We start from the raw sequence: 144179 nt of genomic DNA on the forward strand, positions 1-144179 counted from the left end.
TCTCTTTGAAACTAGAAACCGAATCAATGATTGTAGCCAGGTTTGGTTAATCAGGGTGGTGATCTTTTTAAATGTTAACGGGCAACGATGAACGAGACGACGACGGAAGAGGACAGACGACAACGACGAACGAGGACTTGCGATAACGAAGGACGAGGAAGGACGACAACAACGGAGGATGGTCGGATGACAACGACTGATGATGACGGACGACAACGATGACGGACGCCAAATTGTTTCAAAAGCTAACACTGGTTCTTTAGAACTTTCAAATCAGCGTAATTTCCTAAATTGATTTATTCACATTTCACACATTATCTGTGAAGTTTTGTCGCACTTTACTCATACATTAAATGAAGATCATAATTATAACCGACATTCAAAAAAATATTGTTTACTTATATAATTGCTAGATGTATTATCCATTTCAATAGTTAAATTGAAAATGGAAATGGGGAATGTGTCAAAGAGACAACAACCCGACTATAGAACAGACAACAGCGGAAGGTAACCAATAGATCTTTAATGCAGCGAGAATCTCCCCCACCGGATAGTGCTCTACTATAGAAATGGTGATATCAAAACAAACAGCTGTATTACTCTTTCGATGCACCCAGTCTCGCTGCCTTCTGAGTTCATGTGATTCCCTCAGCATGGTTGGTAAGCGTCTGGGGCTATGGTTTGTTTCTTTTTTGCACTAGATTATAACATCTAAATATTACCGTCGGCCTCACCTTCACCTTAATTTCTTGATTAGGATAAAACTACGACTCAAATTTGCGAACATGTCTTTTCAAGGAAAGGTAGTTTAAACTATCACATCTTTCCTACTCAATGTATCGATAAGTGGACCATAACTGATTTTAATCTTTTATAACATTAACAATGAATTCACCATACAACTTACTGTTACATAAAACATGAGAAATGAGAGGCAGCGACAGAACTAGTGACTCGTCTCATCAAAGTAAATGTGTATATTGTAAAGGTAAATAATTCATGGCAAATTTACAAATGCACCTTTAACAGGTGAATTTTATAAAGTGTAACAAAAACATAATTTACAAATGCACCTTTAACATGTTTAAGAGTTGAACACGCTACTTTTGAATATCAATATTTAAAAACGATGGATAGTGATGGACAAGATGATTGCAAGAAATATGTAGAAATTTTCAAAAGCCTACTAATAACTGGTTTTCAGATTCTACTAAAACAGTTTTTTTTATCCTTATTGGAGCTTAAAATATTGTACAATTGTCTTATTCGAACTTACTACTTCAAATGCAAAATTAATTTAAAAAAAACCTGAAAATTATAATCAACTAACATATGAAATTAAAACGAAAGTTAAGACTCACTTTGTTGGTGTACACTCTTCAAAGTTTGTTGTTTAAATGGAGACACAAACCTGTACATACCTTATCATGCTTATATAGTATCATTTACGTCATATGGGGTAACACAAGGTTCTAAAAACTTCATTCGGATATGAAATTAAACAGAAAAAATGACAATGATTAGAAAATAAATATAGTTACATTTGACAGACAAAATAAGGATTTTGTACAAATATGTTATTTGAAATTGATTATGGTTTATGATTTTAATCTTAAAGAAAGTATATGATTGATTACCCGTATGATCAAATTTGTGTTAACCAACGATTGTATTTCAGATCTGTCCTAGTTGTGTTAACCAACCTGCTAAAAATAAATCTTATTTGTTCAAGGAACAGTTATCGTCCTTTGGCTTTCGTTGTATAAGACTATAGTTCCTGCTGTGGACAGTATTTAATTTGCAAATATTTGCATTTACCTTCCAAAAAAATCTTTTATTATTATGAACAAAATTAAATAAAATAGGTCACGAATTTTAAGGTGAAATGGCGTTATGTGGAAATGTTAAAAAGGGTAAATATAAACATTATCCAATAATCGCTTAAAATTTGAACGTCGGACGCACGTTTCGTCTCTACACATTTGATAATGATCAGTGATGGCTCCAATAAAAAATGTTTTATAAAAGCCATATAAAGTATGAAGTTGAAGACCATTTTAAAATCAAAATTAAGAGTTACTGTAATAGCTGTAACATTTTTATATAATTTAGATACAATGTACCTCAAGAGTAGGAGACGAAGCTGTGAAAAATCTGTTTTGCGATCATAGAGAAGGTTCAATTTTTGTTTAAAACAAATTATGTATTTATTGTATTTTCGTTGTAACATTTTGCGCACGATATCGAATGACAATATCTTTATGTTCTTGTTAAATATGAAAATTACGCAGACACATATACAAGTATTATAATTTTTCAAAACTTGTGTACACTAAGAAGCCTGACACAAGATAACCAAGAGACACAATTGCTACAGCTGATTGTGTCGATCATAACAATGCTTGATGTTTTTTATTGACAACATTTCTGTCATATGTTATATAATTTCCAGTCATTCAACATTCATATGTCCTACCAAAAGAGACAACAACGATCAAAAATAGAAGTAATGTAGATTTATAATCATTCGTGGGGTAGCATTTTTTTTTTTTGGTTTTCGTGGATATAATTATGCAGACTGTGACACAACTACGAAATCATACATCAACGGATATGAATCTTTTTAATCCATGAAAATTGGTACCCACGATATTAATAAATCCAAACAGTACGCAACAGTACATATACCATATACAGAATAAGAAAAAAATAAAAATATGTTTTTTTCCTTTTTCGTCGTATTGCACTTGGCAACAACATTGTAAGTGACAGTTTGTGTAATGTTTGTGTTAAGTCGCATGCGTTGATTAAACAATTTTAGAAATACAGGACACGATCGCTGGTTAATGTCGAACATAAAAGAGATCATCTTCTATACATATATTTCAAAGACTTACCAATTCACAATAACTTTCGTAAAACTTTTGCAGGGATTACCTTTATCTATGCAGTTAGGAATCATTGGTAAAATAACGTCATTGATTGCTCAACTTCGTACATTTTTGAATAAATTAAATAAATCGTCAACATTCCATTCGCACTCAATAATTAATTCATTGATTAACACAGCAAGGTTTTAGCATCATGCTTGTTTGTTGGTCCTTACCTATGTAAGTAAGACGGTGTAACATGACAGATGCAACTGGTAGAAGAGTAGCTGATCACCCCTCTAACACCAAATTTCACCTACATTCATCATGATGACGTTCGTTCTTCTTCGGTGTTGGTGATCTGGAAGTTCGATAGGGTGTCATCAGCTCAGAAGCCAATGCTTTGGTAATAATATGATTTTAAACATATACAAGCACTGATTTAAAAGCCCCCGTTCATATTTATGTAATAGTAAGAAATTACAATTCCATTTACCCCAGTCAAAGAGTAAGTCATGTTTATCTTAAAGAACCTAAGAATCCGTCGTATTTAAGCATTCCTGTCTGATTTTAATAACCCATCCCCTATTAGAGGGAAACGTGTTTTGTTTGTTCTGTCCTGTTGCTCATTTTTACAAATTCTGTATCTGCCACTGAAATTAGACTAAAACTAATGGTAGGGCGGTGTGATATAATGAACTAGTCATCCTTCATCATTATAATTATTGTCAAAACACAATTTCCATCCCCCAACGGAATATTTCAAAATATCTTTTTATCATATACTTTTTTCATGTAATTAAGCAACTTATGAGTGTTGAGGAGGACGATTGTTAATCTTTTTTCAAAAGCGTGAGTAATTCTCAAAAATGAATAAAAAAAAATCGGAAGATAAAAATTCAATTTGAATTAAATCAGTTATTTCAATTCGAGTCTAGAAGTTCAGTATCAACATTATTGTATGAAGCAAAATGTAGGGCGAAATAATATTTTGAAGGTATTGAGTGTGTTGAGGACTGGTATTAATCGTTCTAGTAATCCGAATACAATATATACTCCTAGGTCATTAATTTCAATAAATTTTAGTCGGCTTTCCATTTCAACCATTTGAGTACTTGTCATACTAGTATAGAAAATATACCTTTTTATATTCTTTTTTTCCAACCCAATATTCCCTGTTCTTCATATTTCTGCACATAATTAATCACATTCATTGTTGAATGTCAATTTCCTCATTCAGACCCTCGTATAACAAAATGATAGCTGAAAACAGACCATGATAAATTCAGAAATAGCATAAAATTAAAACCCCATTTAGATATGTTTATGTTACATTTTGAACGGCATCAATAACGATTCGTATGATTTGTGTTAACCACCCATTTAAACCTAAGTACTATTTATAACATTTACCTATGTTTTGTTGTGTTAACCAACTGTGTCCTTGAAAATATCATATTATTGAATTATATCGAAATGTTTGGGCAGAATATATAAATAAACTCACCAATACCAGAATTAGTAGCATGCCAAACCTCCCACTTCTATGGCAATGTTAAATATAGCATTAAAATGACAACAATATATGACAGGACTACAATACAAATAAATGGGAGAACATATAGGACAGAGAAAGACACGAATAGCTTACAAAAAGGTACCAGGTTTAAAATTTAATAGGCCAGACGCGCGTTTCTTCCACACAAGACTGACCAGTGACGCTCAGATGAAAAAAGTTCGAAAGCCAAAACAAGTACAAAGCTGACGAGCATTGAGGACCAAAAGTTCCAAAAAGTTGTGCCAAATACGGCTAGGGTTTTCTGCATGGGATAAGAACATCCTTATCATTAAGAATAATTCATACTTTTGCAAACAGTAAATGTTTATAAAAATGCCTATCCAATAGAAATAGATGATAAAACCAACGACAGAATAAAAACGGATACACAAAACAACCTAAACCGGCAAATAACAATTCACAGCCGAGTTAGTCAAAGCGATAAAGGCACAAAGTGGCGTCCCATTTGAATTATTCAAATTTCCCAAAAATAGGATAGAATTAAAGATTAGGTTCGTAATACTGATATAACATTTATTAATAACAATGAAAATAACAATACTAATTAATATCAAATTGTGGTAGTAATAAGTAAATTAATTGTATTATCTAGCTATGTTGATGTTTCTTCTGAATCAAACTGTAAACCAAATATATCGTAAAAATTTAGTTCACCCAAACTAAAATCTAATAAATGAACAGGGTGATTAAATTATCTTCACCAAAACACACGAATAAAACAGAAAAAAATAAGATTTATTACAACTACAAACAATAATACATTTGACAAATCCGATGAGAACAACAAATACAACATCAAAACTAAGTACATAAATTTTGGATAGAAAAGTACCGTGACACGTCGTATAGCAATGCGAATTCACACTTAGCAAAACAGTAACAATCGGGGATAAGTCACGTGCGGTAATTGAGAGATCAGACTACGTAATGAAATACCACAATCTAACATGTGGTTAAAATGTCCTTAGTCAGTTTGGACAAATACACATCGTATGGATCAACCTATTCGTGATGGTGTGAAAGTGTCATTTTTAATGTGTCCTCCTCACAACTTTGTTGATATTTGCCAATATTGAGGAAAATTTCAAGGTATAAAGCAGTCCTTCTAGTATCAGTAGTATCCAGAATTTCAAGTTCACTGGGACATATGAGATGTAAGTATTGGCTGAATGTATGGGTTATTCAATGATAGGACATCATCAATATATCGGAAAGTAAAATTAAAGAATTTCGCAATGTGCTTTTTCTTTTTTGTCTTTTAGAAGGTTCTGGATAAATTCTGCTTTATACGAGTACAAAAACAAATCGGCCAGGAGGGGTGCACAATAGACCACTTTCGAGTTCATCCGTCACCGGCAAAAACTCGTCAATTATGCGCACCTTTATGACGTCATTTACCATGCAGATAGAGGGGATCGCCTGTATCCCTGCACTATTTACGTTCATCAAGCGTCTTAGTGATCGTCGTTGTGCAGGATAAACTAGAAATAATGGTTGTTCGGTAGGTACTTAATGACAATTCCCTAATGACAGCAGTGCTGATTGTCAATTTTGAGAATTTAATTTGCTGAATAATTCGTACAATATAGAATTATAGTTTTCCAACCACTCGCTCAACATTGAAACGGAAGTGACGACGCCCCTAAACGCACAAATGACGTTCACTAAAACCAGAGTTTTTGACGGAAATGCATCGAACTCGAAAGTTGTCTATTAGTACCCATTGGAATGTCGATTGTCTGTTGAAATATAGGGCCTCCAGACTCAACAGATATATTGTCGATCAAAAAGTACTTTCAGTATATTTTCTGGTAGATTCAGTGTGGTCAAAATATGAATTATTGTAACCCAAAACAAGACATTTGTATCTACGATTCCCATTTTTATAGAAAAAGCTCTGTTTAATGAGATGGTGATGTCAATCTTTCAACTGAACATATGGAATAGTAGTGTAAAGCGTAGAAAAATCAAAAGTCTTGATGTTGCTGCAAAATTGCAAAGATTGTGATCGAAGATTAAGCAGTAGATCTTTTTAATATTTTAGAATCCATATTTGTTTAACACCACTGGTAAAATATATCTCATCACAATATGTTTGAAGCCCATCTTTAACTGTAAAAAGAATAGTAGTCAGTACTTTAGAAAGATGTTTAGTCGAACATTTTCATGACCCAGCTATGTATCGTTCTTATTATGGAGTTTTGTGAAGTTTTGATATCTAGTGTAATGACGGTAAATTTTCTTCGTTTTCTTTGATGTTGATACCAAAAGAAAGAAGGACAGATTTGTGATTTTTCGTTCTTGGTAAATGATGTTAAAGAATATGTAGGTTTACCAGTAGTTCTATTTATTCCAAGCTCTGTTATGAGACATAGCAAATAATGATTTTTACATATAAAGACAATACCATTGGAGGCTTTATCTGCTGGAACAACGACATATTTGTCATGCAAAGAGGATAAAGCATCCACAACATCCGGATTCTTGAAAGGGTTAGTAACTCTTGTGCTCATAATACATCAATGTTTGTGAATGCGCTTCTGAATGCATGATAGAATAGCCTTGAATCGTTCAGACAAAGTGTCCAGTTCTGGTTCGTCTGGTTCGCGCTTTACCCATTGTTTTGCATAGTTCTCAACTGCATCCATCAGTTACCTGAAATTCTTTTTCCAGTTGATGGGCTGGGGAATTCTATGTTTTGGTCCCTTGGGTAATAACTCTCTCAGTTGTTCATAGGTAACGATGCCAAGGTCACTAGTCATAACATGACCAGCTGAACTAAAATTGTATTGCGACGATCAACTTGAACAATCCGGAGGCTTGGATTTCACATCTTTGATCGGGTTAAAGGCCTCTAAATAAAATTGAGACAGGAAATGGGGAATGTGTCAAAGCGACAACAACCTGAACATAGAGCAGACAACAGCAGAAGTCCTCTAAAACCCTCTTTTTTTAAAAATCGTGGATGCAATAGACTTGGTGTAGGTATTAGAAATAACAGGTGTAGCTTTATTTGTGAAGTAATCAGGTATAGTTTTTGTACAGATTTCTGGTGGAAATAATATTTACAGCATCTAAACCTTTATTTACGAATGACATGTATTAACATACAATGGATAAGCGTTAACAAAAATTGTAAAGTAACATATATTATCATTGATCTTTATAATCCTGGTATCTTTGTTGTGGTTTATTTTGGGGGGTGAACTGTTGTTGTGAACATCATGAATTATTCATAATGCACGGAGTGCATTCAAATCCAGTGACAAATCTAACGACAAAAAATCAACTTCCGTGTAAACACTGAAAACTTGATCTTTTCAATGTATGTCCCTTTTTAACAAGGATTAAAAATTAAAAATTAAACAAAATTTTCATTAAAATGTTAGCATTCCACTCGTTAAATAGCTAACGTCGAGTACAGTATAAAAACAAAATAATATGTCAAACCAGGTGAGTCGACATGGTATGCGTAGAGCATGCATCACCCACTTGACGAATCCCCAGTCAATCAAAATTTACCATCGGGAATAGAACACAATCAGTAAAATTACAGATTATAGGTAATACATAGATCTTGTTCTGGTATCACCTGATCTAAGACAGCAACATACGTTGCTAGTGAGTTGAGACACAATTTTTGATGGTGACAGTAACTCATGTTATGAAGTGTTGATTTCTGTTGTACTTCCTTTCAACTCTTGTAGCAATTTTTGTCACAGAAGCACACCCTTGCCTGTACTAACGGAAAAGCAAAGGGTATTGGGCATTCATCTATGACACAAAATCAGTACAGACACACCAAAAAAAGACACACAAAGCAAACAAAGAGCGCTTTATTTTTTTATTGCTGTGCTTCATCTCATAGTCCAAGTGAGGTCTTCAAAACGAAGCCTCTCACCTCTTTTTTGAAGCAATGTATTTCTTTACAAAGTAACATTTTCCATGACCTAAAAGAGAAAATTTGTATTTTCGAACCCCTTTTTGTGTAAAGACAGCTCTGATTTATGAGGCTATTTATTCCATCTTTCAATGGATATGGGTACTAGTAGGATGCATAAAAGGAAATATTTTGAAATACAGGTTATCAAAATTCAAAAGATATCAAAATTTACAATGTATTGGGTGTTATCATTTTATTCATAATGTTTGAACTATATAAACGATTCTCTTGGTGAACAGAAATATTATTTGGGGAAAAGTTTATTATTCAGAATACTGTTTTTTGTAAGGTGGCAGAAAGTAATTTAAACCGTACACGCTAGTTTCACAGTTCATGTAATATATTCTCAATTTGTGATTTGATCGTTTAAAACAAAACAAGTTTACCTGTAAAATCCCATAAAAACGCTTTTTAAAAACTGTTAGCCACCCTTTCCAAATTCAAGTTCTATTTTTAACTATTACCTTTGCTTTGTTGTGTTAACCAACGGTGACCTCTATATATTATTTTTGTATTTAGTTTAACAAAATATAGGTTATATGAGTAAATTTACGCATCATACGTCACATTACTATGTTGTTAACATTTGACTTAAACAATTTGTTAAATATTCGAAAATATTGATCTTTAGTTTATTGAGGAAAATGATTTTCTTTGATTGCTAAAAAAACCAACAATTCGATATTTCGATATTTCGAATTGTAAACGGCAACTCGAAATCCTTAAAACCATATTATTTCGAATTGTAAACGGCAACTCGAAATCCTTAAAACCAGGGCAAATTGTCTGGGACAATACAGTCAGCCGTAGCTGTCTTACTAGATTACAGTATAAGGGCGTCTAGCTTTCAATAAAAACGTGATTTCTTGTCCCAGCCACTTTAAAAAAAATTTAAAATGTGTTTTGATCTTTCCACGTATTTTTTTGTGCTGTCAGTACATTGAATTAGATTTAAAACATTTTTAAGCAAAGAAACATACTATTTTTAGAGGGATTAATAAGATATTAATTCCTAAATGGTTCAAAATAACAAAAATGGCATGTCCCTAGATCTCCTGTTCAACATTCATATTCTAAAATATTGTGAAAAAAGGTAAAAATAAATGTTATTTTTACTTAATATAAGTTCTGTAAATATTCAATAGTATGTTTAGAGCAAACATATTTTAATGAACAGTTTTAGACCAAGGATTTTTAATTTTAGAAGGTGTGTCTCTGACAAAAATTTACCACATCAAATGGAACAGAGTGATACTGTATTTTTCTTAATGTCCACTACGAAACGGTTCAAATCTCCTTCAGTATCTGGTTTTTAAAATGATGAAAAAATATCAGTGTACAGCTTAGTACGTACTTTGATGAATAGAATCATTCTTGTTACTATTGCAATATAGGCATTTGGGGGGCGGGGGTGATAAAACATGTGAATACGTCCACTACGAAACGGTTACCTACTAAACAAGTATGGGAGAAAAACGTTTCGTACTGGACACTACTACGAACATGCATTCGTTGTTTTACTTTTTTAAATTATATTCACGCAAAACAAATTACAAGGCTAAGTTTCACCTAATTTTCAGAATGTTTTTATCAACATAGAATAGGTTTGGTGTCAACTACGAAACGGTTTTATCAACTACGAAACTCATCAATATGTCCACTACGTAGCATGAGTTGTACCTTCATATGTGAAGAACTGTCTTATCTTTATCGATCAAAAGTGGTTCTTCAATTCAGAAAAAAATGAGATCGTTTTATGTGGTCATTTTTATAAATTTCCTGTTTACAAAACTTTGAATTTTCGAAAAACTAAGGATTTTCTTATTCCAGTTATAGATTACCTTAGCCATATTTGGCACAACTTTTGGGGGAATTTTTGATCCTCAATGCTCTTCAACTTTGACCTTGTTTGGCTTTATAAATATTTTGATTTGAGAGTCAATGATGAGTCTTATGTAGACGAAACGCGCGTCTGGCGTACTAAATTATAATCCTGGTATCTTTGATAACTATCTAGTGATAGATCCGTGTTTTACTTGCTCGGATACTAATATTAAAAACACATATTTTTGTATCTATTCTATATTTTTAAAACTACATATGTACAGTTATCCTACAAATCTACAACTCCCAGTTTATGGCTACACGTGCTGTTCTTATCTTAAAATCATGAATATTTATTAGCTATGTAGGCCTGTAAAAATCGTATCATACGCGATAATGACCAGCCAGTACACACTGTAATGATTTCATTAACCAGTATTAAAAAGATAAACATAACATCCCCGCCCACAAATTAGAAATTTCTAAAAATTTCTTACTGGTAAATGAAATCTTTAAATATAAAAATTATTAATAATAATAGAAAAAAAAATCTGAAACAATATCTTGAAGCAAATACCGTCCTCATTAAATAATAAAACTATGTTTCAAATTAAATAACTTCAAAATTTGTCGTCTATAAAAATAAAAACAGAAAATTTTAAAATATCTAGAATAAAAGGTTTCTTTTTCATCGCTAAAATATGCAGTAAAAAAAATATAATGTCGAAATAAATATGAAAACAGAAAACAATAAAACATTTTTTTCAATTAAAAGCAATGAATCATGGGTTAAACTTAAATCCAAGTGTAATTAAATTGCAGTCTTGAAACGGAAATTCTGTTTATCAGATCTGTCAAAATGACAAGTGTGCATAAATTTTATAGTTACAAATCAACTAATCTATCCATTAAATCTCATTAGAACTCATTATGTAAAAACCACAACATCATAAATATCTCTCTGTGAAATCCCAGCCACAGATGTTCGATACCATAGGTCGTAAAATCTTGACCATTAAACTATTACTTGTTTATTTTACGGATACTTCCAAGAGCACGACAGATTACAACTGTCAAACTTGCTCAAGTGAACACTTGCAATGCATAAAAATGTAGCTTTAAAAATAAACATACATGTTTCAAAGTGATGACACTAGCAGAGACCCGTGACTCTTAATATATTTCAAATAATAATAACTAGTTTATCTCACACACTCACACAATTATCCATTAATTCTCCGTTAACTGAGATTAAAGATTCTTACAACATTCAATCAAAAATAGATATTAATATATGAAAACAAAGGTTATTTCTAGCATAACATCTTTTGCGCTACTACATCTGTTGTTCAACGTTCAAACAATTCACAAATCCCGGCCACCAATTTTTGGCCCCTCTAATGAAATCCCAGCCCCCAATTTTTGGCCCCTTTAATAAAATACCGGCCACCAATTTTTGACCACTACTACTCAGTTTCTTGAATCATTTGGCCACTATAACAATTTTATAAAATATCTCACGAATCATTTGATTCCACCCAACATTTTTAATACAATTAGACACTCAAATACTCATTATAGCAAAAGTAACTTTTACAATTTAAACGTTATCAGCACGATTTAAGTATCAACAACATATAAATGCAGTCACGTGTAGCCCTATATATATAAGCATGCACAAGAACCAAATCAAATAGAACAAACAAATTAATTACATGTCACAAACAATTCAATGTGAAGCAGTGTTCTCATTAACACATATCAACAAAATGTTAAATTTCAACATTGTCACTAAAATGTTCTTTCATCTCTGGTTTGGTATTTAGACATCAAAGCGACGAGAAAATCACATTTAATACAGGTGGCGAATCAATATTCACACACTCAATAAGGAATCTTGTGGCGAGGCAATTCTCACACACAAGTATAGAAATTCATCTTTACTTTTTGTGGCGAGGCAATTCTCACACACAGATCTGTATAAAACGACGATTGCTTGTGGCGAAACAATTTTCACACACAAAAATAGATTTACAGTATCATTGGAGGTGGTCTATTTTGAACTATCTTCTTTGCTTTAGGTGATAGACTTGACTCCTCTACCCATATAGAATTTTGTGCTGGCTCGCCGACAATTTGTACAAGATATTTTAGTTGATTATTAACGATTTTCCTTGCTAAAACACGTTTGATTTTATGATATCGATTGTCGTCTGATGATATTGAATCTGTTCCTAATTCAGAATCTAAATTAACAAAGTCGTTAAATTTTGCGGGTGGCTTTTTATGTCTAGTTGACTGACGTACGGGGACTTGTTCAGAATATGACGAAGTAGAAGAATCGACAGTAGTATTTGAACTTTGGCTTTCACTTACGTGTTGCAAATACGGCTGTGGTTGTGGGGCTCGAATATATGCCATTTTTAATCTATTTGTATGTACAGGCATTCGAAGTCTTCGCTTGTTTTCAGGATCTCTAATTTTAATTAAATGAGGACTTGGTATATTGTCAACAATAAAAGGTCCCGTAAATTTAGCTTGTAATTTTCGTCCCTGACTAATAGGCTCGTCGTGTAAGTACACATAGTCTCCAATTGATAATTTTAGAGGTGATGTTGTTTTATTAACTCTTTTAACCATTTTAGCATTTGCCTTTTCAACGTTTATTTGGACTTCTTTTCTTATTGCGCTCAATTTTTGTTGCATTTGTTTAAGGTAAACGTGTATATCTTTTGGAATATCTCTTAAATCTAAATCATGAGGAGTTGAAAGCGGAAATTGGGGTCTATTACCATATACTACTTCAAATGGCGAGTATTGTGAAGCTGCATTTGTGCAGGAGTTCATTGAAAATATTACAGCTGGTAGAATATCATTCCAAGGTCGACCTTTTCTTATATATGGAGTCATTCGTTCTTCCAATGTTCGATGTGAACGTTCACATGTACCTAAACAATGATGTGCAAAACTTGGTGTAAACTCTTGGGAAACTTCCAACATTTTACATAGTTCTTTTGTACCTTTTGAAATAAATTCTGACCCTTGGTCACTCAATAAAGTATGGCAAACACCATAAGACGAAAATAATTGAAAAAGTGCATGACATACAGACAGCGCATCACAATTATGCACAGGTACAGCAAACACAAGTTTACTAAACATGTCAACAGCAGTGAATATATGTGAATGTCCTGCCGATGAAAGTGGGAAAGGCCCACATAAGTCTACTTCCCATACCTGAAACGGCGCTGATGGTGTCGGAAAAGAAATTATACCTGCTTTAGTGTGTACACTTGAGGTTTTACGTATTTGGCATTCGTGACATGTCCTGACATATTCTGATACTATTGTAGATAACCTCGAAAAATAATAATGTTCACGTACTCTATCGATTGTATTTTTAATTCCAGAATGACCTCCTAGAAGGTGAATCATGACACATGTGTAACACTAAATTTCTCATTAATCTCGGAACCACAAGTTGAAAATTGTCTAAATTACTTGCTCTACGGGATTTCTTCTTTATCGAGCTATGAAATAATACGCTATTAATCAAAAGATAATCAGCCGCTTGTAATAATAATTTCCTAGCTTTTTTCTGTAAATTAGGAAGTTTATTTTCTTCCAAGTAAATAATCATAGGTAATAAATCAGGATCTTTCCTTTGCAAATCTTTAATATTTTGGGGTGTTAAATCACTGTTTTTAAAAATTTCAAGTTCCGATAACGTATTGTCATGATTTTGCGTAGGTTTATCGAAATTATCGTCACGTGGCGTATCATACACCGTGGAAATATCAAAAATGTCTATTTTGTCACTACACTGGTCAGTTGATTTATCGTATAAAGAGTCATTGTTATGAACTTGGGTAACATTTACAGTTTCACACTTTTTGTTAAGTTTAGTTTTCTTCTTTTTGTTTGGTGTCTCAAGAACATCGTCTGTATCAGCATCATAAACACATTCAGAGAAAATATCTATATTATTTACATTATTTACATTTATGACCGTTGCGGATTCGGTTTCAGAATTGTAAAGAAAGTCAGCTAAATTTCTACCGGACGGCAATTTGATATGGCCAGTTCGTTCTGTGACATAAGGAAAGAATGGATCGTCTTCATCTGGACTGATGACGGGTTCATCATTTTTTCTCGTACATCGGGACAATGCATCTGCTACTTGCATTTGTTCTGCCGGTTTATATTGCAGGTCAAAATTGAATTGCTGTAAAATAGCCATCCATCGTTCATAAATTGCACCCTTGAATTGTTTTTGAAAAATAGGTCTCAGAGCTTGATGGTCGCATTCAACAACAAATTTATTTCCACGTAAATAATCAGCACAGTCTAGTTTACTAACTACCATGCCCAAAAGTTCGAGTTTTGTCGGTCCATAGGACTGTTGCCATCTGCTTAACGATTTTGAACCAAATCGTATAACTCTTGGTTGTTCTTCACCGTTTACATTAGGATGCATTTGATATAACATGTAACCAATCCCACGCGAAGATGTGTCTACAGCAAGTCTAAATGTCAAATCATAATTGGGAAATGCTAATATTTTTGAGTTCAGTAACGCATATTTCAAATCATTAAATGACGATTGTTGTTCAACATTCCAAACGAAAAACTGACCCTTTTTCAGTAATCTAGTTAATGGTGATATTTTTGCACTGAAATTCGGAATAAATTTTCGGAACCAGTTAAGCATTCCTATAAGACGCCGTAGCTCTTTTATATTTTTAGGTGGTGGGTATTCCTGAATTGCCTGTACTCGATCAGGTGGCGGACTTACTCCTTCCTTTGAAATAGAATGGCCTAAAAAGATACATGACGACTGAGAAAACGAACATTTCTTTGGTCCTAACTTAAGACCTGCAGAACGAAATCTATGAAAAACTTCTTGTAAGTCAGTAATATGTTGCTCAAATGTCTCCGAGCATATCAAAACATCGTCAAGGTAACAAAGACATGACTTAAATTTTAGCCCATGCAACACTTTGTCCATGAGTAATTGGAAAGATGCTGGTGATGACGAAAGTCCCATCGGTAAACGCAAAAATTTATATGTACCAAAACATGTATTAAATGCGGTGTAGCGTGAAGACTCAGGGTCAATGCCTAACTGAAAAAATCCTGAGTACAAATCAATTGACGATATATAGTTTGGAACAAATTGTGAAAATGACTCTGTAAGTTCTTGTAGATTAGGAATAAAATATTTAAACTGTTCTGTACATGAATTTAAATATCTAAAATCGCAACAAAATCTATATCGTGATAGGGCTGCATCCTTTTCACTTTGAAAAGCATCATTTTGTCTTTTTCGTTTAGTCACCAATACTATTGGACTTGTGATAGGCACATTTTCTTCCTCGCTAATCGGTGCTATGATTCCTTGTTTAAGGAGTTCGTCTAAATGGTGCCGCAATACTTCTCTTTTATGTGGCGGGAGTCGATACGGTTGTTGGTGTTTTGGTTTAACATCAGGTTTAAGATTTATTTTATGTTGCATATAAGTTGAGAACCCTAGATCAGGATTTTCTTTTGTGACGAAAATGTCCTTGTTTTCATATAAACAGTCAGTTAATTGCGTTGTTTGTTCCAGATTTAATGGTTCAGGAATACTAAAATTCGACAAAAACACTGTCTTAGTTTCATCCCTAAATTCATTGTTTTTACTCGTTGAAATAATCGGATGAGTGGATCCAATCTGTACATTTTGAACTACAGGGGGACATTTAATGTCTTCAGTTATAACACTAAAGTCAGCATTCAATATCTGAAAGTTCGCTAAGATTGACCCTTTAGAGACTGAAATTGTTGTATTTGTAGGGTTCATTATCTTCAAAGGAATAGTTTTATCAATTGACACAGTGACTAACGCTTTTGCAAGAAGCAGTTTTTTTCCTAACGAAAACACATTGTTTGTACATATACCTTGAAGACCAACAGATAAATGTTTCGGCACATTTGCCCGAACAAAAATTTCAGAATTTGGCTGAATACATAGCCTTTTATTACATTTCACATGATGATATTTACTATTTGTGTTAAATTCACTAAACTTCAATGTAATATTACTAGATTTCAAATATTCCATACCTAGAATTAACGGATGTGATGTCGTGCTAAGAATGTACACTTTGACCTCATACAAACCTTGATTTGTTTGTATTGTTACGGAAGAAGTTCCTTCTACAAATATTAATTGTCCATTTGCTAATTTAATGGGTTCAGTGAACCTACTGATATCGGATTTAACATGCCTTGGTAAAGATTTATATAGTGGAGCGGACATAATGTTAATTGAACTTCCAGTGTCAATCAAAGCTGCAATATCAACATTACCACAACAAACATTCATATATATAAAATTATCAAAAGTAGATAGGTTATCTGGTTTGGAATCGGTATAGTTGACTTGTTTAGACCTCGAATTTATGGACCCGAACGATTTGGCCTTGTATCGGCCGGGTATTGGTAGTTTTCCTGATTTGGTTTAATGGTTTTACATCGATAAGCAGTGTGACCCGTTTGGTGACAAATTTGGCATTTATTACTTGTTGTTTGTCCAAATCCATTCCAATTGCATTCTCGTTTCCTATGTCCTGGAAAATTACAGTTGAAACAATTTGAATTGGTGTTTGTGTTTGGGTATTGATACTGTTGTCTCCTTTGAAAATTATTTTGTGTCGACTCGTATTGGCTATTTGCTGATGCTTCTGGGACTTTCGAAATTAAAAGCTCTGACACATTTTTACTGAGCTTAGCAACTTCATTCGTTAGACTAGCAAATTCAGAGGATTTGAGATTAGAAATATCGCTTTGTTGTTCAGGAGGAGAGGTAGAAATTGAATTTTCAAATATTTTCTCACGGTATCCACATGTTTCGGCCATTTTAGCAGACGTTAAAGCAGCGGACAAATCTGCTGGCTGGCCAGCTCGTACGAAGAATGCCATTTTCTCTGGTAGACCCTCTATAAATCTAGCTCAAACCTCATGATCAGGTTTGTGTAAAAGGTTTCCCTTTTCAAGGATTTGACTATGGAAATCTTCAAGCTGTTGAGATTTTCCTAACTTAAGGGTATTAAATATTTGACCTTCCATCATAGCCATAGCACTGTGATTTTTAAAATTTGTAAATTTTTCCTCAAACAAAACTTCAATGGCGTTCCATGATTCTTTTGATCTTTCACTTAGAGTATTAAACCAGGTTAATGCTGGACCTTTTAAATGAAGATGAAACGCAGCTACTTTTTTCCCGTCAAACTCACGAAGATCGTGCAAAAGGGCATATGACTTAAATTCCGATAAAAATTTCTGTGCGTTGTCCTGGGAATAACCCGAAAATGTTGAGCAGTTGGCAAGTTTTTCCATTTTGGCAAACGAGTTTGAGCTTTTTGGAAGCGATGAATCTAAATTTGTTGAATGCAATTTTAGCGTGGAACTTTTCCTAGGTGTTGGTAGTGAGAGAAAAATTATCATGTTCTTTAAATTCGTTAAATTCTAAAAAAATCTGGAGTTAGAATAGTATTATCAAAATCATATTCATTTGATACAAAAACGTAGATTCAGAGGTGTTATTAATTTCATCGGACCCTGGACTACTCATTTCAACTACAGTTCAAATTGTAGCGTACCAATGTACACATACAGAAAAGGTTATACATCTCTTGCATTTTGTAGCGCAGATTCCTTCACACATATATATACCAAATTCGGAACTGGAATATTGTAGCGCGACAATTTGCACATACAATCATTAAGTATAGTAATAAACGTACTTACAGGTAACTGGAGTTGAATGTTTTAAATAAATCCCTTTCCAGGCAGAATTCGCTGGTATTATAACTAAAGACAGTACATATTACACCACAAAGTTTTTACCAACCATAATCTTGACACTGGTGAATACCATCATAATATCCAGTAAAAAAAAATAACTAGAAAAAGATGTTTACGTATAAAGTTCATGGAAACATTTAAAATAAAGTCACAATATTAATAAATATAATTTGAGTCCTCCACCATGATAGATTCGTGTTTTACTTGCTCGGATACTAATATTAAAAACACATATTTTTGTATCTATTCTATATTTTTAAAACTACATATGTACAGTTATCCTACAAATCTACAACTCCCAGTTTATGGCTACACGTGCTGTTCTTATCTTTAAAATCATGAATATTTATTAGCTATGTAGGCGTGTCAAAATCGTATCATACGCGATAATGACCAGCCAGTACACACTGTAATGATTTCATTAACCAGTATTAAAAAGATAAACATAACACCAGTATATAAAGTAAAACAAACTGGAAAGTTTATATGAGACATTAAAATGCAATAAGATGTGCGTTTAGAAGCAGTTTCGTAGTTGACAGATGTCCCCTACGAAACAGTACATAAATTATGAAAATAACATCATTTTAAAGATAATTAAAGATTGTACTTTTTTTCTTAATAGGTCTATAATAGAGGTATTCAAAATAACCCTCGAAATGAAATTTTAGACATGTTGATTTTCCAATTTTTTTTTTGGTCTGAAATAAAAACTTTTTTAAAAAAAGGCCCATAAATTGTATTGATTATGCCAAATAGCAACGTAGTTATCGTATATGAAGAAATGAGGGTGGGATTCTGACTTCTTTACTTATCAATGGGGTCAAGTGTGGCCGATCGCAAGAAAACATTTCTGTCTGTAGTTGACATGTTCTTTTTCTAGTGACTTGCAAAATCATGTTCTAAAATTCAGCAAATCTAGTACGAAACACCTAAATAATTCTTTGTTCCTGTCATGTTCTCGTTTGATATATTGGTCGCGTGTAGAATCGCGTGACGGATGTGACTACTATCCTGTTAACAGCACACACACAGTTCCGCTCCTTAGTTTGACGTTCATGTGATTACATCGGTTTGTGTTTGCTATCGTGTTGTGTATCTTCTTAATCGATTTACTAGATGTTTATCGGTTCAACTGTTATTGCCTTTATTAAATTGATGATATGTTGATGCAGTAGTCTTAAACTAAACAAATTAACAACTAAACTAAACTTGAAAATAAGATTCTCATATTGTCCGTGTCACAACTGAGTTAATTTAGATTCCTATGTACAAAATAACTATTTGATAAACTTTCAGACTGACTAACAGATGAGATGTCGGACTGATTTTAAAAGGAAAAGAAGGAGTCTCATTTTGGTTTTGCCAGTCTACACAAGTAAAACATTCCATAAACAAATATATTGTTAAACAAAAAATGAGTTTTTGTGCTTGAGGTTTTGACATTATAAATGAATGATAATGTATTTTTATAAAGTAATGTCACCGAATATTATATAGATTTTAAAATTCAATAATTATTCAAATGATTTTATTTGATTGTAACGCAGTAAAATAATGTTGAGGCCCTCGACACCAGAGAGCTTTAAAAAATTGGAAACCTTCCTAAAAAAATCAAGTATAAGGGAGATAAATCATGTTTGAATAACGGTAAAAAACAGTTTATGGAAATTTACTGTGGCAAAGACATGGAGATATATATATATATATATTTGTGACTAGTAATTAAGCTTGCATATTTTTCTGATAAAACTAATTACATTTTTTTTTCTAAAACGTATGTATCTTAGATAGCTTATTATAAAAGATCAAGCGGCATATAAGGGCCAGCATTGCTCACTCAGAAAAAAATCGCAGTATTTTAATTCGCACTATTTTGTGCAATACAATAGTTACGGTTTGTGTTCCTACTGATTTACTTGTTTAACATAGCTAATAGGTTTTTAGATAACAGCTTAAACTGCCATAACACTTCTAGGGCAATAATTCCTTTTAAAAAGGGTTGTCAACAATATAAGTGTAAAGTGTCGTGCTGATAAGGTTTGTAGTTTTCATTTTTAACCTTGCTCCAAAAATGCAGAAGGTAACAGCACAAAATATGAAATATGAACAGTTTCGAGCCAAAAAAAATGAAATCTTACTTAAATGATGATTGTTGTATATACATTTAACCTAGCTCCTATATTATTCAAAATAACAGACCAAAAACTGCAAAAAAGATTATTTCACAGACAAAAGCTCCAAACCAGGAGGACATTTTTTTTTCTCTCTCAAATGTTCTAGATATTAACTTGGGTACCGTGCTTATAATGTAATACGCCAGACACTTGTTACGTTTTCATAAGACTCGATCATCAGTGACGCTCAGATCAAAATAGTTATAAAACCTAACAAGTACAAAGTTGAAGGTCAATCGATGACCAAAAAATTGTGCCAAATACGGGTTAGGCTATCTATGCCTGGGATAAGAAAATCCTAAGTATTTCGAATATTTCATACTTTTGAATACAGTAAATTTATGAAATTGACCATATAATTGATATTCATGTCAACACCGAACTGCTGGGCTGAGGATATCAGGATTGAAATTGTGAGTTTTGCGTCAAACGCGGTTTTCGCCAACAAAAGACTCATTAGTCCCACCCTAATAAAACAGTTAAAACGTCAAATTTAAGTACAAAGTTATAGAGCATTCTTCGGGATCTTGTTATGCTGAAACTTTTGGGAATTTGAACTTTTAACCTATTTGAACTTTTATATATTTTTTTATTCTACATGTAGCTTAAACTGGATGAAATATATTGATTGTCAGGGGCTATAACTCTAAAACATGTTAACAGTCCCTTTACTGTGGATTCATTAAAAAAAAATTGTTAAGGAGAGCAACCATTTTAAAACTTTTTAAAAAAGGGGGTTTATGTTTTTGTTAGGGTAAGAAAAAAAACCGCATTTTTTTTTAGCGTTTTTCTGTGCTATTAATATTTTTTTCTCAAAATTTACCACAATAGGATTCATAATCCTTTTTTTATCATCAGAATATTTTGTTAGGTAAAAACATAACTCCAACCCACTCCCACTTTTTTAAGTGGAATGGTCGTTCCGCCACCTTCCTCCCAACCTGAACACTTAATATCATCTAAGTAATTTGGCCTTTCACAAAGAGTGGTCTTATTCACAATCTGACCTCATCTTAGTTTTATATTTAATGGGTAGATACGTTTATAAAGTACTGAACCATTTTGCAATTTCATTTTTTACCTTGCTCTTATTGTTTTCATGATAACAGCAAACATCTATTAGAATTAACTGTTGATACAGAGATATGTCTTGCCTGTCAGCATATAATTCAGAACAAGACAATATGATGGACAGAAACGTTGCTTCTTGTTTCATTGCTAGACTCTGGACCATGATCTAAATTGCAGGGTGTGAACGAAGTCCACAAAATGTACAAACAGTAATGTTACTGCATAGAAAGTTTTATTGACTAGTAGAAAACTTAATATTGAACATTTCTTATCTTTTTTGTTACTGGACATTGTCCTAGGGGGCAGGGCCTCAATAAGTCGTCAAACTGATATTTACTGATCCAACTTTATAAAAAAATACAATTGATCTATTACAAGTAGATCATATCAAACTAACTGAAGCAAAAACCTTAACATTGAAGCAAAAACCTTAACATTAAAAATTGCTAAGTTATTCAGTCATGGAACCTTGACCTTGTTGGCAGGGCCTCAAAATAGCCACCAAACTAATATGTACTGATATCAGTGCATCTTTATACAAAATATCAATAAACATAAAAGCAATTCTTGTCTCCTTTCTCTGACTTTCATCACAAGAGAGAAAAATACAATATTTAAGAGGCAACAACTCATAAGCAAGTAGTTTTCTCAGGATGAATATAACTTGTCATAACAATAGTTTTTGCAGATTATACTTTTAACCAAGATCCTATTGTTTTTACAGTGGTTAAGGAAATACAAGAGTAAATCAACATTTCACAGGCAATAACTTAAAAACAGGTGGAAAGTAAAATCACAAAATTACTGAAACTCATAACAGAAAGTTCCAAATCAAATGGTAAAATAAAAAAAAAAGCTGCAACACATTAAATGAATGGATAGCATCTGTCTTATCCATGACTTAATACAGGAATATTCTTATTCTTATGTAGATAGTGATGGATCAAACCTGATCTTGCAGCTAGCTAAACCTATCTCTCACTTGTATGACAGTAGCATAAAATTTCATTATTTTGACAAGATTTTTCAAAATTCTCAGGGTAAAACTTGGTAGGCTAAATGTATTTACCCTTGTTACCCGTAGTTTTATCGAATTGCTAAAATGTATTGATATAAGCCAGACCACATCCTATAATCTAGTTTTGAAACAGTGGCCATTTTGATTGATCAACCTGCAGAAGAATCACAGACTTAATAGTTAACATGGCTATTGTTTCAGAAGAGGTAGATTTTATAAAGAAAGTTCACAGACAACGCATTTACAAAGGACACCAAATCAAATAGTGCCAACAGCTCATATGGCCATTAGATCCTGGTTCATTATTTTGTTCATAAATCAGGCTATTACTTTTTTTCTTTTGAATTGTTTTAAATTTGTCACTTCTAAAACTAGTATAGCAATGCTGTATACAGGTTTGAACCATTGTTGAAATAAGGCTGTATGATGGCCTATAATTATTAATTTCTGTGCCTTTTGGTCTCTTTTGAAGGGTTGTCTATTTGGCAATCATACCACATCTTCATATATTTATATTTGACACAAATGTAGGTTTTTGAATGATTTATTACTTATTTACATAACATTAAATATATCTGAATAAAACTCAACAATTGAACTGTTGATTTAAATTTTAAGCATCAACGATCTTCTCCGCCACATAAATAATACTTTCATTTTAGAGTTAATATAATATATAAAAAATTATCACATTTGATGTTTGGAAAAATGAATGAGCAAACAAAGATACATAGAGGCAGTCAACAAAGTACATGTGCAGTGCAAATCTATTGCCATATTTGGTCAACATGCCTATATAAGGTCATGATGACCAAATATGGTGAGAATGTTCTATGATTGCAGACGACAAAACATGGAGAAAAAAAGAAAAAAATCATCAATACTGCATCATTCTAAATCCATAAGCATAGTGTTTTATTGATGTCCCTGCAATTTCAGTGTGGTGGGATATCGTGTGCGTGTGGTGACACACTTTTCTCTATCAATAAACAAGCTATTTTTCTTTACAGAGATTTCTTTTTCAAGAGCCATTCGGTTATCCTGGAGGTCTTTTCGGGCATTCTCTGCATTGTTCAGCTGTTCTGTAAGAGCATCTATTGATTGTGCAATTTCATTTACTTCACCCACCAATCTGAAAAGTTAATTTTTTTGTAATGTTAAATAATTAAAAAGTACATCCAAATGACCTATATATCATAGAGCTATAAAACAATTGCATATTTATTCAAAATGAGCTATAATTGTAAGTAGTTCTGTTTAATTGAACTCATTGTAAACTTTCAAATTATTACAGACATTATATTGGTACATGTTCTTAATCTGCCAATCAGTGTTTCATAAGAAATCCACAATAAACTTTTTAAATTTAAACATTTAGGTTACATGTATAAACCTTACACTAATGCATGTAACTAGCTAAAAAAAAAAGAAACAGGAACTTATGGACTGTTGAAATCAAAAGAATGTATATGAACTTTGTGTCATTATTTCAAACACCATATTTTTATTAGAGAAGACTAATTTGTTTTCAATCAACACTCAGGTAGGTATTGAATACTTACTTGTATTGCACTGGATCTCTACATAGTTCTACACCTGGTCTGTATGTTCTGTTGTTAAGACGAGTCTGAGATACTTTCATTGGATTCTCCTTATCACGAATGGCTTTTCTCAGGTTATCAATGTTACTCTCCATCTGGGTAATTTCTCTGCAGATCTGTAAAAAATATGAAATTAAAATTATGTTTAATATATTTTGTCCATTTTTCACACTTTAAGGTGTTAAGAATAAAAATTAATTAAGACACTTAGCATTCAAATTTAAACTATTAATTTAGGGAATCAGTTTGTTCAGTTGTAATTTTTACAATTGAGGGGAGACAACTCAAAGATCAAATTAAACAATTTACTTATTATTGCCTTAATACATATTTATTTTTCTCTAACAAATAACCTAAAAAACTAATAACAAACAAAATAACATTTTTTTAATACATAATGATACATTTCAAATGGAAATTTAAATTTCAAAATTTTTATCAATTCTTTTTTCCAATACATGTATATCAAAAATGAAAATTTCACTGGGTTTTTAATTCTTATTTAAAATGGGAAAACACTTCCATAGGGATTTTGGTTAATTACACACCAAAGAAATGTACATTTTAAGACAAATACTATTTGTTTACTAAACTTAAACATTTACAACAAAAAAATAAAAAAAAATAAAAAATTAACAGTATAATCAAAATCCGTTAAAGTTGTATCAACAATTTGTAAAAGAGGAAACTCTTTAAATAATATTTTTAACAAACTAATAGGCATAATGTATCCGAGACTTATTGTGTGAGGTCATTGCTCTCTGACTTTTATATAGTCAAACTTCAATTTGAATCTCAACAACTTTAATAAATTATTTTTTTAATATTTTTAGCTTTCAGTTTAGATAGTAAAGTGTGTTTATTTAACTTCAAATTACTTTGTTAAGGTTCTCCTCCAGCTTTGTTTTTGCATCTTCCATTTCTTCGATTCTCTTTGTAAAGTTAACATCTACTGTGTCACACTGTTCTCTCATATCTCGTGATGAGTCCTCAAGGATGTTGTCAATCAATTGACGTAATTGAATGGATGCCATTCTCTCGTGCTCTGCACGGACAACATTATCATGTGAGAACTGGGCCCAGGATTCAGGTGTTGACTGGCTGTAATATAAATGAAAAATATAAAATCTTTAAATATGCAATCAATTCTATCAAAGCTTTCCATTTTTGATAGTTTCTTCAAGAAAAAATAAGCTCTAATGTCATGAATGTAGAAAAAAGATGGAAAACAACATACTATTACATAACCAAAAGATATGATGAACATCATTCCGCAAAAAAGTACAAAGGAAACTTTACATTGATCAACAAGAACTATATAACCCCCCAAAACAGGCATTTATTCAGAGTTTTGATTCATAAAATTAAGACTAAATATCAATTCAGAGTGTTTTTTCTTTTTCTTTTTTTGCTTATAAATATAGACAGCTGTAAAATAATATTTAATGCAACAATGAATATTGACATGTAAGAAACAAGTCACAAAGTGTTATTTCAGGTATTAATCATTTATCTGAATCAATTTAACACTATTTAAAAAACAATTAAATACATGTCTGTACTTGAAACATTTTTAAAATTGTTTAATCTATTATTCCATTACTTATTTTACAGTATATCTTCACTTTTTTTGTTCATTATATTTTTGCATAACACTTAACAATTTGGTTTAATGACAATAATGATTTGAAGTGTATAAAGGGCAATAACTCAGGGAGTGTAATATAATTATCTTCTCTTACTTTAAAAACTAAAATTAAGATAATTCTGATATATATAGCATTCTTTGTTGATATTTCAGAACAAGTGAGATACATCTATTTGATATTTTAACAAATTACAATAAACACTGAAATAACTTTTGTTTATTTAGGAAAAAACAAATAAAATCTCATATTTCATGATTTTCAACAGCTTATAGTTTTGGTTAGTCAAAGTTTATTTGCTTGAAGGCATTGTTATGCATGAAAAATTTGGTAAGTCTCTTGTTATTCCTCAAGATTGAATATTGTGGTAAAAAAAACTAAATACTCACATTAGGTAACTTACATTTCCTAAAACTCTCTCAAAAAAACTTACATTTCTTCAAATTTAGCAGCTCCACTATAAAACTGTTTATCTGTGTGGTGGTTCCTTAGGGATCCTGACTTGGTATCAATTTCTAATGCCTCTTTCTTATCACTCCAATCCATCTCCAAATTCTGTTTAGCTTCTCTGTTTAATCTAAAATGGAAAATCAAAATGGTAAATAACAACATGAATGGTAACTTAACAAGGCTGAAATTCTCATTATTTGAAGATTGTCTTAATAGTTCAGACATCTGTGAATTTTGTTTTATAGATTATATTGTTAATATTTTACTTGGAATGTTTTAACTCGTCTGTCTTAATATGGTATGAGTGTGTGTATCATTAATGATCAATTAAATATAGAACTGTGAATTTTATCAGATTGCAATTGCATGCATTTAACCAATGTTTTTTTTTATGTTTTTGTTCTTACATTAATACTTTTTCAACTGCCAATGGCACCCTGTTTGTACACTACATACAGAGTTTATAAGGCGTAAGAAGGAAAAATTATCAAATTTTGTTTCCAGAAGTCTAATTGGGTACAGAACATATCTCCATCTTTTGATAATACCCCTTATCGCTATTTGTCTGCCAATACTGAACACAACAAAGATAAAATTGAGAATGGAAATGGGGAATGTGTCAAAGAGACAACAACCAGACCATAGAACAGACAACAGCATGTCTATAATATATAAGGTTCACTTATTATGTTAACATCAAAATAGAAAATATCTGATGCCAAAATGGAAAAGTCAAGTGATTGTTATATGATGTCAATAGTTCAAGAGGTGCAGATTCAAGGGTCAACCGGTGCAGAATTCCGAATAGTGATAAGGTGTATGGAATCATGATTAACAAATTACATTTCTTACAATGATTGCTTAGTGGTGGCAATTTAGTTAAAAACTATATTCTGATAAGATTGCAACATCAGAAAATTATGACACATAAAAGTACAATATGAAATTTACTTACTTAATTTGTTTCTCAGATTGATCTATAGTTTTCTTGAGCAAATCTTGAACATTATTAATTATTTCTACTTCCTGAAAGAGAATAGCAAAACATAAGTTAATTGAACCCTACAATTTCAATAAGCATAATTATCATATATAAATTCAATGGTATTACAGTAACATGTAGTTAATTTTTATTTAATGTTTTATTTAATCAACTTGTGTATGTGTGTGAATGTTTTCAAATTATTTGTGTTTAATTTGCAAGCATCACAGACCTGTATTGTCGGGATGTATAAGTACCTGGCCACATCCACTTGTAGTTTTGTCCATCTGATGAGTTAAGCCTTTTTCAACTGATTTTTATAGTTCGTTCTTATGTTGTACTGTTATACCACTGTCCCAGGTTAGGGGAGGGTTGGAATCCCGCTAACATGTTTAACCCCGCCATATTTTTTATGTATGTGCCTGTCCCAAGTCAGGAGACTGTAATTCAGTGGTTGTCGTATGTGTTACATATTTGTTTTTCGTTCATTTTTTTATATAAATAAGGCCGTTACTTTTCTCGTTTGAATTGTTTGACATTGTCTTATCACAGCCTTTTATATCTGACTAGGCGGTATGGGCTTTGCTCATTGTTGAAGGCCGTACGGTGACCTATAGTTGTTAATGTCTGTGTCATTTTGGTCTCTTGTGGACAGTTATCTCATTGGCAATCATACCACATCTTCTTTTTTTTATACTGTACATGTGTATGTATAATACGAATTATTTTCAATGTTGTTATATAAACATGGCATTTAAATGGTTATACATTTTTCTACTTTGAACTCAGAATAATATATTTATACATGTACATTGTATATATAATTTATAATAAGATAACATGTACATGTATAATAAACAAGTCAAAAATTAAATAAATGCAAGTGCTGTAAAATTACTTACCTTTAATAAAGATAATTCTACATCATCTTGAACTAAATCAACACCTTGTCTTTTCTGTCTACAATTTAAATTATCTGTGGAAATATGTAGTGGGATTTCAGTAGCTCTCAAACCATTCTCTAGACGTTTCTTCTGTGCCAAGAGCAAATCAGTTTCTGAAATAACATCCTGAATTTCTCTTTCCAACTCGGATTTCCAGAAGTTAATGTCCTGGAGTCGCTCACCGAGTTTCTTGGTTACTTCAGCCTGTGTTTTGTTTGTAGTTGTCTCAGTTTCATTCATGGTTCTTTTGGATTCGTGTCTGATTCTCTCGGCATTGTCTCGGTCAGAAAAGGACTGATAATATTTGGAATAATTGGTCTCGTGCCACTCTGCTGGGTTGTATTTCTGAGACCGGAATCCCATTGTAGAAATTCCCATATCAGGTCCAGTGTTTCCCTGGTATGTTGTTTCCATCCCATTTACCGTCATATTTCTTGTAGTTTCTGGCATAGTAGGAGGAATTTCAGTGCTCCTCAGTGTTGCCGTAGCTGCTGCCATCTTGTTCGAATGTTGTACGACTGTACTACTTACATGAAATAAGTTCTCTAACGATATTTGTCAAGTATCGCTAAGTGCTGTGCAATGTGTTGGTGCGACAGCCCTTATCGTTGTTATGGTCGCTATGGATGTGGTTGTTTCCGGTTTGTACCACGTGGTCATTAGTTATTTCCCTTTGTCAAAGTAAAAAGTCCGGGAAAATTAAAATTTTATCAAAAAAAATCAAAAGAAAATTACTTTTCGATAATCATTTTATGATGTCTCTTTTATAATACAAAATACACTTCCATTATCTTAATATTAGTATGTGTATTGTTTTATTTTCTTGTTTACTTTTTTTAAGGGGGAGTTTTTTTTAGGGTTTTATTGAGGGGGGGTGTATATTTTGTAAAGTATCATAAAGCTGCAATAATCAAACTGGCTGTATAGGTTTGCACTAAGACTTTATATCATTCATCTTGTGTTTATCATAAATTCATCCATTTATATCAATTCCTTCCAGTTTTATTCATATAATAACAGCTTTATTTAAAAAAAAAATCTTCTCTTTGCACTAAAGGTGAATTTTCTAAGTACATAAATGTGTAAAAAATTATGGTTAAAAAATGTAGTGAAACCCAATAGTAAACGAACAACATACTTGGTCAGGTAGCACTCGACCTGATTTGACATATGGTAATTGTTTAAGCTGTAAATTAAATTAGCTATAAACATAATTAGGCACTAATTAAATCTATAGTTGGCACAATTATTAGTCTAGCCATGTTAAGTTCTAATATAGATTAATCATGATAGGAATTTTATCTGTAAAATTAATTACAATGTTGAATTTCCATTTTAAATGGCAATCTTAATTTCCCAATATTCATACTTGTTGATATTAAAAAACAGAGCTTATTTAAATGATTTATAAGGGTCTGGATGGGGATCCTTAATTTCTGTTTTATTAAACTTACAAAGCATTTTTCATTATCTTTAAAAAAAAAAATAAATGAAAAAACGCTTTTGTGCAAATTTCTCATGAATAACTTATTTTGTAATAATATGAATAGATATAGGAAGATGTGGTATGAGTGCCAATGAGACAACTCTCCATCCAAATAACAACTTATAAAAGTAAACCATTAAAGGTCAAGGTACAATCTTCAACATGGAGCCTCACACCAAACAGCAAGCTATAAAGGGCCCCAATATTAGTAATAACGGGAAAACCAACGGTCTAATTTATATAAAAACAATAAACAAGAAACATGTATGAATTTCATAAACAGATGACAACTACTGTACATCAGATTCCTGACTTAGGATAGAACTCTATTCTGTAAATCATTTCTTTCAGTATCATTACCCAATTCTTTTTTTCTCACAATTATTTTTTTATACTTTTACTCATTATTATCCATTCTTTTCTATGCTAGTTATTCTCTATTCATGTAACCAGACCTTCTGTTGATAGTTGCTGTATGTTATATTTGTTATTTCTTTTCCTTTTGTTTTTAAGCATACATGTAGGTTTTTCCTATTTTTAAATAATTTTATAGCTGACTAAATAGTATATTTTATTAAAATTGAGAATGGAAATGGGGAATGGGGAATGTGTCAAAGAGACAACAACCCGACCATAGAACAGACAACAGCAGAATCACTTTCTCATCATTTAATGTCCGATTGGCAACCAGGGCCTTTAAAGCGGACCATGCAGTATGGGCTTTGTTCATTGTTGAAGGCTGTATGGTGACCTATAGTTGTTAATTTCTGTGTCATTTTGATCCCTTGTGGAGAGTTGTCATTGGCAATCATACCACATATTCTTTTTTATAATTACACCTCATATTTTTATTTTACATTTTCTAGGCTTATAAAGAATTAATTGCTTGGAATATGGACTAGATACTTGTCTATTGCTGAAGATCATATTTTTCTCTAATTTTGTTTATTTGGACTTGAAGATTTTGGTCTAGTTCTTTCTACGCCCACCACAACCCCGAAAACCCTATTCTCCTTCTTTTTTTCATGCAGCTTTCAATATAGAATCATTGACTGGTGCAACTGTTGTAATTCCTGGGAAGTCTTGTGGCTTCATTGTGTCCATCACAAATTGTTATTTACAAATAAAACATGTTTGAATTTGGGTTTTGTTGTCTACTAATGATATATATGTATCAATAAATAAGCAATGTTAAAATTGCTTTAGGTATATTTAAATTGAACTGACCATTTGCAGGTAAATTAATTAACACTCAAAATAATGTGTTTGAAGTAAAATCATCTACAACCATGAGTCATTTTTTTGGTTGATGAATAAACAAAGAAAGATAACTCCTATTTAAAGACTACCTTAATGGCTTGTGTTATTTTCAATAAAAACTATATCTACTCACAGGTATGGTCATACACTTGCAAATCTATTTCATGTATAAATTGCTTGAAATTCATATATAAAATGTGGAAGGAATGTCCATTTCAATATCTTTGTTCTCTAAAAAGTACCATCTTTTGGTGTGTATTATGCGCAAATTTATACCCTGGTTCATATTTCTTGTTAGAGGGGTGTGTGTTATACATGACTACAAACTTTTTCCTTTTTTCAGGTCAAAACCGCAACAAAGAAATTCAAAGTGAAGTGAAGAGTACAGAATATTTTTGCTAAAACCTAGATTGTTTTTATGTTTTACATGTTATAACCTGGCTTGAAAAAAATAGCTTTTGATATCAGTATGAATGCAATCATGAACCCAAAAATGTACTATTGATGGCACAATAACAAAACAAAAAAGTGTCAGTAAAACAATATTTTTATTGATCAGAGTGGTACAACCCACTGATGGGACATACCATTTTTACTATCCAGTTATTAAATACCAATGATACAAAATATAATTGTTCACCAGTGATGAAAACAACAATATAGATGTTCACCAGTGAAGAGAACAACAATATGGTTGTTCACCAGTGGTGTTGAACAACAACATGGTTGTTCACCATTAATGAATGAAAACAACAATATATTATTTTCCAATGAAGAAAACAACAATATGGTTGTTCCCCAGTGGTGTGAAACAACAATATGATTGTTCTCCTGTGAAGAGAACAACAATATGGTTGTTCACCATTAATGAAAACAACACTTAAATTGTTCACCAATGGTGTTGAACAACAATATGGTTGTTCACCATTAATGAAAACAACACTTAAATTGTTAACCAATGATGTGGAACAACAATATAGTTGTTCATCAGTTGGGAGAACAACAATGTTACATTTCTATTTACAATGTCCACAAAAATGTTAATGAAGACAATACAAAATAATAAATTACAATGAACATTTTCAATCCATAATCATCAGTATTTATTGTTAGCTTGAAAAATTATGGGTAAAAATCATAACATATGCTTTTGTAATGTTTGAGGACAAATAATTTGATCAAACATTTTATGAAATTGGTTGAAATCTGAATTTATGTATGAATGTACAATAAATTGATGTTGATGATTAAATTTCCTAATTTGATTTTTATTTAATTTAAAATGAACTTCCATTTTTTATATCTTATTCTTGAGTAACAATGATTTTTGGAGGTTAAACAACTGTTATAAGTATGAAGAATAATTTTCTTAATTCCGGTAAAATTCTAAGCGGATTATGGAGTTTGCCATAAAATTCAGGGCATCAAGTTAAACTATTGTTTGAAATTGAGAGAGAAATAACTGAGAATTAGCAGTTTAATCTGTAGATTATTAATTCATATTAGAATTTATGTATCAATTGTAATATAGTATTAGTCATCATAACTTGCCAATAAAACATGGCTTTATTTAAACAATTCAAATAAATCTAATAAATATGTTTTAAACAACAAAAAGCTGGGCATTTCACTTATTCCACAAGTGAAGGTTGAATTTTACTAAAAGAAATTCACCATAATTCGACTGACTAAATTCTTCAGTCACAATGAGGCTGCCATAAATATTCAGTCAAACAGAGGCTGCTTTAAACCTGCAGATCACAATGAGGCTTGAATTGTTCCAGAAAAACATACAGTGTATCCAAGAAAGGCAATTTGAATCCCCTAGTGGGTAGGTCAAAATACAACAAAAATGTACATGATATACCAAATTTGTTTAAACGGGTTATAACTCAGTTTGAAAGTGCCTTCCTTGGGTACAATGTATAATTAGTGTAACAGTCCTTAGCATTAATCTTAATTACCCAGAATGCAAATGATTTTGATAAATAAACGGACTGAGCTTTAATGTTTTATCACAACAAAGTAAGATACTATATTTGCATTTTTCAACAAAGAAAAACAATTAATTTTTACATACAAGCATTTAAACAATCATGAGAATCTATCAAAACGTAGATCCATAATTACAATTTAACACAGAAAATTATCAGCACTATTATTAATTCATAAAATCACATCTCCAACAACAAATTCTCTAAAGTTCAACACAAATCATCCTTGTATTTTCTCTACAAAGTTTTATCTTTTTATACCAGTTCATTAATATGATAATCCTAACATATAAAGGATTGTATTCTTTTGAATGATCTAGGATTATGTCCACTCAAATACCTTATTATTTTGCAACTTATCATGTTACAAAAATATCCATATATATCTTTACTTTACATGTAAGCTTTTGTTACATTGCTTCACCAAGGACTACAGTTTATTTTTAGATGCAATATGTCCTTTTGATACTAAAATGTTACTGCCTTTTGATACTCATTTCAGTATAATGATACAATTTGTTATTGTTTGTCTATATCAAATATGCAGACAAAACATCCAGAGTTATGTACCTTTCTTGAACTCTTATAACTTGCATATTCTCAAATCTACAGATCATGTCCAAAAAATATTTTCTATTTTTTTCGTTCCCATCTTTTATGCAAACTATGGTCATATTTTCAATTTTTTTTAATACATTCACTTTATTTTTTTTAAAATTAAATCAAAGTTCTTTAAACCAAACGCCCTACCTTCCTCTAAAACAATAAACAATATCTTTAGAAAATGTGTAAACAACAACAAAAAATATTTGTGCAGACAATAAATTAATTTCTATCATTTTTTTCTACTTCATTCAACAAATTTTATCATCAGTAGATAAACATGTACGTTATGTAAAATATGAGCAAAATGCTGCCTATTTAATAAACTTGTTCCATTTACCGGGTAATGCTTTTAAGAGTGAGTAATTTTTTCAGTTTTTTAATAAAACAAAATAACTTTCTCATTTTTTATTTATTTTTCCAACATGATATGTAAAAGAAACATGATGTTTGCATTATTTTATTCCCTTACATGTAGAAAATCAACATGAAATCATATATCGAAGAAGTAGACCTAAGGGACATAACTCCCTCAAAATCATTTGCAAGATTACAAAATATTAAGTTATTTCTAACAAGAAAACAATCAATGAATAGTGTCAAAAAGGATAAAATGTAAATTTCAGGACTTTATTCTATTCTATTAACATGATATATATCTCAGACTATGGGCTTTTTTCATTAACCTTTTATATTTCTGGAAAGAGGACTTTTTTACAAAATAAAAAAACTACCAATAAAGTTTGTGAAAATTTTGCTGTCAAATTTTTTGTTGGCCAATTATCACACAGGCCATTCATTAGGAGGCGGTAACCGGTACTTTTACCCTCCCATGCTATTGACAAGTACTGCCTAAATGTAGGAATTTTTATATAAGATATTCATGGAATAAATTGAAAAGTAACACCTAGAAACGTGGAAAGTACCAGACAACATGAAAGATAATGAAACCCCTGATCACACCTTTTATTTGTGTGATTAAAACATGTTAACAGTAATGCAATTTGAAGACCAGTTATTTATATTCCAAAACCCTATCTAATTATTCAAATATTGCCCCTGTGACACCCAGAAAACATGTGCTTTATGGGCAGATTTTATTTTTTTAAATAACTACAAAATGTTAATGTTTAAAAACTTAAATTTGTACATGGCAATAATTACTACTTTACAGGATTAAAAATTAAGATGTTTAGAGAGTCTCTTGCTCTATAACAAATTACATTTACAATACAGCTCTAAGGAATTTCCCTTTTTCAACCCATGCCCCCTGAACTTCATATCTTTTAAGTTTTAAGAAATTATCAATACATACTTATAATATATATAAATAAATTATACCTGAAAGTTAAATACAAGAAGAAGAAACATGTCCATTCCATAAGGTGGTCAAGTTAGACTATGCTGTGTCGAATCCAACTGGGGATGGGTTGAAAAAGAAAAAAACTTCTTTAGTTGAAGTGTATATATAGTACTTCATTAAGTTATGTCATAAATTCAGAAATTGACTATAAAATAATACAGAAATAAGTTACTCTGCTTTCCAGGGATAAGTTCTTGTTCTCAGCAATGTTACAAGATATATTGAAAAGCAAAAGACAAAGACAAGTATCTATTTTATCGCTTTATCTACAATTTTTTGAAAAAAGATTTATACTTCAGTTTGACTACAAAGACTATAATTTTTTACAAAGCAAATACAACATACAATAAAAATAATAATAATGCACTGCAAGAAATAAGAAGTTAAGAATAGCTTATTGTTAAGTCATTAAAGCTGAGAACTATTGCAAATCCCAAGAAAGGGGAATAACTCATAATCCATTGTATTTTTTGGGGGTCCATTCAGAAGTGGATAAATGACTTATTCAATCAAGACTGTAACAACCTCCCTCAAAACCATTAAAACACAATTTACAGTGAATTTCTGTATAAAAAAATACTGACAACATAAACTTATGAGAAGTATTGCTATGTATTAATACAAAGTGGATATATATATCCACACACAGTCAATTTCAATCGTCTTTAACAATCAGGTCGTGAATAACAAACAATCAAGTCATTATCTCTTAATAACCAATCAAAAACAGCCTTTCACGTGTTTGGTCACCCACCCAAGCTAAAATGTGTAAAAATATCTCTCCAATAACAACTAACAGACAAAAGAGTAAAAATTTCTGTAAAAATAAATTGTTTTATTCTGCCTTTGGCTCTTCTTCTTTTCCAACTTGTTCCTCAAGTTTGATCTGTTTGTTTTCAATAGCACTATCACCATCTCCTGCCGGACGTTTTGACGTAACAGGAAGTGTCAAGGGAACACCACCTACAGTTGTCACCTGTAACGGGAATTAATATTTTATTTTAAAAAATTTACGAGAATAAAATTATTTATACAATAAAGTTTCGAAAACTCTCAAATTAATGCAATGAAAATATAACATTGATTCTTTGATTATTATAAACCAATCATAAAGATTTATGGCTTTATATTTTCAGTAGGCATTTGGTTGTTACAAACTTTTTTATGGTATGAAAACTGATAACTAGTTTAAAGCATGTATATCTATCATAGTAAAAATATAAATTTACTTGATTAGTTATTTACCCTTTTGGAAATAGGGATGTATTGATAATTTTTTGTCAAGTTCCTTTTTTCCAAATCAATTCTTTCTCTCTTTTCAAAATATTGCACACAATATATTTTTTTTTTTATTTCTGATAAATTGACACAAACACTTTTATTAAATGAACTACGATATTTATCGGTCAACATTTTTAGCTGATTACATCAGCATCCCAAAAACAAGCCTGATGGTATACAGAACATAGTGACACAATCAGGTATATGACGTCTTATTTATGCATTGTCTATTGTTTGTTAGGTCATCCTGAATTTTCTACTATAGAAATGTCTGTGCCAAGTCAGGATTATGAAAGTTGTTATCCATTTGTTTGATGTGTTTGAGCTTTTAATTTTGCCATTTGAATACAAATTTTACGTTTTGAATTTTCCTCAAAGTTTCGATGTTTCTGTTGTTTTTTTTTAACTTTTTGTTAGTGTTGTCATATGATAAATACACAAATAAATAAAATTACAAAAAAATAACATTATCAAAATTTGTGATAATAAATTCATTCAAATTCAGATGTTTAGCACTAGTTTCATATTAACAGTCTTACCAAAAACTGAGTCTGTGATTGTTGCCCATCAGAGTGCCGCGAAGCTGCCCCTGCGGCATTAACATACTGTAAGCCTCCTTGCTGAGATAACAAGGTCAAGCCCTGTGACCCTGCCAATGTACTACTAATAGACTGTTGCAGGATAGCCGTCGGTTGACTCGACTGACTCGAGTTGGTCGGCAACACAGTAAATGGCTGGCCAGTTGCTGACATTCCGCCTTGTTGGGCTAAACTTGTTATTAAATTTCTTACTAATGTAACAGGCTTAACAGTCTGACCACCAACTGTAACTCCTTGAAACTTATCTGAAAAGTAATAACAATTTATATTCCATATTTCTAACAAACTGATATATATGGTAGCCATGGTAGCATAACTTCCGAATAACACCCAGGATCATATGCAAGGACTATTACAATAACCAATAGACTTTTAATAAACTGACAGGATGGCCGTCGGTTGACTCTAAACAAATTCAAATCGTGTTCAAATTAAATATCAAATAGTCTCACAAAAGTCTGAGTTCATATTTAATTGGAATTGAGTGGGTTGCATATGGTATGCCAGTGAAAGTTAAAAAAAATTCAAGCAAGCTTGTTTGTTGACAAAAGTCATACTTGATTTATAAATACAAACAAGAACCTTTTGTTCGAAAAAGACAAACTGACTTAGTGAATACTTACCAAATGATAGAGCTGACAAACTGTTTTCTTTTTTAATTTCTGTATGGGCCCCATTAGTTAAAGATGAATTAGAAACTGTATGGGATGGTCCATTCAACACCATCTGGGCAGCATTTGTTACCATGATTTTGGGCTTAGTGATGACTGTGGGAAGTTGATGAAGAGCCGATACTGTCGACACCGATGGCTGCATTGATGTAACTGAAATAGGGGACATAACTCTTGATGCTGAAAGATACAACAAGTTGCTCAATCAATAGTTCATTTTAAAATTACTGATCTTAGTTCAGTTTTAGAAAATTTTGTCTTGCAAGCAAGTGACTGGTATGGAAGACTTTATTAATCAAGTGGAATAAAAATGATCACAAAAAATTCAATGAAAAAAAAAATATGTGATTTTGCAATGAAAATTCATTGAAATAAAAAACTGCTCATATTTATCACACTAATTGTGAAATGGAAAATAGTTGATAATAAGAAAATGGACAGTTTATAGATTCAAGTCATTTTGTAAAACCTTATTTATCAGATGGAAATTTTTCTTGAAACAAATGAAAATGAAGTTCAAAGGCAAGCAAAAATTTGATATTAAAATGAATCCTAGTTTGGATGATTTCTTGAAATAGATCATAGTACTGAAAAACTTATCAATCAAAGCTTTGTTAAAGAATTACATGTAGCAGATCAATCAGGTAAATGCAGATAGACAGTTATTGGGCGTGACTATTTACCTGCAGGAGATCCAGGCGCTGACTGACTTATTCTACAAAACTCTGCAATAGAACTTGCAGGTATAATCTGTGGATGTTGATGATGGATGTAGTTTTGGGTTGGGGCTGGAGGCATGCTTTCCTCAGAATGTTCCGGGATAGGACTTCCTTCCCGTGACATACTGTCAGGTGTAAATGAACCTCCCATCTGACTAGGAGATGTAGGTGCAGATCTGAAAATATAATAAATTACATTTGTTTTTATCAAAGACTGTGCATTCATTTTTTGTGACTACCAACTTAAATTGATTGAAGATTTTTATTTATGTACAAGGATCTTTGTTTTTGTGGTTTAGCAATATTTAGTACACAAGTTTATAGACAATATTTACATCATTGAACATTTAAATTCATTTTTTTACCTAAACCAACAAAAGTTATCCCACAAATATCCACAGTACAATCAGTCTGAACTTTTAAGGAATTTAGTCACTCTAAGTGTTATTGTTGAGAAACACACATTTTAACATGACATTGTGTGGCTGTTTTAGAGAACTTCTATTGTAACTTTGTTCTGCTTGCAGTTGTTACTCTGTTTCAGTTACACTACTATGGTGCTGTGACCATATGTTTCTCAGTAGATATATGACATTTTCTGTGTTTCTAAACAGATATATTACTTTGACTGTTCCCTTAATATTTTGGTGAGCCACTTTCCAACACTGTCAAAATTCTACATACACAGCCAACTGAAGTTATTACATTATAATATTCAGAAATGGATTTGAATATGTGTCTTTGTCCTCTTTTTCTTTACAAAAAATATTTTTGCTGATTTTGTTCCGGTTTAATTTTTTCAACTTACCTAATTTTCACCACTTTCCAACACTACTCAAAATTCTACATACACAGCTAACTGAAGTAATTACATTATAATATTCAGAAATGGATTTGAATATGTGTCGTTGTTCTCTGTCTTTACAAAAAGTCCTTTTGCTAATTTTGTTCCTGTTCAATTTTTCAACTTACCTAGTGGAAAGGCCCCCAAATGGTGCTCTAAAACATGGCACACCTCTCTGGCGACGTCTTCTGAATGCTTGTGCTGTTAATTTGGCCTCAGAGGCAGGATCTATTCTCCAGAATGATCCTTTACCAGGTTCATCTTGTGATCGAGGTACTTTGACAAAATAACGATTCAATGATAAATTATGTCGTATTGAATTCTGAAAGTAAAGGAAATAGATTTTTTATTTGATGTTTTTTTATAACTTAAAGGAAGAAGCTTGACATATTCATGTTCACATCAAACCAAACAGGAAGTGTAAATATTTATAAATATACCGGTACAACATTTTTTCTTTCTAAATTTTCTTTCTATTTATAGCACACCACCTAAAACTATTTTTTTACATTTTGAGCTTTAAATTTAAAGTATTTACACATGTTTAAAAATATAGACTTTGAATATATAGAACAAAGGAAAGGCTTATTTAACGTTTAGAACTGTGACAGCCTTTTACACTGAACTACAGTAGTACACATTTTTGTTTAAGGGGTCTGCTGAAGCCGTCTCTTTGAACAGGATTTTCTCGCTGTGTTGAAAACCCTTTGGTGGCTGTTTTCTGCTCTTTGGTGTACATGTGGTTGTTGTCTGTTTGACACATTTATCATTTCCTTCCTCAATTTTGTTAAAAAGGTAAAAAAAAAATATGTTGCCATTACATTTGTAGTTGAATCTGTGTTTCTTTGACAGTAAAACTATAGATAGAGTAACAAGAGTTACTTGATTTTGTGCACCCTTAAAAATAATTCAGTAAATTTATAAAGTACACCTGTGAATATTTTCAAGGTATTGGCATATGTTTTTTTTTAATACAAAAACAATGCAACTTAATATTCAAATTCAGACATTTTTTGTAGTCCCTTTACCTGATATTTTTCTTTTCAATGCAGGTCCAACCCTGTGGAGTTAACATATTGTATTTTTTTTAAACTTTCTTCAGCTGGAAAACTAATTATCATAAACTTTTCTGAACCTATATATACACTGCATTACCCAAGAAATATGTAAAAAATACTGCCAAACAAGTAGTAATGAATCCCTAGATTTCAACATACTGTGGATTCATTAATATTCATTGGATACCAATTTTTGCGAATTTTGTGGATACAGGGGAACCACTAATTTAATGTAAAACAAAATACAGATTTTCTAAAGGAATTTATGCAGAATTTACCAAAACACAAATTTAAATATCCATGAATATGCAAGCTTATACAATCCAGGAAAATAAATGAATCTACAGTACTGTTATCCAATAGATTTGGCACCTTTGCTATGGCAAATTCAGTGTGTCAGACAGTGTGCTAATTAGGGTGACTCAAATTTGCTAATACCTACCTGCCAACCTTTGTCAGCTGTTCTGTAATAAGGATAATTTTTTGTTATGTAAGCATAGATGCCACTCAGTGTCAATTGTTTATCAGGCGCTGATGATATAGCTTGAACTATTAATTGTGCGTAAGAATAAGGAGGCTTTGAATCATCTTTGGGACTTCCCCCAGCTCCGTTAGATGTTTCACTATTTTGTAACATAGGGGTATTGTCTTTTTCCTCGTGTTTAATGCTATTATTGTTAGTAAGACTGTTAGCACTACTGTTTGAAGTTACAGCGGCATTCAGGGCAGCTATCTGTGCCTCAGATATGAAGTTAGGACGGTATGATGTGCCTCCTCTTGGAGATGTTGGACAAGAATTTGCTGCACTGAAAAACAAAAAACAGAACAGTTTAATCAGAAATACATTGCTTTATATAGAGATGGACATTAATTCTTTTAAACAACTTGCCTTTTGGCAGTGATTCTGATACCTTACTTGTCAGAAAGAGAAAATCACTTGTTCAAATTGTGTACTTGCCTCAGAATTTTTAACTGCCATGTATCGACATATAATAATGTAGTGTTTTATCTTAAGCAATACGCATGCCCTTTTTACAGAAGCCATGCCCTTTTCTTACAGAAAATTTGACGCAATGTGCCCTTTGGCCTTATCTGCATTGATATCGGTTTGCTGAATTTAATTTTTTTTTGCTGATAGAAAGGCAACAAGCATTGATTGGTTTAACTTGGTTGCACGTTATTTCATGAAGACCCAAACATGAAGCTATGGTTAAAATCAGACTTGGGGTCAATTACATTGGAATGTAATTAATTAAATTACACATTACATTGCAAAAATGGTCAATTACACTAATTACACATTACACAGTTTTTGAAATGTAATTAATTAAATTACAATTACTTTACTAAAGTAATTAATTAAATTACACATTACATTTCATCATAATATTTGTTAACCAATATTATACATATGTATGTATAATGTTTGTGTAAAATATTCATGTATTTACCTTAAAATCATAGCATAATATATATTTGTGTAATTTTCATTGTTTAATGTTTGTTGACTAATTGCCATGACTGATTTGTTTAATTAATTCTTTAGTTTTTCAATTATGAATTAATAAAAACCATCTGATATCTTCCAGGATTCATTTATTCTCATATTAATTTTCTTTTATGGAGTGGGTTGGGGCATTTTTTTTGGGGGGATACATGTGTACTTGTCATCTTTGTCTTTGAATAATTAGTGTAGTTCCAACAACTGCTTGATGTTTAAAATGGCTGAAAAATATCATGAATTTGTAACTGTCTTATGTTTAATTTGTATTTTTACATTATTGGTTGCTTATCTTTGTGTTAAAATTACTGCACAAACCTGATGGTCCCTGTTGGAGATGGACAAGGACTTTCAAACCGTGGCGGCTGAACAGGTTCTGGGATGTTGATCTTTAATGGAGGTAATGGTGCCTTCTTCTTTGGTGGGGTTTCCAGCTGTGGAGGGGGTGGGGCTGTTGTTGGGGGATTGTCTTCTACTAAAGACTGGAACACAATCTTAATATTTGTACTAGGAAATCTTAGGACACATCTACAAATATAAAACAGAAAAGCGTAATAAATAAGTAAATGGTACAGTATGATAGTGTATTTGTTTACTGCTCTAAAGGCACCATAATTCAGGAAATTTTAAGCTTTGAATTGTAAGTACTGACAAAACAAAATTCCATTTTATCCAGGGGTCACACTAGGCATCATCAATATTTGCTGATTGGAACTGCTGTTTTGTAGTTTATGTTGTAATACATTTCATGAATTAAAATTTAATTTGTATATAGGCAGAAATATTTATTTTGTATACATGTATATAAATCATGTAAATGATGTTCCGTACTATAAATCTAGTAATTATTTAAGAATTGAATGCTTCTTTTTGTAAATTTATTCGGGTGTAAAAGCGTTGACCGAAGTACATTTTGTATGATGCGCGGAAGCGCTTCATTCTAAAAATGTATGCACGGTCAACGCTTTTACAACCCTATAAAGTTACAAAAAGAAGCATTCAATACTTATAATTACATTTTTTTAGCTATGATCATGAAAACACTAATTTTATATATTTTATTATTTAATTCACCTGTGCACTTTATTGTTGGAGCACGTGTTATCATGAGTGAAAAGTTGTATTGAGCAATGCAACTGCTTACCGGGAATAACACGTGATGTGCAGTTAGCCAATCAGAATAAAGTATTATAATGAAACATACATTTATGTTATTATTAACAATTGATTTCTTTCTTGCAATGCAGATGAGAAAATATTGTCATTTCATAATACAGAAATAATGAAATAAAACTATAAATAAGTGGTATTTAACAATAAAATATGTCTGTTTAGATACTTCTTTTCTTTGAAATACTTTCCAAAATCCAAATTAAATAAATTGTGAGCTCATCTTATTATAAATATAATCTATTTCCATGTATATACTCATGTATTTAATGAATATGAATGTTTATAGTAGGACTGAAATTTGTTGAAGAATGCATTCATTAAAAATTTCTTGAAGTAGGACTGAAATTTGTTGAAGAATGCATTCATTAAAAATTTCTTGAAGTAGGACTGAAATTTGTTGAAGAATGCATTCATTAAAAATTTCTTGAAGTAATTGAAATGAAAGCTGTACTTAAAATACCTCTTTAGTATACCAATGTTTACTTCACAAAAAAAAGGACATGTCCTCACACCTATGGCAATAAGTCATGCTTGATAGCTTTCAAGATTTGTTTACAAACAAAACACCCTTTTTCGCCAAATTTAAAACAAAAACAGATTTGAACAAAACATTCAAATTTTAGAAATGATGTTTCTATAATATAGTATGAGAGTCAAAATGTCCCTTTTTATTCTTCATTTCAAATGCAAAAGATAAAACGATTAGGTTCAGGTTAAAACGTAAACAAACATGCAGCCATTTTGTTTACATAGCGGCCATTATTTGACGAGCACATGGTTACCCTTTATTTACAAAATAAAGACTAAAGACGTGTTTTGATATTTTAAATTTGTGAATTTTGATAGCTTGGAAGCCGATTCGTCGATAGAAAACGGTGTCGTCGTGTATTTTCAAGTAATTGTTTGTAAACAATGCCGACAAGTTCGAGGGGCCAACTTATGGGGGAAATGCGTGCTTACGTCCTTGGAAGCTGTAAAGGCGGTGCGCCTTTTCTCTGAAAGATGCCGTCAATGAATATGCCATTCTTCCCACCACATTTCATGAAGAAGTTAGGTTGATCGTAGAAAATTTCAAGATGAACACGAGATATAAAACTAGAATGTCCCATGTTTACGTCGACATCACCCTTGCTACTATTTCTCCCTATTGTGATCCGATTTTTTCGCATAGAATATTCGAAGTCTCTTCCTTCTAATCTGGCAATAGACTGGTTCTGTGGATCCGGCTGCCATTGTATGCCTTTGGGACTTGCTGGTGCAGACTTCATTAGAGATAACAATGCCCATGCATCGTTATCTGACGATTGTGGGACAGCAGACATCACGAGGCGATAGCACAAAAAAATGGCAGCAAATCAAGGGAAAACAACATACCCTATTCCAAGTGTTTACATCACACTATCCCGACATGCTTTGCGGTTTACCCTAAACTTTAAAACGCGGTAAATTTAAAATTATTGTTGTTGTTTTAAAACGCAAAAACAATTATTCTAATGATTTTTTGCAAGTAATACATACGAAAATCAATCAATCATAATTGGTTTTTTTTTCATTTGGTTGCTCTATGCTTAAAATCAGCAATCATTTAATTACTCTTATTTTTTTCTGAACTTGAGTGGATTTTTAACATTTTAAAGACCCTTCTCTGATTTGAAACCATTATTATGGTACATTGTATACTGTTGTCCGTCTGTTATCAACATGTCGGACATTAACTAAAAAAACTCTTTAACCATTTGCATTAAACTTTGGGAAATTGTTTATATCTATTGACGTGAGCTCCCTTTTTTTTTTTTTTTTTTTTTTTTTTTTTATAAATTTTAGATTTTAAGTTTCTGGGTAATGGGTTTTTATTCAATAAAATTGGGTTTTTTTTCCCAATTTTCTGATAATATCTCAAAAATGCTTTCACAAAGCAAGGAATTTTGGTGAATTGTTTATATCTATTAACATAAGGTAACTTTCAATTTTTATAAATTTTAGATTTTACGTTTCCGAGACGAGTGAACGGGTTTTATTAATTAAAAAGTGGTGATTTTCCAGTTTTCAGACATTAACACAAAAATGTTTTCAGCAGTTCTCATGAAACGTTGGTGTATTGTTTATATATATTGACTGAAGCTCCCTTTGTTGCTAATCAAAAAGTGACCTAAAAGAACGGTTTGAATATTCTGACTTTTTCTAAATTACCATTTAATGAGGTGTGTGAATTTTTTTTAATAAAACTATGAGGCAAAGTGGTATATAGGGTAGAAAAATCAAAAGCACCAATTATAAGCATGCAATTTACCAAGTACTTTTTGACACTCTAAAAGCAATTTATTCCACTATTTTCAAAGGCCTTATTTGAACAATTTTTTATCAGCTGAGGTTTTTGATTGTACCAAGTGTACTAGTAAGTAGAATACATAGTTTAGTAGGGAAACTGGCTTGAAACGAAATAAATCTTTGTTTGTAATGAGTTATGTGCAGCTTCGGACCCAAGTACATGGTTGGAACTTTCATTGTACAATGCATTTGGTTCTGCTTTGAAAAGAATCACAGAGCTGAGTCTATGTACCATATTATATAAAAGGTTAAGTGGTTGTTAGGACCTACAATGTAGTCTAAGTTGAGATCCTTGTCAGATATTCCTGGCCATATGTTGTCCTTTTTGTCATATTAAGAATTGTTTTAATTTAATATGTTCGTACGGAAAACAAGGAACATTATTCTCATACAAAAAATTAAGATAATTCTAAATACACATTCATAAAAAAAATGGAATTTATTACAAAGGATAATCATATGATATACTTGGATTGTCCTGGATCACACTTCTGTGATGGGTAGAGTGGGGCGCTCATATTCGCCGGGGACACAATTTCGCCGTTTTATGATTTTGAGGTGCAAAAACTTCAAAAGATGGGTGAAATGGAAAAAACATGCCGGTAAATTATATTATTTTAACAAATATGATTATTTTTTAAACTTAGACAAAATTTCGGCACTTACCGCAAAAGACCGAAAGACATGCAGACAACGATTTTCGGCCAATTTCCTGAATGAAAAAAATTATTTCAAAGAAGTATTTCTAAGTAATTCTTTGACTGATTGCCCTAAATTTCAGGTCTTTACACCTTTGAAATGTCTGCTATTTATCTATAATGAAATTGGTTTGATGAATATTGTTTAAAGTTGCAATTACTTGGTTTTAAATAGATGTGTAAAAACGGCGAATATGTGTCCCCCTTTGACAAAACATCAGGAAATTTCAAACACCACCTGATCGGTTGTGAAACCACGACATTGTCATGGGTACTCTGCGATGCACAATGCCAACAAAAATAAGACAAAAAAGGACCTCCTGCCAATACTCGAAAGGAAACTATAATCAGATGAGAGATGCCTCAATGGACTTCAACAGAGACAGATACTTCAATGGCCATCAAAACAACAGGAATGTGGAAGAAAACTGGAACATGATAAAAGAATTCATTCTAGGAACCACCACAACAAACGTACCAACTAAAATATTAAAAGGAAAACAGTCAATACCATGGATAAATAATAATATCAAGACCATGATAAAACGAAAGAACAGAACACATGCCAACTATAAAAGAAACAACGGCATGAGAATAAAACTAAAATGGCAAGAATAAAGACGCAAAATTACTGACAAAAAAATGAATCAGCCCACAACAACTATATGTTTACAACTTAATAGGCGATATAAAACAAGACTCTAAACCCTTTTGGAAATATATTAACAACCCTGCCTCCCCTGAATTTTCTACTCCATTTTTTTTGGAAGTAATAAAATGAAATATTGACAATTTGTACACGAAGAACTTGAATTTATGTTATAAACAACACAAGTTTACAGTTTTAACAGTGTTATCATAATACGTGATATCTGTCATTTTCCGGATTTTTTTTTATCGAAAGTGGACCGTTTCAGTATTTTTTTTTTCGTGTGGCTACGATAACACATATGATTGAAACTTTGCTTTCGACAATTTTAAATAAAACTTAACTATTCACATTTATTTAGGGGCTCAATTAAGCAGAGAAAGTTCCCTTATATATATTTATAATGTATTGTGAATCTTTTATGATAGTGGAAATTCATTACCGACTGAATCAGCTTTTGGGTCAATTTTTTAACATCCTCCGATCGTACGAGAACATTATGGTCAATGCCTTAGTAGTTTTACAAAACACTCCCAATTGTTGTAGCAGGGACTTTCTATACTAAGTATATACAGTACAGAAAGTCCCTGGTTGTAGTTATATACATGTCTGTTCAGCTTTCAACAATATTGAAATTCAAGGTCCTCGATAAAAAAAATATCTTACGTTCTATGAACTTGCTTTGCATGTATTTTTAAGTTACCATTTTGATTTCTAACAAAAATGTCTTTAAAAACAGATAATAATTGTTTGCATAAAAATTTCTTCCAGGATCCAGCAATACTTATATGTTTCTTAAAGTAAGGAAATCGAAGGAAAACGGGTGAGTTTAAAAATCCGCGGTCACAATGTATTTAATGTTGACAATTATAGGTTAAAGTACGGTCTTCAAGACGGAGCATTGGCTAACCCCGAACAACAATCTCAGCTTGTTTTTGCATAAAAAGTGCTTCTAGGCTCAAGCAATACTGGTGTTTCTTAAAGTAAGGAAAACGTGTCATTTTAAGCCATTTTACTGAGAGAAAAAAATCTTTTAGGGGCGGCCCCCAAACCCCTGCCTCCCCTGACTTCGAACCCTAGTTACGGCCCTGATCTAGTAGTAAACATCACCAATGATCTACACTGAGGAAAGCACATAGAGGAGATATGCAATAAATCTTATAGGACATTAGGTTTACTAAAAAGAAATCTATCCGCATGTCCACTTGAAGTTAAACCTACAGGCCTATAAAGGACTCATACGACCTGTCCTATAGAATACGCAAGAACTGCCTGGGACCCACATCTTCTACATCTCCAAGACCAACTTGAAAATGTATAGAAAAGAGCGGCTAGGTTTATATTATCAAACTACAACTACGAACCAGGAAGTAAGACAACAATTTTAGATCAACTACAATTACCATCTCTAAAAGACCGCCGAACACAAAACAGACTGATCCTTTTCTGTAAAAGTATACACGGCCAAGCAAAATTACCATCGGACCAACTTAAAAAAAAAACATCCCGGACAACCAAGAACATGCACAGCCAACATTTCCTCAGACTCAACTCAAACGAAAACAGACACTTTGAAATACAGTTTGATTCCAAATACTATAAAAGACTGGAACCTACTACCACCAGATATCTTCATCAAAATTCAGACAGCAGAAGAACCAGCTAAAACCTTCCGAGTGAAATTGTAAGGGGGCCCAACTTAAGTAAATTACTTGACGCACGCGCGGTGTATTAATATCCTTGGATGTATCACCGTAAACCTATCAAGATCAAGATCAAGATTACAGTAGTAACTACTTAGACCATTCGGCCATCAATTTCAGTGAATGATATATTAAAATGGGTACATCTTTTAGAAGCGAAATTGGCGCACTCCTACAAAACTTCAAAATATCGAAGTAACCACAGTTGTACATGTCAGTATGACAATTATAGATTCTTAATTCTCTTCTCGTCAGTTCTACTGCTTTTTACAAACTTGTTATCGCCAGACCACAACGACCATGGGGATCAACAGATCGAAAGAATTTAAATATGAATGGCAAATGTATAGTTACCAATCATTTGTTTTAAGAAGGTACACGACATGCATTGTAAAACAACAACTGTGATTCAAACAAAAAGTGCTAAAGCTCAAATTGAGTACACCATCAACATACTAGGTTTTTTTTTTCATGGATTGGCATCATAATTGTTGCGTTTGATGAACGTATTTTTTCAGTCTTTTTTGGGGGACCACTACACACCTTCGTCTCGACTTGGTTTTTTTTCCATATTAGACAGACTTCACACTTGAAATGTGCTTTAGCTAGCTATAAAACCAGGTGTAATCTACTATTTGCTACATAAGAAAATGCCAGTACCAAGTCAGGAATATGAAAATTGTTCCATATATCGTTTGATGTGTTTGAGCTTTTGATTTTGACATTGGATAAGGGACTTTCTGTTTAGAATTTTCCTCTGAGTTTATTATTTATGTGATTTAACTTTTTACCACTTCAGAGCACCCGATTTCTTCCTCCCACGCTTTGGTTGCTTTAGTGTTACTATATATTTAGATTTCTGCTAAGTGTTTTGAAATTATGTTGGTTTGTTCTTGTCATGATGTTGTCGGTATTTCTTCAATTGATAGTCTAGATTGGACTATTGGATATAAAAAAGAAGATGTGGTATGATTGTCAATGAGACAACTCTTCACAACAGACCAAATGACACAGAAATTAACAACTACTAGTATAGGTCACAATACGGCCTTCAAGAATGAGCAAATCCCATACCGCTATAAAAGGCCACGAAATGACAAATGTAAAACAATTCAAATGAGAAAACTAACTGTCTAAGTTATGTACATACAAGAATGTGTCCCCAGTTCACGGATGCCCCATCTGCACTATCATTTTCTATGTTAAGTTCAATGGACAGGAATGGGAGGAAATCTCTAATTTAGTATTAAAATTAGAAAGATCGTATCATAGGGAACATGTGTACTAAGTTTCAAGTTGATTAAACATCAACTTCTTCAAAAACTACCTCGACCAAAAACTTTAACATGAAGCGGGACAGACGGACGGAAAGACGAACGAACGAACGGACGCACGCACAGACCAGAAAACATAATGCCCATAAATGGGGCATAAAATGAACGCAAAAACAAACATGTGACACATCAATAAATGACAACCACTAAACTGCAGGCTCCTAACTTGGGACAGGCATTTGCATGTAGAATGTGGCGAGGTCAAACATATTAGCAGGATCCCAACCCTCCTACTAACCTTAGACAGTGGTGTAACAGTGCAACATAAGAACGAATTATAATAATTGCTTCGCTGAGCGCAGCTGGATACGACAGCAGATGTCCAACCCTGATAAGTTTGGGCGAAAATGGACATAATATTCACGCTTGATACAGGTTTGAATTTGGATTGGAATTAAATATTTGACACATAATATGTTTCTGCCACAGCATAACTGTAGTAAAAAACTTACAAATGGGTTATATGATTTGAATTTATATTCAATTTTTTGCTTTTGTGCAATACACTATGATGTTGCGAATTGATCCCCACCCCTTCTTAATAAAATTGACCCCTTTTTTTTTGCTTTATTGCAATATACTATCCTGTTGAATATTACCCCCCAAAATGAAATGAAGTAAGTAGTCCCCCTAACAAATTCTTATTTACCCCCCCTTTTTTTCACCTCCCCCTTATTCCCCAAAAAAAATCCTTCCCTCATGATATAGTCATAATCTCAATTCAAATTTCGAATAAAGTTTGCAACCATAATTACCCTTGGCTAAAATTAGTAACTTTTTAAAATAAATTGACAGCTAATAAGCTCAAGACAATCATCATTTCTAAATACATTATTTCCAAGCAGTGTAAGGGAGGTAATCAAACATCGTTGTTTTAATTTGGGTTTGGATTGCCTCCCTTAGACTGCTTTTAAATTCTCTGAATTGTCCTATAACCAGAAAAAAATTGTTCCCCCCTTTTTGCCTCTAATTCCTAAATGGTTTGAGCCATAAACCCCCCTTTCTAAGTCAATTCTAACCATCCCTTTGTTCTATGGAAACTTGTGGTATAATTGCAGAGAGATTCATACTCTGAAACACAAGTTATTGTCTGGAAACTACAAAAAAATGCTTATTTGGGCCCTTTTTTTGGCCCCCAATTCCTAAACAGTTGAGACCATAACCCCAAAAATCAATCCATCCCAACCTTCCTTTAGTGGTTATAACCCTTGTATTAAAATTTTATTAATTTCTATTTACTCATACTAAAGTTATTATCCAGAAACCATTCATCTTTGGACAATGATGACAAAGAAAAAAGATATGATACCAATATACGACCAAAGTTTTTCAAATAAAAAATCAGTTGCAAAAAGTCTTAACTCATCAGATGGATACAAATAGACATATATCTAACAAAAACACAGAGTGGACGTGGCCGGGTACTTGTATAACATATATACTTGTCCACTCCAAATGCTTGTATTAGAACTTTTTGTATTTTCAAAATTTTCAAAATTTACATTTATTGTCTAAAATCTGGTGTAGTAACATGGACAGCTAATGTCAACCCAATCGGGCATGCAGCCAAGCTTCTTGTGTATTTCTTTTCTTAAATTTTTTTTTTTTCTAGTGGACTGTTGACATCCCTGAGTGTAGCAACAGCTCAGTAGTAGTCAGTGGCAGATCCAGAATTTTTCATAAGTGGGGGCCCACTGACTGCCTAAGAGGGGGCCTGCTCCTGTCAAGCTTCAGTGATTTCCTATATAATCAACCAAACTTTTTCCACAAAAGGGGGGCCCAGGCCCCCTCTGGTAGTATTTACATGATTTATAACCCATAATTAGATATAGGAAGATACATAAATATATATTTGTTTTATATTCCCAATTGATAAATAATAATATTAAGTGAAAACTACCTTGAGGTTTAAACCCCTAAGACAAAGATGCCCTTATAGATGCATTTAATTTTGGCTATACATTTCATATTCCTTATTGTCAAACAGCCCCTAAGTTAACGTCATGACTTTCAAATGATAAGCTGTGAACGGTTCTGATGAAAGATAACCCATGCAGTAAGGCAGCAACCATTTGATTTTCTGGGGGGGGCTATGGTTTTTTTTGGAAAAAAAAGTTTGTTTCCAGTTTTTGGAGAAAAAAATAATTTGTTTTTGATTCTGAGAAAAAAAAAATGTTTGTTTCACCCTCAGCTGCCACTACATGTAATGCTAAAATTGAAAGAAAAAAATTGTTTTCGACTTGTTGCGAAAAAAATAGATTGTTTTTCGCCGCAGGCGAAAAAAAAAATTTGTCCAGAAAAAAAAACCATAGCCCCCCCCCAGAAAATCAAATGGTTGCTGCCTAACTGTCATTTTCCTTCATTTTAACTGTTTACATTTGTATAACAGCTTCGTAAAAGGAATCTAAATCAGAGCCTTGAAATAAGTTTTTTATGGTGAGTGATTATTCATTTCCATATTGTATAGAGAATATACATGTATATTAAAATTTCAGTTTATTTTGATTTATGATTTAGAATGTCCCTTTGGTATCTTTTGCCTTTCTTTAAGGGGAAGACAATGTTTTACGCTTAGGATTTTGATAGTTATAAAATAGTACTTTATACGATCTTGTGCCACTTCTGGTTCTTTATGCAAATCCCTCCAGCGTTGGACCACACTTAAATAATAGAGGATTGACAAAAAATGAAAGTGATACACACTTAGTTAAACAGGCTTTTGTTATCTATACACACTTAGTTAAACAGGCTTTTGTTATCTATAAACTAGAAATAGTATAATATATATATAATTAACAAGGCCCAGCTATGAGCAAAACAATAATAAAAGAACCTAAGTGAGCAAGCTCACAAACCTCAAAACCTAACGTATTTCTAGCCGAAGCGGGTCACACGGATGAACTGACCGAAACATTATGCCCATAAGTGGGGCATACTTCATCATACAGGATAGACTTCTCAAAAGCTGAATGTTCTATAGTATCTTATTCATATGAAAACCAGATGCTCTGCAGGGTGCAGCTTTATACGACCGCAGAGGTTGAACCCTGAACAGTTGGGGCAAGTATGGACACAACATTCAAGCTGGATTCAGATCTAAATTTGGATTGTGATTAAATAATTGACACAGCATAGGTTTCTGACACAGAATGAATGTGGTCTAATGAACTTAAAATATTTTTTTTGCCTTTGAGCAATTCACTATGCTGTTGAAAAAATGTTTGAAGAAATTTTCTTTTTTATTTATGAAATCTGAAATAAGATTTTTTTTTTATTTATCAGTTGGTAGTAAAAGTGAATATACATTGTATATTGTATACAAGAGTGCATAGCTAAAATGTCTCGCCTTCTATACTAATTATTGATATTATGTTGATAGTCCTAAGTATAAAGCTAAGCTTTATTACAACTGTCACATAAACTTAACATTAACCAAGTTAACTAAACAAAGACCAATGAACCTTGAAAATGAGGTCAAGGTCAGATGAACCATGCCAGGCAGACATGTACAGCTAACAATGCTTCTATACAACATAAATATAGTTGACCTATTACTTATAGTTTAAGAAAAATAGACCAAACCACAAAAACTTAACACTGTGCAATGAACCGTGAAAATGAGGTCACGGTCAAATAAAACCTGCACGACTGACATAAAGATCATAAAATATTTCCATACACCAAATATAGTTGACCCTATGGCATATAGTATTAGAAAAAAAGACCAAAACTCAAAAACTTAACTTTGACCACTGAACCATGAAAATGAGGTCAAGGTCACATGACATCTGCCCGCTAGACATGTACACCTGACAATCATTCCATACAACAAATATAGTAGCCCTATTGCTTATAGTATCCGAGATATGGACTTGACCACCAAAACTTTACCTTGTTCACTGATCCATGAAATCCAAGCCAACCTTCTTTTTATGGTTATAAACCTTGTGTTTAAATTTCATAGATTTCTATTTACTTATACTAAAGTTATGGTGCGAAAACCAAGAATAATGCTTATTTGGGCCCCATTTTGGCCCCTTGTTCCAAAACAGTTTGGACCTCAACTCCCAAAATCAATCTCAACCTTCCTTTTGTGGTCATAAACCTTGTGTTTAAATTTCATTGATTTCTATTTACTTATACTAAAGTTATAGTGCGAAAACCAAGAAAATGCTTATTTGGGCCCTTTTTGGCCCCCAATTCCTAAAATGTTGGAACCAAAACTCCCAAAATCAATCCCAACCTTCCTTTTGTGGTCATAAACCTTGTGTTAAAATTTCATAGATTTCTATTCACTTTTACTAAAGTTAGAGTGCAAAAAATTAAAAGTATTCGGACGACAACAACGCAGACGACGACGCCAACATCATACCAATATATGACCAAAAAATTTTCAATTTTTGCGGTCGTATAAAAACCTAAACAATATTTGGCATATACATGCATTAGAATTTTGTGCCTGTCCATACTCAAGCCTTCTTCAATAATTTTAATCTTCTTCAATATCAATAACCCTGACATTTTACCCTTACTCAATAAGGATCTCCATGACAACAAATCCTGGTATGGTTCCATACCAAATTTGAGTTTAAAGATTAATCATCCAGAACCCCTGATTTGGCATTCATTCATTTAGTTTTTTGTTATATTACCTGAGACCTTGAGTTTCCTCTCAATTTATTCAACTATATATCCAAGTGGTGTTAAAGATACTCCTTTTCTGGAATAATATTGGTTTATTTTTGTATCTACAAAGTTAACCTTATTAATCAATGACAAGCTGATTTCAAAATAGAAAAGGAATTTTCTTCTCCTTATATATTTGTATTTCGGTTGTTTTGTTGTTTCATTGGCATTTGCTTAAAAGTTTGAGATTTTGATTTTGTCATTTAGTTAAGAACTTTCTGGTTTGAATTTTCCTTTAGGAGTTCAGTATTTTTGAAGTTTTGGAGTTTCATCACTTCTTTTCCCATTTTTGAGAAAAGTTGTATAGTATTTTTTTATCTTTGTTTGACCTGATTTCACCAATCTCTCTATAACTTTTGAGTTTCAATTTACTACCTCCATTAGGCAGAAAAAAATAATATAAACAACACAACAAAACTTTCATTTTTCTTTTAAACAGCATTTTATGAGGCAATAATAACAAACAGTCATACAAAATTCTTCCATAAAAATATCTCTACCATTCAAAGGCTAAACTTTGTAACATCTATATACACAACCATACAATATCGTACAAAGTGTTACTATAGAAACCATATAGGGCTGTTCCATTAAATTATACAGGAAACACAGGTCAGAGGATATTCCTTATTGCTGCGTAAATTGTAATGGGACATCAATTATGTTTAAGTATTTAAGGAGGGTACCAAACACTGACTAAAATATTTATTGCTTGTTTAATTTTCATAACATTTTGACAAAATATTCACTTTGACTTTTTGACATAAATATTAATAGTTTAAGAAGTTGAACAGCTTAATTTGCAGGAATAATTTAATGAGATTTAAACACTAATTTTGATCATTTAGAAGCATGATTTCTCTTAACTTTAAGAATGTGATTAAAACGTTCAGCTGACTTTTGAAGAGTAACCTCCCCTTAAGTGTTCTGTTACCCCTCCATATGTTGTGTTTGAATCTAATTAGTTGTGAGTAATATTTTAAAATGCTTGCATCATGATTTGATTGGATGATAATTTATTGAACAACAAATATATAACGAATGATACAGTGATATTTTTTTTGGTGCATATGAAATTAATTTACCCACAATTCTTCAGATTTCTACAGGGAGATATCTCAATCATGTGAAATGGTAAATTGAAAGGAAGGATCTTTTAACTTAATGAATTCTTTCAAACATGCAATGCAACTTTGACAAAGCTCAAAATGTTTAATAATAGAATGGTCCCAAATTTAGCTGTTAAAACGGTGCTCAAGCCCAATGTGAAACAACTGAATGAAGGATATGTCAAAAAGATTTCGTTCTATCTATGTAAACATGTTAGCTTCCCTTTGCCACTATATCATATGATCTAACATATAAAATATATATTTGATGAGTGAACAGTATTCCATTACTTTGATAGCATATCTAAGGGGAGATAACTTACCTACCCTGAGATTTCATTGTAAAAAACATAAAACAGAGATTTAACAATGTTAATAACAATCAATGTTAACAATGGCCCTATTATCTCTTTAAATGAGGTTTTAACAAATAGGCAAAAACTTTTGGCAGACTGTTCCAGAAATAAAAATATTGGATGTATGCAACTTTCAAAATTTGCGAAAGAAAAAGTGTTTAAATTCTTGGGTCAAAAAACTATTATGTGTGGGTTTCTTTTTAGTGTTATTTTTTGTCACAATCAGTTCAGATATCATACATACCACTTTTGGTAATGTTTTGGATCAATTCAGTAACAATTTTGATGAAATAAGTTAGTGGAAAGAAAATTCATATGCTGGTAAAATGTTTTTAAAAGAAATCCCTATAAAAGCTTATGGATTAGTACTCAAAAATTGGGTTGGTCTAGAGACCCTGTACATGCACTACCATTTCTTTAATTTTGTCCTAATTGAAATCTTGAATCTCATGTCATACATCCAAATAATTAGTTTTGAAACACTTCTAGTATCATTTTCCCTTTCAAATTGAAATAAATCGTACTAGTACAAATACTGGTACCCTAACATAAGTTTTTATGATTGTTGAATATGATTAAAATTTTGATGTTTACAAAAATAACAAAATTAGTTAACAATATGAAAGAATCATTAAAAAATATACTTATCTATTTCTACCATAACATTAAGCCATTTTCTTATAATTAAATAGATGCAAAATAATCTCTTTCATATGAATTAAACAAAAAATCGCTAAATTTTTTTTTTTATTTTGACCCTGATTAAATACAAATAAAATGGACTGAGAGTTGAGCTCATAATTTTGTATTCTATCTACTAACTGGAACTGATCCTGTAACATAGTTCTGAATTATCAAAAGAAACAAACACCATACACAATATTCTAATTAAAACTAAAATAAGAGGAACAATAGAGAGACATAAATGTTATGTTCGAGTTCAATTAGTAATATCTGCTTCTATTTAATTTAGAAAATATGAAGATAAAATAAGGATAAATATTAATAAATTGGTCAGACAATGTTTTGCTATATAAATAGAAACCTTAAAATTCAGTTTGTTAAACAAAACAGTAATGAATACATAATTTGAACCATAAAATAGAGGTCAAGGTCAGGTGTCATCTGTCAGACAGACAAGTATACATTAACAATGATTTAAAAGACAAATTGGCCTATTATAAAGTTATTAACTACTTAATAACATGAGTTGATCAATGTAAAATGAAAATCATTTTTTGTTATATTGACCTAATTATAAAAACTTCACTGTTTCATTCTAAAAAGTTAATAAACCAGTTACATGTTTGTAATTTGCAGTTTCTAAATGCTTATGTTTAGTTTAACAGAATTCATTTAATCTTTGTAACTTAAAAGATTAGAATGCACCTATAAAATTTGTTGACACAAATGTTCAGTGATTTTTAAGAGTTATCTCCTGTAACCTATATGATGAAGATGGCAGATTTAACATTGACTGCATATCTCTATTTCATTAAGTAGGAATATAACATGAAACTTTTGGCAATTATGATCTCATACTGGAGTTTATCTGACATGTAAAGTTTTAAGGAAAACATGAATAAAAAAAACCACATTTGTGACTTGTACAAATAATCATATTGAAACTTTTACACTTTTGTAACTAATTCCAACAGCACTTTCGTCATAACTAAAATGTATTGTAAGACATTTGTAGAGTTACGATTTTTTAAGATATTTTTTTTTTTATCAAAAATTCCTACATCATATTTTTTTTTCAATTTTCATAGTTAATCCATTGAAAAGGAAGTGTTTACAAAGCACTTTTGTAACTAATTCCAACAGCACTTTCGTCATAACTAAAATGTATTGTAAGACATTTGTAGAGTTACGATTTTTTAAGATATTTTTTTTTTTATCAAAAATTCCTACATCATATTTTTTTTTCAATTTTCATAGTTAATCCATTGAAAAGGAAGTGTTTACAAAGCATTATGGGAAACCGAAGTCAGAGTTAGGACAAATATAACAAAAAAAAACTTACTTAGAACTGTACATAGTTGGAAACACTAAGAATAAATTTATAATGATAGACCAATTCAGGCAGTTCCAACTTATGATATGAAAATCTTTAATAACAAAAACATGCAATATTGCATATAAACTATATTTTGATTTAATAGGACCCTTGCTCTTTTTTTTTAAGTACAGGTCTGGCTGAGAATCAGTCAAATTTGAACAGATAAGAAATCCCCCTTCCCCCCCAAAAAAATAACCCACAAATAATGAAGCAAATATTTTATCTTACACTGTAATTGTTGGTCTTTTAATTTTTATAACAGAACCTAGGAATGTGAGATAAATTTGATATGATATAAAATGTATTTTTTCTCAGTTATCTCCTCAATTAAATAACAGTGCACTCTACTTTTATTAATTATCAAATCAACAAATATTATATAAATTTTTACTTATTTGCTGTGAATTCAAATCAATGCTTATTATCGCCAAAATTTTACAATGTCCTATTTCTTTAACAGACAAGTACTTCAAATAATTTCAAATAAAAATTCAACACAAGAAAACAGACTGTGAACACATAAAAATATTGCATGCACAAAAGCTGGGAAAAAAAGCAAATTTCACAAAGAAGCAAAAATATATACAATGTACAGATAGTCCTATCTTATGAAATTCCTCTTTTATCTTAAAGTGCTGTTCCAAAAGGAGATCCTCAGTGCTTTAGAATGTACATGCAAATATATTTCTATGGGTGGTTGAGAGTAGGAGACATACTTAAGCCGTTTAAAAAATTGCCCCCCTCCCCTTCCAAATGAAAAATCTTGAAGGTCTTCAATATCAAGTTATATTTTGAACTTCTTTATATTTTTTTATTTGAAGCGTTGAAAATAATGATCGTATCTAAAAGAGGTGATTTCAACATTTTCAAGAAACATTATATAAATCAAAGTACAAAATATTCTAGTTTAATCAAAAGACAGTAGTCAGTAGTTTTATTTTCAAGATATCTCTAAAAATGACAGTACATGCATTCAATAAATTAGGTTTCAAATTTCTAAACTTTATAAAAAAAAAATACACGGGAAAAGCATACAAATTTGGGAACTGTACTCTTTCAAAGATAAAAAAAACTTACACTTCACAGTAATTTTGTATCGTATTTGTTCTACAGGAAGGATTCGCCTTTCACCTTTCATGTAGTCAAGTGACATACAACACTGTTTAAAAAAAGTATACAAAAAACAAATTTTTTTTTAGTGTCTCCAAAACATTTCTTAAATTTGTCAAAAAAGACAATGAAAATTAAGGATTCAACTCAAGTCTTTCATAAAGGAAAATTTTTCCCGTCTCTATTTTTTTTCTCAGCCTGATCGATTAACAAAGGTTTGATTTTCTTCATTATTGGTTCATAAAAATCAATCTGAGATAACAAATGAATGAAAATTGACAAACAAATTATAAGCACTAATTATTTTATAATCTGTAAAATTTTATACTTACACATTCATATTACAAATAAATTCTTAAGATTTTAAAAATTGTTTTTTGAGATCAGAAATTTAGAGATGATAGATAAAAATAAATTAATTAAGGCTAGTCTATGTTACGGTAAATTTAGTAAACAAGAGAAATCTATTAAGCCTATTTCATACTGCAACATAACAGGTAGAATTTATTGTTAAATTGAAAAAGCCTTGAAAGATATACAAAACTATACAGAAAGACTTCAAGTAAAGAATTTCTGTTTGGCTATTCATTATAATGACCTTACTGATGAAAAACAAAATGCTGAGCATAAATGTAACAATTAATGGCTATGTAACAATGGGAGAAAATATGACAAAACTCAACAACAACATAATGTGGGATTTTATAATGTTTTGACGAAAAATGATAAATTTTATAAAAATAGATAATTTATCAAACAGCAGTCGTTTCTAGATCATTCCATTCTTCTTCATCGTCCGTGTCTGACAAATCCTCCTCGGGAAAGTCTGTGTCACTATTTGCCTCACTACTTAATTGGTCACTACTGCCCTCCCCGTTAGACGGCAACATGAATTTTGGTCGTTCATGAGTCATGTGACTAGGTGATCGCGTCCGTGTTATCACAGGCGACTGATTTTCTCGTCGAGAGTTAAGTGTCAGTGCCGTTATAGAATGTGGCATCCCGTCCACACTATGGTCCGAGTGATTTGTAGTGGAGTTTTTATCACATATTTGTTCTAATGTTTTTGATCGGTGTCGTAATCCTTGCTGATCGGGGACTTTTAATGAGGAGTTATATAATCCACAATTTTCAGGATTGGTGAAATGAAGTTTGACCTACAAAATATATAAATCATTTAGACATGTAATTATATTAATTCTCCTTGAATTCTGGGGTAAAAATCCAGGATAGTTTATGAATCTAATAAATGTTTTAAAAACTTTAACTGCAGACTGTATGTAAGTTAACTGGAAGAAAAAACTAAGTCCATTTATAAGTAAAATACAGATACACAGGTACAAAACACATTAGCAAAATTTCCTTCTAGATTCTAGCTTTTGATCATAAACAAGCTTCTGTCAAAGTTTGGTACAAATCCAAAATAGAATAAGAAAGTTATTAAAATTTTTAAAAATTCAACAACAGAGTGAATGAGTTGTTTCCTGGCAGAAAATCTAAGTCCATTTAAAAGTAAAATACGTAAAAAATGGATTTATCTTTTTACAAAAATTTACTTCTGGATACTATCTGATGATCATAAACAAGCTCCTAGCTGTCCAAGTTTAGTACAAACCCTGGATAATTTAAGAAAGTTATTAAAATTTTAAAAACTTTAACTGCGGAGTGAATGTAAAGTTTCTGGGCAGAAAAACTAAGTCCATTTATAAATAAGTAAAATACGGAAAAAATGGAATTTTATTTTTACAAAATTTACTGCTGGATACTATCATGACTATCTTATGATCATAAACAAATTTCTGTCCAAGTTTGGTAGAAATCCAGTATACTTTAAAAAAAGTTATTAAAATTTCAAAAACTTAACCACAGAGTGAATATTTGTGGACGCCACCATCGACAGAATGTAGAATCGCTATATCTTGCTTTTTCGACTAAAGTCGAAGGCTCTACACTAAATCAGTCTCCTGGTAAATTTCTTGGTTTGATGTTATAATAGCATGAATTTCATATTCAAACTTGGAGCACAGCAAGATCAGTTTTAAATTAGAATTTTTCTATACAAGAAATATATCTACCTAATTCAAGCTATTATTGTATGGATTTGTAAGAAATAGACCTACATAGAAATTAGGACTAAAATAATATGATTCTTTTTAATGTACTGATTCATTCTATGTATAAAATGACACCTTTTGGTCTTTCCATCTTCACAACATTAGGACCTACCTGGAAATTAGGACTAAATAACTTGTGAGCCTTATCTTTATTAGCTTTGTCAAGTTCACACTTAGGAATAGTCACTGTGTAATAATTACTGGATCCTGGCACCTCTCCTGCCCAAGATTTCCGACCATTTTCTTTTGGCTTGTCGTCTGCTTCCACAAAAAATGTGTTTAACCAAAATTGAAACATTTTATCCTGGAAAAAAAAGGTTAGGAATTTACTCTGTTATAATCTTAAATAAATGTTCTTAAATTTGTTGATATGTTTACTTCAAAGTCACCATGGCAACTTAGCTGATCTTTGCAGGGCATTTGTTGAAAGTGGTGGCCATCTTGAATTTTCTATCAATATTGAAATGTTGTCTAATGATTTTTCTCCATAGCAAAACTGTGCAAATAAAATCAGCCTTTGTCTTTGGAATGAGTTAAAACTACTTTTTCTATGTTGTTTTTTCGTGTGTTCTGTTTTCAACTTATTCATGCAAACTATACTTTGAACTGGTTGTACAAAAAATACCCATTAAATAATTTCGCAGTGTCTTAACATATTCAAATTCATTGAACAAACATACCAAGCCAGAAATTATAGCCATTAAGGTCTGTTTTAAGTAAGACATAGCTTGCTATGGTATATACATGAGATAGGTTTTGCTCATTGTTGATACCCCAAGAATATAACTGAATAAATCAACAGTACATTTTCTACTAGGACTACCAGGTACTCTAATATGGCTTCTTTTAAAAGAAAAGTCTCCATCTAGCTTCATCACATAAAACATATCATAATATACTTGACAAAAATGACAATTTTAATGGAATAAAATATTTCTGAGCGAAAATCTAAATTTCAATCACATACTGCAGAAACATTACCACTAAGCTTTTAATTCATGTTGAACAACGGTAAGCAAAAACCAGGATCTTAGCATAAACATTAAACTCAAAATGAAGCCATGCATTTGATTGGACACATTCATATTTCAAAAGCCTATAAAGAGGAACACACTTTCATTCTAATCCTTCAAATTTCAACCTTAAAATCAACTTATTGACACAATGTACTAATATTCGCAAGAAACACAACAGTTTTCATATCTTAATAATATACGGAATAATTAACAAATAAATGGAAAACAAACAACAACCTATAAACTATATAAAATTTACTAGCTGTATTTATACTATAATACTATATTGAAAGTTTCATATAAACATTTAAATTCTGAATTTAAACTCTTCATAGAAACATGTACATTTGTACCAAGCTTAAAATTTTGTACGGCAGACATGTTTCATCTTCAAAAGACTCATCGGTGACGCTCAAATAAAATAGTATAAAAGGCCAAATAAAGTAAAAATGTGAAGAGTAATATTTAAATTCTATGAAAGGATAATTTTACGGAAGTGTTGTGTTCCTTTAATGAGCAGTATATGATTGCCAATATCAGTTCATACACATATTGACAAAATTACTTATATCAAAGATATCATTCTATTTTTTTGATTAGTGTAAAGCTGTCATTGTCCTCAATCTAAACTTTATAGTTTTATGTCTGTGAGTGTCACGATAGAAGGTATGACCAGCTACTTTCAAGTTTTAGTAAATAAACTCATCATAGATACCACGACTAAATTTTGTATATACACCAGACGCACGTTTCGTCTACAAAAGACTCATCAGTGACGCTCCAAAGTTTTAAAAGCAACCATTATCTTTGTCAGAAGAAGCTGAAAAGCTTTGGGGAACAAATTAATTTAGGTCCTTAGTTAAAGACAAGCAGTTTGATGTCCAACAGCTACCCTGAACTTTAACCCCTCAACTATAAGTCCCAAAGAATTTGCATTTCTAAAAGTAAACATTACCATAATTAAGAGTTCAAGAAATATCCATCTGATTTTTTTTTGAAAAATTTCACAGTAAATATACTGTACAACAGTTTTAATAGATATATAGAAAATCAGTACCACATCATGGAATCTCAGAAAAGAAACTGAAGATTTAGGTAGGAGGAAAATAAGCTAAACTCATCTAGAGATGATTTTTTGTTTTGTATCTAGCTTATATGCTTTTCTATCTTAATAATCTTTCAAATTTGGATGAACTTAGATTGGTTGTAAACTTATTTGGTCCAATAGGAATGTCTAAAAGTTCATAGTTCATACAACTAAATTAATTTATGTTACACCATTGGTTGAAAATCCATTTTTTTAGATGTTGTCAACCAAAAGTTCAGGTATAACAATGTATAAGCTTCTGCAAAAAAGAACCAAAATTCTGAAATGATAAATTCCTATTACTTTTACAAAAATTGTCAAATTCTGAAGTTTACATATGTGAACTAACATTCTGGAATTATACATTCCTATCTCTTGTTAAATTCTGAAATTTTTTGTAGGAATTTCAGCAAGAAATTATCTGAGAAAATATTTTTATCTATATAATATCTCAATCTAAAATTTATATAGACCTAAGTTTTGACTGAGGACAAGGTCAGCCAATTAGTAGTGCCAGTTGAAAATCAAAACCGGTGATGTTTTGCCGATTTATTTAAGATTACACATATATATATATACTAAATATAGCACACAATATTCACCCCAATAGAATCCATATTAAATATAGTGAAACTGAACTGAAAATTAAAATATAAACAGTCTTTATGTAATACATGCTTGTAAAGATAACACACTATGCTTAAAAATACCATTGAAATTTCTTTTAAGTTTTTAGTTAAGTGTGGAGTTGTGCTTTTCAACACTTAAACTAAACGTTGAAATGAACATGGGAGGATAGAGAGGTAAATTTATTGGGTTTATGGGTCATTTTAATATGTTTCAATGTTTTTGAGGAATGCAAGAGAAATTAATGCTTAAAAAATGCAAAATACATTTTGGTGGAAGATTTTTAAAAGGTGTTTATAACTAAAGAATGTTTCCAGTGAAGGCACATTTCAACTAAATTCACAAGGGATCGAACATGTTATCTTGTTAAAACTACCCGTGCTGCCCCCTAAAAGAAAATTGACCATAAACAGCTTTGGTATACTTGACCATAGACAATTTGGGTGAAATTGACCAAAGAGAAGTTGGAGGTTTCACATAAAAGATTCAAATACTTGATCTCTTAACCTTTCTGTATTGAGCATGATGGACGAAAATTAACATTAACATCCTAAAAAGTTTTTCTTTCAAAATTACCGGTACCTGCCTGATTTTAATATATAAAAATAAGGAGGAGTTTTGGGAAATCATTATATTTTAAATGTGACCAATTTCTATCTCATTCAAAAGCCTTCAGATCTACATGTAGTTAAGACAATCATTCATATATTTAGTAGACATGTTTCAAATATTGTTTCTAATACTAAGAGATAAATTTTATTATTTTCGTCAAGAGCATTAGTTCAATCTACATTGTAAGAAAACTAAATATATATATAATATATCAGAACTAACAAAAGAAACTTAGTAAAATTTATGTTCATTAAAAGCAGTAGGCATAGGTCAACAAAAGAAAAATAAACTAAAAACAGTGTGGACCCTTCAAATAAATATCTTCATACTATATACGCAAAAAGAACAGTATTCAAGACCCTTGATATTACATTGTTATTTATGTGTATATATATTTCACAATGCAATTCCGTACCTTTGCAAAGGTGACCTGTCAAAAACAGCAGAAAACTTCAAAAATCAATTTTTGAATATAAATGTACAGAAAGTTCCATCAGTAAATCAATGTCATGAATGTCATGTTTGTTCACACATTTGAATTTGATTTTTCTGACATTCACATTCTTGGACAAGTTCTTAATATAAAACATTGGCTTTTAATGTAATTAAAATAGAAAATATGTGCTTATGTGCTATATCTTTTTCTACACATTCTTGACTTATATTTATGCAGCTGCATTGACAATTGTTGTATGACGTCAAAACGATGAAAATAAAGAAATTATTTCTCACCTGAAATAGCCTTTCATTTATAAATTTAAAAAATTGGGTAATTGTATTGCCATTGTTCTATTTTATATTATCTTAAACAACAAAATAATTAAAGCTTTTTCTATAATTCAGTTTTATTTTCCTGTTTTTGGAATATAAATTTAATAATTTTACAGAAAAAAATGACAAATTATTCCCATCTTTTTCCGGACTTGGAGAGATCAGAAGCTTGAAATATTGCAAACAAACTTGTCGATTGTTAAAGATGGCTGTTGACTTCTGGAAGTCATTTGATTCTTATAGTGTCATTAAATCGCTATCCAAATGAAATGGACCTCACATCTCCTTTCATTTAAATCTTGCTGTAAGAGCTATACCAGAGGCTTATTATTGCAAAAGGAATAAGATTGAGGTTGGAAGGATCTTGTTTCTTTCACAAACTATCCATAAAAATTTAACGAGAAAACTGGGATTTTATTCATATACCATCAATATCATATTGCTATATAACTGTTAGACATTTTTTAGGTCATTTCTTCTACCGACACCTACCACCTCATTTGCAATTTGATACACTGTGACAGCTGTTCCAACTATTCTAAAAGCATGTAAAACTACAACCAATTTAACCTACCTTCTTTTTCATTCTTGGTTTATTATAAAATACAACTTTGATATCTCCACACAGCGGTACAGACTGTTCTATGGGCATGTAAAATGACGTTTGGCCCTTTTTGATGTCCTCGTAAACTTTTGATGTGTATACTCGCACCTTAAGTTGATATACTTCAAAAAATGGAGCTGAAAATAGATTTAGAAATTTCTGGCAATGATTATCATGAGCTCATTGGATATATACATTTGCTAAAAGTATGAAAACTACAATCTCATATTAAAATTTTGGGGTTGGGGCTGGCCCTACTATTAAGGGAGTAGGCCTAGTAAAGACCCCATTTTGGCCCCAAAATATAGCAGTTTGACAAAATCGTTAACATGTAAAATTTTAGCTATTTATTGGAAAGTAGAATGCTTCTGCAACATGAATATTGGCTGTTTTTGACAATACAATGTATCATGTACTAGCATCATAAAGTCATGCTAAATTACTGAAATCTTCGAAATTTTAACATTTTGATTAATTTTGAGACAGTTTCCGTCTGAAATGGAATTGGTGGCATTTGTGTTCATTGTTAATATTGAAATGTAACTTGTATTTGATGATAATACATAACATATATAAAGGTCGAGGATGAACACAGTTGGGGCCACTTTCTGAAAAATACATATTATGGCATATTTGATCAGAGCATCTTTAATGACAAATTCAGTTCAGATCTTTCACATAAACTAATTGATTAGACTGCAGTAGACACTTTAAGTGTCTAAAAAGTGTCCAAAATCTTTCAACAGACGAAACTGAACTTTGAGGCCAAAATCAGCCCTTACTAGACCTACTCCCTTGTCATTATGAGTACAAATTATGTTTTAATCTCAGAGAAATTAAGAGTAAGTAACTGTGTAGTCTTTGCTATGTTTTTTTTATAAAGGTTGCAAAATAAAGAGTGTGAGATACACTTGTTTATATATTTTTTTTCTTTCTCAGTTTTGAAAAGGTTATTACAATCATGAATAGTAATTGCAAAAAAAAAAAAAGTTTTTCAAAATAGTCTTTATTTGAGAAAATAAAATGTCAAAATCAGGCAGGTGATTTTATTTATTGGCATTTTGACCCATTAAACTAATTGAGGCTAAGCATGTGTCTGTATTTTGGGTCAAGAACTAATACATCATCTTGATCATAATCTTTCCTTTCCAAGAAATAACCACATCAACAAAACAAGTGTAAAATATACACAAATAAACTTACTTGCTATATAAGTATCTCTAATTTATAGTGTCAATATAGAAAGTACCTATAGGTCATTGAATGAGATTCAACAATGAGCTTAACTCATATCGTAAAGTAAGTCACAAAAGGCTTCGACAAAACGTAAAACAATTTAGAAAACTCCTAGTCTTAAGGGAGTTTGCTTCTCAGTTTCAAAGTAATTAACTTTTTAAAACACTAGTTTATATTTTATAGGTGAATAATAAAGGAATCCAAAGAGCAAAAAAAATATATAGGTCACCGTGCTTGTTTTCGAGATATAAGCTATTGAAATTTTGGCTGGAAAATATTCTCTCTTGACTTTTCATAGCTTTATCATTGACAAGTTGAAGTTCTCAAAAACTGTTAAAAAGTAAATAAAATTTTATAAGACTTTTAAAGATGGCTTATTATTATGCATGTAAAAGATTTACAAAAAGAGAAATGGGGGTCACCAGGGAAATTTTTTAAGGGCATTCAAACGGATAAAACCATTGGATTCCGAAAATCTGACAAAAATCAAAAACGTGACAAGCCAGCTTCCTTAATTGCTTGGCTTAAATGATACAGAATTCTATAACAGTGAGTGATTTCAAAAAACATATGATTGGAGTGAAATGTTTTCATATACTGTGAATTTATTATTATTCGCGGGATACCAATTTTAGTTATTTTGTGGTTATTGGTGAACCACATATTTAAATGTTCAACGACGTACACATTTGCTATAGTACACATCTGCTATAGGCATGTATAACAATGTTTTATAACCAAGAAATCAAATATCAACAAAAGTTGGTACCCATCATGCAGAGTTCGTGAAATCTTTTTTCCCTAGTGGTCCTTGGAAGAAAATCTACTGGTCATCACTATTAATTCTATTGAAAAATACTAAAATTGTGTCAGTCCTATGCAAAATTTTGGTGGTAAAATCCTGAGGACCACCACTTTTCGCGAACTCACCACTTTTCGTGAACTCCGCCCATGAAAATTCCTGAATCCCCAGTAGTTCTGAAATTGGGGAACATGCACTGCAGATGTTTGTGCATTGGAATTCAACATTATATATTTTATTGATTAAAATGGTATTAAAGATTTAATATTTATGAGTATTTCTGATATACAAGAACAGAAGTGGGTTTAATTTTTACTGTGCATTTCCTCTATACATTTTGGAAATTGAATAAATTGCGTTTTTTTTTCCTTGTTTAATTTTGAACATTAATTCAAAAAAACATTTCCCTAAGAAATCATGTATTTAATATGTTTTGCACCTTGATCACTTTAAGTCATTACCGGTACATAAAAAGTTTTCTGTTTTGATGTTTAGAACTTACAGGAACACAAACAGTGTCACATGTGGAGCATGAATTGATTACTCTTCCAGAGAAATTGATATCACCTCTAGTGTTTTATTCTAAATACCTCATTTTCAGTTTTTAAGTTGTGTTTGTTGACCTACAGATTTTTGTTTTCTTGTCCTTTTGGTCTGAGGCAGGGAGTTTTCAAAGGCAATAATACCACACCTCCTCATTTACATATTTATATATCCTATATCATACCATGCCTCCTCATTTACATATTCATGTATCCTATATGTATGCTTTACTTACAACATCCACTCCCATTGTGCATGGGAACTGTAATAAATTCTATGCCTTTTAACAACAATGCTACTGGCTTGTAGTTTAATTTGTTTCTAATTAAATATTCATAATATTCTACATATCGTCTCTGGCTAGGAATGGTTACCCCCTGAAATGTATGAATTTACAATAATAAGTGAGTGAAGGGAGTTTTTAACGACCTTGACTGGCTTTACAGTTCTTGCACGGTCGGCTATAATTAAAAGCATATTTGTACAAATTGCAATTGGAAAATGGCAATTGTTATCTAACAGTTCGTTTCTAAGTATCTTGAATTATCGTTTTTTTTTTTGTTGCACTTAAGTGTTTCTGTTGATTAGTTATTTAACTCTTGTAGTTGATGTGTTTCCCTCGGTTTAAGTTAGTAACCTGGATTTGTTTTCTCTCAATCGATTTACGACCTTTGCACTGTTGCCTTTATTTACAACATCAAAATACAAATTAAAATTTGTAATTTTTTTCAAATAAATTATATTTTGTTCAAAATGATAACTTGTACACACAACATATATAAAATAAGAGTTTATCAACTCATGTTGATACCAAACATTCACTCACAAGTGAGAGGGTTAGCAGTTAGCACTATAAAACCAGGTTCAATCCACAATATTCTACATTTGAAAATGCCTGTACCAAGTCGGGAATATGACAGTTGTTGTCCATTTGTTTGATGTATTTTATCATTGATTTTGCCATATGATTAGGGACTTTCCGTTTTGAATTTTCCTCAGAGTTCAGTATTTTTGTGATTTTTACTTGACATGACCTTATAAATAAATAGGTCATCTGATTAGATATGGCTGCTTATATACAATGCAAGGATGTTCTCTTTAGATTGGGTAACTGATGGACTACTTTTCAATTGATGAGATTTATTTATTTCCAGAATCCAATAAGTAGTCATCCTGTCAGTAGCTTCCCTGTAAAAGTTTGTTTTGAATCGTGTGATCACCGTGTATCATCGTACAGCAGATATAGGTACTAACCAAGCAGGCGTAAGCGATTTTGATCTGACACGGTAACGAAAACCTTTGTTTTATTCACATAATATCTATGTATACTTCAATCTAAACATAATTGTTGTTTTAAGAAATGATTTGGTCGTAGGTTGATGATAAGAGATGTCTCATTATTTTCCCAAAACAAGAGGGATTACTAAAACATTGTAAAAGCATGTGCAAATAATTGTCAAAGAAGCTGGCCCTAGTCTCATCCGATATAATTCTATAGTCATTGCAACTCTTTTTCTGATAAAAGGTCAATGTGTGTGTGTGATAAATATAGCTGTTTCAAATTGGCATTGAAATCTTTCATACATATGTTATTTTTCTATATTTTATCCCTAAAGAAGCGTTGTGTACGGTGTTTAGCCGACCACATAAATCCTTTTGTACAGTGCATAGTTAAGTTGTTGTACACCGTACACAAAACTTTATTTTCATACTCGTTTATTACCCAAAAAGTTTCAAGGAATAAGTAATCACAGGTAGGTTTGTGATTGGTAACTATTACTTTTGCCCTGTATTAGGTTTCTTTCAGATAAAACATGTAAATGTCTTAACAACTGTATCGAAATTGAAAGTTGGTGTTAACATTCACAGCTATTTGCGCATGTACAAGTTAATTGTTCTTATTAGAATATCAAAGTTGTTTAATAAATAGGAATAAATGGATGCCAAAGTTATTTGGAAGCAGGAATTTCAAACGTTGAGAAATGTACATGTATTTAATATTGATAAAGCAAAACAAAGATTTTCGTTACCGTGTAAGGTCAAAATCGATTATGCCCGCTTGGTTAGTACCTATATCAGGTGTACTGATGATACACGGTGGTGATTAAAGTTCTCAATATTTGATTCGCATAAAAAGTATAAACTCAAAAAGTATAAATTTTCCAGAGAAATATTTTGAGTGATCATGGTTTTTGTCATATAATTTTCCACAGCCCAACCTTTTCATCCTGTGTCCGTGCCTGTCCATAGAACCGTAGTGCTTCTTTAGTGTTATCAAATTTGTTCCTGTGTAACATATAGGCACATATCATAACACCAGTTCTTCCCTGCAATTATAAATAGAATTCAAATATATATATACTTAAACAAGAATGTGTCCATAGTACACGGATGCCCCACTCGCACTATAATTTTCCATGTTCAGTGGACCGTGAAATTGGGGTCAAAACTTTAATTTAAAATTAAAATTAGAAAGATCATATCACAGGGAACATGTGTGCTAAGTTTCAAGTTGATGTGACTTCAACTACATCAAAAACCACCTTGACCAAAAACTTGAACCTGAACGGACACACGGACGAACGGAGGCACAGACCAGAAAACATAATGCCCCTCTATCATCGTAGGTGGGGCATAAAAATACGGCAGGTTTTTCAAAGTTGACATTGTGTTTGAGTAAGATGGGAATAATTGTTTGATGAACAGACAAACAAAAAGAGGACAAGATGCATGTTACATGGGACTGGAGAATAATATGATGAATCAATGATGGATGGCTGTTTATTTCCTGGCAACAAATTAAAAGCATATTCAGGGCAATACCCTTGCCAGATTTTTAACATGTTGGTTTGCAAGGCAATAGTCTACATTTCGACAAGTTACCATACCTGGTCACATTATTCTGACTCTGAGCCTACCAGTCTTTGCTCTTACTTTTTAATGCTGCATGCTTAAAGAGGGGAAGTAGCTTATAAATTTTGTACCAATCTTAAAGTTTTGATTTTGATCCAGCCAGAGGTCAAACCCATGACCTCCTCCCTGAGGCTAACAAGGGGGGTTGATTGGAGTATAAAAACAGCTGTTTACCTTTCCAGCCTTACAATGAATGGCTGCTATGTTTTCATCGCTTTTCTTCAACCACTCATCCAGGTCCTCACAGAATGGTTTTATTAACTCTAATCTCGGTGGATTGTGGTCCTCAAATGGATAGGCTACAACTCTCCCATGGAATCTGTCAGGGTCGTAGGACCTTTCTGTACATCTGAAAAAGTAAATAATACTTTAAATATTGTTATGGAAACCCATACATGACTTATATCAATGAATCTATTATTTAAAGAATAAAACAACAATCACATTAAAAAATTGAGAATGGAAATGGGGACCCCACAAAAGAGCAGAAAACAGCCTAAAGCCACCAATTTGTCTTCAACACAGATAAAAAATTCTGCAGTCAGAGGCAGTCTTTAGCTGGCTCCAAAAAGCTCCAAAAAGCTCATTTTAAGGTCAATATAAGGACTTTATAAAAATGTATTTATTTGATGTCCAGAGGTAATATTTAAGTCAGACATTTTACATTAAGTAAAGGAAATATACACTAGATAACACATCTATTACCAGTAGGTATGTAATTTTTAACACAAAACTATAATTTACTAAATGGTCAAGGACCTATTAAAACATTTGCGGTATTTTTCATAATTCTTTTAAATCCCATGGTCGCCACTGGGTATTATGACAATAGGTCTGAAACGTGCCAAATAACTTCACATGTATACACGAAAAAAGTTAATTTATAATTTGTCTCCAAATTATACAGTAAGAAAAAATATTGATTTAAACACAGATATTATATAAATGCTTTTGTTCAGTAAAACATGCCATGTTTAGCAAAAAATGTTAAAGGGTTGTGACAGGTAATAACCTATTACCAACAATCATGTCCCTGGTCTAGATGTACAACCCTTTGTTTATTTGTTGTGGTAGATCTTAATATGATCTATGTTAAATCTTTCTATAGTTTGTCTAGACTTCTTTTGTCTTTGTTTAGTTAGTCCAATGATCAAGATAAAAAAAAAGGGGGGGGGGGGGGGGGGGGTTGATATCTCAAATAACTAGTTTGAACTATTACATATATTCAAACAAGTTAAGAATCCTGGCTGTCAATTGGCTGTTAGAGCTTGTTTTATGTCATATCTAGATGTCATTTGTTACCTCAGGGGATCTTTGATTGTTTCTGTCAATTTAGTCCCTACTTTTAGGGAACGACCATTTAATAACTCCAAGGGGCAGTTATGTTTTTTCCTAAAAAAAAAATGTGGTCAAGCAGATGACAAAAAAAATATTATGAACTCAAATTTCCCCGATACCCTACAGTGTAAATATATGACTCAGAAAAATAACAATAACACCCTCAACCAACCCTCCACCTCAGCCACCTGAAGTTAATGGTTGATCCATTATGAACTTAAATTTAAGGCTTGACATTTCGATTAAGATCTACTGTTGAAGACTGTACATCATGTATGTCGTCTTTATTATAGGTGTAGAAGGGTTGCTGTCTAATTGACAATAACCAACTTCAACTGAAGTCACATTTATTGAGTGAACAGTTTAAAATTCAACTACTAAAATCTTCATCTTTTCTTTTTTTCTATTTTTTTAAATAATCAAAGATACCAGGATTATAATTTGTGTACCCCAGATGCTTGTTTAGTTTACAATGTTTTTTTGTAAACAGCTTCTTTGATATGGCCATGGCCCATGTCAATAATAATTCATGTCAACACAGAAGTGCTAACTTCTGGGCTGGTGACTTTCTCTTCAAATCAATATCATTTGGGTCACAAATCTTCTATGAAAAAAAATCATCATTAAAAAATCATAAAATGCATCTCTTTTGTACACAGTCTGCAATTTTAAATTTTATTTCCATTAAGGAGATTGAAGATGGAAGTGATTGACATAGATTAAAAGCCGTCTGCTCATAAACATAGTATTACTGAAACACATCCCACTTACATAGATTAGTATACCTAAGTACTAACAGTTCACTGACCTAGATAAATCTTTTTATGGTATTATAATATTTACTGTTTATGGCTGTTGCAGGGATTTCCGCTTGTTTTGAAGAGGATAAACATGAATTTAAAAGAGACCGAAATGAATGAGGTCAGGTATCTAATCATGCAGAAATAAACGGAGCAATCTGGGGGATTATATTTCTCTCATTAAGCAGAAGAAAGAAAAACAGAACAATCTTGCAGATTAAATTAATGGCATGCTAATGACAGTATTATTAAATTAAGGTCTTTCAAATTAGTACAGAAAGACCTTATTGTTTTTCTAATTTTTGTTTGATATTACATTATGTAATCATTTAAAGCAATGCAATATTGAATTTTATCATATGCCTTGAATGTTGCATCATATTGTTATATAAATTTATAAATAAACTAGATTGAACTTTTTGTACTTGTATTTAATCTAATAATGATAGTGTATGGAGTATAATTATCACATGTGTGGTATTTATCTTTTCTTAAGCACGTTTTGTGTCTAACTGTATTTTGTCAATGACGACTGTTCTTTAGTAAATTTAACACTATCAGAAATAAAAGCATTTATAGACTGAGAAACAAATGCCTCATTGATTTCTTCAGTTCTTGTTTTTTTTTACCTTATTTGTATATTTAATGGATTTTGGAGATTTAAACAGGGCCGGATCTAGCTATTTTTAAAATTTCCAACCCAGGATAAAAGGGTGTTACAAGCATATGTCCCCCCCCCCCCCCCATAAGCAATGATCGTCAAAAAAAGGGGAGTTTCAACCTATATAACCAACTGTTTGAACATAGGTATTTAAATAATTTAAACATCAGTTAACCCCTGTTTCATCATTAACATACAAAATCAAAAGGTTTTGTGAACTAACTACCAGTATGGGTTTTTGCAATGTTCAATGGAGTTGGCTGTTGAATGTTGTATGGCATATTGTATTATCTAATATTTTGTGAAAAGTCTTTTTCTGTATTATCAAATTAAGAGAAAAACATATGTATTTCTCATCAGTACATACATGTCCTATGCCAACGTGCCAGCAACCAAGAAATCTGTGTAAATTGTTTGCTGTTCAAATCAATTGTTTATTTAGTTCCCTCATAAAAGAACTTATTGTAATTCATTGATTGCATAATGTCAATATTGCTTGTTGTCCTATACATAGGTAAACAATATTGTTACTTATATATCCATTTAAGATGACTGCATTTATCCATGGTTGTTTTACGTGACTTGGACCATCTTTCCATAATCCTTGACTCATATTGTACATATTAATTAAGTGTGTACAATAACCATTGATTACTATTTACGTCTTGTCTTTCCGTTTTGCTTTATACATCAATCATGTACGTAACAATGTGGGTAATTTCTGTGTATACAAAATGGGATTATTGTATAAAAGGTCAGGGACTGAATATAAAATGTTAACCACAACAAAACATAAGAAGTTTCATTCACATTTGTTAACTTTTCTGAAACAGTACATTGAAGAAGAAATAACAATTGTATCTGTTTCAGCAAAGAGTATTGTGTTTGATGAAATAAAACATTTATCAAGTCCATTGACACTTATTCCTAAACGAATCATCGCTGTATGAGACAGCAATCCAACATCAAACCCAAAATACAACTAGTTGTACCCCACATTTCTATATTCTGTATTTTGTTTGTTGCCACCCAGAGATTAGAGGATACTCAGGTCAGAATTCAGAAATCAAATAGTAATCAAAGGTACCAGGATTATAATTTTTTACGCCAGATATGGTTTCGTCTACATAAGACTCATCAGTGTCGCCCAGATCAAAAAAGTTGTGAAGCCAAACAAGTACAAAGCCGAAGAGCGTTGAGGACCCAAAAATTCCAAAAAGTTGTGCCAAATACGGCTAAGGTAATCTATTCCTGGGATAAGAAAATCCTTAGTTTTTCAAAAAGTTTAAAGTTTTGTTACAGAAAATTTATAAAAAATGATCACATAATTGATAATCATGTCAAACTGTAAAACACTTGTCTGATCAATAAAGAAAATACTTATAAAAGGCCAATTTGTCCTGTAAATTTCTTTAAATAAATTTTTAAGTTTATTATTTTGACTAGTTTTTTAGCAGATCAGTAAATAATAATTGTCCAACTGGAACATATGTCCATTATACTATACATCCCATTTCCTAGCAGTACAACTCCACAAAAGGGTCAAAACTCAAAACTTCACAAAATATTCCATATTTTCTTCATAAAAATATACTATCATTTCCCAAATTGCTCTACAAGTAGAACTTGAAACATATGAACAATTTCTTTTTCAAAAGGACTAGAAATATGTCACAAGTAATTCTTGGAATTTAAGACTAAATTTACTATTTACATAAAAGTGATAATAATTTGTGACTAATATATATATCCTATTCTATTTAATAGTACTTTGCGTTATATATATATATAGCAGTCAATTATGACTATATAAGGTGTTTATACCTGAATGTTTATTACAGTTTATAGGTAACAAGTCCATTTCTATCAGGTGATGATACCACAACAAAAACATGTTTTTGTTTACACTTTTTAATGATATACACAAATTATACATAATATATATTCTTTTCAGCCCAGAATATCGTATTTCAATATTAAATAAATAAATTATATAATATAGATTTCAATATCGTAAAACCATAAAATATTTTATACTTAACGCAATATTGATTAACAAACTGAAAAGTTTGAAGTATACTGTGGAATCATTATTATTTGTTGGATACTAATTTTCGTGGTTTTCTTGGGTAAAGGTGAACCACGAATTCATATTTTCAAAGAATTACACTTTTTCTATAGGCTTTGTATGCAGAGATTGTCAATACCGCGAAATCAAATAGCCAAAAAAATGCAAGTTTTTTTTTTACAATACATGAAAATTGATATCCACGAAAATAAATGAATCCACGGAAGTAATGATAGTACATGTAATATATGATTTTAAGGATTTCAGGAAACAGTCTGTATACATAAATATAAATAAAGTAATCTGGAAATACTTTATTTTTACTTTTAATTAATAATTTGTATTATCGTTCTTCCCTACGCCTATATCACGTTGCTCTGTCGCTCAGTAATTCTCGTATTAAGACTTCAAAACGAGACCAGGCATTATCAGCAACGTCACAATGTGAGAGGAGAAGTTAGCAGCAACGTCACAATGCGAGAGGAGACGTTATCAAGCTTTGTTGCTTTTGTCGAGCTTTAAACTGTCTTAGGGAAAGGGAAAAGACCAGTAATAGAATGATAAACAGATAATTGGGTTTTCTTCGTAAAAATATCATTAAATATCAGCCGCTCGACACAATGTGAAACTTTTTAGCTAGTTCGCTGTGCTCACTCACTAAAAAGGTTCACATTGTGGCTCGCAGCTGATATTTTACGTTATCAATATGTAGAAAACTCGATAATCTATACTTAAACTGTGCAGCTGGTAATCAAAGAGGAGGCAATGTTGGTTTATATTAGTCTTTATTTTGACCCTGCTCGTGTCAAATATTAGGCATGCCCACCCCCATATTCCAACTACATTTGTACCACTAAACTCTTAAAAAAGAACAAATAAAAACACGACAACCACTATAAGGAAACTTAATAATAATGTAACATGCATATTCTAAGAAATATACATTTTAATGATTAGGTCAAGGTCAATCAAATTGTTTACTTACATATGATTGATATAGTTATTAAACACAAATATTTTAACACAGATTGGTGGAAAAATGAAATGAAACTTTGCGTGTGATGCCTTTTTTTTATTATTTATTTATGAATCATATTTCAATGTTTCATTATCTGATATCATCTAAAAAGTAAAATCACAAAAAAAACTGAACTCCAGAGGAAAATTCAAAATAGAAAGTCCCTAATCAAAATGCAAAATCAAATGATAAAACACATCAATCGAATGAAAAACAACTGTCATATTCCTGACTTGGTACAGGCATTTTCAAATGTAGAAAATGAAGCATACAACATTTAATGTCTGATCCTAATCTATTCTAACTTTTAAATTAATATAACTCCCTACATTAAGTGAGCTAATTTCTTAGCATTGACATTGTTTTTTTTTAACTAACAGCATAGTGTTCCATTGTAACTTAATAAAAAATCTTTTTTATATAACAAGTTACCATGGTTATCACTAGCAACGTCTTGTTCTTTACTTCAGCTGCTGAACCGTTGGTCACCAAAAATAGTCCCTGCATCGGTTCCAATTTATTTTGTACTTTTATCAGATAAATTTAGTACAATTTACATTTTTAGTGCTTATATTATATGGCTCTGTACATTACAAAACAAATATTTAAAAAGACGTATAACCCTATTTTCTTTAATTTGTCCAATATCAACAAGAAAATTTGGCTACTTTTACAAAACATTAAGAGATCAGAGCTATTACTGAACCATTTCAAAATCTGTTCTGGTAAGGCAAACGGCGCATACATTATAATTTCAACACGAAATTCACACAGAAATTCACTAGTGAAACTTTTAGGAATCTTTTTAATAAAATGTAAGATGTCATACAAGGACTAGCAATTTTCTCTTCATCATTATCGAAATTTGATCGAGAGTTGAAAGAATGTTTAAGTATTAAATGGCTCCCAATATAAATTATTATCTTATCAAAAATCATATGTCGATTGGTGAAATTTACTCAATTTCCATTTCACATGATGTTTAATAGTTATGAAATATATTTTGTATTCATCAAGTTTTCAAAAGACCATGTGGATTTGTAGTTATCTATTGAGATCTATTGAAAAATAGTTCCCACCTGTCAAAAAACAGCTGTTTAAGCCATGTCTTTATATATCAAGACTTTTAATCTCATCTTTAAGAACCTCTAACATGCCTAAAAACATCATCAACTTTTTCTTTTTTTGAATTCATTCTAATAACCAATTTTCATTGAGGGCAGGATGCAATCATTTACAAATAAAAAATTTGAGAGGAATAGGACAATTAACAGGCTATTATTGAGGGGGGATAGGACCTTTATCGGGACTCCGGGATCAGGTGTTTTTAAGCTCGGGATTTCGGGATTGACCCTTTCGGGATTCGGGAATCCTTTTTTTCGGATTTCGGGATGTCGGGATTTGCTATATTTAAATTCGGGACGTCGGGATTTCGTTTTTTCAAGTCCGGGATTTCGGGATCAAGACCCCTCCTATCCCCCCTCATTATTTGAACTTGGAATTATTATCAATTATGGAATGTACATAATTTCTTGGTTTGAATTTTTTTTTAATACATTTCATGTTTATTGTATACTTTAATGTTCTGTGCTGTGCACAACACTTTCTATTACAAAGAAGATAGTACATTTTCAATAGAATGTACTGTGCCGCGCACAACACTACCTATAGATACAAAATACATTGTATGGAAAGTGTTATGAACAGCTCAAAACATTATAATACCAGATAAACATGGAATCTATTAAAAATTTCAAGCACAAGAAATTATGCAAATTCCATAATTAAAAATAATTCCAAGTTCAAATAATAGCCTGTTAATTACATTTTTTTTCAACTTTTTGTGCGAGACAAACAAGACAAACAATAACTGAATTAGGTAAATCTCATTATTCATTATGGAAAATTGTTCTTCCTATTAAAAAAAACTTGTAATGTGTCAAATTTATCATGTGAAAAACTTAATTGAGATTTTTCAATCTTCCGTCTCCTTCTTGGATCTCTTCATTTCTTCCTACTCAGCTCTCATGTGAAAGTCACTATTCCTCAAAATTATAAAGTGGGGTGACCATTGAAATGCCTTTCTAATTTACTGCATGTGTACTGAGAGATAAAAGGAAAAAGTCATCCTTTTTCCAAGAAAAAGGTTTAATGCAAATTATGTAATTCATAGTTCAAAGATAAAGCTGTTTAATAACACATGAATAATGCAGTTCTACATAGTATATCCTTAACTCCTAATTAGATAAATATAAGGCCAAATAAAAACTATGTGTGTGGTTCCAGTAACCCTACCTTCCCTACTTTTTCATCTTAAAAATAGCCTACCCTAAAGATTGTATGTTCATTAAGCACTGTTAAAGTCAGAATGATGCTTCCATAGACTCAATGTAAAAAAAAAAATTTTAAAAATCCCTACCTACCTACCCTAACTTTTGTTCAGATGTAACTGGAACCACACATTCTTTATTATTTGGCCTAAGTATAACACTTTAAAATGTTATTGTTTATAGAAATGCTGCATTAAATTTAAAGTGGTCCCTTGGAATAACTGTTTCACAGATGATATCAGATATGTTCCTTATGTCATAACTACAATCCCCTTCCCTTTTCACAAATGTGACCTACCAAATTAAATGTGTTGCTTAGTCTAGTTTTCTATTTTGTGTCTTGTGTACTATTATTTGTCTGTTTCTCTTTTTCTTTTAAGTCATGGTGTCGTCAGTTTATTTTCGATCTATGCGTTTGACTGTCCCTCTGGAATCTTTCCCCCATTTTCGATCTATGCGTTTGACTGTCCCTCTGGAATCTTTCACCCCTATTTTCGATCTATGTGTTTGACTGTCACTCTGGTATCTTCCCCCCCCCCCCTATTTTCCATCTATGCGTTTGACTGTCCCTCTGGTATCTTTCCCCCTCTTTTCGATCTATACGTTTGACTTGTCCCTCTGGTATCTTTCCCCCCTATTTTCGATCTATACGTTTGACTGTCCTTCTGGTATCTTTCCCCCTATTTTCGATCTATATGTTTGACTGTCCCTCTAGTATCTTTCCCCCCTATTTTCGATCTATATGTTTGACTGTCCCTCTGGTATCTTTCCCCCCTATTTTTGATCTATGCGTTTGACTGTCCCTCTGGTATCTTTCCCCCCTCTTTTCGATCTATGCGTTTGACTGTCCCTCTGGTATCTTTCCCCCCTATTTTCGATCTATGCGTTTGACTGTCCCTCTGGTATCTTTCCCCCTCTTTTCGATCTATGCGTTTGACTGTCCCTCTGGTATCTTTCCCCCTCTTTTCGATCTATGCGTTTGACTGTCCCTCTGGTATCTTTCCCCCCTCTTTTGGACTAGTTGTTTGTTGGTATTTAAGACCACTTTCAGCACTGTTTGCTATATTGTATCTTATTGGTGGAGGAAGTAAGATTGTCCTCATGAGAAAGGAGGAAGTAAGATTGTCCTCATGAGAAAGGAGGAAGTAAGATTGTACTCATGAGAAAGGAAGAAGTAAGATTGTCCTCATGAGAAAAGAGGAAGTAAGATTGTCCTCATGAGAAAGGAGGAAGCAAGATTGTCCTCATGAGAAAGGAGGAAGCAAGATTGTCCTCATGAGAAAGGAGGAAGTAAGATTGTCCTCATGAGAAAGGAGGAAGTAAGATTGTCCTCATGAGAAAGGAGGAAGTAAGATTGTCCTCATGAGAAAGGAGGAAGCAAGATTGTCCTCATGAGAAAACCAAAACCTTTGGCTAGAAAAACTGACAATCCAAGTGAATTAAATTGGAGTCAAAAACACATGCCACTTGTGTTCCAGCTAGTCCCTCTCCTCAAAGGACATAAACAATTAGAAATAGAGGCAATCATTGTAGAGATTCCTGACTGGAAACATGCTTATGAACATGTAACAACGTTATAGTCACTTTAGCATATTGTTATGCGTTTACTTTTCTGCATTGGCTAGAGGTATAGGGGGAGGGTTGAGATCTCACAATTTGTGAGTCACAAACATGTTTTACCCCGCCGCATTTTTGCGCCTGTCCCAAGTCAGGAGCCTCTGGCCTTTGTTAGTCTTGTACTATTTTAACTTTTAGTTTCTTGTGTACAATTTGGAGTTAAGTATGGTGTTCATTATCACTGAACCAGTATATATTTGTTTAGGGGCCAGCTGAAAGACGCCTCCGGGTGCGAGAATTTCTCATTGCATTGAAGACCTGTTGCTCTATGGTCGGGTTGTTGTCTCTTTGGCACATTCCCCATTTCCATTCTCAATTTAATTAGTGCTCTGCAACTTCCCTTTTAATTTGAACAGATAAAATAACACAAAGTTCCTAGAGAAAAGAACTTATAAATTTAAAATATGGTTATACAAAGTACTTAAACCTTGAATAACATTGATGTGGCTTATGCAACTTTTGTTAGATGAAACAAAACAGGGAAATAACTTCTATAAAATTCTATAACTACTAAAACAATAAGTGCTTGGCACTATACATGTACAATTCTATTGATGAGTTCATGACCCAGTTATTTCTGAGGTCAGTCAGAACATTAACATATCTGGAACTTGACCAAAATAAATTGAAATGAAGTGCAACAACTACCATTGACTACAATTACATATATGTACAAATATGTCATTATCCAAGACTTAAATCAGGTGGTTATTTAAACTAATTAAACTAATTATAGGAAAACAAATTGGCAAAATCTACATTTAACAGAAATGTACAAATATGTCATTATCCATGATTTAAATTGGGTAATTTAAACATACCATAGGAAGACTGATTGGCGAAATCTACATTTAAATAGAAATGTATAAAAATGAAATCTACATTAGAATAGAAATGTACAAATACGAAATCTACATTTGAGTAGAAATGTACAAATATGTCATTATCCACAACTTAAATCAGATGGTTCGTTTACATAATCAAAGGATATCCTGTGCTAATTTTCATGTTGATTTCGGCACATCACTCGTCTATTTCCTCTCAATTAACAAGAAAAATTATATCGATTTCGGTGAACTTAAAATATTTCCCTTAAGTTGTCTTACACTCTAATCTTGATCCGGGGACTAAATCAAACATTTTTACCTTTAGTCCTTTTACAAGGGACTTTCTCAAAAGTTACAATTTATAATGTATGCCATATGGGTGGGCCAATACTTTATCATAGTAACACCATACAATTAAAGTGTTCTGAGGTCTATATGTTTGTAATTGAAGTTGTTGGTATGAATTTTGTGGACAAAGATTATTTTATTTCTGCAGTGTTAAGGTTAAGTTTTAACCTACACAAAATTATTTACATTATATGTGGGTTTTTTTTATAATTTGTTAATATTTTTATAATTCTAAAAGTGAATATAATTTTTGAATTAGGATTTTTTTTATACATAGCTACTTTTGCATAGGTACTATTTCTGTATTAATAATTTGAAGTACTGGAAATCTACTTTTAATATTCAGTACTATTTTGTTACTCTAAAATTATTGTAATATTTAGGTACCTGTATTTTACAGTACTTTATTTGTACTTAAAATTTAGGTACTACAGATTTTTGGTTACTACCTTTACATTTTCAGCATTTTGAAAGTTTTTCTATTTCAAATCTCTTAAAGTTTTGATTTTCAAACATGGACTATTGTATTATTTCTGTACCAAAATATTTAGTATAAATCAAGTACTGTAAAATACAAGTACCTAAATATTAAAAGTAAATTTCCAGTACTGCATTTTTTTAGTACAGAAATAGTACCTATGCAAAAGTAGCTGTGTATAAAACATTTCCAGTCCCCAACACTTGTCAAAAGTACATGTATGAAACCTTCTGAGTTAAGGCCATCTAGGACTGGGTGCTCACCTAACCATGAATTATGTGGACCTGACATATGTCTCCAAGTACTAATTTCTGTCTTTAGGACTTTGATGATTTAAAGTTTGAGAAATGTTTCACTGACTTTAAACCAGGAAGTAAAAAACAACCCAAATTCAAAAAAAAATTATTCATATTCCTAATTAAATAAAAATCTTTAAATCTATTTCGACCTCAATTGAAAAGGTGTGTAACAGTAACATGTGGTCACATTTAGGAAGTAATCCTTCCTCTTATATTTCCTATAAAAGTACTTCAAAATATAAAAGATCTTCCTTGTTCTACTTTAATTATACATTTACTGTTTCAATATCTGTTTGACAACTTCTTTTGAAATGCTATACCCATTATCATGATTATAGAAGCTTTCAAGTTTTATCTTAAGTCCAAACAAAGTTATTTTTAACTTTTTTTTTCCATAGATATTTCCTTATAAAATGGGCCTTTGTGAGGTAAATATATACATGACATTAAAGAGTACATTGTACTGGTAATACATTGATTTATTGATTGATGTTTAACACCACTTTCAACACTACTGACACCGTACTAATTTTTGGTGGTCAGTTTTTATAGGTGGAGGAAGCCAGAGTCCAGAGATAACCACTGACCTATGGTACATGTATACTGGCAATACAGTATTGTAAAAATTATAAATTGAATAAAGGGTAAATAGATATAATACAATATTTTTTTAAGAAACATCACTTTGATTGATTGATTGATCATCATGATGGTGTTTAACACCAATTTCAGCACTCTTGGGCTAAATCATAGAGGCTAGTTTTTATTGATTGAGGAAGCTGGGGCCAACCTTTGGCAGGAAAACTGTCTCTCAAGATTGGAGTTATCCGAGTATAACCACACTTTTTCCAAAAGGCACATGACTGAACAGGACCCCATTATTACTTTGTACCTGAGAGGGAAGTAGGACGATGGGTAATTACAAGATATACTTAAGAGTCAATAACACTTATATGTATATTTAAGTTCATGTAACAGTGAAGCAATGCATTTTGGATGCTTCTTAAAGTAAATGCATTGAACTTCTAACATATTTTTTAAAATTATGCATTCTGACCTAAAATGACAAGTGGTCTTTAGGTCAAAAATAAAATATGTATATGTTAATATCAGTTTACACATGCACAACAGAAGTTTTTAAAGGACAATTTTTCACTAGATTTTGGTGAATAAATCACAAAGTTCATGGAATAGAATTCACAGGTAGTTACATAATTGACATAATTTTGTTCTGCAAGGCAATATGTTAAAAAAAACTTTGTGGGGGAGGCTATAATGTCATATGATAGGGAAGGCAATAATGTCACAGGGAAGACAATCATGTCACAGGGGAGGTAATAATGTCACAAGGGAGAAAATTAAAGTCATACATATTTTCTTGGCATACTTACAGATTATATACTTTGTAGTGGTCTTTATGCTTAGTGTCTAGAAATCTGAAACAGAAATCAGAACACTGTATACATATTTATCAAAACATAACTGCAATTCCATTATATCAACTTACAAAAAAAACAAAAATATATGCCTGTAGGACACCATGGCCCACTCACACTTTCATACTTTCATGTTTGGTGAACTGATCGAGAAATCAAGATCAAAATTATAATTTTGGCCATATAATTTTAAAAGTTCACCTAATAATGAACATTTACAAGTACTAAATTTCAAAATTGGTGTGACCATAGCTTAATGGTAAATTACATAAAACTAAATCCATATAATACATGTAATAATGACGTCTTGAAAGGCTATTTTATTTAATACATGTAATAATGACGTCTTGAAAGGCTATTTTATTTAATACATGTAATAATGACGTCTTGAAAGGCTATTTTATTTTTTTACTGTGATGCCTTACTTCCTACAACAGGATTCAACAAAGATGCTGATTTAATAAATAATTAACCACAGACTGGACCTTAATGTCAACTCCAATGAAGCAGACAACAGAAGGTATAAACAATATCTTTTTTTTTTTGAAAACTAACTAATAAACATGTACAGCAATACATTGTACATGTAGGGTTGCTGTTTCAAATATGCAACATAAAATTTGAAGGCTTGACAAAACAACCCCCTTATAAAAAAAGTCTTAATTTTGCATGTACTCACTCAATAACATCGTCAATATGGTTTCTGTAAACTCCCTCCAGTTTTTCTGCAGGAAAGCCCATGGCTATAATGTTAGGATAGATGTCTGAATCAAATGTTAAGGAATTACATCTCTACAATATATCTATCTAGTATCTCTGGGATACACATGGTACAATACAAACATCAACAAACTGAAATCATACTGTAAACATGATAAGGCCAAATAAAAATATATGTGTGGTTCAAGTTACCCTACCGTCCCTACTTTTTCCGCTTAAAAATAGCCTATCCTAAAGATTTTAATGTCATTTTTCATTAAGCACTGTTAAAGTCAGAATGTTGCTCCCCTAGACTAAATGTAAAAAAAAACCATAAAATAAAAAAAATCCCTACCTACCTACCCTAACTTTTTTTCAGATGTGACTGGAACCACACATACTTTTTTATTAGGCCTACACACCTTTCAAATGTCAATAAAAAAGCTGGATATCAAAACACTTATATTTTATATGGGGTGGATAGGCTGAATTTTTTAAAGCCAATCTTGATTTACTTTTACTCATCACAAATCACATATACCGGTATATTGGTTTGATTTATTAGGAGTACTAGTATAACAAATTTTCAGCACATTCACCTTTATCTTGTATTGGCAGCCATTTATAATTGGTGAGGGAAGCCTATAGTGCCGAAAGATAATCTCCATTGTTTCTTATAGCTATAACAAATTATGATTGTTGGTGTTTCAACGCCACTTTTAAACACCACTTTTGGGCTATTTTGTGGCGGCCAGTTTTTATTGGTGGAAGAAGCCAAAGTGCCTGGAGAAAACCATGACCTTCAATAGGAAAACTGACAATTCTAGTCAATTAAGATTGGAGGCAAGTGCACCCTCACAGGCAGCGTTCGAATGCACAACCAGTGTTGACATACTACTACTTGACCACAAAGGCCCCAATATAACAAAATATATTTTCCCCAAAAATTGACTAATACCTAAATCCTCTTCAATGATGATATTGTAAAAGTATATATCTTACATTTTTGGAACATGCATAAGTCATCCCTCATAATAATCTACAATTATCTTTTTAACAGTGTTCTCTTCTTTTTGAACCAAAAAAAAATAATGTACAGTCTTCTTAGTGAATCTGAGAGATCTAATTAAGCAGTGTTTACATAAACCTTTTATTTTCATTCATCAAGTTCATTACTTTTACGCTAACCACATTTTCTCATCTTTGAAGATAAGTATGAATGAAATCTTTATTGCATGTGCCTGCAGAAGCCATTCAGAACAAACATTATGAAAAAAGATTAATAATTTTACAGACAGAAAATTATATCTCTTCACTGCTGTACTAGAAAATAACTTATATTTCAAGTATAGTATAATCATCAACAGTCAAGAATGGTCAAAGATAGACCAAAGACAGCTTGGCTATAATCATTATCAAACCACTATGAACAAGAAATAAACCTCAATTCTATATGAAATAACTTTTATGCATCTTTTTCATTATTTTGACATCATTTATAAATATTTTTGGTTTTACACTTATTTCTCTGAAGTAATCACCATTAAAGACAACCTATGTACACACTATACCTTGTTTAATCTTGAAAGTTAAACTCAGAGAGTTAGTGCTAAGACCATGAAGACCAAAATCTAAATTATATTTGTTTCTTGTACCTGGCAAACATAAAAACTTTTAGCAGTCATTCCTCTTCATCTTATAAATTATTTTTTTTAAATAAAATTGGAAAGAAAGAATGGGTGCCATTCACAGATAATGATAATGGTTGTTTGTTTAATTTAACCAGAGAAACATTTTCTTCCTCAAGGCTTACTAACTTTTGCTCTAACTATTAGCAGAGATACAGCAAAACACAATGGCAAGTTTAGTATACCCTGTAAACTGTACATGTTATGTATATATATATGTCAGGGATTAAAACCACAGCACTTGAGGCAAGCATGCTACATTGTACATGTACTATAAGGCCAAGTTATGAATTTAAAGAGATGTGAGCTGTACAATTGTCAACCTGTATGTGATAGCAACCCACAGATACAATCAAAACACATCTGCAGAGCAATACCAAAAAATTCCGACAGGTGGATACAAATTATTATTGTGAGTAATTATAATAAATATAAACAGAAATGAAGAAATTAATTATCATATTCTTAAAATACATGTAACAAAAACATTAATGTAAATTGTACTAGCTTTGTGACATAATCATTATACATTTGAATTCACTTTGGTACAAAGTATTGCACTCTGATTTGTTTAATCGCATCAATAACATTCATGAATAATTGAATATTTCTGTTTTATCATAAAGTGATAACTTCAATCAGGTACTTGGGTACAGCCCATATTACAAATGTATTACTCAAAATACACATCCTCCGCTTGAGTAAATCATGTACCGATTCATGTACAAATGTACATACCATAGGCCGACCCAGGAGGCCCTGGAGCATCTGGTCCCCCTTTGGTGGGGAAAATTTTGTTGATTATATAAAGAATCACTGAAGCATGACTGGAGTGGGCACCCCCTTATGAAAAGTTCTGGATCTGCCACTGCATGCCTAATCCCTACCACCTCCAGAAAAAAAAGCTCATATTTTTATGATTTGTTTAAACATGCTAAACATTCTGTCCAAAAACCTTACTCTATACATGTACTCCAGACTACAAAAATTACGCTATCTGAAATCTGAGTATAATTATCATACTTTAAAGTTTTATGATGGCAAGACCTGGACTTCAAGTGAAAAGGTCTCTAATGAGAAGCCTACTTTTGGTTTTTGAAGAAAAACACAGTACATGCCTAAGCATCTTCCTACATTGTAGCAGACATTTGCCAGAGGCAGGTCATGAAATTCTGATAGCTAATCATAAGATGTTGAATCAATCAGATAAACTACAAAGGTCATTGAAATACTCCTTTGATTAAGCTATTTATACCAACAACAATAGAACATCAAGCTGATCAATAGTCAGGTTACTTAAGTGTATTGGGCATACATATATATCAAACTTAATTCTAGACTAAACAATTTTAAAAAAATATTTTTCTTGCAATTGCATTGCAAGTACTGCCAAGTTTGATCTAGTTTATTTAAATAAAAAAAATCAAATGATTGCCTAATCACGCAAATGGGTAAAGCTTAATGAAACTATTAAGTTTGACATATATATTTTAGTGGTTCCTTATAACATGTATAATATTAATGTATAAGAATATTTAACATGTTTAATGCTCAATAAGATTATTTTTTTTATGTTTTTTCAAATCAAATTTTTTTCTGAAAAAGACAATTCAAAGAAGCTACATGTAGATGCAGATGCTAATAATGTTGGAAGTTTTGATAGGAAAATTTTCAGTTACCGGTAATAAAAATGATAAATGGTAAGGAGTTACCTTCTTGTCCAACAGTCCTTGATAATTTGATGATTTCTTTGGAGCATACACCATACTTCAGGGTTTCATTATCAGGGAAGATAATTTGTATAGATTCAGGTCATTTTGATAGCTAACTGTATTGGCCTCTTTTAATAAAGGTGGATGGCTGCATATGCTTATTATCCAGCCGCAAATTTAGGACCAGAATATGCTAGTCCTGGATAATATAACATAAATATTAACCCTGCTTCGTACTTGACACGCTTTAATCTGCCACACTGCTTACATGGCTTAGCGGAATAGCAGCAAATGCCAATTTTAAAGTCTTTGGAGTTTGGTTTGACCCAGATGTGGTTTGAACCTGACACTTCCTGCACTCATTATCATTATTACTGTCAATCAATACTAATTTGGAATTATATTGTTCAATAGGGGTACATGTATCACCCAAGATTGTGCTAAAGGAGTTGAACTAAAATTAAGGATTTTTTACTTATGAAAAATAGTTAAATGTAAAAAAGAAGATGCAGAATGACTGCCAAATAATGTTGGTTTGGAAACCTGATGACCTGTTAATCATGCTACTTCTGGTCTTTTCACCCTCCTTTAGACCATTATAAAACAAGGTAGTAACATGGGTGCCTTCATGACGTATAACAATAAAAATTCTTGAAAATTGATGTTAACAGTAATTTTTGGTGCATGATGATAAAATGTATACAATTTCTTTTTCAACAATAAAATAAAAATTGACTGATTTTTAAGCATCACATTCTTTTTTTTCAAAAAATGATGCTACTTGCGATAATTATTTCAGACCTCCGACAAATCACAATCCAGATATATTGATGAATCACATTAAAATTTTAACCTATTTAATTGTAACCGTAGCCGAAAATGACCGTTTGAAGCCTGACGTAAAAAGGTTTTATTACCCTCATATGATAAAAGTATGTTGATCATAACATCTTTCCGGAGGGTGGTAAAGGTGGGTTTTGAATACAGAAAAACAAAGAATAAAAATCACAAAAAAGTTGAACAGAAATAAAAAATCGGGGAAAAACAAAGCACAAGAAATAAAATTGTAAGTATTAATGAAAAAAGTATTGAAAATTATTACTCAGCCTTTCTAGGAGATTATGCACTCATTGTTTATAGAAATAAAGACCTTGCAGTCACCTTGTAGCGTCTGTTAGTTGCAACTGATTTGAAAAAAAGATTATTCATAGTAATTTCATGGACTTTTATACCATATATTTACAATATCCAGGCCAACTTTGAAGTACATGTAGTTTGATGTACCTGTCAGCTTTGAATAGACAAAAATACGGAAAATAAATAAGTGGAAAAATGAAGCACGCACATTGAATCAAACACAAGAAAACGAGAAATAAAACGCCTAAACACATGAAATTGAAAGGCCGAAAGCGTTCCACCAAAAATAACCCTTATAAACCCTCTTCTCAGATTGTAAAGTCGTGGATAACTTCTCCAACATTGTGATGTCACTAATAAGTTATACACATGTATCATAGCTGTAAAACTACAATAAACAGAGCGATTGCACATGTTGATAATTTTCAGGTAAAGGGAAGCACTATATAAAGGACAATTATAAGGATCACCATCAACCTGGTCAAGTCAGAATCCAAAATAACGATATGTAGGATCTTCATATTGTTCTGTTGATCGATACTAAAAATCTGTGTAAATAACTCTCAGTTGGCCCGTTTAGATATCATTAACAATAAAAGCATATGTTTGTTGTCCCTCTTCGTTTGTCTTTTCATACAGTAAGAAAAAATAGGGGCAGCATACATGTACATGTATTTAGTTGCATAACTTTATGTGATACACTTCATACCTATTACAAACTCTTTACTGTAAAAAGGATACATGTTAGATCTAGATCGAATCCGTCGACTTTGTGCCGTCTCTTGTTTTTACTGACAAGACCTTTTAAAAAATCCATTTTCACAAAAACAGTTGAAACTTGAAATCAAGAAAAATTGTCAACAGGTCTTTCGACACAATCAGCGAATGTTAATATCCTTGTCACTGCATTTTCTGAACAAAAATAAATTCATTGATGATAACAATACATTATTACATGTAAACAAAACGACAAAATTCAATAAATGACACAAATTTCAGTTTACATTTTGTATGTCGCTATTTCGCTATGGCGGCTTCCTGATTTGATATCCTTCCGCTGACCAATCAATGTGGGGAGATATCTAAAATCTCCAGCCTTTCACACTTAAAAATATTTATTTAACACTTGTGGCTAAATCATGATATTTATACAATATTAAACTGTAAGAATGTTTCCGTTTTTATGAAGATACGAAAATATTCTAACCTGATAAAGCTATGTCAAAGGTCAACCTTGTGTGTAGAAAACCTACTGACCCACTAATCATTGACATAGTTTGCAATACACAATGTTTTGTTTGATCTATCGATTAGGGTAAATACCCAAAGCACCATTTATTAACAAATGTGTAACAAAGGAGTGTTTCATAAATTACGACTGGAAAATATATAAAAATATGCATTCAAACTATAAAATTGTAAAAAAATAATTATACATAAGAAAAGGGAGATAAATGGAGTATACAATTTATCTGCAGGTGCCCTCAATAAAACCAATCAACTTGCTTATTATTTTTTGGTTGCATGTAACATTAGCATGATTAGCAGAAACAACTAATTGACTTGTAAGCACAGTAATATAACTGGAATTTATTGATATTTTCATTGATGCCGTAATATTTTTACAACTATTTGAAAGACTGATATTATTATTGGAAAACAAAACTGTACGTAGGATTAGGTTGTTAGTCTGAGGGTCTTGATGGACAAGGGATTTTGTTCATTTCTGTATTCATTTTTAGGATATTTTTCTCAATTAATTGTTTTTGTCCATTTGATCTATTCTTCTTTATTGCATGCCAATCCTTTTTTCATATTTTTATGAGCCAAAAAAGAGGGGGGAGGGGGGGGGCATTCTCTTTATTTTTTAAAATTAACCCTCTTATATTTTTATTTTTCACACCTCATTCAAATACTTTTGCACGAACAAAGTGTTGTATATATAGGATATTATATAAACAATTCCTTGGTACGAAGAAGACTTTTATATCACAAACTGCAAGAGTCTGAAAGTTAGCAGGACAAACAAATTATATCCCCGTGATAACCATTATAGATAAAATGGTTTGGATGATCTTCATTATTTACATTCTTTTATTTTCATTAGCCATGTTCTCTATTCTTTATTATAACGCAATGTTTCTCTGTAATTTTTGTTTGCCCATTTTTCGCTTCTTTATTTTTTAGTCTTGTGAACCCATCCAGACCCTTTAATATATGGCATGACTGTCAATACGAAAACGTTGTAAATTTATTAGTTAGTTATACAAAAGGGTTTTTTTTCAAATGATGTGCACTCTTTTGTACTGAAAATTAATAACACTTCGATCTTTCTTTATGATTTATAAAGTCAATGATTTTAAAAGTAGTAATATGAAAATCCTTTGTTATGTAGAAGTTCATATCTTATATAATACATTTTTAATTCCGAATTCGTGAATACCCATTAACAACAGGTAACAGGTAGACTACACAGCATATTTATGGAATCAAAATGTTATTCAGCACTACATGTAGTTGTTGAATGCATTTTCATGATACAAAAGAGAGACAAAAGATAATGATATCCTAACTCCTTAGTTAAAAATAAAATGACAACACCATGGCTTTAAAAGAAAAAGACAAACAGACAAGCAATAGTACAAAAACACAGAAAATTAGACCGAGCAGTACAAACCGTACAAAAAATTGATGTTGCTCCGGAAGGTAAGTGAATCTGCTCCACATGTGACACCCGTCGTGTAGTTCCAGTTAGTATATCCAAACCTGGTAATTAGTCTAATTCTCTTGGAAATATTAGCGGAAAGGGAGACTGATTAATTACGACAATTGGAAAATTACCATCAGTTTTCATGATTTAGAAAATGTTTGCATTGTAGGAAGGCGTTCAATGTATGAGTCCCAGGCCGAACCAAAAGAAAACAATTTTCATCTTAAAGATGATGGACATGATTGTTTATGACTTCTTTTCACTATATAAATCCATTGTATGTTGGATGTGTACTGATTGATAATTTAGTTTTAGATGCATTATTCTTTTAATTGGTGGTTAGGGGCTTTGAACTAGCTGACAGTAGCTGTGTGTACTCTCAGATCTGTACTTATTGTTGTTTAGATGTACAAGTACCTGGCCACATCCACTCTGTGTTTTTGTTTGCATCAGTTGTATCCATTTGGTTAGGTAAGTCTTTTTGAACTGATTTGTATAGTTCGTTCTTATGTTGTACTGTTACACCACTGTCCCAGGTTAACAGGAGGGTTCAAAATCCCGCTAACACGTTTAACCCCGCCACATTCTGTGTGTATGTGCTTACCCAAAGTCATGAGCCTGTACTTTAATGGTTTTCGTTTGTTGATGTGTTACATATTTGTTTTTCGATCATTTTTGTACATTAATTACGCCGTAAGTTTTCTTGTTAGAATTGTTTTACATTTGTCATTTCAGGATCTATTATAACTGACTATGCGGTATTCGATTTGCTCATTGTTGACTGAAGCCGTACGGTGATTATAGTTGTTAATTTCTGTGTCATTTGGTCTTTTGTGAAAATATGTCTAATTGGCAATTCTACTTGGATTTTTGTCCATCTGAAGCCTTTTTTAACTGATTTTTATATTTCGATCTTATGTTGTACTGTTATACCACTGGCTTAGGTTAGGGGGAGGGTTGGGATCCCGCTAACATGTTAACCCCGCCACATTATGTATGTATGTGCCTGTCCCAAGTCAGGTGCCTGTAATTCAGTGGTTGTCGTTGTTTATGTGTTACATATTTGTTTTTCGTTCATTTTTGATATAAATAAGGCCGTTAGTTTCTCGTTTGAATTGTTTGACATTGTCATTTCGGGGCCTTTTTTAGCTGACTATTCGGTATGGGATTTGTTCATTGTTGAAGGCCGTACGGTGAACTATAGTAATTATTTTTGTGTCATTTTGGTCTCTTGTAGAGAGTTGTCTCATTGGCAATCAAACCTCATCTTGTTTTAAATATTATGAAATTTCTAATGGAATATGTCAAAGAGACAACAACCCGACCGAAAAGCGGATAACAGTCGTTGGCCATCAATTGCTGTTCAACGCAGGGGGGAAATCCTGCACATGGAGGTGGGCCTCAGCTGGTCTCTAAAATGTGTACTAGTGTTCAGTGAAAATGGACGTCATACTAAACTCAAAAACATATTGATTAACTAACATTAAAAAACCATACAAGACTAACAATGGCCAGAGGATCCTGACTTGAGACAGGTGCTAAAATGCGATGGGATTCAACATGTTTTGTGAAATTTCATCCCTCCCCTATATCTTCAGCCAATTTAGAATAAAGAAACACACAGCAATGCGCACAGTAAAACTCAGTCCAAAAGAAGTCCAAGTCTGATGTCAGAATAGGTAACAAAAGAAACTTAGCAAAATGACAAGGATACATAAATTAACAAAAGACTACTATAGCAGTTACGGACCTGAATTAAACTGTCCTCATCATTTGAAAATCAAGCACAGTCCCTCCCGTTAAGGGTTGAGTATCATATCATCATAAAATATATGAGAAGTACATAACCCGTATCATGATAACAGCTGGTTTTAGAATAAATGTGTTTATTTCCAGTGAAAAGACCCTATGTGTGAATCAATATTAATACCAAAAAATACTTTTTGACCTGGGAGGGGGCTGGTCATTTTGAAATCAAACATATACAATTTTCTTGATTCCCCCATAATATTTCACTATTTTTATTTGATCCCCCGATAAAAACGTTTATAAAATGTGATTCCCCCATAAAAAACGTTTAAAAAATGAGATGCCATTCTATTTAAAATGCCAAAATTTTAACACGCAAAACATTTATCATGAAATATTCTCATTGGATTGAGTCCAAACACGGAGGGAAAATTGCCTTGAAATAGAGCTCTTCCATGAATATTAGTAGGTTGAGCAAGCCAGTGCTTTGGGAAGCTTTTTCTTCGTTTAGTATGTCCCTCTCTTGAACGAAGCGTAAACTAAGTTTTACGTTAGGCCATATGGAAACCTCCATTAAGTCGGTGAACTTTTATATGGTTAGTTCATGCTTTCAGCTTGAACAACTCAATTATTTATTTATTGTCACATTTCATTCATAACTGTGTGATATCATAGTTACCCCCATTTTTTTTTTTATTTACTCAAAAGTACAAATTTAGATGGAATAAGAGGTATAATGGACCTAAATGGATCTTATAATGAAAACAAAAAGGTACATTAGTGGTGGGTGCTCTTCATCTCAGAATCATATTTTGATGTGAAATAACTGAACGTATAAGATTTCTGCATGTTGATTTATACTTATGAATGATGGCCTTGTACCGATGATAACATTTAGTAAATGTTTTGACTAGTTGGTGATATCGAAAACCCTGGTGTAATAATGTTATTACCGAGAGTTCTTTCGTTAAAAGCAAATACGTTGTTTCATACACGAGCGAATCGAACAAGTTAAGATATATGAATACCATAAGATGTTGACAAAGGAACTTCACCATCTAAAAATGAATAATTATAGCAATTCAAAAATGAAAAATCATCTCTTTTATTATACATTTTGGTATTAAGCTTCCTGTTAAACATATAGATATCTAGGAAACCTCAGTTTTCATTGTTAGTATTAGCTTTATTTACAGTCATTTCGGCAGGATACTTCTCTTTAGTTTACATACTATCATCCAAATATCTATAAGTGTTATTAAATTTTCGAATTAGACGTTGTTTTGATGGTTCTTAAATTATCTGATTTTAGTCATAAATTGTAAATCATAACAATACAGAAACAAGTTCACAATAAGTGGTGCACAGTTAGTCTCCATTTGATTGACGATATACAGAATCTCCATAGCCGGAACAAAAATGTTATCTAGTAAAAATCAAGGGCTGTTATAGTATCAAAGCAGGTGCAATTGACATACTGCTTTTGTTTGTTGTTACTAAAAATTCACCTATTAAAAAGAGTGTGAACATATATATTCGCATTCTGACTTGTGTGAATTTTTCTTAGATAGATTGTGAGGCAAAGTGGTATATAGAGTAGAAAAATCAAAACTTTGAACAGATTAGAAATCACCAATATAAGCATGCATTTTATCAAGTACTTCCAACGAATCTTTGACACTCCAAAAGTAATTAATTCCACTTTTTTCAAAGGCCCTATTTGAACAATTTATTATCCGGTTTTTGATTGTACCAAGTGTACTAGTAAGTAGAATAGATAGTTTAGTAGTGGAACAATGACTTGACGACGAAATAAATCCATATTTGTAAGGAGGGTTTTTTTTGGCAACAATATTACACACATTGATATTTTCAAACAATATATATATGTCGTGTACAAGTTGCAATTCATGGTTGGAACTTTCATTGTATTTGGTTTACTGTACAAGAAAAAATAGAGTTATCCTTCTTTGTACAGGAAATTTGGACTTGATATTAATAGAAGATGTGGTATGAATTCTAATGAGACAACTCTTTTTCTCCATGTGATAAATCATTTTCAATCAGTATGATAGATGTGTGAAAGGCTGAATGAATATACATGTAGTTGGTATGATTCACATGCCTGTCTTTGGTTCCTCTGATAACGTTTTTAAGTTTTAAATGAAAGAATCTGATCCGTTTAATTTGAATTTAAACTGTCATACCCGTAGCCAGGGGGGGTTCGGGGGGTTCGGACGAACCCCCCCTTGAAAACAAATAAGCACTGTTAAAGTCAATGTTCTGTTCGAATTGTGACTGTTAAAGTCGAGTTTTTGAGTCAAACGAACCCCCCTTTTGAAATTCCTGGCTACGGGCCTGACTGTTGTCATTATATGAAAAATTGGAATTCGGACATTATTAATTTCATCGAGTGTATGGGTGTCGTATCTTAATAAATAATGGACATCCCCTTCAAATAACTGGGTTGCAACACTGATTTGTGACTAATCAAGATTAAGATTCAGATTCAGATTCAATAGTTTACTGTTTAAAGGGAAACTTCGCAAAAAAATCAAAAATTGATATTATGTTCATTCTGTATAAAAATGATCAAATTTATAGATATTAAAGTTTTATTCCGCTAAATAAGAGATCACCATCAATTTTAAATTTTGTGTATCAGTTCTTTGCTCTCCGCCATCTTGTCACCTTCTCCGATGAAAAATCCCGATATGTCTATAAACCGCAAAGGAACAAAACTACAGTAAACGATGTAGTCGTAATTGCGTGTCGATATCTTGTCAATCGTACGGTTGTTTTATCTGACTGACTAACTTGATACGGAAAATGGTCTTATATTTTTAAATAACCATATAGTCTGTTATTTTTAAACTGATAATATTGTAATTAGTTAAAAAGTCAAAGTTCAAATCATAAATAAGTGTTCCGTGGAAATTGTTTTCGAAAATCTAATTCGTTCATAATTCTTTCAAGTAATAAACTTTATTTAAATAAATTCGGATCTTCCCTCATCTGATCACCAGCATGGCTAATGGTATTACTCCCAAAGGTATTGGAAGGGGTGTAAGGTGACACGTCCAGGTATTCAATCGATTTCCTGTCCGGCGGGCTTGCAAGTTCATGCATCGTTTCACTTCTGTAGGTATTGATCAGTGTACACGACCGTTACTTATAACTTTCCATTTTGAACTATCAGGTGCATGTATAATATACATTTTTGTCTTGCGTGTCCGAAAGTGATATAATATACTAGTCATTACTGAACTCATACGCTTGTTTATAAATAACATTTCTGGTGTAAAGAATATTATTTATAAAAAAAAAATAATATAAAAAAAAAATTGAAGAAATACAAATCTATTTACATATTTTTCCAAGGGTTAATTTGGGAAAATGTAATATATACTCGTTGTCAATAGTTTAGGACAGATTGGAACATACCAGAATTATTGATTTAAAAAAAATGTGCGCACTTGTCGACGATTCGTGTATACATACGCCTGGGTAGAAAGTTACGGAACTATAGTCAGTAGCGCAATTTAAAATATGTATACATGTATACATTGAACATAAGAAAGAAACATACATTTTGTGTAAATTGTGGTAAAAGTTTTGTAAATAGACTAGTCCACGTATGCCAACAGTATGTAATCAACGAATTCGATAGACTTTTGTATACCAAAAGAAGAAGAAGAAAAAAAAAGAAACAATTTGATTTAAATACAGGTCAATTTATAACTTGCTTTGGTTCATCGAAGTTAAGAACACAGTAAACTCACAGATTTATATATCAATTAGATTGTTCTCGAATAAAGGACGAAATTCGTCTTCATCACAATTGTTCCAACATTCATGTAAAATATATATGCAACTGGACGTACACTAATAATCCCCAAGGGATGTGAATATTTTCTAGGAAAACTATTGAGTATCAATTTCGGGATTTATTTTCTTTCTTGATATTCAATGACAGCAATTTAAAGAATAAACTGCTTGTCGGATATTTGTCCGCTTTAGGGGTATTCTTGCAAGTTGAACAGACTTATAATAACATTCAAAAATAGGGAAAGATAACATTAAATTCGTTGTCTTTTAATTTTAAACATCGTTGGTCAAATAGTTATTTAAGTATATATATACGTTGGGAGACGACGATTATTATAGTAGTCTCAGATTTTAATAAGGACGTTCCCGATTATGAATAAATTTGGTTGACGTTTTTCACACTTGAAAAGAATATCTATTCGTAATTTTTCGATTCCATTCCAATACAAAAGTATTTTTTCTTTATTCGTACATATTATATTCCGCTTCGGTAAAGTTATCTTCAGATAGTTTCATATATTAATTAATACATGGCTTTCAAAAGTCTAAATGTAAGTGTTCTCGTACATTTTTTCGCCTAATAAAGACAAATAAAAATGATTTAGTAAAGCTATTTCTAATTTCTAAGTCCCCCTTTTTTATGAGACATAAATCAAGGACAAGACTTGTATATCATTTCATTCTGACATATGCATTAAGTTTCCCGTCTTTAACCGAAAATTGTGTATTTCTTAGTAAATTAACTTATTTGAATTCAAATAAATAATAGCACCAAATATAATTAAATAATTCCACGGCGACCAATTTTTATTTGTCACCAACTTTAATATGTATTTTTAATGTGTGTATTAAATGCTCCCACTGATCCGAATAGACAGTCACACCTGGCAAGTTGTGCCCTAGAGGCGTGGTTAAATACCGAAGTGCAAATAACAATTTACCTTTCAACAAGCCATCTACGAGTATTGCCACAGAACCGTGAATACACACATCGTATAACCCTAGTCATAGCAGAGATAGTAAAAGGTCAATAATAGTACACCAACATATTGTCTTTACAGATTATTGTACTTTAATTTGTTCACCTTATCAGTCCGAAAATGCATTTATTAAAAATAAATTTATAACTTTTTGTGTTGTCTACAAAAATAATTCGAATATATACGTTTAACATAGATAATTTATCTCACGAATGAGTACAATTGAACGTCTGTGCGTTTTATCTTCTTATTATCGGATGGTTATTAGATAAAGCATAAGTCATCGGCGCGCTTACGATTACGTTAAAATATGATTAAAAACCAAGACTTTTAATGATTGTATTTTAAATCCCGGCATGCAAAAATCAGGAGAAAACGTCACGACCTACAGGAAGTAGTTGATATTTTTTCATTAATTATTGAATTTCTCCTTTATTACTGCACATATAGCGATAAAACTTTGTGAATATATATATTATGTCATAATGAACATATTTAAACCATAAGTAAAAAATCGTGAATTTTCCCTTTAAGTCTCATACATACAACATAATTAAAACAAGATACAATTACATAATTGAATATACAGTAAACATGTGTAAAACAATTAAAAATATGTATGTGCTATTTTTAAAAGAGCTATTAAAGACTATTAAAATACATATATATACTACTAAAATAATTCATTTGATAACATACTACAAATTAGTTAATGATATAAAAAAACTGTATCTCCTCGATAATATGTTATTGCAGGTTTTGGCAACAATATTACACACATTGATATTTTCAAACAATATATATATGTCGTGTACAAGTTGCAATTTTGTACAGGTTATAACATGTACAAAAATATTGTATAACATGTACAAAAATATTGTACATGTTATAATTTGTACAATACTAAAATACAAGTTATAACATGTACAAAAGTACCTCGTACATGTTATAACATGTACAAAATATTGCTTAAAAACGGGTTTAACCTGTACAAAATTTAAAAATAATAATAAAGCAGAATATACATTCACGATTGAAATTTGTTAAATAATAAAGAACAACAATCAAATGCAAAAGAAGGTGCATTATTTACAGCTTTCATAAAATACTTCATTTTTATACATTTTAGAAACAAATTTTTTATTACTTTTTGCTACAAGACAGAGATATGTGACACCTTTGAGTTGCATAAAACTTTCACTCTTCTACATTTTCACCTACCAGACCTACAACTGTATTTTTTACACTAACAATGCACAAATCTTTGCCCCCCCCAAACTTAAGGATATCTTACGGACCATCTCTCTAACACTCATATCACTCATTGGGACTTCAAACACATTTAAAGTTGCATTTGCAAGAAATTGAACCGGGTCTATACTCATGTATCCCTTTATTTGTCCAACTAATTTTGTAGTCGCCATATGTTCATTCACATTCATCACCAAGCCTGTTATGTTTTTCACACATATGCAGGGCCCATATCAATGGACTGAAATGTGAATGATAACGTTATCGCCTTAGGAGAGAACAGTTTATCTAGTTTTTGAGTTTTTCGTCAAGGCATGGGCTTGTACGTGCCGGCCAGAAAGGGTCACCTTTCGTGCACGCTTGATGTCAGTATTTTCGAGGAAGTATACCAGTAGATGTCATTCTGATACTTCCTCACTAACCATGTTCGCATCACTTCATTACCATGGTTTCTGTTTCTAACTCATTTGTTCATTCATTGGTGTCTGCTGAATCATGACCAGTCAATTAATCATCAGTTTCAAGGTTTGTGTCAGTAATAATGTCCGTCTCTGAAATTGTTTTCGATTTCAGTGTCTGTATTATTTTCTGTCTCGGTAAAAAAGGGTTTTCACTGTCAGTGTTATTAGATACAGAAGTTGCTTCAAATATTGCTTCTAAGTCTTCTTCTGTTTGTATACCAGGTAAGAATACCGAATAATCTTAATTAACTACATGTGAATTTAAAAAGTCTTTAAGGTATTATGTAATCATAAAAACTATTTATCTGGTAAATAACTAACTGTATCAAAAAGGTATCACACTAACATGAATGAACAATAACAAAAACATGATTAAAATATCATTGAGGTTAGTGGCATGTGTTGTTATAATAAAAACAAATCTTTATTTTCAAATTTTGTACAAGTAAAAACCATTTTAAAGCAATATTTTGTAAATGTTATAACATGTATGAGGTACTTTTGTACATGTTATAACTTGTATTTTTGCATTGTACACATTATAACATGTACAACATTTTTGTACATGTTATAACCTGTACAAAATCGCAACTTGTACACGACATATATATAAATTTTTCTGTATCAGACAAGTTTAAAAACATATCATTATGACACAATAAATCAATAAAAAGAGCATGTCTTAGATCTTCATACAATGGACAATTTAAAAGTACATGTTTTTCATCCTCTAAAAAATTGCAGTTAAAACAGATTTAATTTTCATATCGACCAGTTTCAATTTTAAATGGTGCTACGCCACATCTAAATTTTGAAAAAAGCACTACGTTGAAGCAGTGGCATTTTCTGTAGCAAATGTTGCTCAGTGTTATAAGTATGCTTAAAAAGTTTATATGTTCTCAATTTACAACCAGTACTATATGAAAAAAATCTTGAACACCAGTCTTTTTTTATATTTATCAAACATTTTCTCTTCTTACTGAGATTATCAATATAGAATGTTAACAACAACGCCGTCTTATGGATATTCATTGAAAGCTATAAGAGTTAAAAACATGGAATCTCTCATAAATTTTGTTAAAAAATTACTAAGACGCCCCCCTACTAAGTTCAAAAGTCGGAAAAAAACAACAATATTTGAATATTTCATACAAACAAAATGTCCAATGCATTTGAATGAACTAAATTCAAACTTAATACATTTTACAATTAAAGCTTTGTATAAGGGACTAAGATCTTAAAATAGAAAATGGTAGTCACATTAACATATGAATACAAATGCTATATGTAAAACCTGCAAAGTCATCGAGGATGATTCTCATATTTTTCTGAATTGCTACTTTCTATTACACTTAGTACAATTAAAAGCCGGGTAATAAATTGTTCAAATATAGGGCCTTTGAAAATAGTGGAATTTATTACTTTTGTAGTGCTGAAAATTCGTTGGAAGTACTTGATAAAATTAATGTTTATATTGGTGATTTCTAATCTGTTCAAAATTTTTACTAGATCACATTTTTGTTCCGGCTATGGAGATTCTGTATATCGTCAATTCCAATGGGGACAAACTGTGTACCACTTCTGATTGCTAACTTGTTTCTGTATTGTTATGAGTTACAATTTATGACTAAAATCAGCAAAGACCTAAAGAAACAACATCTGATATAAAAATTTAATACCGTTTTAGATATTTGGAAGATATATTATTTCTCAATATGATGACGACTTAAGTATGAACACTAAATAGAAGTATCTTGCCGAACTGGTTGTAAATAAAGCTAATACTAACAATGACCACTGTCCTTTCCTAGATATCTATAACAAACGGGAAGCTTAATACCAAAATGTATGATAAAAGAGATGATTTTTCATTTTTAAATTGTTATAATTATCCATTTTTAGATGGTGAAGTTCATTTGTCCGGCATCTTATGGTGTTTATATATCTCAACTTGTTCGATTCGCTCGTGTTTGAAACAACATATATTTGCTTTTAACGAAAGAAATCTCTGTATTACTGAAAAATTATTACACCAGGCGGGTTTTAGATATCACAAACTAGTCAAAACATTTACTAATTGTTATCATCGGTACAAGGACATCATTCGTTTAAATATAAATCAACATGCAGACATCTTATAGTTCAGTTATTTCACTTCAAACGATGATTCTGAGATGACGAACATCACTAATGTACCTTTTTGTTTTCATTATAAGATCCCTTTAGGTCCATTATATTTCTCATCTATCTTAGTAAATCAAGCGGACTAGATCGGCGTTACTGTGAAATTCTTTGACTAACTGATACCCGAACAACTTCTTATCAGGGCCTTTTATATCTCACTATGCGGTATGGGATTTGCTCATTGTTGAAGGCCGTACGGTAACCTATAGTTGTTAATGTCTGTGTCAATTTGGTCTTTTGTGGATAGTTGTCTCATTAGCAATCATACCAAATCTTCTTTTTTATATTTTAGTATAATTTAGCGGAACCCGATTTTAAAATCAACATAAAGTATAAAATCCAGCGCTCTAGATTATAAAAGTTCAACACTGCGAGAGCCTCATGGGTAGTTAAGGTCGTTAACATTCTCTATTAGTTAAATTTAACCATGATAAAACTACCATCAACCTGTTTCTTAGTTTTAAGCTTGACAGCACATAACATGCAATGTGGCGGTATTATAAAAAAGAAACATGCGGAAATACTCCACAGGATGATGTAGTTTCATACTGATGTTGCATAACCTTTTAATATTATGATTGTTTGTGTGTTGTTTGTTAAACATCCGAGATAAACAACAACAAGATTAGTGCACAAGGTGAGATGTCTCGCCTACTTTATTGATCATGACAAAGACATATAATTCATTGCGTGATTTGTTTTTGATCATGATTGCATTTTATTTTGAAAGCTTTAAGAACGATTCTTTAATTCATGATCAAGGATTAATGAAAATGGGGTTAAGGTCTGGTGGCATCTACCAGACAGACGCGTGAAACTTAAAGCATTACCATATACTTAAACATATAGTTGACTTATAGCGCATTGCTTCTGAGAAACGAACCTATTAATGAAAACTAAACCTTGACCAATGAACTATGAATACTAGGACAAGGTCAGACGAAAATTCAAATCTTGCAATCACTCCTTACACCTAATAGATATGCACGATACAGTTGACATAATGCTTAGTTCCTCCAAAAAGCTAGAATCGCTCTCCTTTCAAAAATTGAAATAATAGCTGAAACAATCAAAAGTAGGTAAAAAAATCTTCTTGAAGGAAAATAACTGCTTTAAGGGGTCAGTCAATGGTAACTGTCATATTGGCATTCTGATAGATCTTGTGTTATTGCTTTACCTACTTATCTTTTATATTTTTCAAGATAAACGCAAATACTTTAAAATAAGTAAAAAATTCTCATTTAAGGGCATTCACTCCTTGAAAGAGTGAAAGTCTACTTCATGTAACTAGATAAGCAAAATTTGGCTTGATAGAAGATTTTGCTTTCCTGAAATATTATTGTGATTTTAAGTGTAAATCTATCTAATAAAATATCATCATTTACTGTAAAAACGCAAAAACAATTGTTAAAATCGTCACTAAAGGGCAATAACTCCAATCAAAATTGTTCTTTTTGTAGATCTTGTCTGGCGGATCATTTTTGCTGATTAAAAGTTTCCATCTTTCCATTATAATTTTATAGATGTAAGGCAAAAACGCAAAACAATTATTTTGAAGATATCTTTCATCAAAGGGCAATAACTTTTAAATTTCAGCTTATTTGTTGATATAAAAAAGATGTGTTATGATCTTGTTTTGCTGATCATATTTGCACTTTAAAGTTTCTCTATATATAAGGAAGAAAAAGAAAAAAGTTTCTCTATATATATCATAGTTTTAAAGATAATAAGCAAAAATGAAAAACAAATGATGAAATTTGTCATTTAAGGGCAATAACTGCTATAAGTTGTTTGACAGTTTTGCAATTTATGTGTGCTAAGTCTGGAACCTGATGTTCAGTTGTTGTCATTTGTTGATGAGGTTCATAAGTGGTTATGTTTTTATATAAGGTAGACTATACCGTTGGTTTTCCTGTTTGCATGGTTTCACAATAGTCATTTTTTGGGCCCTTTATAGCTTGTTGTTTGGTGTAAGCCAATGCTACATGTTGAAAGTCGAATTTGGAGATATAATGGTTTACTTTTACAAATTGTGACTTGGATGGAGAGTTGTCTCATTGGCACTCATACCATATCTTTTTATATCCATTTTACAAATATGTTCTATTTGTCTACATTCTAAGTTGGCTAGCAGGATTATCCTCATTTTTTAAATTACATACCTAAATGATAATTGTGGCCAACTTTAGTTAAATTTGGCAGTGTTGTTTCAGAGGAGAAGATTTTTGTAAAAGTTAATAATGACAGATGTAACAAAGCTGGATGCCAAGCTCAATTGGCCCTTTGGGCTATAACACTGTATGGTATTAGCTTTTTGATGAAGGCTGTACGGTGAGCCCTTTGGGCTATAATATTGTATGGTATTAGCTTTTTGTTGAAGGCTGTACAGTGAACTATAATCAACTACTGTAATTTGATCTGAGCAAGGAGGTTATATGATCTCCTTGATCTGATCTGAGGATGTAAGTTTATTCACTGAACACTGAAATTTGCCAGATGAACCCCATGAACTGACCTATTCACAAACTAATACATGTAAACAAGGTTAATAGACCATGACTGAGGGGGATACTGACAAATACCTTTATCCAATATCAATAAGTAGTACAAAAGTTTGAAGAAAAATAAAACTTGTGATATTTTATTCACATATTAATACATTACAATGCTATTTACACAAACTTTATAATGACTTCATTCTCTTTCATACAATTGCACTTGAAACACGATAAAAAGTTGTCATTCTCTCCACTTCATTGTAGTTAATAGCACTTTTTGTATAGACACATGGCAATATAATACAAATTTTCAACTTTTAATGCCAATTTTTCAAAATTTAAGATTGTTTCTGAGAGGACAGAAGAAATAATCAGTCCATATATGATGAAAATAGACTCAGGCAATAAGGAAAAAGTGTTAACCAATGAAAAGCTTTTTTTTTTTAAAGTACCTTCTTTCAAAAGTTTTAATGTGAATTCTATTCATTTTCTCAAAAAAAGTGTTTATTAAACTATTTACATATATTAAAACATGTTCAATATGAATCAATAGCAAGATGTCACTACTTTCTGATAGTTTAAGATAGGCAATTACACACTATTCTAAGCATTGGGAATACAATTGATCTGTACAGTCTACAGAGGAAATTGGTTGGACAGGTTTCATGGTGTATAAAAGAAAACAGGAAAGACAAGATTGGAAGAAATTAAAGATGTGTTTAATTAACAAACAAACAAAAAAACGCATATAAATGAGCCATTAGAATAAGGCAAGACAATATTTTAAAATCTAACATCTGTTGGAAGATTATAACAGACACTCATTTACTCTGTCAAAGCAACCAATAAAATTGAAAGATCAGATGGTTATTCTATACAACATATCAGATTCTAACGCAATCTCTTTCATTGGATTTAGCTAAATAACATTTTGTGTAAAAAAAAATTGCAACTGAGGACCTACATGGGAAGAGTTGACATATTGAATCATTAAATCCAACACAAATAGCTAGGTTACCAAATTTGCAACAATAAAATCTGTGATATACATATTTAGGGCTTTGCATACAATTCAATTATTCCCTAAATCCATAGGTTTTGATCCATGTTAATGAAATACTGATATGTGTGTCAATGAAGTTATAAGGTCTATACAAACAAGAAATTTTTTCATTGCATCTATCTACCTTTCCAATCCATTCCCCTAGAAAATCACATTACGCCACTGACATGGACACATCAATATGGTAAATTCAGAAAAAAGGAAATATAGAGATCCAACGATTCATTAAAACAAAATCTTCCTATTAATTTTAACAATTAAAAAAAAATCTTTTAGCAGGTAAAAAGTTTGTCCATTTGGCATTTAACCAAACTGAAATGTCAATAAACACATAAATGTAACAGACATGGATTACAATTTGGATTTTTCTAATGTTCATGCTTGAATTAATATATACTTCAATAATATCTTTATATAGTCTTTTTAGAAAGAAACTTTACATGTTATTAAATAGGTGTATTAAAATGGATTTCATACAAATTATGGTACACCATGTTTAAATATACAATTGAACTTTAATATCTTATTGTTTTAATGCACTTGCAATTGGTTTTTACAGAAAATCTAGTTGCTCAGTAAAATATTTTAAAATAATTTCTGTTCTGATAATATACTTGTTACATCTTACTGTGAGCATAAGTCACCCTGCTACTTTGTTCAATAAAAAAAAAATTCAATGGTATTTTTAAACTGTGCACATATCAAAATCAGAAAAGTAGAAAAAAGATAAAAGTATATAGCTTTAACACTTGATACCAACAATGCATTAACAAAACTTATATTCTTTAACATTCTATATAAAAACATACATTTAAAACAATCTTTCATAATGAATATCTCAATGTATATTTCAAATTACAACTCAAAATGTACCATCATATATTTGTATATTGTGTTACCAAGTTTTTTTTTAGTTCTACTCAATATATTCAAAGCAATAAAAAATTCCACATATCAATACATGTACATGTGATAATTCATAGAATACATGTATACAAGATGTACATAAAAAAATAAATAAAACTTTTTTGCCATCATAAACTTTTTCCCTATTTCAGTTGTACAATAGTTCTTGTTATTCCAAATTTTACAAGTAGTCTAAATATATCTTTCAATGTTTGTCATCAGATCAAATCACCTTATATCATGCTTTGTAACACATCTTAAACCTGTTCTTTTAAAAAAATAAAGACTTGTGGGGTATAAAATGAGACAGAAACATTTTGGGGTCTATTTTTGGTTGGTGGAAGATCTATTAAGCAACAGGAATCACCGTTTTACAGCAATAATAGATAACACACTTAATTATTGGAGTATGCTTTTTCCTTCATCCTTTAAAAAATATATTAATCTCTCTACATGTATTATATAAACTAGATGTCAAACTTTCAACAATGTATTTAAACTCTTTTTACTCTATGCCATTTTCTACATTTTAAATTCATAATCATAAATAAAATTTGTTAACAGTTTTAATTCATTTGATGAATATGGACATATTCTACCTAAAATGTACATGTATTTCTAAAGTTACGACCTTTTGTTTAACAGCAAATTGACTTAATGAAGCATGGACGAATTGTAAAATGTTAATCTATATTGACGATAACAGCAATGCAATTGCTAGTTAAATACATTTAATCATGAAAAACATGTTAAATAAAAAATATAGTTCTAACAATTTATCTATCGAATTGAAAATTTAAGAAGGATGAAAAATGCAGGCTTTTTTTCTCTGTCTAAGTGAAGTTGTGTGGAAATAAATAAATGAAACAGTTGATAAAGCCAACAAGCCTTCATAATTAAAATAAATTAATTACAAATTTAAAAAATAAATTCCATGATTCCTATTTGTCAAATTTCTTAGATCTCTACGAGTAGCATTGCAATCTGTAAACCCTGGTTTAATCTGTACAACAAACAATTGGCACAATCTTCTTTATCCATGCATCTGGTGTTCATCAACTTATCATTGACAACCAAAAAAAAAAAAAGCACCAGTAATCGCTCACTTTCTCACGCATGCAAAATATTAGAAATGGTTCCTAACTTCCCAAAATAAAAAAGTCAGAATTATCATAATGGTCCATGACTTCAGTCAGTATCTAAGATTTAGGCTGGTAAAGATATCTTCTTGCCTTTCATCACTGAAATAGAAAGAAAAAATCATTAATACATGTAGAATGGTTAGCAAACATTTCAAATAACTCAATAAAAAGAAAAAGACGAAAACATCTTTATGAAACACTTTTACAGATATGACCAAGATGAGAAGTGAATCTGAAAAATGTTTATGATGTGTTGTTGTGAATGTTGGTAGATATTCAATAAACCATCATTTTTGATATAACAAGTTACATGTATATTTGAAGCAAACAGACCTACAAAGAAGGGGAAGTAACTCACTATCAAAAAGGTTCAAACTGTATGATACTATCTTTTCTTTCCTCACCTGGTTGTTGGTTAACAATTTTATGCTTAGGATTTCTTTGAATGAGAAATGTCATTGGAGGGACAAAAAAATGCATATATTTCTTAACTGTTTCAATTTTTAAAGTCAAACTTCAATAAGTTCTATCATAAAACAGTTTTCCACAGTCTTATAACGTCAATATATCATGCATTGTTGTAATAAACCACGCCTTTTAAACATGTTAAAAAGATTATATTATAGGTGAGTTGCTATTGTTGTTTTTTTAGTTGAACATACTTTGAGGAACATTGACATACAGATTAAATTACACTGAATATTCTGAACTTTCAAATGTAAAATTGTGTGAAAATTCAAATGATAAGTCAAAGATCTTTAAACAACATATTTTAGACCTCACTCAACTATGAGATTGTGCTTTAACAAGCCCTTTATACATGTATGTTATAGTCCTAAAAAGAAGGGGAAATTATGTATCAAATTATTCTGAGTTTTAAATAGATAAAACTTAATTACTAACACATTCCTAGTATTAAACATGTATATGTATATTGAAACTTCCAAAATACACTTGTTATTACATGTACAATGTATAATATATATAATGTTATAAAAATGTTAAAGTTGTTTCATAAATTACTTAAGTTTTAAAGCAAGAGAATATGCACAATTACCAGAATGTTACAGAATGGTGAAAATGGTACATGAATGACAAAACAACAGACACAAAACAAAACAAACATACAATGTACATGATGTATGCAAAATAAAAATTAAAATTTTTTGAAGATTTTAGGACTAGGCCAAAAAAACATGTGTTTCTGGTTTTAATATTTTGAGAAAAAAGTTAGGGGTGGTCTATATTTTATAATGTTTTATATATATGTCTCTTTCATTACAGTTGCATTTGATACAGGCATTGCAATTAAGTTAAATTAAATGTCTGAACAGCATTTATAAGAAAATTTGATATACCTGAAATAGCTACAATAATTAATTGTGCCAAGGGCGAACTATAAAATGGTCAGTCAGAAAACCAGAAACACAATTTTTTCTTCTTCTGTATTATAAACTTCCTTACATGTACACTCTCAACCAAAGGTAAAATGAGGGGTTAGTGAGCTACCACCATGCTAATTAAACGACAGAACAAAAACAAGCGTTCCAAATGCAATGAAAATACAAACAGAAATTTTGATGTTGTTTACGTACAAGTGCGACTGTTTAAACTTCCAGCAAAGGGGATTCCTTGAAAACAATCTCATTATTTGTAAACAGCAGAGAGCCCTTTCCTGAAAAAAGCAGATTTTGCCATGTCAATAATGTTGCTAAAATGTACATCCAAATTCTTTTAGAAAGTTATTCTGTTGCAGAAGTTTATATCCCCTTTGCATGGAAAGTCAGTCTTCATAAATCTTCTATAATTTTTTCAGTTAATTAAGATTTTCACCTTTACAGCAACCTTAATTTATTTTTACTGGACTTTCAATTTTTTCCCTGAAAAGATGGTCCAATACAGTCATTTGAGATTGCATTTAATCAAACCAATTTTCACTGGACCTCCACAATTGTCAGAAGAACCTTTGGTGTAAATCATATGTAGAAAAGCTTGCTGCAAATTGAAGATTAAAAAAAAAACTCATAAAAATTAAATTTTTGTACACCAGACATCTATTCTACAAAAGACTGGTCAATGACATCTGAATAAACAAGTGAAACTGCGAGCTACTGCTCACTGATGACACCCCCGCCGCAAGTGGATAATATTAATAGTGTAAAAATATGCAAGTGTTCGGTAAACAGGAAGTTGTCGAGTGATGAATCTGAAAACGCATCACACGGTATAGCTGACTTATAAAAATCCTGAAACCAAATTTCAGAAATCCTTGTATTGTAGTTCCTGAGAAAAATGTGACGAAAATTTTTAACTTGGTTATCATGTGTAAAATCATACAAGTGTTCGGTAAACAGGAAGTAGTCGAGTGATGAATCTGAAAACGCATCACACGGTATAGCTGACTTATATAAATCCTGAAACCAAATTTCAGAAATCCTTGTATTGTAGTTCCTAAGAAAAATGTGACGAAAATTTTCAGTAAACAGGAAGTTGTCGAGTGATGAATCTGAAAACGCATCACACGGTATAGCTGACTTATATAAATCCTGAAACCAAATTTCAGAAATCCTTGTATTGTAGTTCCTAAGAAAAATGTGACGAAAATTTTCAACTTGGCTATCATGTGTAAAATCAGACAAGTGTTCGGTAAACAGGAAGTTGTCAAGTGATGAATCTGAAAACGCATCACACGGTATGGCTGACATATTGACCGTCACATATATAAATGTTGATACCAAATTACAGAAAGGGTGGATGTGTAGTTCCTGAGAAAAATGTGACGAAAGTTTCATGGGACGGACTGACTGACGGACGGACAGACTGATGGACGGACAGACTGACAGACAGAGGTAAAACAGTATACCCCCCCTTTTTTAAAGCGGGGGTATAAAAATTTAAAAGGCCGAATAAAATATTAAGTTGGAGAGCATTGCCAAAGGGTTAGCTAATCTACATGTATGAGAAAACATAATTTTTAATTCATTAAATTTTGCGAATTAACCCTTTTAACGCTACACAAAAAAATAGAAAAATGGCTGCTGCTGCTGCATTTTTTTTGTGTTCATTCATTAGAACAGTATTCCTTTTCAGACTGCTGTATCTTTTTTATTATAAGGGACGACATCAAAAGTTCAATGTAGGATAAAAAACTTAATTCACATAGTTTTTTCACTGACACCCCCACCCCCCTCTTAACTTAATTTGGGAAAAATTGATTCACCAATAGGGATATATGTAAAAATCGATTTTAGATATACAAAACTTGTAGAATTTTAACCCCCCACCCCCAAACTATTTGATTTAAGTTTTTTATCCTACATCGATCTTTTGATGTCATCCCTAAGAGATACAGAAAAAGTTATTGCATGAAAAATGCTCAGGAGAGTATGAACTGTAATGTAAGGCAGTTATTTCAGTAAAATTTTTATCAGGTTACCTGCATTTTCAGGTAATTAACAGGTAAAAGGTGTAATTTGTTACATTTGTGTTGAATTTTGAATAAAAACTACTTTTCGTCTTCATCTATTTTGTTTTTTTTATCTGCCATATAATAAAGAAGACACCAATTGCTCGATTCCGTAGTGTATTGCACCATACACAACGTATTATGTAATCATGGCACAAATCAGTGGCTCTGTCCTCAAAATTTTCAGTCAACTTCTCTTTTCCCCCTTTTTCTACGTCTCGTAATGATCGATCAAATCATATTTCCCACACGAATTGAATGTAATAAACACATTGAGATAACAAGAAACCTTTTAACCAATCCTCGTCATCAGTTTCGCCATAGAAATGCTGAAATATTTCCATATTTACAGCTTCGTTTCTGATTTCCGCCATTTGCATTTGTCAAAATATTTGTTTTTATTTTCCTTCAATTTTCCTTCTACTGCATGATTTTACAATAAAAATTGCCGGGATTTCAAGCGCAAATGAGACCTTGCATATCCTCAATTCATACAAGGAAAAATTAGAGAGGACCCGAATGAAAACCGAATGGTTTAAGAGTCATTATGAAAAATCTGTTGTCATCGCGGCATATGCCCCGAATAGCAGTGGGGGACGGCGTATGTCATCGCGGCATATGCCGTGTATAGCGTTGAAAGGGTTAAAGGTGCAAACCAGACAACTTTCTGTCCTGCAAATATTTCTTCTAGTAGTGAATATCAGTGTATTCAATTCAATTATATATATTCTTCTCTTTAAAAAAATTGTAGTGTCACACTATCATAGGAGATAACTCATACACACATTTTTTTTTAATGTTTGAAATTTAAACAATGAGAGTGCATTACAAAAGTTTATAATGCCAATGGGTTGGTATAATAAGTTAACTATTATTTTTTCATTTTCTGGACTTAAAATTTAGTCTATATATCATCTTTTATTACAAAAGATATTTAAAAAGTTCACATTTTGTAATATTTCATTTCAGTATAAGGAAAACTTACATTTGTTATCTGCTAACAAACAACTCAAAAATGTTAATCTAGTTATTTGACAAACCACCAGTTGTGAACATGGTAAAGCAACACTGATTATCAAATGGGAGTACATGTAATAACAAACTCTGTAAATTTCACCTTACTGTAGAAAAACGATCTGAAAATCACTTTCACACAATAGTTCAATGTCCTATATCACAATGAAGCTGAGTAATATGCAACAAAACAATTCCATGCTTAGTGGGTATAACAAAAATCATAGTAATGTGCAGCAAAATAGGAAGTGACTGCACATCATGTCATACACACATATTTTAATCAATTTGTTGGAATTTACCATAGACTAAAACTTTGTTCCACCAAAATTATACATGTACTTTTTCTAAATGAACACAATGTCTAACCACATTTTTATGTCCCAACCACAAAAATGGTAACATCCATATTTAAACAAATCCTTGATAGATAACAAAAAATACAAACCCTTTGTAATATAAAGATAAAAGAAGTCACAATACAATATTGTCTGTACTACACCAGCTACCACTGCAATAAGATCGAAGAATCCCTCAGCGTAATATCGGTAGATCCAGTTACACAAATACAGGGCACGGTAAGATCCCAAGGCAAACAGGTAATGGCTGGTAATTGTTTCTGCCTCTCCAGTTTTACTGATCATAAATAGCTGAGGCAAGATGGCAACTGACTCCAAGTAGATGGAAAATGTCCATATAATCTGGAAAAAAAGATGAAAAGTTGGGGACATTTGGCATGTTTTGTTTTCATTTTTGGAAAAAGGTGGTACATTTGTACTACAATGAACACTCCTCAATCATACAACATTAAATACCTCATATTTTTAATGATTTATCTTTGCCAATATTTAATCATGGAATACTGTAAATGAAGATTTTCATATGGAAAATTATTTCATTCTTAATCATTGTTAATTATAAACATTACATGTCATAGACTGGAAAAAATTTATTATAACAATGGAATAATCATTAATTTTTGTCTTAGGCATTATATCATTGGACAATATTTTGCTTTCAATGTAGTTTTTAAAATAGCTTTAAAATGTAAAACAATTTGAAGGAAGTTATATTCCCACATAAAACTCATACTCACCTCAAGTGGGGCAAACTCATGATTTACAAGAAAGGCTAGACCGCCAACGGGTACAATAAGGAACTCCACACGAAAGGAGTCGTGATTGCTGTCATAGGTAGCTTTGAACTTCATGTAAATCAAATAAATGGTGAAATATACTGTTCCGATGAAAAACACCTTCATACAGGTGTTATAGATGGAAATGAAAGATGTGAAGAGATCCAAGTATCTTGCTGTGAAGACTGTGGCAAACAAAATCTGACTTTTACCAGAAATACCTAAAAAAGACAACAAAGACGAAAAAATAGTTTATTTTAAGTTAAAATAGAATATACTGTAAAAGCTTTTGCATTTCAATGTCACAGAAAATACCACAAAACAACAACATTCTGTGATTGAAAAATGAAACAAAAATGCTGAGTCATATATATATATAGTATAAGACTACATGTATACATTTGTATATCATAAACATGTACATGTTTGATATGCACAAGTGTAATCCACTTGTTAATTAAAACTTCCTAGTCTTTGGTCAGTGTTGGTTCTGACAATTTTATTTCCTGTAAGTGGCAATCAAAATCTTCACATTGTTTCCAATTGTTTGGATTCAGTACCCTTCAGGTCTAACACTGGATCAGAAAAGAAGTCTTGTGAAGTGGTACAAATGAAGGGATATATCAAACTAATTTGAAAGTTATCTATTTATAACTTTCTACTTTCACTTTTGATTACTTTTGTCACCCAGAACAAAACGCATTGCGACTTTAAACCCAATGTATGGGTAATCTTACAAACCAAAAAAAAATAAATTTTGTCATTGGTTGAATTTTCTTAGATTAAAACCTTTGAAAACAAATATAACCTTTAGATGTACGCTTTTGAAAATTGTCCTCATGTGGCAGTCTACCAGAGCAACATGTTGACGTAAACAATGTAGTCCAAATAATTATGACGTCTGGAAGGCTATTCTAAATTTTTGCTCTGACGCCTTCCTGCGTCGATGTACATGTACAATGTAAGGCTTCAAAGAAAAAAAATATAATAGCCTTTCAAGATGTCATAATTATTTGGACTTCATGTTGACGGTGACCAGTTAACATTTTCACAGAATTGCAGTCTTGTAAAGTGATGTTTTCATGCTAAGATCATTGTTTTTATGAAATATCATTTAGTTTTAATGCTTAAATCATTGTATCACCATATTTGGCGAAAAGATTTCAAGATTTCTTTTTACAATTTAAAATTATGTACACCTTGGTGTAACCCCCTGTGTTTCTCAGTATATTCCAGAGTATGCCTTCAAAATCTATGCAGTTCCTAATCTCATGCATGCATATATATGGCTGATGATTATATACTGATGTTGACAGCTCTGACAGCTGTTTCAATGATTCAAACCCTAATGGGTCTATGAAGAAAATAAAAATCAAACCGGTTTGAAAATGAGAAGAAAAGAGTCATGTTACTTATGATTCAAAGCACTGCCGAGATGCAAGTGTATCACAGTCATGCAATGATGTCAATAGGCATATGACTTCATGTACATTTTGTATGTGTACATATTTGTAAATTAAATATCAATCATGAACATCTGGCCACGTAACAATGCAACAGCTATCGCTCTAGCGATCATTTTATTTAAATCACACACTGATGCTATAGGGAAGATGCAATTATTCTTTCACTGTTTGCAATGGAAAATGATTCATGATCTATTTCTTTGTTTTTGCAAAGACCACGTCATTGAAAACCGTCAACAGTCAACAAACCGGTAAGGTTGGCAAGGTTTACAGACGATTTTTCAAAGAAAGCAGGAACTCACCTGCGACAGAACGAGTCTTCCACATCTTCAATAACAAAATTATGATTGCAGCCAAATGGGACATATCCCCACATAGTCTGAAAATATTCATTTTGGCTGCTAAGTACGTGTTCCACGTTCAAAACCAAATTCTATGGCGGCTGCGGACGTGGCCTGCAATGACTTGTGGGAAATATTTGACAACAAAAGGGAAGCAACTCTAACTATTCTAAGTCTTAAAACCAGGAAGACATCGTCTGACATCAATATGATTACATGATTGATTGATCATTGGTCCGTGTAACACTTATCAATTCAAAGTTTTAAAAAGTTTTGAAATTTTGGATTTTTGAAATTTTGATCAGAGTTTTAAAATATCAAAATTTCAAATTGTGTAAAAGTTTTGAAATTTAGAAATTTTAACCAAATTATTAAAATATTAAAATTCTAAATATCGTTTATAAATAAATTTGATAGTTTAGGAATTTGATCAAACTTTTAAAATACTAAACCTTACGTGTAACTTTGATTATTTCACTTTTTGAAAGTTTGATTTTTTAAATTTTTGATTAAGATATCAAAAATAGAAAAGGGGCAAAAAGAGGGGTACCTGTAATAAGCGAAAGGAAATAAAAGCGGAACGAAAAGAAACAATATGAATTGAAAACATACTGATACTTAAAAGTTAATGTATGAAATAAAACCACAGACAGACAGTTGTCACTGTGTATCATCGCCACCGGAAATTGGGTACTAACGAAAATTTCGAGGTCGATCGTCCTCTGTCGCCCCATTCTCAAGATATTTAACTGTTTTTCCTTATTTTTCGGCAGACACGCTTTTAGATTATTATAGTGTGGCATCATACTTACTGAAATTTGTTGTCAAGAAGATGACATGTTTTTTAAAGAATATGAACAAAAACATTGTTTGTTTGTTGTACGGCGAATTGCAGGACGTTGTACGGCGAATTGCAAAATAACAACTTTTGTCTGTACGGCGTCTTGCAATATATTATAATTTTAAGAGGAAATTAATCACTGTTTAGATAATATCAAGTGACGATATTTTTTTGATATCAAAGCTTTACAGGCTTACAAATATACAAAATGTCTTACTTATCAAATATTATTAAATATATGCCGTTAATTCAGTTCAGAAGGTCTCTTTGAGTACCGCTTTTCGATTTTGTACAAAAAGTTTTTTTTCAACCATATTATCCTAAATACATCCATAGATCGTTATACTACTAACGACTGTTGTCTTATTTGTTGTTAGGGTGAAATTTTTTAAGTTCAATAAAATAAACCGTCCATTCATCTTTTGTTGGTGCTAGCTGTTTTTAGATAAAAACAGTGGAGATGTGGTATGATAGCAAATAAGATAACTATCCATCAGGATCAAATAAAGTGTATGTAAGCAATTATATGCTATCGTACGGCCTTCAACAACGAAAACTCGTACCTTATAGTCAGCTATAAAAAGCACCGACCGAAAAATGTGGAAGGAGTCGACAAGAAAACTAACGGCCTAACTCATAACAAAACAATTTATGAAAACAACAAATAAGATAGAGATGAAGCAACGACAACCACAGGATCGAGAATTCGGACAGACACATAAAATTGTTAATTATTTAATTTCTGAAATGATTCATTTGTTAAAAGAAAAAATAAGAAAATACTTTGTTTTTACCGAAAGTAAGGAGAAACAAATCATGAATTGCTTTTCAATTAATTTTCTTGTCAGTTTCTTTTTGAAAATATATAATTTGTATATACATCTTAAATGCTGTCAAGCAAATGGTATTTCTATCTAATGCATTTTATCTAATGCATACTTAGAAGGGGTAGGGGGTCCGTTTACATGTTAACAACACCTCGATTTTGGCAAAAACAGTTAACAACAAATTTTAAATGCTGATAAGAGTTAACAGCAACTTTAATTTACCCTTTTTCCAAACGAACCCGAAAGCAATGAAAAGGGAAAGTTCATATCTTCAATGTATTCAAAAATTTCAAAAACCACTCACGGTACAAAGTCGCAGACATGCCAAGCTCGATAAGGAATCTTTTATAAAGCTGACTAATTTTCAGAATGCACACGGAAGTACCATATTTTTTTTTATTGACACATGGACAAACAATTGAACGGATGGAAAATCAGACGGATTGATTGACTCCAAGAAAAAGGACTATGTCATGAATAATCTCCCATATTCCATGTTTTAGTTTCCACGACATTGTCATAGGATCGTCATATCTGAGGACATTTAGCATCACAGTTTCAAAGGCCTGTTTGGTTTCCCAATAGCAAGTCACTGACTTTTCCTTGTTTAAACAATGGTAAATCAAGTAGCCAAAAATGCCATGCATATTCAGGACGACCAATGAGCTGCGCAGTTTTCTAGTTTCGGAATTTTGAAATGTTGGTTCTTTTTTCTGGAACATTGATTAATTAAACTCTACAAGTTGGCATTCTTATGACACAACTATTAACCCTTGTCTTTATATATTAGACTGTTGAATAAAAGTATGTCGTAATATAGGTGTGTTGGAATAACGGGGTTGTCTGATACACATATCTGAAGTCAAGACTTGAAATATGTATTTGAACGTGAAACATATTTTATTTATTCTTCGGCAAAAACAAGATTTTCTATCTAAAATAACCCCTTTAAAATGGTTCAGTTTATTAAAATACGCTTATCAAGTTAATGATGTATATGGCTCTCTGCTTGCTGATATAAATGAATGTGAATGTGATAAACGCAAAAGTATAAATACTGAGGAAAAGTCGAAATTTTGAGTTTAAAGAAGTCGAAATTTGGAGTTTAGAAAAAGTCGAAATTTCGAGTTTTAAAAAAGTCAAGATTTTTGAAAGTCAAAATTTCAAGATTAGAAAAGTTAAAATTTCGAGTTAAAGTCGAAATTTTAAGATTTGAAATGTCTAAATTTCGATTTTGAAAAAAAAGTTCACTGCCAATTTTATTTTTTCTATGTCCGTAATACGCTTCCGTATCTTTTTTAAGGCGGGGGCTCTTATAAATTATGGTTACACTCAGTCAGGGTATCCATACGACTCATTGCTTACATGATTTTATTAAAAGGAATTACGAAGGTTTACTATTTTTTTTTTAAATCATCAAAACCAGTGTATAAATCAGAAAGTAACATGTAAGGTGTCACAAGTTGAAGCACTCTTTCATCTCCAAGTCCCAATTAAGAACTCTGAGCTGATATAAAAAAAAGCCTTGGTCCATCTTTACATTTCTAAAGTCTTAGACTAGCAAATTTGACATCAATTTGAGAACCAAGTTCTCATTTTTCGGCCTCTTCTACCAGGCCACACTGTTCAGTTATTTTACGCATTGCAAATTGAAAAGGTACTTTATTTTTGAAAATTCCGTCTAGGTACTTTTGGTCAATATAACTTATCAAACATTCCATATACATCTGAATTATTTTCATCATAGGACTGACCAGGGTTTTAGCTGGATAAGAAGTGGCCTTTCCTTTTCACGTTTTGGATACATTACAAATAGAAGCCAGAAATAACTACATTAGTTAGACGTATAAAGAGGGGCATGATATATATCCCTTCACATGTTTAACACTGCCGCATTTGTTGCACCTGTATGACCCAACTTGAGTCCGTAACCTTTGCTATATAGTCTTGTATTTATTTCATTTTTTAAATTTTGGTTCATTTATGTGTTTCAAGAAACAAACATTGAACTTCTACCCCCTTTGTGTAGTTAAATGATTGCTCACTTAGGAGACAGCTTCACGTATACCAATACACAGTTACAAGTTTAGTTTCGCATTATAGCCATGGTGAATTTTCTAAAGATGAAAGTTTTTGTATAATTGAATTGATTTTTAGACAGTTGAATAATAATATAGCCTTCCTAGTGGATTTATATGAACATTTAGATTGTTTTTAGCATGTTTTATAAGCCATTTTTCAGGTTTACCGTCCATACGTTCCTATCCGTACCGCCATAGATTTAGAAATTTTGTATTGTTTTTCAACAAAGATTTGAGGCTCGATCTTTTCAATTCAATTTTATGGAAAAAAACAGCAGAAATGCATATGATTTTTTTACCTCTTGATAGATATATGTCTATGGTTTCAGGAAAGGTATCACTCTTATTGATTGAAATTTTCCTTTGGACCAAATTTTTGAGATCTTTGTGACATGTTCAACCCCCTATTTTGCAATATTTGGTATCAGATAAATGCTGATTGTTGCCATGGTCACACACAAAAAAAGAGATTATATTTCACCATTATTACTATTGGAAATCAAATCTATGGACGATTCTCTTTCCATAAATATACACATGCATAACTCAAATATTAAGCCATATTTATTAGGAAGGAAGGGAAAGAGGGTGTTTAAAAATTATGAGTGTCAATTCTAAGTTTTTTCCTATCTGTGAATTGACACCCCACCCTAGTGCATAATTTTTTCGCTGCGTTGGGTTGTTTCTTCTATTTGGTCGGCCTTCTGTTTCTTTGACATTTTCCTCATTTCCATTCTCAATTTTATCAAGGATTTACTATACTCAAAGATTTTTTAAAGACATGTACAGTTACATATATGCTGTTTATGTTTCTCCTTTGCGGAAGCAACGTAAAGAAAGAGATGGACAGCAAATTTTAATGTGATTCTTGTAAATAACTGTTAAGATCAGTTAACAGAGAAAATAATGTCAAAAACAGTGAAAACTTAAAGTATTAAGTAACAGATAACAGGAATCTCAATTTCAAATAAACAGTAAACAGCAAATTTTAACAAAACAGATTACAGACAGTGGGTCGAAAACAGTTAACAGTTTTTAAAATTTATCAGTCAAATAACAGTTTTAAACAAATTTAAACCTTGCAAAGGAAAAAAACAGTTTAACATAAAAAAGTACCCCCCCCCCCCCACCCCACCAAAAAAAAAAAAAAACCCCTTAGATATTTGAACTTAATACTTTATTTTTCTTTAAAAGGACGGTAAATAACTATTCTAAAATTAGCAAGTTGCCATACAGTTGAAAACAAGTTGCCATACAGTAAATTTGTCAACACGAGCAAGTTGCCGTACCCTATAGACTTTATTTATTATGGTCTATATTCTTTAAAATACATCTTTTTGACAACAAATTTCAGTAAATATGATGCCACACTATAATAATCTAAAAACGTGTCTGGAAAAATAATGAAAAACAGTTCAATATCTGGAGAATGGGGCGACAGAGGACGATAGACCTCGAAATTTTCCGGTAGTAAGTGGCAAGTTTTGGAGTATTACACACAATCTTGTATTAATTTTGTACTTATCGGCCTAATAATTTAAAGAACTATATATATATCAGAAAATCATTTCTTAAGCGGCACCCTCATCAAATGAGTGGAAATGCTTTAAATTGAATGAATTCTTAACTTGTTTACTTTTTTTTCTATTTCTCTCCGCTTCGTTAGTACCCAATTTCCGGTGGCGGTGAAAAATTGGATGACAAAATAAATATTTCTCAAAAGAAGATAATTCATTTCAAAACAAGACGTACAGCTCTTATATTGGCCATTTTACTTGCTGGTTTTTCTAGCACCCATATTTTAGGAGAAACAGGAGTAACAGTAAAAACTGATCAACTCACAGTAGGTCAAATAGTATGGTTAGGTTGAGCATGTATATATATGTTCTACTGAACTCTAAACAATAAAAAGACTCAATACACGGTGGATTGTCTCTTTTGATTTCAAATTTTTCTGTTTTGCTCTACGACTTCTTACTTTCTGCAATCATATTGGCTAAATAATATATCATTTCATGTACATTACGAACGATCATCTTTAACGTTTTAATCTGTTCTTTGTAAGTTGTTGGCCCTAAATATTCAGCTTTGAGCTCTCCCTAAGAAGGTCAATCCAGAAAAGCGCTTCGGTCGTAACTTTTAACGTTATGTTTTCATTTTTATCGGTTGTATGACGATCATAATTATAGTTAATATTTTGTTTGGTACGGTAGGAATACTGAATGCATGGTGCCCCAATTAAGGTTGTGGTAGTCTGCAATGTGGGAGGTTTTTTTTATTTATATTTACATATATATCTTATTTACGCTGAAATTAAGAGTACTAAGATTAAATATTAGTAGATTGGAGCCAAGACACTGTTAGAAGGTATCTACATAAACTCATCATAGATGAATACCAGGATATAAATTTTGCCGGTTTTTGCGCCAGACGCGCATTTCGTCTACAAAAGACTTATCAGTGACGTTCGAATCAAATTAAGTTAAAAAGGCAAATAAAGTCAAATAAAATTAAAAAAGGCCAAATAAAGTAAACGTTTATATCCAACTTATAGCTCTGGTTTTGTAAAAGTTGAAACCATATCATTTATAAACGTATACCATAAACATTATTTTTAAGCATTCATATGTATGTAATAGTTGCCGCTGTACTACATTAAGCGCCCATACTTTTCAAAAGTTTATATCAGCTATAAATGGTAATCTTTTGGGGAATCCAATATATAGATAGTCACTTTTTTTTTACTTTGATACTTCCACGAGGGGCTTCGATAATGGTACATTAAAATATTCTGATCCCCAATTTGACGAAAAAAAAAAATATTCTGTGCAAGCAGAGGAAAAAAGAAAAATTCTGAATTCAAATTTTCTCGCATCATGATAGTGTTAAGTTTTGAATCAGATAAGTTGATTATTAGCGATGAAAAACTTAATAAAACAACCGCACCCCACTTTTAAAGTTAAATAGTTGCTCCCTTATAGACAACGCGTTTGGACTGGTTATCATATACGTAGCTCCATTATGGGTCCTAAATCAACCACTGTTTTTAAATAGTAAATAAAAGGAAAGGGATTTGTTTTTGTATCAAGGGATATTATTGTTCCGTATTTCATTTTGTTATTTATGTATTTTTAAGTTATCGTACGACAATCGACTTTGAGCAAACTAAAAGAACACAGGTACACCCAGTCAGAATGGGGCGTGTAAAGAGAAGCCACACTGTCAGCTCCATGATGGATTTTTCCATTTTTGGCCATACACCAATGTTGCTCTCGAAAAACCAGTACAAGGTAAAACGCTGAATTTTAAGTAAAGAACGGAACGCTGAAACTGAAATTTGAAAGTCAAGAAAAATAAGAACCGAAACAATTGAAGAGGTGTTTTGCCAAAGTGAAGTTAAAACATATCACTGAAAATCCAGCTGTAAGGGCTACTTTGCCCTAGGGAGTTGAATCCTACGTTTCTTTGTAATTTGTATGTTAACAACCTATTATCGATTTTTGGTTGCCAGTGACAAATATTTCATGAATGTTCCGGAACAAATTAGCAATAAATACAACAGGGAGAGAGTGTGCATAATGCAAGCTTTATATATAGTAGTCCTTTGTTAATTTATTATCATTGTCATTTTGATTAGTTTCTTTTGTTACCTATTCTGTCATAGGACTTGTATTTCCTTTTCAAGTGCGTTTTACTGTTCGTATTACTGTGTGTTTTTCATTCTTTATTGGCTAGAGGTATAGGGGAGGGTTGTGATCTCACGAAACATGTTTAACCCCGCCGCATTTGTGCGCCTGTCTCAATTCAGGAGCCTCTGTCCCCCTAAATCTTGTATGATTTTAATTTTAGTTCATTGTTATATTTCGGAGTTTAGTATGACGTCTATAATCACTGAACCAGTACACTTTTTTGTCTAGGGGCCAGCTGAAGTACGCCTAGCACAACGTTCATTGCGACGCTATACATTTAGGAGATAACTGTATAGTAATATAAACTCCGACGGCATTATTTATCTCAAACGCTAACCTTATACAGAGAATATATATATGTCTCTGCCTTATATAAGAGATTTTTATCAACTTACTTGATTCCGGTTTAAATAGGTTTAACTATTTTTTTTGAATAGATGCACAACCTTAAAATTTCAGGATACTGTTATCCCATGTGATGTCTAATATCTTTCATAAAAAAAAAAAGAAGTTCTTCTTTTCATTATTTATTTTGTAATTAAAAATGATTTGATATATTTCGTGCTATTTATTTATAACTAAGAATGATTGTTATCAGAGCCGTGTTTACATCAGTGTTTACAGGTACCCCTCTTTTCGCCCCTTTTCTATTTTTGATATTTTAATCAAAAAATTAAAAAATCAAACTTTCAAAAAGTGAAATAATCAAAATTGCACGTTAGGTACTTTAAAAATTTGATCAAATTCCTAAACTATCAAATTTATAAACGATATTTAGAATTATAATATTTTAATAATTTGGTTAAAATTTCAAAATTTCAAAACTTTAAGACAATTTTAAAACTTTGATCAAAATTCCAAAAATCTAAAATTTCAAAACTTTTCAAAACTTTGAATTGATATTGCTTAGAACGTTGAGACATAGAAAAATAGTAATATTGCGATGTGGTGCATTATGTGAGATTCTGTTTTTGATATTCGATAAGTCAGGAATGTTAAGGTGTAAATAAAAATCTATAGAATTTTTTAATAATTTGCAAAATATTTTTTTTTGTAGTTATATCATGCTTAAAAAATTAACAAAAATATAATAAAAAGTATGGGTCACCAGTCTCATTTTCCCGCTACGGGGTGTACAAAACTTTAAAGTGTCAGGTTTCGTATAGATAATGCATGGACATCTCGATTTTGTGCAATAAAACGAAAACTACACCATCCAACATGGAGGAAGACACCCGAGCTACCTTAAACACTAAATACATTGCTCATCATTCGTATTATAGTATCCGATGAGTATAGTTTTATTCTGGCAAATTCAAGCCGCACAAAACATATGTTTTACGTGTATCTCTAGATTCGGCTGACGTGACAAGGTGACATTACAACTATTTGAGCCATCGTTTTCAGTATATATACTATATATATAGCGGATATGGCCGAGTGGTCTAGAGTACAGACCAAGTGGCTAAGCGGTTGGTGATGTTAGTGTATCAAAAGTGTTTTTGTTCAAATCCGGTTGAGGGACAAAGATTTGTCAGCATGATAAAAGTATAATTCTAACACTGTTTCAGTGGGTTTTATTTTCATACTAATACAAGTGTGGACACAGATGATAGTGGAGCGGCGAAAGTTAAAAAAGTCGCTTAGTTAACGAGTTTAAATTACCTAAATACCTCATGGGATTTTAATGGCTTAAAATGTCTATCGATTATTCAACTTCTGAAAAATGTTTGTCGTCAAAATAAAATGTGGTACAAATGACGTTAAAAATAGCCTTAACTGACGTTACCCAACTTGCATCGTATACCCCACTGCTGATTCGGTACTCATATTTCATATCAAACACGTTCTAAAAAATAATTTGTGAACGAAATTGGTAAATATAGTTATTCTTGAACTTCATACAATTTAAGAGCATTTTTAAAAAGTCCTATATGGAGAGCACAATGCATCTGAAAATGGTTGAAAATAACAGTGAAAAATCATCGTTTTTCACCTAGCATTATTTGCACGTGCAGTATAGTTGTATTTTAAAGGCACAACAATAAAGCCGTCGTATAATACTTCAATCGACTCGATTTACTTTTTGCAGTAAATTCTTTATAAGATAAATATTTGGCTAAATATCGGGTTTTTATTGAGATTTGAAGTCCGAATATTTGTCACAAATTTACCGACATTGTTGTGGTTTCTATTTATAGTCCAACATTCAGCAATTTTTCGAAGGTTGATTGTAGTCGTTTTCAAGCATATTTCTTGTTTATTTTGTAATTTCCGAAGCTTTGTGATTAATTTATATTGTTTGGTATTGTTGTGTATTAGATTTTGTTGATTTCAACAAGTGAATATCATTGTAGGGTTTGTTTGGTTTTCATGTGTGTTTGATTTGTTTCTTATTTCATCAAATGGACAATTTATCAGTCTCATTAAAACTAGTCCCTCCGAATGCCAAAAAAAGGAGAGTGGAAGTTGGTGTTGACAATTGCATTATCTGCAATTCTGTTGATGATGAAAATTTGATAACATCAACGGAATCTGGAAGAAAAAGCCTGATAAATGATGCAGCAAAGAGACGTGATGATTTGTTCAGTTTTTTTTTATGAGTTCTGCAATGAAATATCTAGTAAATTACCCGTATTTAGGTACCATAGATCATGTTTTAAAAGCTACACAAGTAAACATAATTTAAAAGCAGTAGCATGTTCTTCAGCTGAAAAGGAAACACCAGATATAAATTACGATTTCTTTAATTCTTTGGTGCCTGGAAATTATGATCACCCTCTCGATACATCAAAGTGTATTATTTGCCGCAAAATGTCACATAAAAGGGTGAAAACATTACATACCATTTCATCCGCTGAACGGTTAGCCAATCTTAAAGATGCTGCTATTAGAGCATGCGACGCTGAAATGATTGATCGAATAGAGAAAGAGAATTTGCTCAATAAAGCAGTGTATCATGCAGCATGTCTGACTACATACTTGGCATATAGACCAAAATCAAATGATAAATCAGCGTATGATTTGGCATTTGAAAGAGTGGTTGAAATAATAGACAGAGACCTCATTTGTGACAAAAAGTCTCTTCTATTGTCATCACTCTTGACAATGTACCAGCCTTTTTTACCTGATAAAATAAGTAAGACCTACTGTAATTCCTCCAAGCTTAAGGCTAAACTTGAGAAGCACTACAAGGATGCAATTGTATTTTTTGCTCAACAAGGACAAGGTAAATCTAGTATTGTATTTGCTAGCGACATTTTCATTGGCGACGCTGTTAAGGCAGCTAATAGCATCAAAGCAGAATTAGAATTGCTTGAGATAAAAGCCGACTTGAGTACATGTAGCTCCACCAAAACCAATGAACAAAACGATATGCATGTACTCTATGCAGCCGCCTCAATATTAAGACAAAAAATGGAAAATGTATACATTTCTGGAGATTATTATCCTGCAAATGACGAAGCATCATTGGAAATGTCAGAAGCAATGTTGCCAACTAGTTTGATAAGTTTTATCACTTGGCTTCTTGACAAAAAGTCTTTTGAAACATTTTCTTCAGTATCAATGGATATTTCGCATGATATTCGAAGAAAATTTGCTGCTCTCGCAGAGTGCCTGGTGTCAAATTGTAGTAACATAATTACTCCATTTAGTCTTGGTCTTGCAGTACAGTTATATCATGAGTTTGGATCAAAGTCTTTGATTGAAAATTTAAATGCACATGGTTTCTGTGTCAAGTATGACGAGGTTCGGAGGTTTTTGACTAGTGTTGCAAATGCTGAAATAACAAAAATTCAAGGTGGTTGTTATGTCCCGTCCGGTATAGCACTGCACTGATTTATGTTTTTGCCAAAATGTAGGAAATTGTAATAATGTCCAGTCAGTATCCGCTGACATAGCTGATGACACAGATGAAATATCATGAAAATAGTTTTTGTTACAATATTTGATAGTTTTATTTTGGTTTATTATGGTTTTTTTGTCCCACGTTTCAATTTTATGAAATTAAACTCATCATAGATACTAGTACCAAAATTAACGTTCACGTCTTAATGTTTGAATAATTTCTACAAAATGCTTGCTCTCATTGTGTAGTTTACCACTCCAATATCTATATTATATCAAAAGGTATCTTGTATTGAGAAAGTTCATTTAAGGAAAACTCAGTGACATGTCTTATCCTTCAAAACTGAAAGGAAATTTAGCACGGCTGCACATTTTTATTGTTTTATTTATAAACTATACATTTCGGATACTCTTTTAAACACTTTTTTCCTGAAGTATTTAAGAAATGCTATTTGTCGAGGTGAAATATCAAGGTTATTTTGCTACTGGTTTTTATTAGGCTTTAAAATTTGTATACCACGGACTACCTTCAAAAAAGTTAAATATAACGTTCTTTTGACGTCAAGTCCAAATAAAAAAACAAAGTTGTATGAACTAACACATTGATACATAGTAATACTCATTTAATTTATTGAATAGATTATTAATTTTGAAAAAATATCAATAGTATTGTTTCTCGAGATGAAAATAGGATTTTTTAAGTGATGACCTTTGACCTTGGTTTTCGGCATAATGGTACCAGCTTTCATATTGACGACACATATTTTCAAAAAGTACACGATTTCAGCTTTCCAACGAGCTATTAAAAGTCCATGAGGTATTTAGGTAATTTAAATTTCTGAAATTGTCTGCTCCGCCGCTCCACTATGAGTGTGGATAGTATGTTTGGATGTTTGACAGTGTTTTATGATAAATGTAGTTCTATGATTTTCCTATATGTGTTATTAAACTGTGTTGCACGATGACAACCAACCTGAGCATTAGGAGTGTTTATTTTATATTTAGTTTAGTTTTTATGTTCAAGACGGGCATGGAAGAGACACTAATTGCATTAGTTACCAAATGATTGTGATAGAATATGCTGATTCTGATAGAATATGCTAAATTCAGTGGTTGTCGTTTGTTTATGTGTTACATATTCGTTTTTTCTTTATTTTTTGTATATAAATAACCCTGTTATTTTTCTCCTTTGAATTGTTTCACATTGTCATTTCGAGACCTTTTATAGCTGACTATGCTGCATTAGCTTTGCTCATTGTTGAAGGTTGTGCGGTAATTGTTAATTTCTATGTCATTTTGGTCTGTTGTGGAGAATTGTCTCATTGGCAATCATATCACATCTTTTTTTATATGTATTTGCTAACTATTTGTATGGTTCTATTTATATATCTTTGTGGTGGCTTGTCAGTATCATTAGTAAAACACTTTAAAATGTTGAATTGATCCTCAGATTAGAAGACATTTATTGGTTTTTAGTAATGACAATGCCTAACATGATGCTTGGGCCTGATGAGCTAGAAAGTAAGCTTCTGTGCTGTTTTCTATCAATTCTTTGATAATATCTCCTTCAAAGCTGGTGAAATCAAAACAAATTTGGTCAATGGACAAATAATGTTTGGTTCAAACAAAAAATAAAATGCCTTTATCTCCCTGTTACTTACATTGTACATAGAAATGATAATACTTTGAGACATCCTTGTACATGAGAGTTGTCTGTAAAATCTTTATTTCACAAAGAATGAATTGCATAACAATGAGCCGAGCTCAAAGCAAAGCACTTTAATAATACACTTAGACAGAGAGCTCAATCCAGCGATATACTTTGTACTACAGGTCCTTCATGAACATCCATCAACCAGAACCATATCTCAATAACATGCCATACTACATGGTTGGATCAGAAGTCCTGAAAAAGACATGATTTTTTTTAATCGTATTTAAAGTATATATGCATAGGTTAAAACTTTCACTAATTTGTGGTATAATCATTCAGTGTCTGGCAACTATCAATCGCTTCATGCACAAACTGATATAGGTTGAGCATGAGTGCCCCTCTGTTGGAAATAAAAACATACCTCCACCTAATTTTAGTCAACTGATGAAGAAACATTCAAAACTATAAAATGTTATCTAAGACTTGTCAGTGTCTATATATAGCTATTCACCATTGCCACTGAATCAGTGATATATGTACACATAAATACATGTAAGACTAAAATTAAAGTACATATATAAGACTAAAACTGACATTCGGTCTTTACCTTCATTCCCCAAGTCCTGTTCAAATCTGATTCATGATAAAATAAAAATTACAACCAATGAAATCAAAGGCGAATTAAGAGGCCCCCCCCTGTCTGGAAAAATATGGTTGATTATTTAGAGAACCACTGGAGCATGACCGGAGTGGGCCCTCTCTTAGGCAGTCAGTGGGCCCCCACTTATGAAAATTTCTGGATTCGCCACTGGAGATATCCCTCTAATAGACTAGCGTTTAAATCCCAGTTTTCTAATATGTTAGCTAGGTGGAACCTACAACTAAAAAATTTGAATTTTTTTTTTTTAAATATTTCAAATGCATGTACATGTGATAATATAAATTCTCCAAATTTCACTGTATTTTCCCTTTTGATGTTTTTCAACTACAGCCAGTTTGGTGTGGGTTGATGTTTGATTGTTGTACATGTTATATATCGACATGAGATTTGTTTATATACCGGTACATAATACTTATTTCCCTAAATTCAAATAAAATAGATGTGAGAAATTAAAGGAAACCATATGCAAATATTAAAAAAATTATTTGCATTTGTTCTGTTGATTGATAGTGGTACACATATGAAGAAATGGTGAAATCACTTATATATAGTTCTGATCAAAAGTTTCATGATAAACATGCATGGTAAATAAGTAGTAGGTTGTTTGAAGTTTGCAGCATATTCAACTTTGAAAATCTTTTTCAGGTCTACAATCCATATGAAAATCTGTATATATGTGGTATAATTTCCAATGAGACAGCTTTCCAGAGGTTAAAATAACAAAGTAATTATAGGCAATCATACAGCCTTAAAAAGTGAGAAAAAAACAGTCTAGACATGTTAAGTAACTAAGCAACAATTAAATTAAGAAAAGTAATGGCCTGATTTGCAACTTATAAACAACAGGTTTGGAACCCTCCCCCCAAAAAAATCAAAGAGCAGATTGCTCTGAGGGATACGATTGCCGTTGTTTCATTGACACATGTATACATGTAGCTGGATAATATTATTTTCAAAACTATTACTAATTCAACTGCACATGTAAAATAGTTACAAAATGGCCAATCCCGGATAAAAGTGTATGTACAATGCAATTAGGCCTATTGTGTTTTATTTTTGTACTATCAATTCCAAGTTTACTTTCCACAGCAGTCACTGAGACTCAGAGTGAGAGAAGGTATTTCACTTCGTATCTTATCACCTATTTTCCTACGTTAATTTTAGGAGGAACCCCATTCCTAACTCTTTAAATATTTAATTTCCTTTCGGTCAGTGATCATGACTCTTTTCAGTACAAATTTCTCGGTTTAAATTGCGATCGTTTTTAATATAATACACTTTATTGACAGAACGAGCTAATACTCAAGGTATTGTTTTGATTCAGAATTCACGGAAGTTACTTCCGGAAGGGAGACAACTCGAAACAATAATATGGAAGACTCCATTTCGCCTGAAGGGGTGTTCTACGATGTGGACTATATTTATTTTAATTTAAATGATGCATATGATTTAAAATTATGCAACAATAATAACCTTCAATAGCAGACATACATAGAAAAGATCCCATGAGTTAATAAATAGTTGACACAGCATAGGTTTCAGACACAGAATGAATGTGGTCTAATGAACTTATAATATTTTTTTTGCCTTTGAGCAATTCACTATGCTGTTGAATATTAATCCTCTCAAAAAAATGTTTGAAGAAATTTTCTTTTTATTTATGAAATCTGAAATGAGAAAAATTTACCCCCCCCCCCATTTTTTTTTCACATCCCCCTATCCCTTTTTCCAAAACTGATCTCAATTCAAATTTCTAATGGAGTTTGCAACAATAACTACTCATTTAAATACATCATAAAATATTAAAATGTAACAAAAGGTGCTTGTTACCACTGAATGGTAAAGATTGTTTTAATTTATCAGTTATTTAATAGTCCGGCGGCTACAAGCATATTTCAGACGAATTGTGCACATCCTGCTACAAGCATGAAATTTGGCATAGATCTTCCTCAACTATTACTGTTTCATTTCAGATAGGGAGGCATTTGAAAAAAATGTCTCACTTCCGGTAAAATCCAAAATGGCGGACATCATACTTAAATCAGCCCTATATCGAAGTCTATTAAGTGAAAAGGTGTTATTACCATGCTACTAACATAATATTGGGTATCAACCTTTGTTTTGTACTACTTTTGGATATATGCTATAGATAAGATGTCTTCAAAAACCCTACTTCCGGTAAAATCCAACATGGCGAATATAGTACTACAATAAGCTTTGTTTTAGGAAGGGTCATTGAAATGTGTTTTAATGTATTGCTACTATCATTACACTGGGCAGGAACCTTTCTTTTGTGCCTCTCATGGATACAATGTATAAGACATATCTCTTTAAAAACCTTACTTCGGGTAAATTTTAGAATGGCGGTCATAGAAATATCAATTTTCTATTTTAATATTCAACTTTTTTCAAAATGTAAAGAAAATGTTTTTTGTTGGTTTTTTTTGCTTGTCATTAAACTATTGGCTTCTAATTATCCTCAAAACCACTAAATTTTTTCTAATGTAAATTTTTAAATCACACTTCCGGTATTAAAAAAAACCCAATATGTAAACAAAACGGTGCACGAGAGACCCGATTTTCCACATTAACAACGACCGCGACATCCTCTGTATCTGTATCTGTATGAATGCGTTGTCAATACCAATTCTGGCTTTAATATAACGGTTTGAGAGAGTGCCGCCAATTTATTGACGAGCAGTAAGAGCAGATTTGACGCTCTATACGCTTGATGTGCGCACTACAGTGTCGTCTTGCTGATTCGACGCGATTACTGTCTTTACAAAGAATGAGTTTGAGTATTGTGGTGTTTTGCTTAGTGGAATGTCAAAACACTTAGAGTGATTCTTTATTTGCTTTTCCACAATATTTGTTGCGTGGTATTCTTCGAACTTCTTTGCAGTTATGTTTCTCTTAGGACGTGCTTTTTGGAGAAAATTCGTTTGGTTCAATAGCGGGAATCAGCCCCTAAACCACTTTGTACATAAATATCAACTTCTAGCTTGTTCGTCTTGCAATTGTCTGGAGGTCTTGTAGTTCCTTTTTGGAAAGCATATTGGAGACACACCCGTCCTCTCTTGACTTGTAACCTATGGTGATAAATCTTGCCGCTTGACGTTGTATCCTTTCTAGCTTATTTATGTTTGTTACCATGTTGTGGTCCCATACTATGGCTCCACATTCCATCGTTGATGAACGAGCGAGATGTAAGCTGTTTTTTGCAATCTTGTGGGCAGTATTTCAAGTTTCTTCTTTGAGAGCCTAGTGTTGAATTTACTTTCTTTGCCACGTTTAATATGTGGGTGGTCCATTCAAGGTCTTCCGAAATTTGTAGGCATAGGTATTGGTTATGCTTGACTTATTGTAGTATGTGTCCATTTAAACTATAGATTTTATGGCTTTTGTTTCTGATGCTTAGGATGTAGCATGTTTTGACATAAAACCGCATTCCAAAGTACATCCACAATGTACAAGCTTCTGACAAAATGATGAGGCTTTAGCAAGAGTTATTTAAAAGTTATTCTCTCTGTCCCTTCGCCATTCATAAGCGCTTGAACTGGGTATCATAAAAATCAATTCCAAGCTCGTCCCCCTAAAAACCTGCCTTAGTATATTGCACGTTTTACCCTCAATTAGTCTTCCCTTTTGCGCAAATAGTTATTTTCTTGATTCGTTAACCATGTTTTCCCCATCTGATAAGTTTGTGTGCTTTTACAGTTAAGCCACGGTGATTTAGGCTGATCAATCATCATTCTTTATGTCAAAGTCACATCTTCAAATGCCATCAATGTCTCCCACGCAGTCTTATTTTCCTTTTCAAGCAATCAGAGAACCGTATCACAACTGGTAAATACATGGAGCACAATAAGTGTGTGTAATCACTCATTGCTAGGTGCATTTGTAAATATATTTATCCAAAGCTTTTCGCCCTCCCAAACACAATCCGTAGTTCGTCTACCCCTTTCACGGAATAGCGAAACAATAACGACTATTCGAATCATGACTCGTGCAAGTTCGTGGTTCATTGCATCAAACACATGCACCATGATTATATTGTCTGCCTCTTAATGTGAACATGGTGATAAACTTGAAATATATCTCGAGGTAGATAAGATAGAATATCCTGAGCATTTGTTATAAGAAGCAAGAGCTACATTTAGGGGAAAGGGAATACACTGACGAATCAAGACTCAAAACAAAATTACGACAATAAGAAAGAACTTTTAAGTTTTTATTCGCAACAGCTTGCTCGATAGATTTTGAAGGAAAGGTAGTTGTAGCAACAATTACTCAGGATGTTCTGTGCTATCCATCACATGGTGATGTTTCAAGCTTAGCATCATGTTCACGTAAAGAGGCTGACACTTAAATCAAGATGCATGTGTCTGATGCAGTGAAACACAGACTTAACTGAGTCATGACTCGAACATTCGATACTGATGTTGCTGTCATTGCGGTTTCGTTTTTCAGTGACCTAGGGGCAGACAAACTTTGGCTTGCATTTGGAAGTGGGAAAAGCTTCAGATATATATCTATCCATGACCTTTCAAATACACTAGGCATTGAGATATTACATGTTTGCTGGAAAAGGAACTGCGTTGGTGACATGAATTGTGTTTAAAGATGTGACTCTATCATTTAGAATGATGATTGATCAGCCATCATCACCAGATATGGATTTGACAATGTCATTGATAGAACGATACATGGTTTTGTTGTACGATCGAACAAACTTATCAGATGGGGTTAACGAAGCAAGAAAAATGTGTCTTTGGAAGAGGAAATACTTATTGAGGCTATTCCCACGACTCGGTCTAGTCTTTTTCAGCAAGTAAAACGTGCAATATACCATGACGGATGTGAATGAGTAACAAGCTTGGTATTGGTTCCTTTTCTAACTAGTCCATTCCTTATGAATGGCGAAGTGGAAAATATTAGCCATGGCACCCTTTTCAACAACTCTTTTGTGAGGCCTCTTAATCTTATCAGGAGCTTGTACATTATAGATGTAGGAAACAATACCACGATCAGGGTAAATTTGGAAAATAAGCTCTCCTATTGTGAGTAAACGTGTATATGCCGCCATAAATAAGTCATTCTAAAGACGTTTAACAACTTTAGTGATTTTATTTTGTTTTAATCAATCTATCCAAAACTCTACATCGAATATATGGATTGAGGACTCATCTTTGTAATTCGATTTTGATTCTTTATCGGAAGTGTTAATTTTGTATTTAATCATATGCAATTGAATAGAATTAGTGGTTATGAGGATGACTTAAAGCCAAAAGTTTAATGACAACCCCAAAAAATTCATTTTATTTACAGTTTGAAAAAAAATGAATATAAAAATGAAAAATTATCAATATTTCTATGTCCGCCATATTGGATATTACCAGAAGTAAGGGTTTTAAAGACATATGTCTTATACATTGTATCCATGAAAAGCACCAAAGAAAGGTTCCTGCACAATATAATGATAGTAGCAATACTTTAAAACACATTTCAATTATCCTTCCTAAAAATAAGCTTATTGTAGTACTATATCCGCCATGTTTGATTTTACCGGAAGTAGGGTTTTTGAAGACATCTTATCTATATCATATATCCAAAAGTAGTACAAAACAAAGGTTTGTACCAAATATTATGATAGTAGCATGTTAATAACACCTTTTCACATACTAGCCTTCGATATTGGGCTAATTTTAGTATGATGTCCGCCATTTTAGATTTTACCGGAAGTGAGACATTTTTTTCAAATGCCTCCCTATCTGAAATGAAAGAGAAATAGTTGAGGAAGGTCTATGCCAAATTTCATGCTTGTAGCAGGATGTGCACAATTTTTCACAAAGCCGCCGTACTATAAAAGTGAATATACATTGTAAATTGTATAAAACAATGATTTAAGTTGACTCAACTACTATTCTGGACAAAGAAAGATAACTCCAATCAATTGAAAATTTCTTGCTATTGCACAATATTGTGCAATTAAATATTTCTGGCTATTGCGCAATACTGTGCAATTGAAAATATTTGCTATTGCACAATACTGTGCAATTAAAGATTTCTTGCTATTGCGCAATACTGAGCAATTGAAAATTTCTTGCTATTGCACAATACTGTGCAATTGAAGATTTCTTGCTATTGCTGAATATTGTGCAATTGAAAATTTCTTGCTATTGCACAATACTTAATATAATAATTTTGGATCCTGATTTGAACCAACTTGAAAACTGGGCCCATAAACAAAAATCTAAGTACATGTTTAGATTCAGCATATCAAAAAAGCCCAAGAAATCAATTTTTGTTAAAATCAAATTTTTAATTTTGGACCCTTTGGACTTTAATGTAGACCAATTTGAAAACGGGACCAAAAATTAAGAATCTACATACACAGTTAGATTTGGCATATCAAAGAACCCAACCATGAGGGTATGAATTGGGGGGGGGGGGGGTCTGTTATTCTGTAAACATTTAATTTTCACCCCTTTTTTCTCTAATCTTCAAAAAATTAACCCCTTTTTTCTATAATCTTCAAAAAATTAACCCCTTTTTTCTCTAATCTTCATTTTTTTTGCCCGTTATTCTCTAATCTTCATTTTTTTAAGGGCATTATTCTTTAATCATTTAACCCCATCCAAACCCTCATACTATATAGTAGTGTTATCTTTCCAGTAGAACCCAGAGTTGTAACAGTACATTATATAGTTGAAATTTTTGTTTAAACAGAATGCATAGCTGACTATGAATAATGTCAATAATTAGTAATTTAATCCTAAACAACAGATTGGAACCGATGTTTGATATTTAACAATAATATTTAGTACCTAAATGCATGTTTTAAATTGGTAACGCCATTGACACGATTCTATCAAAGGATGACCTAAAATTGTTAAAATTGAAGGAACTCTCCATTTTCCCATTGCATATTTCTGAATATAGTTGCTACTATATACTATAGAATATAGAACAAAGGAGTGAGACAAGGATATCAGAAAATTGTTCTGACACAGTGTTGCGAAGTCGAGAAAGTTGTAACGAATTCTGGTGTGATCGAATTGTGTCCTTGTAGTCCATTGAGGTATCTTATATAGTCCAATGGTCCATACAAATGTCTATAGCTGTAGACCGGTTACATAGTCGTCTGGTTATCGAGTAATAATTATATAAGGTTAATTGTCAAACTATGCAATTAACCCCTGACGGTTAAATGTTAGTTCACAGTAGACATGGCCATTTATTGGCTTCAGGGTATATATGTCCATAGTATACGAACAGATTGTTATTAGTGTCCAAAGGCTTCCTGCTGATTAATGTATGTGACACAATTGTGTAACAACAGTAGGATTGCCACCAAACAAGAATGTTCAACACATATACAATCCTTTTTTAGACAAAGGCCAAACATTCCTCCTGGAACCAGACATAGCACCCCCTGTGACAAGAATGATATAACCTTGGGAAAATCAAGTCCGCTCCGAATTGTCTCTTTCAACATTAAAGGCTTTAATTCCAATAAAAACTACTTTGATGAACTTCTTGATAAACATGATATTGTACTGATTCAAGAACATTGGCTTTTTAACTATGAAAAAGAATTATTGAAACAACATCATTCAGATTGTATAACCTTCTCGAAACAAATTGATGATAATATGAACCCTTATCTCCAATCAGTAGACCAAGAGGCCATGGAGGTCTTGCAATTTTGTATAGAAAGTCCATGTCAACCATGTTTTCTCAACTTCCTGATGGAGATAACAGAATACAGGCTATCGAAATTTCAACTACAAAAGATCCAATATGTCTTATAAATGTATATATCCCCTCAAGAGGTACTAATAAAGGGCATGATGCTTTTAGAGCAGCTTTGGACATCTTAAAAGAATTATTACTAAAATATCAAAGAATTCAATTATTATCGCCGGCGATTTTAATGCTTCATTTCATAGACAATACAAGGACACCCAAGATGAATTATTTAAAAACTTTTGTAAGGACAATCAAATAGTGCTACCATCTAACTACCCTATAGACCATACATACCATCACAGTGATTCAAAATCACAGATAGACTACATTCTAACAAAACCTAGAGAGAATGATGAGGAGTCAACTGAATATATGCAGGTGAAAATCTAAAGAGAAGGCCATAACACCTCAGACCATTATCCCGTATCTGCTGAATTTTCTGTTAGATTACAGACCACTCAAAAACAACAGAGTGGGGCTATTGTGACCAAGATTAATTGGGAAAAGGTTGACAAAACAAGTTATGAACAAATTTTGAAGGAGGAACTAAAAGATAGAAAGTATCTGAACATGAGAACACCTTACGGTGTTGAACAAGCTACAAACCAGCTAATATCTGGTCTTACTAACGCTTTAAATTTGAGCTATTCACTTAGGAAATCCAAATTTAGTAGAAAAAAGGCATTCTATCTGTGGAAAAAGGTTGGTTCACCTGCCTAAATAAATAACATTTACAACTTGAAGAGACTAGAAACGAAACGTTCAGTCAGATCAATACAAAGACAACAAACCGCTGACAAAAGAATTAAACTTCATGAAGAGATTATGATGGCTTCAGACAGGGACAAGGATCTGTTTTTTCGACTTATAAAAACTCAACGGTAACCGTTATCTTCTTCTCATTTCACACACACCCTTAGAACTGAAGAAAAAGAAGCATCAACTCCAAATGAGATAAATAATGCCTTCAAAGAACACTTTGAAAAATTAGCAAATCCTTCCTTCAACATTGATGATGATAATCTTGTCAAGTTAGACGTGGAAACCATTGTTAACATCTGTGAAAACCAAGAAATAACAATTCAACCTGTTACCTCAACAGAAATCACAAAGCGTATATCTATATTAAAAAGAAAAAGGCTGGTGATGTAGAAGGCTTAACTGCAGAACGCCTAATTTATGGTGGCACAGAATTGACTGAATTCCTGGTTACCTTAATTAACAATATCTTCTATACAAAGCATGTACCTGAAGTCATCAAACTAGAGGCTCTAAAGAGCCTGTGTCGCTCACCTTGGTCTATGTGAATATTAAACAAAGGACGCAGATGGATTTATCACAAAATTGTGTTTTGATGATGCCGATGTGTTTGTACATCTTACTTTACTGAACGTTCTTGCTGCTTATAATTATCTCTATCTATAATGAACTTGGCCCAGTAGTTTCAGTGGAAAATTGTTAAAAATTGACTGTAAAGGACAATAACTCCTTAGGAGGTCAATTGACCATTTCGGTCATGTTGACTTATTTGTAAATCTTACTTTTTACCCCTATGTTCTATTTTTAGCCGTGGCGGCCATCTTGGTTGGATGGCCGGGTCACTGGACACATTTTTTAAACAAGATACCCTAAAGATGATTGTGGCCAAGTTTGGATTAATTTGGCCTAGTAGTTTCAGAGGAGAAGATTTTTGTAAAAGATAACTTAGATTTACGAAAAATTGTTAAACATTGACTATAAAGAGCAATAACTCCTAAAGGGGTCAACTGACCATTTCGGTCATGTTGACTTATTTGTAAATCTTACTTTGTTGAACATTATTGCTGTTTACAGTTTATTGCTATCTATAATAATATTCTAGATAATAACCAAAATGTCCTTAAAATTACCAATTCAGGGGCAGCAACTCAACAACGGGTTATCCAATTCATCTGAAAATTTCAGGGCAGATAGATCTTGACCTGATTAACAATTTTAACCCTGTCAGATTTGCTCTAAATGCTTTGGTTTTTGAGTTATAAGCCAAAAACTGCATTTTACCCCTATGTTCTATTTTTAGCCATGGCGGCCATCTTGGTTGAATGGCCAGGTGCCCGGACACATTTTTAAAACTAGATACCCCAAAGATGATTGTGGCCAAGTTTTGATTAATTTGGCCTAGTTGTTTCAGAGGAGAAGATTTTTGTAAAAGATTACTAAGATTTACGAAAAATGGTTAAAAATTGACTATAAAGGGCAAGCACTCCTTAAGGGGTCAACTGACCATTTTGGTCATGTTGACTTATTTGTAAATCTTACTTTGCTGAACATTATTGCTGTTTACAGTTTATCTCTATCTATAATAATATTCAAGATAATAACCAAAAACAGTAAAATTTCCTTAAAATTACCAATTCAGGGGCAGCTACCCAACAACGAGTTGTCCGATTTATCTGAAAATTTCAGGGCAGATAGATCTTGACCTGATAAACAATTTTACTCCTGTCAGATTTGCTCTAAATGCTTTGGTTTTTGAGTTATAAGCCAAAAACTGCATTTTACCCCTATGTTCTATTTTTAGCCATGGCGGCCATCTTGGTTGGTTTGCCGGGTCACCGGACACATTTTTTAAACTAGATACCCCAATGGCCAAGTTTGGTTTAATTTGGCTTAGTAGTTTCAGAGGAGAAGATTTTTGTAAAAGTTAACGACGACGGACGACGGACGACGCCGGACGACGACGGACGACGACGGACGCCAAGTGATGGGAAAAGCTCACTTGGCCCTTTGGGCCAGGTGAACTAAAAAGGCCTGCTGACCCCAGTCCACAAAAAAGACATAGACCCTACTATGCCATCCAACTTTAGAGGCATCACAGTTATTTCCATCATATGTAAGATTTTGGAGCTTTGTATTAGAGCTAGAATCGAGGGTACACTAAATAAACATCAAAACAAGCTTCAGAAAGGTTTCACTAAAGGTGCATCCTCGATTAATATTGCTCTTCTCATCTCTGAAGCAGTTAACGAAGCCAAAGATAAAAACGAGTGTCTCATTCTAATAACTCTGGATGCAGAAAAAGCATTTGACGTGGTTGACCATATCCACCTATTTGGGAAATTATATCACCAAGGAATTAATGGAGCATCATGGTTACTATTTAAGGAACTACATTTTTTTTTATATATATAACAAAACAACTACACAAGTTAAATCTCAAGGATACATCTCAGAAACATTTGTAAATGAGCAGGGAGTCAAACAAGGTGGAATTCTCTCTGCCAATTTTTACAAGGCTTAAAATAAAATTATCCTAGATACTCTTGAATCCACAAACATTGGAATTAAAATTGGAACTAATTACGTGGGGCTGCCCAACGTGCGCAGATGACATAATGCTTTGTGCTGGTTCAGAACATGATGCCTCAACTCAACTCCGCATCATTGAAAACTGTACCAAAAACGATCGGGTAAAGATAAACAGCAAAAATACTGAAGTTCTACTGATTAACAAGAAGAATAAAGATATAAATCTTCAACTTTTTAATGAAAAAATAGATGAAAAGCAAACCATCAAACATTTAGGTATTGAAAGACAAGAGAAAAATAATCCAAACGTAGAGAAAAGAATCTCTGCTGCAAGAGCTACAATGTATTCACTATTAGGTGCTGGATTACATGGAATAAATGGTATAAATCCACTATTATCGTATAAACTATGGCGGACATACGTTATACCGAGAATGCTCTATGGAATTGAAATTCTCAACATTAGGGACGACATCAAAAGTTCAATGAAGGATAAAAAACTTAATTCAAATAGTTTTTTCACTGACCCCCCTACCCCCCTATTAACTTAATTTGGGACAAATTGATTGACCCATATAGTACGGCGGCTTTGTGAAAAATTGTGCACATCCTGCTACAACTCATTTCTCTTTCATTTCAGATAGGGAGGCATTTGAAAAAAATGTCTCACTTCCGGTAAAATCTAAAATGGCGGACATCATACTAAAATTAGCCCAATATCGAAGGCTAGTATGTGAAAAGGTGTTATTAACATGCTACTATCATAATATTTGGTACAAACCTTTGTTTTGTACTACTTTTGGATATATGATATAGATAAGATGTCTTCAAAAACCCTACTTCCGGTAAAATCAAACATGGCGGATATAGTACTACAATAAGCTTATTTTTAGGAAGGATAATTGAAATGTGTTTTAAAGTATTGCTACTATCATTATATTGTGCAGGAACCTTTCTTTGGTGCTTTTCATGGATACAATGTATAAGACATATGTCTTTAAAACCCTTACTTCTGGTAATATCCAATATGGCGGACATAGAAATATTGATAATTTTTCATTTTTATATTCATTTTTTTTCAAACTGTAAATAAAATGAATTTTTTGGGGTTGTCATTAAACTTTTGGCTTTAAGTCATCCTCATAACCACTAATTCTATTCAATTGCATATGATTAAATACAAAATTAACACTTCCGATAAAGAATCAAAATCGAATTACAAAGATGAGTCCTCAATCCATATATTCGATGTAGAGTTTTGGATAGATTGATTAAAACAAAATAAAATCACTAAAGTTGTTAAACGTCTTTAGAATGACTTATTTATGGCGGCATATACACGTTTACTCACAATAGGAGAGCTTATTTTCCAAATTTACCCTGATCGTGGTATTGTTTCCTACATCTATAATGTACAAGCTCCTGATAAGATTAAGAGGCCTCACAAAAGAGTTGTTGAAAAGGGTGCCATGGCTAATATTTTCCACTTCGCCATTCATAAGGGATGGACTAGTTAGAAAAGGAACCAATACCAAGCTTGTTACTCATTCACATCCGTCATGGTATATTGCACGTTTTACTTGCTGAAAAAGACTAGACCGAGTCGTGGGAATAGCCTCAATAAGTATTTCCTCTTCCAAAGACACATTTTTCTTGCTTCGTTAACCCCATCTGATAAGTTTGTTCGATCGTACAACAAAACCATGTATCGTTCTATCAATGACATTGTCAAATCCATATCTGGTGATGATGGCTGATCAATCATCATTCTAAATGATAGAGTCACATCTTTAAACACAATTCATGTCACCAACGCAGTTCCTTTTCCAGCAAACATGTAATATCTCAATGCCTAGTGTATTTGAAAGGTCATGGATAGATATATATCTGAAGCTTTTCCCACTTCCAAATGCAAGCCAAAGTTTGTCTGCCCCTAGGTCACTGAAAAACGAAACCGCAATGACAGCAACATCAGTATCGAATGTTCGAGTCATGACTCAGTTAAGTCTGTGTTTCACTGCATCAGACACATGCATCTTGATTTAAGTGTCAGCCTCTTTACGTGAACATGATGCTAAGCTTGAAACATCACCATGTGATGGATAGCACAGAACATCCTGAGTAATTGTTGCTACAACTACCTTTCCTTCAAAATCTATCGAGCAAGCTGTTGCGAATAAAAACTTAAAAGTTCTTTCTTATTGTCGTAATTTTGTTTTGAGTCTTGATTCGTCAGTGTATTCCCTTTCCCCTAAATGTAGCTCTTGCTTCTTATAACAAATGCTCAGGATATTCTATCTTATCTACCTCGAGATATATTTCAAGTTTATCACCATGTTCACATTAAGAGGCAGACAATATAATCATGGTGCATGTGTTTGATGCAATGAACCACGAACTTGCACGAGTCATGATTCGAATAGTCGTTATTGTTTCGCTATTCCGTGAAAGGGGTAGACGAACTACGGATTGTGTTTGGGAGGGCGAAAAGCTTTGGATAAATATATTTACAAATGCACCTAGCAATGAGTGATTACACACACTTATTGTGCTCCATGTATTTACCAGTTGTGATACGGTTCTCTGATTGCTTGAAAAGGAAAATAAGACTGCGTGGGAGACATTGATGGCATTTGAAGATGTGACTTTGACATAAAGAATGATGATTGATCAGCCTAAATCACCGTGGCTTAACTGTAAAAGCACACAAACTTATCAGATGGGGAAAACATGGTTAACGAATCAAGAAAATAACTATTTGCGCAAAAGGGAAGACTAATTGAGGGTAAAACGTGCAATATACTAAGGCAGGTTTTTAGGGGGACGAGCTTGGAATTGATTCTTATGATACCCAGTTCAAGCGCTTATGAATGGCGAAGGGACAGAGAGAATAACTTTTAAATAACTCTTGCTAAAGCCTCATCATTTTGTCAGAAGCTTGTACATTGTGGATGTACTTTGGAATGCGGTTTTATGTCAAAACATGCTACATCCTAAGCATCAGAAACAAAAGCCATAAAATCTATAGTTTAAATGGACACATACTACAATAAGTCAAGCATAACCAATACCTATGCCTACAAATTTCGGAAGACCTTGAATGGACCACCCACATATTAAACGTGGCAAAGAAAGTAAATTCAACACTAGGCTCTCAAAGAAGAAACTTGAAATACTGCCCACAAGATTGCAAAAAACAGCTTACATCTCGCTCGTTCATCAACGATGGAATGTGGAGCCATAGTATGGGACCACAACATGGTAACAAACATAAATAAGCTAGAAAGGATACAACGTCAAGCGGCAAGATTTATCACCATAGGTTACAAGTCAAGAGAGGACGGGTGTGTCTCCAATATGCTTTCCAAAAAGGAACTACAAGACCTCCAGACAATTGCAAGACGAACAAGCTAGAAGTTGATATTTATGTACAAAGTGGTTTAGGGGCTGATTCCCGCTATTGAACCAAACGAATTTTCTCCAAAAAGCACGTCCTAAGAGAAACATAACTGCAAAGAAGTTCGAAGAATACCACGCAACAAATATTGTGGAAAAGCAAGTAAAGAATCACTCTAAGTGTTTTGACATTCCACTAAGCAAAACACCACAATACTCAAACTCATTCTTTGTAAAGACAGTAATCGCGTCGAATCAGCAAGACGACACTGTAGTGCGCACATCAAGCGTATAGAGCGTCAAATCTGCTCTTACTGCTCGTCAATAAATTGGCGGCACTCTCTCAAACCGTTATATTAAAGCCAGAATTGGTATTGACAACGCATTCATACAGATACAGATACAGAGGATGTCGCGGTCGTTGTTAATGTGGAAAATCGGGTCTCTCGTGCACCGTTTTGTTTACATATTGGGTTTTTTTTAATACCGGAAGTGTGATTTAAAAATTTACATTAGAAAAAATTTAGTGGTTTTGAGGATAATTAGAAGCCAATAGTTTAATGACAAGCAAAAAAAACCAACAAAAAACATTTTTTTTACATTTTGAAAAAAGTTGAATATTAAAA

At 32.0% G+C, this 144179-nt stretch overlaps 5 protein-coding genes across 8 annotated transcripts; all 5 read right to left on the bottom strand.

The window, feature by feature from the left end:
- Positions 1-14731: 14731 nt before the first annotated feature.
- On the bottom strand, positions 14732-17021 carry LOC143046500 (uncharacterized). The gene is made up of 2 exons (XM_076219657.1): positions 15797-17021; positions 14732-14742 (listed from the first exon to the last, which is right to left on the bottom strand). Exons 1-2 carry the CDS (start codon positions 16581-16583, stop codon positions 14732-14734), a joined length of 798 nt encoding a protein of 265 aa, XP_076075772.1. The 5' UTR covers positions 16584-17021.
- Positions 17022-22858: 5837 nt separating this feature from the next.
- On the bottom strand, positions 22859-28582 carry LOC143044499 (tektin-4-like). Its single transcript, XM_076216550.1, has 6 exons — positions 27912-28582; positions 26983-27053; positions 26011-26154; positions 24810-25032; positions 23893-24047; positions 22859-23462 (listed from the first exon to the last, which is right to left on the bottom strand). Exons 1-6 carry the CDS (start codon positions 28449-28451, stop codon positions 23246-23248), a joined length of 1350 nt encoding a protein of 449 aa, XP_076072665.1. The 5' UTR covers positions 28452-28582; the 3' UTR covers positions 22859-23245.
- A 2646-nt stretch (positions 28583-31228) lies between these two features.
- Positions 31229-43873, bottom strand: LOC143044500 (forkhead box protein K2-like). 2 transcript variants are annotated; one of them, XM_076216552.1, is made up of 8 exons: positions 43466-43873; positions 41651-41860; positions 40274-40637; positions 38902-39095; positions 37894-38105; positions 37163-37363; positions 36480-36784; positions 31229-35635 (listed from the first exon to the last, which is right to left on the bottom strand). In XM_076216552.1, exons 1-8 carry the CDS (start codon positions 43825-43827, stop codon positions 35495-35497), a joined length of 1989 nt encoding a protein of 662 aa, XP_076072667.1. In that variant the 5' UTR covers positions 43828-43873; the 3' UTR covers positions 31229-35494. The 2 variants fall into 2 exon arrangements, with proteins under 2 accessions (XP_076072667.1, XP_076072666.1); XM_076216551.1 differs by having other exon boundaries at positions 37163-37390.
- A 10444-nt stretch (positions 43874-54317) lies between these two features.
- Positions 54318-90379, bottom strand: LOC143044501 (phosphatidylinositol 3,4,5-trisphosphate 3-phosphatase and dual-specificity protein phosphatase PTEN-like). Of its 2 annotated transcripts, XM_076216553.1 has the most exons (10): positions 90063-90379; positions 84765-84849; positions 84041-84085; positions 71040-71214; positions 70172-70279; positions 68188-68329; positions 65342-65508; positions 64412-64426; positions 60767-60958; positions 54318-59697 (listed from the first exon to the last, which is right to left on the bottom strand). In XM_076216553.1, the coding sequence occupies exons 1-10, from the start codon at positions 90136-90138 to the stop codon at positions 59293-59295; spliced, it is 1410 nt and encodes a 469-aa protein (XP_076072668.1). In that variant the 5' UTR covers positions 90139-90379; the 3' UTR covers positions 54318-59292. The 2 variants fall into 2 exon arrangements, with proteins under 2 accessions (XP_076072668.1, XP_076072669.1); XM_076216554.1 differs by lacking the exon at positions 64412-64426 and having other exon boundaries at positions 90063-90377.
- Positions 90380-105109: 14730 nt separating this feature from the next.
- Positions 105110-115641, bottom strand: LOC143044502 (ER lumen protein-retaining receptor 2). Of its 2 annotated transcripts, XM_076216555.1 has the most exons (5): positions 115477-115641; positions 113670-113929; positions 113022-113274; positions 109689-109768; positions 105110-108192 (listed from the first exon to the last, which is right to left on the bottom strand). In XM_076216555.1, exons 1-4 carry the CDS (start codon positions 115565-115567, stop codon positions 109701-109703), a joined length of 672 nt encoding a protein of 223 aa, XP_076072670.1. In that variant the 5' UTR covers positions 115568-115641; the 3' UTR covers positions 105110-108192; positions 109689-109700. The 2 variants fall into 2 exon arrangements, with proteins under 2 accessions (XP_076072670.1, XP_076072671.1); XM_076216556.1 differs by lacking the exon at positions 109689-109768 and having other exon boundaries at positions 115477-115640.
- Between the last annotated feature and the right edge of the window lie 28538 nt (positions 115642-144179).

This window comes from Mytilus galloprovincialis, chromosome 9 (genome assembly GCF_965363235.1).
Source record: "Mytilus galloprovincialis chromosome 9, xbMytGall1.hap1.1, whole genome shotgun sequence".
NCBI lineage: Eukaryota > Metazoa > Mollusca > Bivalvia > Mytilida > Mytilidae > Mytilus > Mytilus galloprovincialis.

Bases quoted from the DNA above. Each gene is read 5' to 3' on its own strand.
- LOC143046500 (XM_076219657.1), bottom strand. From the start codon at position 16,583: ATGAATGTTTGTTGTGGTAATGTTGATATTGCAGCTTTGATTGACACT.
- LOC143044499 (XM_076216550.1), bottom strand. From the start codon at position 28,451: ATGGCAGCAGCTACGGCAACACTGAGGAGCACTGAAATTCCTCCTACT. The intron at 27,054-27,911 runs GTAAGTAATTTT...ATTCTCTTTCAG, and splicing joins TAGAATTATCTTTATTAAAG to GAAGTAGAAATAATTAATAA. The intron at 24,048-24,809 runs GTAATTTGAAGT...TATTTTTTACAG, and splicing joins TGGAGGAGAACCTTAACAAA to ATCTGCAGAGAAATTACCCA.
- LOC143044500 (XM_076216551.1), bottom strand. From the start codon at position 43,827: ATGTCTGCTGTCCCACAATCGTCAGATAACGATGCATGGGCATTGTTA. The intron at 40,638-41,650 runs GTTTGTGCAGTA...TTTGTTTTTCAG, and splicing joins TCTCCAACAGGGACCATCAG to TGCAGCAAATTCTTGTCCAA. The intron at 39,096-40,273 runs GTAGGTATTAGC...CTTTACTTTCAG, and splicing joins CAGCTGACAAAGGTTGGCAG to AATTCAATACGACATAATTT.
- LOC143044501 (XM_076216553.1), bottom strand. From the start codon at position 90,138: ATGGATTTTTTAAAAGGTCTTGTCAGTAAAAACAAGAGACGGCACAAA. The intron at 84,850-90,062 runs GTATCCTTTTTA...CATTTGATTCAG, and splicing joins ATTCGATCTAGATCTAACAT to ACATCTATCCTAACATTATA. The intron at 68,330-70,171 runs GTTGGGCTGTGG...CATACATTTCAG, and splicing joins CACGGACACAGGATGAAAAG to GGGGTAACCATTCCTAGCCA.
- LOC143044502 (XM_076216555.1), bottom strand. From the start codon at position 115,567: ATGAATATTTTCAGACTATGTGGGGATATGTCCCATTTGGCTGCAATC. The intron at 113,275-113,669 runs GTGAGTATGAGT...CTTTTTTTCCAG, and splicing joins ATGAGTTTGCCCCACTTGAG to ATTATATGGACATTTTCCAT. The intron at 109,769-113,021 runs GTTTGTATTTTT...TGCTTTTTTCAG, and splicing joins TTATCTTTATATTACAAAGG to GAAAGGGCTCTCTGCTGTTT.